Here is a 144,179-nt window from a genome sequence, read left to right on the forward strand (position 1 = left end):
AATCAGGTAAATATGAATCAAATCATCTTTGTAAATTACAATAGATCAGAACAATCTGCTGAACATACGGCAGACAATCTAGCCATTGGTAAAGGCTCACTAAATGCATTATAGGGTCTCTAATTTGAGAGCTGGCTGAAAGGACAAAGCTTCAAAGCTGTTTCATGACTATTATATACATCGTCATGACTAATATATAAATCATTACATACCACAAAGCTTATAAATCCTTTAGAAAGGGTGCCTCACTAGAGAGTGGTACCACATCTCCTTAAAGACAATAAGATAATCGTTTTCACTTTTCATTTGCTGATTTTAACATGTGATATTAATAAGGCTGTTCACAGGAAGAACTGTAAGAGAAACTGAAGAAGAAACTGGCAGTTTGTGGATTCAATACCTCATGACCACAACGTCCACTGTTTGATTCTAGCCGGGGACCTTTGGTGCATGTCATAACCCTCTCTCTTGACTTTCCATTTGAGGCAAAAAGCCAAAAAAAGGCATCTGTAAATTAGAAAAAGAAGACTGAGAGATTGTCGCACTGGCACAGCATTGTTTTTCATTTAATATTCCTTTTCCAGTGAATCTGGAATGTTCAAAAATGAACCAAAACAACTTCAGTAGAAAAAATATTAATCTAAACTCTTAAAAAGTGAATAAATAAATCATTTTAAATAAATAAATGAACAAAGTCAAAATATAAACAAAGATCAAGTAAGTTTCCCAGCAGGCATGGAGTCTTGAGCTCATGGATGTTTAAATAAAAGTGTGTTTGATGTTTGGTAAAGCATGTGTAAATGAACTGTGTGTGTGTGTGTGTGTGTGTGTGTGTGTGTATACAGTACATATGCATACACTGTTTGTACTGTTTATCATTCAATAAAAGGAATGTGTGTGTTTAATGCATCAGTGCGTTTCTGGCAGCGGTCACAGTGTTCTTCATCAGCATGGCAACTGTCATCGGACCCACGCCTCCGGGAACAGGTGTGATGAAACCTGCTTTCTCCTTCACTCCTACAACAAGTCAAACAAATTGATATGGAGTTAAATGACACTGTTTGCACTCAATGATCCAGAGTTGAGATTGACGGTTGTAACTTTTTTTAACCTAATGTTTCTGTGGAATATTACAAACAGTTAACTGATCCCATTTCCCAGGAATCCTAATTTTATGCGTCACCTGAAACCTGTCAAGTGTGCGTCAGTCAAATTAGCACTCCTGTGCTGAGAGTGGATGTTTTCACAGGCACAAAACAAATGATCAGCCATAGTTTGACATACTACAGCAGCTGTGTGCAATGAAACAGCTGTTAGAGTTCTTCGAATCTTATTAGTGTTTTTCTGTGCCCTGTACGAACAAAGTTTAAAATAACCTGCCTTTTTTAATGTTGTTAGAAATGTTGTCACATTTGCAGCTTTATTCTCCACAATATTCCTTTCTGAAGAATGCTACTGAACTTTTTTGATTTTTTTTAACCCAGTTCAGCCACCACAAGAAATTGTTGGCATTGCAAAATTCTGCAAACCACGAAAGAGATACAGATCAATAAGGAGACGCAATATATACTGGCTGACTTTGTCATCAGGAGGCAGAGGAAACTGTCAATGGCATGTCACTTACGTGAGAGGCCTACAAAATAGTGTTTGTCATGTAAAAACAACAATTTGGTTTTTCTGTGCCCTCTACGAACAAAGTTTAAAATAACCTGCCTTTTTTAATGTTGTGTTAGAAATGTTGTCACATTTGCTTTATTCTCCACAATATTCCTTTCTGAAGAAATGCTACTGAACTTTTTTGATTTTTTTACCCTCAAAGTCCACGTCACCAATGAGCCGGAGTTTCCCCGTGTTCGGATCCTTGATGCGGTTAATGCCAACGTCAATGACTGCTGCGCCCTCTTTCACCATATCTGCTGTGATCAGCTTGGGAACACCTATACGCAGAAACCAAGGGGGGGTTACAGTTAGAACAGGCTAACGTTAATTAGCTGTAATTTCAACTGCGTCATTAAGTTGGAGTGAGCTCATTGCAACAGCGCAGCAACCTTCACATCACGCCTCCCGACAAAAATGAGCTGCTCCGCTCCAACTGGTCCCTCATTCAGCCCCGATCTCTCACACCTTTTTCTCAAATTTATTTCCTGTTCTTAAAACACCTCCGTTCAGGATTCTTGGTTTCTTTGTGCAATCTAGGAAACCCGCTCATGTTTTCACTAGTTTTGAGCTGAACCACTGTCGTCAACGATGTGTCACCAATGGAAAGTGTTGCGCAATACACAACAGAAGTCCTCTCTTTTCACACACAAATATTACTAATGTTTTCACGTTTCACAGTTCAGGTCAAGGAAAATGCGCTATTTTTTGTTTCCAGCTGGGAACCAATTTTCAGGTTACAAGACAATTTATTTTGGTTGAAATGCTACAAATGGTTCAAAATTAGGTGTGCTAACCTGAAAGGAACTGCTCCCATTTTGGTGGAAAAGGGGTGTCTGTGTGCTGTGAACATTACTGTTGGAGATCTACTTAGAACCCAGTTCAGCCACCACAAGAAACTGTTGGCATTGCACAATTCTGCAAACCACGAAAGAGATACAGATCAATAAGGAGACGCAATATATACTGGCTGACTTTTCATCAGGAGGCAGAGGAAACTGTCCATGGCATGTCACTTACATGAGAAGCCTACAAAATTGCAAACCATTGTTTGAGACAAGAAAAACAAACATTGTGATTTATCAATCATTGGCTGTGTTCCCTGCGGCTTTTTAGGCATCAAGCATGTTTTTTGGGGTTTTTTTGCGATCTGAGGTTCTTTTTCCAGACAAGGTTTTTTTTAGGGATCTGTTGTTCTGTTTCAAGTTCCGTTTTAAGCATGAAAAGACATTTTTTGACTAAATCTAACCACAGGGTTGTTGAAACGTGATGTTTGCGTTATACAGTAACATGGAAACACAACCAATTCATGGTTTGCAGGGATGTTCAGTGTTAACATTTTTTCTGGTGCTCAGGATGTGAAGCAAGGTTTTAGTCAGATTAAACACAAATTAACTTAATATGCACCTTGTAAACAAAGTATAATTTGAAATAATTTTAATCTTAAAACTAGATTTTGATACAGGGCCTTTTTTCAAGACAGGACTTACCTCCTGGCCATCATCATGTCCGTTTACATTGAGCTTTAGTGCTTACTCCCAAAGTTACAAGTAATCAAATCACCAAAAACTGAGAAATCAGCCAACCAGGGGACTTATGAGATTGTTGAATATTGCTTATTTTTTCAGCATATTTGTTTCCAAACACTTATTTCAAACCTGCATCACTCTGCTGTTGGACCAACCTCAAAAACTATGTCAGCACTTTGGTCGGTTGAAGGCATCTGCAGCCTGTAAGACGTTACTGTTCCAACCACCACACCAACGTAAAGATCCGTACCAGGACAGAGATAAAAGTTTGTCTTTTTTATTTTGCTTATCATCTCCCTTTGTGGACAAATTACCACTTCACCTTGGACATAAAAGTCAACAGAGCAAATAAAACGATACCTCAGATGACTGTCGAGAAAGGAAATAATTACACGTTGCATATTTTGATAGCCACTCTACTTTGTAGTTTGCTGCCAGAAAACTGTCAGTCTTCAGCTATAACTATGTAACAGTAAGATAAGTCTGAGTCTAACAATTAAGGACCAGTTTTAGAAAACACTCATATACACCCCACAGACATCAGAGTTCATTGACACGCCAACTAAACTTCACCGTATAATTTCCAACTAACTGCAATTACAACAATTAAATTCCCAACTCACATTTGATTTTTCAGCAACATTTAAACCTGATGACACAGAAACAGTTTTTGACACTTGAACACTGGATGGACAGAGTTCACTGAATCATACAGTAAACGCACTTTCTTATCAGTCGAACCTCATAGTTAGATGAAAAGAAAACCAGCACGTTTCCATGAAAAGAAAACAAGGTGCCCCTCCCAGAGAACTGCTTTTAGTCATCAGGATACATCCTTTCTATTACTAAGGAGTACAACATGGCACCCCCTCAGGCACACACAGTTACCTAGAGATCTTTCAACAGATACTCCTGCCCTGCACTGATTGATCGTCTCACATTCCAGCTGCCACAAATCACTGTTGTTCAGATGAGCTCTAATCTGCGTAACAGGCAAATATACTGAAACTTCAGCGTTGAATATTTTGTTTTCACTTCAAGGTCTGGTGAGCACTTTCACAATTTCACCTCCAGGTTGCATTACCAGGAAACATAATTCCCTCCATGGCAATTCAAGCATAATGAAACAGTATCTGACACTCGATTTACCCTTTGAAACCTGAGCAAATCGGCTTGATTTTTTCAAAAACATGGGAAGAGAGTGATGAGCAACTTAACAAAAAAATGACCCAAAAATTCACTGAAAAAGCATAGAAAAAAAGAAAGGTAACAAACAGAAGATATTTCATTCTTTTTTTATACCATAATTTTAAATATATAATCTTTAAAAATGTAAATATTTCGGACATTTTTCCCTCCTTTTTTTTCAAGCACATCTAATAATCCCTCCCGCATCTAATTTTCGAATAATTTCCTTATCACCATTTTTGTTTTTTTTTGTTTTTTTTGTTTGCATGACATTTCTTGCCATGTTGCTCAGTTTGGGGTTTTTTCTGTGTTTTTGAAAGAAATCGAACAAATTTTCTTGGGTTTCAGGGGTTCAAATGCTAGTAAAAGGTATCTGACTGCGGCACAAGAATGATTCGAATTGACATTGATCCAGATGTTGAAGGGTTAAGAAGTGTACACTTCTTAATGGCTAAAACCATGTCAATAACATCATAAAAAGTAGAATCACTTGTGTCAAATGTTTTCATTTGCAATGCAAAGTTGTAATTAATGTAATACTGCGTGTAAAAATACAGTCTTTTAAGGGAAAACAATGATGACAACTAAAACGTTAATCAAGTTATTACTCATACTGCAGTTAATTTTGTATTCTGTGGTTAATCTTTGACCTGATGTTGTTACTGAAGTTGTCCCTACAATACAACGGGCAATTATAATCAGCATTGCTAGATTTTCTATGAGGCACAGGCTGCCACACTGTAACCTCATGTGGAAATGATATTCATTTGTTTTTGCAAAAATCAAAAGGCAAATTATTATTATTCAAAAATTATTTATAGTACTGTCACTGATTCCATGCAAATTGGGATTGAAATTACCACATTTTAACAGAAAATAGCCAATTACTACTTTGATGTGGAGGAAATTGCAAGACATTTAGAAATTAAAGGTATAGCGTGTAAAAACTAGTGGTATCTAGCGGTGAGGTTGCAGATTGTAACCAACTGAATCCCTCTCCGTGTGCCGAGTGTGCAGGAGAACTATGGTGGCTGACACGAAAAACGTGAATGGATCAGGCTGGAGACGGTGTTTGGTCTGTTCTTCTGGGCCACTATAGAAAAATGGCACATTCTGTGAAAGAGAACCCACTCAATATGCAGATATATAAACCTTTTTTTTTACCTTTGCTATTTTACTATAACACATTCATGACATGAACAGCTCATTCTGAGGTGACAGAAACACAATTTTTCCAATTGCGAATAAAAACAAATTAAAATATAGCTATAAATATTATAGACCATTCTGACAATATATCCACCTAAATCCTACATGCTGGACCTTTAAATAGCAAGTTAACTAATACTGAAAAAAAAAGGTTAGTTGCAGCCTGAAAGCTGACTCATATGTTGTGAAACCCTACTGCATTATTAAAAAACTTCAAAGACCTTTCTCAGTATCAGATTAGTCACTTTGGTTATCAGCTCTTAAACTGTAAATTAATAGACAGACATATGTCTTAAAGGTGTGGGGGGTGTAATTACCTGCAGCTGCGATGATGATGTCAGCCAGGCTGGTTAGCTCCTTCAGCTGATCCCTCGGTGTACATCTGTGGGCAATGGTCACTGTGGCATCACCTGAGAGGAAACAGATTTCTGCAATGATCACTGTGTTTAAAGCAATGAAAAGTTAAATACTACTCACTATTGAAGCAACAGTCCCTATGAAAACTGCAGACAGTGACTAACAATGGCATGTTTGTTCTCCTAAGGTGTGCCTAAAATAAAGACCCCCCCTGCAAACGTTGAGAAAAATATTGTGCTTTAGAACCATTAATCTTCAGGGGAAGGGCAGGGGCACGATATCACAGTGTGGACCATCACATATATACCGCAAGTTCATCAATACTTTCTAAACCTCACAGGCTCCGGTTTCTAAAATCGCTGACTTTTTTTAAAATCATCAGCTGCTATTTTTATTTACTGTCATTCATTTGGCGTACAAGGAGCAAGTAGTCCTTCATTTAAAATGCAGAAACAAAATCAAGAATAGGTCATATTTAAACTTTTAACAACCTGTTAGAATATTTTGAGCGAAAACCTAAAACATCTTTTACAGCAACATTTACAACATGATTTACAACTGCATTACTTGATCTGTCAGTTTTCACAGTTATGGAAAAAAGGATAATAATGAATAATTACTTCATTGATACAGCAGTTTTCAAAACTATCATTAAAAGTTCTTCACACTCAAGGACAAGAGAAAGCAGGAAAACAATCAAATACAAATTCACAATCAGTAAATAAAAATAATACATAAAATAGATAAAAAAAATCCAAGAAAAATGGATAAAAAAAAAACATGAAAGAACAGACATCATATAAACAGATAAATTAATCAAATCTAATTTTGACCCAATCTCCTTTCCTTCAAAGTTTTTATTGGTTTAAATTTATTATCCAACCGACTCAACTCAAGAGGTATGACTGACTGATCACACAGCACATTCACTTCACATAAAATAGTCAGAAAAGCATGCCACTAAAAAAAAGTGAGTTTTTACAAGCCTGGAAAAGTAGAAGCAACCAGCTTTTGCTCAGGAGATGTTTCATGAATTTCTTAGTGCTGGAAGAGGTTCGAACGCACCTCCATCATATAGAGTTTCTGAGAAGAATATCTCTAAATCACAGCACAAAATCTAAACTATCTGCATGCCTCTGTAAAAAATTAGATATAGTGTCTGTACACACATGTTAAATATATCAATTCTGGTCGCCTGTTTATTATTTTCTTGTTCATCATATTAGTCTTTAGTCTTACATTTTCTTTAAACTCATCAGAGCAGTGGTTCATTCTCCTGAGCACTACGTGCTAGTGATGGGGTAATGAGCATCATTGCACAACGAGGGAAAGCAACATGACGAAAGTTATCCTAGTCTTTATCTGAAATGTGTGAGGAAATCCTGCATTGTTACAACTGAACTGTGACCAGAGGACAGGTGTGCAGCGGGACACAGAGGATCACACAGGGAGGGCTTTTTGGAAGATAAGAATGAAAGGGAAGGAGAGGCAAGTCACAGCACATCAAACATCCAGGCCGCATACCTTTTGGGACATTTGTGTGTGTGTGTGTGTGTGTGTGTGTGTGTGTGTGTGTGTGTGTGTGTGTCTGGAGAAAGAGAGCAAAGAGAACAGACCCCGAAATGAAAATGAACTCTTTATAAACTTTATAAAAATGTGATCCAAAATTTTCCCCAATATATTGTAGTTTAGGAGAATGTATTTGCCCCCATTATGGTTAAACAGTTGGCATGGTAACCTTGCCATTGTGTGTTGGTGTACTCAGTTAGCCTTGTCTTTTGAGGAATGGTGGAAAGTAACACATCAAGTTTCCAAGGTGCACAAAATTCTTCTTCAGTGACACAATCTGATATAATATGCATGTAAGGATTAAAATCATACGGGACATGGGGCTTTGTGAAGAATCAAAGTTCAACATCTTCAAGATGTATTTCATCATGTTTCATCGTGTTCTGTTCCCTTCTGTTGTTAAGGATTTAAATGAGGGGCAATGCCACATTAGGACAATGTTTAAGAAATTTAAAAATACAACATATCCTCAATGGTATCCTCAGTCCTCTAAATTATCAGCAATTTCCTTACGTTCACTGGTCTGTGTTACACTTAAGAGATTGAGGTGGGGAGGCTGAGCAGGCAAGGCATTGGTTTTCATGGTGTGTCTGTCTCTTCTTTATTCTCTGCCCAAACATGCTTTGTAATATAAAGAGCCGTTCTTGAATTTGCTTGTTATAATCTTGATCAGATGTATCAGAAGCATTAAATACCCAAGCTGATTGAGAACATGACAGAGTGGGTCCAGATCCTACACTTTCACGAGCACACTAAGCCTCTACGTGACAAACAGGGACACTGCAGCCATGTTTCAGTCATGTCTAATGTTCTTTGTGCACAGGTTACTTTTTGGTGAACCACTTCATGAAATATTAATCAACTCTCGAACACCCACCCCTCAAATATCTGCGCTTACTGTGTTATATATTGTTGGTTTGATCCCTACAAAAACAAATTTATGCTAAGCAAACAAGCCGCTGACTATAGCCTGATATTTAACACAGAACAACAATAATTTCCCAAAATGTTAAACATTTGCTTCAAAGCATTCTTTTTAACAGCTCTGGCAGTTACGACAACTTAAACAATACTCAGACAGCTCAAAACAATAGTAATTGCACAGAATATTACACATTGTGTTTGCATGCAGCTGCCATTCTGCTGACCTGTAATGCTACAATACTTCGACAGGTCAAGCATATCATGTTGCATCAACCAAATGGCAAAGTCCATGCAATGCATTTCCAAATCCCCTCCCTTCTTCCTGCATCCTTATAAGGACAGTTGATCCGTTTGCGAAAAGTCTCGCCCTGTTCCTACACTTCCTGCACAGTCCCTGGGTTTGTCCTCCTGGAACTTCTCCGACAGGACGTGCATCATTTATTGTTTGAAAGGTGAGGAGTCATTAAAGCCTTTATTTCCTGATGACAAAAGCATCAAATATCTAGCAGGGAAAGCCAATATGGTGCAATATCATTTACATACAAAGAGCAGCAATCAAATTATATAACTCTGCTGACTCACCTGCACAGACACAGATAAACATGCATACATGCACACACAAAGATACACACTTACCCCCGGGGCGTTCATGCTTGCGATCAGTGTGCAGCAGCATTGCGATGGGCATTCCAACATTTTTGGAGCGACCAGCGACCAGCACGTTCTTTCCCACAGTCTCAATACCTGCAGACACACATTTTTCAGGAGAAAATATTCTTAATAATGAATGCTTCATTGCTGCTTGGCTGAGATAAAGGAGAACATGAGCATGCATAGAGCAAAATGATTTGATAAACAAAAAAATGCTGAAAATGAACAATGAACTTGGTCCCCGAAATATCAAGAGCCTGAAGCGGTATTCCACCATTGACTGATCACACAGGCATGTGGAGGGAAGCTACTGTACCGGCTGCACCACAGCCTGGCACCACAATGTCGCGCCTGTGACAATTACTACATCAATTGTCAGCCGACACTAAAGTCATTAAAGTAATTGATAGAGGGAGGATTGCTATGTAGACATTAGATATTTCAGTTTTCAAGTAAAGTTTTTATGAAATACAATTATGTTAAGATTCTTTAAAACTTGCAATGATATGTATAATTTATGTGGATTTTGCTCATTTACATAACTCAGTTATTTATGTTTTGTATGAAGTCTTTGCGTTCTTTATGTGTGTTACATCTCAGTTTCCCAAATCAATATGGTGGCCAAAAAAACATAATTTAAACAATGTACTGCTGTAGAAGGGGTCAGCCACCAAACGTATTTAAAGCACTTGAAAGAAATCTCACCTAAAAAAAAAATCAATATCAGTTTATGCATTTTCTATATCTGGAATATTTTCATCCCTTTACCTTTCTGTCAGACAGCACTTTTCATGGGTAACTGAAGCTGTCATATTGCTCTCTTGAAAGCCAGAATCCACTGAGAAAAACAGTCATTTAACATCACTGAACTGAGTAACTGCTGGTGTATTGCTGCCTCAGTCAGTCACTTAGTTTGTGTTATTGTGTGACTTTGGTGTTTTAAAGGGTGATTCACCAAAGTCACACAATAACAAACTAACTTTCAGTGATCCCAACTTTTTCTTTATGGCTACTTGATTTTCTAATTTTCATCCTGATAGAGCATGGTCATTGGGAAAGCTGAGATGTAACATTGCCTTTGTTCACATAATAAATAAATACATAAAGAAGTGACTAAAGAAGTAAATATATGAATAAAATCATTGTAGACAGGGCATCGGTGGCTCAGTGGATAGAGCAGGCACCCCATATACAGAATCTGGGTCCTCGCCGCAGCGGTTGTGGGTTTCATCTCTGGCCTCGGCCCTTTGCTGCATGTTGTCCCCCCTCTCTCCCCCTTTCACACTCTGTCCAATCCATTAAAGGCCAAAAAAGCCCAAAAAATATCTTTAAAAATATATATAAATAAAAATAAAAAATCATTGTAGAAGCTAAAATTTCTTTGCAAGTTTCATAGACTATGATTTTATGTTTGCACAAACTATCTCAACCTGACAGTCATCACTATCTCTACTCCTAGAAAGTATGTCCATGCAACGCAAACCCTGAGATAGACAAAAAAAAACATTCACCCATTCTCAACACATTCCCAAAGAGACAACAGAAAGCATCTCAAGCAGCTTCTACACTGTCTGGTATGGGAATTGCAAAACCTCTCTGATAGCTGAGAGATAGGTGATCATGACCACCATAAACACTTGATCCAAAAAGCCTCCAGCATTGTCAAGGTCAAGGGCTCTCACAGACTCCTTGACCTTGCTTTTTGGCTCTCTAAACTTTCACTAACAGACTATGAAAAAAAAGTTTCTTCTCAGCAACAACAATCATCTGAACTGAAACCGGCTTGTTCTTTTTCAGAACAATATGACTTATTTGAAGTTATTGCCACTTCATTCAAGAGGGTTTCCTTCATATTGCAGACACATTTTTAATCATGTTGAGGAATAAAAAGTGTGGCTCTGTGCAGAGAGTGACTGTAATACGTTTGGTGGTAGGTTTTAAGATTTGTTATATCAGATGAGGAGTTTCACACAGCAGAGCTTGACTTTTCTGACAAAAATATTTTTAAGATGGAAATTACCTAAAATGTCTGTGCCAATTAAGACAAAAAAACATCAAATTCAAAACTATGTTGTCATTTAACAGCCTTTTTAAGGATATTTTAAAACTTTTTGAGGACCTGCAGACACCCTATACTGGAAATTTTGATCAATATATTTTGTAACTCATTCTACACAAGTAAATCTTAAGTGGTTATCGATAGTGCACAGACACTAGTATGTTAAAAAGAGCACCAACATTACATTTTCATACTGATTTGCATTTAGCCCAAGCTCTTAATTGCCAGAATATGTTCATTCTTGCTTGGTTCAGTGCATAGACTTTCCAAAATAGGGTTCATTGCATTTAGAGCTAAGTGCAGAGGGGAAAAATGACTGTGAGGCGCCATCTAGCAGAAAACACATGAAATGGTAGTAGCCTGATCCTTTTGCCTTGAGTTTTGACTTTAAAAATGTTGATTGGAGATCAATTATGTGCTGAGGTTTGATAAGCAGAACGTTAACACAGTATGAGTTGCTAAGCCAAATTACTCTAACAGAACTGACAATGCAGCCAGCACTTCTGGTGTAAAGTAATTTACTGTGAAAATTAGGTAATATCAAGATTGATCAAAATTAAATAATGCCACAAAGTAATGATAAAAACAGAAGTAACAGGTTGCACTAATAATATAATAATGATAAGGAATAAATTCCTTCATTTCAAATGAATACATCTTCAATACCGCACACAGGATTATTAACAGACACCATAATAAACTAGAGCACCACGTCAGCATTAAAACTTGAGTTAAAGCTGAGGATGTTTTTGTCGTTTACCTGCTCTTTTGATGATCTCCCAAACAGCTGCAGGTGTGGCAGGCACCATGGATCTCTGGTCCAGGCAAAGCTTACCGATATTCACAATATGGAAGCCATCCACATCCTTCTCTGGAGCAATGGCATTACATACTGCTCGCTCATTGATGTGCTCTAAAGAGGAGAGAGAGAGTAGGACAGATACTCAGTGATATTACATATAATAAAGTGCAGAACATACAGGCTAATTCTTAACCACTACACCATGCACTTTAACTGTAACTTTTCATAATGTTAGGAAAGAACTATCAATGCTGTCACTGCAAACTGTACTGCACAGACCAGCCCACTTGTTTAATTTTGTTGTCAGTGAGGGAAACTCATGTGCAGCTGTGTTTACCGGGAAGTGGCAGCTGCACCAACAGGCCGCTGACCCTCCAGTCACGGTTCATCTTGTCAATCAGCTCCAGCAACTCCTCCTGGGAGACCGAGCTCGGCCGCACAACTGTGTCACTGGAAATACCTGGAGAGCACATACACATCACACACTGCATGCTGTCACGTGCACGTTCGTTGGCAGATGTTTGACATTACATTACTTTTGCTTATGAAAAACATGTTTATCCATGTGTATCAATATGTTCATGCATGTCTAAAAATATATGTAATGCATTAGGGAGATCTGCGTTGTGTTTGTTGATATGCATGATAGACAATATGTGTTCAGGAATGCATGCCGTGCTCATACCCAGGATGCTGGCTGCCCGGGTCTTGTTCTTGACATAGGTACGACTGGCTGGGTCGTCCCCTACTAAGACAACTCCTAGGTGGGGTCTCATGTTGCCCTGAGCTACCAGCTCCTCCACATCACGCTGGATTTCTCTGTGGAGCTGACGGGCCAACTCGGTCCCCGAAATCACCACAGCAGCGTGCCTGGTAAGGTAAAAGGTGAAGATATAAATGAATGCACATATGCAGCACACATAACATCAAAGGTTGCAAAATAGACATAAAACCATACCAGCTTATTTTTTTCCGTTCTTTTTCTGTTATCTCTTTTTGTTTGTATGTATGTGGCCACAACCCATAAGGGAAGTGGGGAGGGTGGATGTTGGGAGGGTTAGTGGAATTTTTTTTGAGTTTTCTTTTTCCCTAATGCAGATGCTCTAGCATAACCCATAGTTGTTGCATTACTATGTAATGTCTGCAAAAAAGGATTAAAAAATTTGGAAAACCCAAAAAACTGCTGAAGTTGATTGATAGAGTCATTTTGAAGAAAAAAATGCCCTAAAATCTTTGGTTGGTCGCAAAAAAAAAAAAAAACCCCAACTAAACAAGGAACTCAAAAATGTCAACCTGGAGATTTGCAATTAGTGCTATTGGCGCCACCATGAGGTTAAAATTTGATTTCATATTTTTTTATCATGAACTGGATTTTGAATTACATTTTCACAGACGATCATGTTCTCCTCAGTTGGAATTGTTTTCACTTTTGTGTTCCAAATTTTTTATCATGCTCCATCATTAGGTTTTCATTTTAAATTTGACTGAAACACTGGTTTCTGACTTAATACTTGAAAAACAAATGCTGTTCCCATCAGTTGTACCTGTAAACATTTATGATTTTAAATATTATTTTGTAGATTCTAATTAAGGGACTGTTCGTAATTAATGAGTAAGGGTGCAAAAGTTGTTGTATTTTTAAATTTATTTTAGACCTTCTGAGCCCTAAAACCTGTTTGACAAGCATGTTCTCTTTAAAAACACCAAAATTACACAATTAATCATTCCCAGTGACTGTAAATTGGAAATTATTGTCATATTTTTCACATTTCAGACGCTCTTTGAACACATCTCCCTTTGTACTTTGATCACTGCATTGGCTTCAATTCCCTCATTTGGTGTGAGTATTTTTTTTATTTTTTTTTTTAAAGAAAAGAAAGATGGTTATTTTTAATGGAGAGTGGGTCACTCAAGAGGCTCAAGGGAAAATATCTGGAGCTTCTGAGACTGTTAAAAAAAATTTAAAAAAATAAATAAAGAAAAACACAGTGACGTCACACCCGAGCACCCCCTCCCCCTACATCAAGTAGAGTTCTGTCCCTAAGCTAGCAGCACTTCAGAGGCGTAACACACCTGCCGATATAAACAAAATATTTGTATTATTGGAGGTTTTTTAAGTACTATTCTAGTCCTAAAAGCCATACATTTCAGTTAGTAACGTTACTGAGACTATATTTGATTTATATGAAGTAAAAATGTGTGAAAATGACACCGGTGCACCTCGAGCAGCAGCAGCTAACACTGTAGGAATGCAGTGTCATGAAACGTTAAGCTAACTAACGTTCAACCGGAGAAACTGCGGTGAGTTATATAATACTAACACGTTTGTTGAAAGCATTGTCGGTTTAATCAGACTTGTAATTGCCCCCTTGTGTAAAGGTATGCCCGTTAAACCGGCCCTCTCTACCGTGAACGGTGAAAGCGGCTGTCAATCACCATCCTCCGACACGTGACGGCGCACACGCCTTCACCGGTGCTAAACCGGAGCTCATCCCTCCGCAAAGTAACACCGTACATTAAAAGAAAGAAGAAAAAAACGGCTGTGTTTTAAACGTAGTGCCGTTTACCTGGTCGCCGACTGGTGGAGATGTCTCCTCTGACTGTCGCATTTTCTGTGCACCCGCAGTTTGGCCCGGCAGCAGTGATGGTGTAACGTTAACGGGCTACAAATCCTGAAGGAGGAGCGTAGCGGTGAAACAGAGGCCGCCATGTTTGTGTGTGTGTCGTAGAACGCTTGTACGTCGTGCGTGTGCGTGCGTGCGCGCGCGCGCGAGGGGGAGACGGGGGGCAGGGCAGCCTGCAGACACCACACAGCTGATGAATGATAAGCTGCATAAACACACTGAGAGCATACTGAACATACTGAACATACTGTAGCTCCTGATGACAACGAGAGAACGTGTTCGTAGCTGATTTTACATCATCCGTTATGGAAAATGAATTCAATAGAATAAAATCATGAAAAATAACTGCAGTGAACACAGCCAATGCAGAAAAAGAAAGCTACATTGAGTGAATTCAGGTAATGCGGGATTCTTTTTGGTATAAGCCTCAGACTTATAAAAACATTAAAAAAAAACTTTTATGCCATTTAGGCCTTTAGGCCTTTTTATCTTGTTATTAAATGTGAATACACAAGTTTTTAGAAGCCACACGCCATCAAATACTCCATGACCCCCTCTCTCACTCAGGCTATGGTGGGACAGCTTGTTTGGTAAAGTGGGACAGTCATTTTTACATTAAAAAACAGGCTTCTTAGCCTCTAAATGCAAACATTTCAAAACAGGAAACAACCAAGTATTTCAATGGAGACGGACAAGCTATTCATTAAAAATGTTTACCTGAAAATTAGCACTGCTTAGCCCTGTTTTCTATATCTCCTCAGGTGATAAATGTACCATTTAGTGTTGCAAAGAAAGGACTATGACACTGTCAAAAAGCATTTCCTTGGTGGAGCATCCAAATGTGGAATGATCACTGAACGAGTTGGATTTTGTCATCATGCAGATCTACAAAAAAAACCTCCAGAAGTTTAATTTTGCTTTCTCGCTGAATTAAAAAGGGAGATCCATACTTCTCTCATGTCTGTATTGTTGCGATTTATCTTAGCTCAACGTTAGCACAGGGAGACTAAAGGGTGAGCTAGCCAAAAACAACAAAATCCACCAAAAAGCATCTCTAAAATTCATAAATTAAACTCAGGAAGTCACTGAGCCCTGCCAAGAAATAGTTCAGCACATAACTCCTCGTAAAACCACAAATTGTAATTTTTTTTCACAGTATTTGGCAGTTTAAACAAAGAAGATACAGTGTGTTAATTAAGTATATACTGTATATGACAAACTTTGTCGATACTTTTTGCTTTGATCATCATATTTCATGGCCTGCATGATAAAATGTGTGTATACTGTAGTACATTATATGAATTGTATGTATAAAAGAGCAACTTGTAGTTTCAAAAAAATGAATTTAACCCCCTTTTACACAATAAGACATGTTTGACAAATGATACAGTAGATTAAGTGACAACCACAAATGAAAAGCAGTCAGTGTCACAGCGCCATCCTGTTTTGCCACAAGATGGCAGCAAGGATTTGGTGCATTAACTGAACTGTGTTTGGTCCATTTTAAATGCTTGAAATGCTTCAGAAAGGTGAAAATGAGCATCAGGTGTCCACTCAGTATTTAATGTAAAAATCTCATGTATGTGAAATATCTTAGTGGATATTGATTGAATACATGAAGGACAAGGATTACGGCCTGAAGCTTTTGGTCTAACAGGCACATTGTAACAAAGCACATGACATAACTTTATCAGTATTTAATCAAGACCACAATCTTCCTAAAAACAAGTGTTAGTTGTCTAAACATAACAAAAAAGGAAGTACTGTTGTCAGTGTTTGAGGATTTCCCTTGAAAAACAAGGCATAGACTCATACAAATGTATTCCCTCTGAATCATCACTTATGATCTGGAGTGTGAGGCGGTGTATGTATCTATAGCCACTCTGCCCTCTGCCTGTATTTCCTTATTTTCTCTTTTCTTTTCCTTTTTTCTGTGTTTAGGACGCTTTTAGTAGTGCATCTCAACAGTGCTCAGGTGACGCCAGGGCTCTATATAAAGGTGGCAAAAGGTGCTTAACTGTAAGCAGCAGGCATCCAAGAGAGACATTGAGGCAAATGCAAAACGAGAGTGATTTTGAAGTTGGCTCTTACTTTCACTTTTACTGGTAGGTTTGTTTATAAAAGTTAGCATCAAACCTGTGCAGTATACCTCTAATGTGTTCAAAGCTTGGGCAGAAGACAGGATGGTTTGCAGCACAGATGCAGAAGAAAAATCACATGTAAAATTCATGTTTTCAATGTAAAACTTTCACAACCAGTTCTCCTACAGGAATATGTGGTTTTTGGACATTTTATATGTGAAATAACATTTTATATAAATGTCTGAAAACTGCATATGCCCACATATTACAGTAAGAATTCACCATGTATGAAATATTGTTTTACATGATACCCACATTTATTTTACATGTGATTTCAGTTACTTCACGCAATATATTACATTTTTTCCGATGTTTTGTTTATGATTTTCATAGTTTCTTCTTGAATTCATGCTGCTCATGGTCTGGCACCCTTTTTTAAGTCCTGAGTGCTGTGCTGAGTGGTGTCACATTCAATAAGAAGAAAATAAGAAAATACAGACAGTACTCTGCAGAAATATACACCGTAACACACTTCTAGTGGTCTGTATGAGTTTATAGTTTTTTAGAAAATCCCATATAGTTTTCTTTTAAGTTACCTCAAATAAAACATACAAAAAAACTTCATATGTGATATATACTCTCTAAATATAGCTGGTGGTGTGAGCTCACAAACTAACATGAACCATCTATCTTTACAGTCACCAGTGTAGGCGAGATATGTACAGAGACTATGGTAACTGTTCAAATAACAACTTAGCACTTGCACTGTACTGTGGGTTATGTAATTGGATTCTAACATATTGGTGTCAAAAGGTTCAGGAGAAAAAAAGAGATGGGAAAATTCATAAAGAGTGGCATTAAGGAAAGAAAAAGAAAATATAACTGAAATGAATTATAAATAGCTGATAAAAATCTAAAGCACAGATTGAAAAGTATTCACATGAAGCCCGGAACAAAAACAGCACCTGTTCAAACATGCAGGTATCACATAATTGTGAATGATGACGTAAAAGCAATTCTTGATTTTGCAAAGCCATAAAGATTATAGAACACAGGACACATGAAGAAAAGAGATTTGTTTGAGTGGTGGGAGTGTATTCAGAAAATGTTGTAAACACCGCACCCAACCAGGCCTGCCCAGACACAGGACTAATACAGAATGTACTCATTATCCTGTGTGACAAAAGCTAAGCTGCAGGATACTTAATTAATGGCTTTTACATACTGTTTGCAAATACATAGATAAATTATGTAACACCTACAGCTTTCATTTGATTTGGACTGAAAACATATGCATGCAATCTGCCACAGAACAATAATATTCTGATATTATTATTTCTGATCCAATTTTTAAAAATTATTATTATTATTATTATAACAACACAGATTGTACAGTAAATAGCACAGTTGCCAACCGGAACTTAACTTGGTATGAGAAGACTCCAGGAAAGCAAGAACAAAGAGGATCAATTTCCTGTAACTGTGACGAAGCTGTGATATTTGTTGTGTGACTGCTAGAGAGCAGACCGTACATCTGAAGCACAAGATGTTGACCTTTCAGTGTTTGGTTAACAAGTGCTACTGTTCGAAAAAAAAATACATTTAAGCTTTTGAACAGGGCGTCTTACACTTGAGTGAAGAAAATAAATGCCCTTTTTTTGTAAGATCATCTTTTTCAAAACATGACTTTGATGAGAAGATCACAGATGGCACCTGAGAGTCATCCACTGATGTGATCCATATGTGTCAGACAGTCAATTCCAATTTAACATATTTGACAAACTGCATCTTTACAAGAAGAGTCTTTCCATTTTCATATAGAATTTGATCCACCAAGCCCTGACGATAATTATTCCTTCATTTCAGTCTTGTCCAAAGTTGAACCAATTCTTGACTCGAGATTTTGAAACCTTTCCATTTGCCTTTTGTTTTTATGTGGCATGCAATGATTTAAATGATGCTCTGGCCTCGCTTTTAGCAAGAAATCTCATTCTATACAACTGATAATCTATAGTCTATAGTCAAGTACAGCAAGTACAATTTTGAGTTCTTGCACTTGACTTGGGTATTTCTGTTTCATGCTGCTTTGCATTACATTTCATTTAAAGCTTTTGTTGCGAGTCACCTTACAGATTTACATTATGAGTACAAAATATAAATCAACGAATAAATTATGATTGTTGTTATAAGTTAAACTACCCAGTATATAAAATGATTCCAATTAGCTCTGCCTTTACCAGAGGAAGCATTAATTAATAAATAATTATTATCCAGTAATATAACATTTATGATTCCAAAGTGGACTGCAAAATGTGTACTTTTACTTTTGGTACTTTACGTAAATGTTTATGCTGATGCTGTTGTGCTTTTAATTAAGTAAAAGTTTAAATTAGGGCTGCTCAATTGATCAAAATATCAAAACTGCAACATGGCCAAGTGCAATATCCAAATTGCAGAAGCTGCAATATATTGATGAATAATCCCATTTATATATAGTGTTTTTCCTGCTTTTTGAGTGTCGACCAGTCCTTTAGCTGCTTGAAAAATTATATATAAATGTTTTTAAAAAACCCAATAATAACGTTTGAATATATAAATTAAAAGAGGACTATCATTATATTAAATCTGCTCTCAGACCCTTCTGTGATTTTCACAGGATTATGATGCATGTAAAGAAAGTTTGCCAACAGACTCAGTTCTTTTTGAGTTGTCCAGTAATTTGTTATGGCTGTGGTCTTGTGTAGGTTGAGAAAGTGAACATGGCTGTGAGGTCCAGTGTGGAATAATAAGGTGGGCCCAGCTAGGCGTGGGCAGAAACTCTGCATTAAAAGTTAGTGAGAGTCAGTTGTTCCACCCAAACACTGGCTGAAGGAAGTAATGTTTCAACAAGCCTTTACTCAAAAGGGAAATTATTTCTCAGATGACACACACCAGTGCTCCTACATAATCATTCAAATTCAGAAGGATTTCTCCTCTGCGAATTTAAAGCTGCTTAAGGCTCATTTAAAGGTGAAAATTGGAAATAATTGATATTATGGGTTTAATTATTCTCTATTTTTTAATGAAATTAACTGCTTTGGCACACTTTTTACATATCACACACTTGAGTCTAGTTTAATTACCCTCCAAACGACCCCTCCTTCCTCTCTCCCACCCACTGTTGTTGACTGGCTGGGCCGGTTACGTAACACATTTATGCCTTACGCACGTGGCCACAGCCATAATAGCTGGCAATATTTTTGACGGATTAAACATTAGCATCGACCCAGTGATCATAACGTTGACACGCAAACCAGACTTTACCTCTGAGGCGTAGAATAATGCCGAGGTCATATGAAATCCTGATCAAATAAGCAATATTTTATTGATTTTTTTATTGATCGATTTTTTTCCCACCAAAATGACTCGACTCGCCAAGACGGATTCCTCTGCACGGCACGTCTCGACGATGAAAAAATAATCCACGATGAAATGAGACTTTAGGAATGAACAGAAAAATGTATTTGTCCTTAACAATGTGAAGGTACACTCAGTTACTATATAGTGTGTTTTGGTTGTGTCATTATTGATCAGTAGAAATACTATTTTTAAAGTTTATTTTATATTAAAAATTGGTTATGTTATTTATAGCATAGTAATAATAACATTATTGTTTATATATATGTATGTATGTATGTGTGTGTGTCCACACTTGAGTATTCTGTAGCAATTTTATCATTTCTTTACCTGTCGTATAGCAACCCATTTAGAATAAAAAAGATAAATAATATTAATAATAATAATAATTATAATAAAAATGATGATGATGATGACATACTGTTAAATATATTCCGATTATTTAAACATAAAATACAGATTTTACATTACATATATATATATATATATATATATATATATGATTTTTTATTTTATTTTATTTTTTTTTACCTTTTTCCCTTTATCCCTTAACACATAAATGGTGTTTTCTCCCCCCTTGCCCCGTACACGGTGTCACCATGCCCTCAACAGACTGACCACTACTGCTCTCTCTCCCCCTCGCCCTCCCTGTCTCGTGCACCCCCCTCCTCCTTCATCCCGTAGCTGTCATCCTGAACAGCGTTGGCTGAGACGACGACTCAATACCTAAACGCCCGGATGAGAGCAGCAGGCGACGTTCACGGCAACATGGTCGCATGACTCGACCGAGTCGAGGGCAACAATTCCGGGGGGACGACAACCACTGCTGGAATCTGTGACATTTTCGACGCAACCCACGGAAGACGGTTCTGGGAAAATACAAGCAGCGATAGAGGCGTGGAGGCGGAGAGGAACGGCACATTTCCCCCCGTGTGGTGTCCTATTTCGTTGGTAAGTACATTTTGTCTGTTAAAAAAAAACCCACTGCCCCTGCGTGTTTTCTCCCAGTCGACGGGGTTTCTGTCTTGTTTGGCCACTTAACTCGCGCATTTCTTTGTGGTGAGCGGCTGTGCTGGCTGCATTTTAAGGAGGAACCGGGCCTGGTAAGTGTGAGCATAAAATAGAAATGTCTGTGTGTTTCAATGAGCCGCTGCAGCTCTTAGCCACGCCGTTAAAAAGACTTGTGAGGAATCCGTTTAAATGTTGCATTTCACCACAAGTGGTAATATTTTATCTCAGTGAGCTCGTGATATTGTTGCCACAGCTCGCACGCGACTATAACCGAGTGAATGGAGCTGCTACACGTGTGTGACTCCACATCCGATAGCAGCAGTACACAGTGTGGTGGTGGTGGTGTGTTCACCGGTCTGAACCAGTGTGGGAAACTGAGAAAAACCAAGAAAACAGGCGAGCACTTGGCCCGGAGCGCGGCTTTCACCGAGCATCTAATCAGTTCGCTGTTAATCACGCGAGTTCATTTCACTCTGTTGAGCTTTTCGTGCGCCGAGCTCGCACACTGTTTGACGACAAGGCGGGTCGACAACCGGGCATGCGCACTGTACACTGCCACTGTCGCCCCATTGCCCAAAAAGAATAAGAAGTTGGGACTTCGCCTATCCCAAACATCTCTGAAGTGCCTCGGGTCACTTCACTGAGCTTCAGGGTTTTATTGTCACTTTGCTGGTGTGTCTACCTTGATATTTACGTGGATGGTTTTATTGTTTCAGTGACACACAACCAGACAAACAGCACATGGAAACAAACCTGATCTGTTCACCTACAGATATCAATGTGCAGTGGCAGGCCAGGCAGTTATTGTGACATACAGTATGTTCCTGCTGTTGAGGTCCCGCCTGCCTTTTTTAGGGCGAGCCTCTTCCTTTGTTGCCATGATAGATAACTGTTTTCCAACAAGAAAAACACTGGAACATCTAGAGAGGAGTGGAGAGAATAACAGGAAGACCATGCAAAATAAGAATTTAGATCATTTAAAATTAGACATACTGCACTGTTAAAAGTAGGAATAAATCAGATTATGGGCCTGGCCGATTATTGGGCTGATATTTGGCATTTTGCCGATTATCTGTATCTGCATTTTATTTTAATGATCGCTGATAAAATTAATTAATGGCAGTCTAAAATACATGCAAAGAAAGTGTCAGCATGGGAAGAACTTTTACTTTTTAAAACTTAAGGGAGCTATTTTTCAAAAAATATTTTTCATTTAAATTTTCACTTGACTTTATAAAAGAAAAGTTGGTGGGAACTTGCTTTATATGATGTTGAAAGTCTCAGTTTTGATTAAATATTTGCTAAAGGCATTTAAACATTTTTTTTGTTGGGGTTTGTTATATTATAAATTCTAAATATTGACAGAAAGATTGGTATTTATTATTGTAAATGTATATTGGCTCCAAATCAGTCAGTTATCAGTCTCATTAAACACTAATAATCGTTATCACTACAGGCCCAGAAAAAACAGTCTCAGTCGACCCCTGTTAAGCAGCATTTTACCGGGTCTGCAACATACATGGTGTATGCCTGTGGTGTGCTCAGTAGGCAGAGTCTGCATTTTTATTTTATGAATGTCGTAGCTGGCACATATGCCGGATCAGTTGCTAAATTTGAGAGGCGAGAGTAGCGTATACGTCACCTCGACCACGTGTCCAATACAAACTCAAACAAATGTTGAATGTTGTTCAGATTAGCACAGTGGAATGGAGTGGACCCACTGTTGTTGCTGTTGTAGGTGGAGCTAATTGTAACTACTGACTTCTACTATAAGGTAATATAAGCTTCTTTTTTTTTCAAAGTATAATCTTAATTTGTAAAGTAACTTGCTATATAGCCATATTCATGCAGTGGAGTTTTTACTCCACAGGTGATGCCCTGTGGAAAAAGTCCTCCGATATGGCTTAAAGTACACTAGTCAAAGCACCAAGTCGATATGACAGAATTCATCGACAAATGTAAATCAGTTCTTCTCCGCTCTAAAGCAGCACACAGCAAAGCCCCTTATACGCTGCCTGTTGACGGTAGGAATTTTACACCGTTATGGTGCCTCACCGTTCTGTAAGATATGATTGCATAATGGAAGGCAAGGTTGTTTTATGTCCCACTACAGGCACACACTGTTGAGTTACACTCATGCCCATCACACCCGTTTTGATGTTGCAATGCCGGCACAATCACACACGAGAGGCACAATAACAACGTCGTTTGGTTCTGTGTAAAAATGCAAAGGAGGCAGAAAGAAGGGGCTTCACAGCAGCACTTAAACTCAATCTCTGTGTAAGAAGGGCTCAAGTTTCACTGTGCAGAGGCTGGCAAAAGACTATTTATGTCTGGTAAATAGTTTAACATTAACCATTAGCAAAATGTCAGCAATATTGGCAGTATTTTTTAGTGGAAAATCCAACCTGTAAAAATGCAGCATGTACATTATGCAAGGCTTTACTATTACAGCTGTTAAATCTTTTTAAGGCAATGATATAGGAGTGGTACGTGGTATTGGCTGGTATGCAAGTTCAGCTATCATGAAGGCAAAAATTATATCAAAACATCTCTAAATATTAACCTCTAAAATTAACACAGTGGAAGGTGTACATTGTAAAATTAAAATGCTAGCGTAAAGTACAATTACCTAAAAGCTGTACTCAAACACAGTACTGACATAGAAGTACTCAGTCACATTTCACTATTTTAATGCAGAGTAGACCGAATCCAAACCTACAGAATCTCTTGCTGACTAAAGAGTAATTTAAATAAACTAAAACAGTATTTATTGTATGACTATTGTTATGGATTGCATTATATTGTCATGTGTCCCTGTTATTTTGTCCTGTCCTTGATATTCCAACCAGAATATGTCACCTACCCGACACAAAACATATCTTATCCTATGGGCAGTGTAGTACACAGCAGTCATGCAGCCAGAGCAGAGTTAGTGAGTTAATGATTAATCTGCATATTACGATAAGAAAGAGGTAGAAAGAAGAAGAATGCTGGCTCAACCACCTCGCTTGTTTTCCTTCTAGTTGTTTTCTCTCATTAAAGCATTGCTGAGTAACATCAGTGCTTTTACACACAGTGGGGGCTCGTAAACTTCACAAAGCACATACGCTGATTGCTGTATCTTGTCTAGCCATAAAGGTTATAAGGAAGATATGAAATCGTATTACGATAAGATAGGCTGATTAATGACTTCCCTGTTTTTACACACCTTTATGCTTTATGTGAACACATGAGTGTTCAGTCTGGGGCTTCTGTTGACCAGCTCTTATGATAAGAACCATGACGCCAGCCTCTCCCATGATCCTTATATTGTTTAGAGACACACCTGTCTATGGAAAAGCAATCATGAAATAGTGCTAGAATTATTTGCATCTCCTCATACCCCTCACCAATGTTTTTATCTTATTATGTGAAGAGCTCTTACAGGGATTTATAAAAATTCAGAGTTCTTGCACCCACACAGTTTAATCTCCTGTTTTGCATTTGAAGCCGTCCGATTTGCTTTCCAAGAAACATCTCAGTTAAACTTGTGCGCTGAACCCCGGCAGGTCTCGCTGCAGTGATGCTGTCTCAGCAGACAGCTTTGGCAGAGAGGAAAAAAACTAATGTTACCGTTGTTGCCCTCCTTTTGACAGAGCCTTAATTAAAATTTTCTGTCACTACCTTGTGGCATTAAGGTGGGTTCACAGACATGTTGGGGACAGATTCAATTTATATGTTGACTGTAGTTTGACCTGCCCGTTGTGAGTGTAATCCCTTTGGGAAAAAAAACAATCGGGGCAGAGTGATTCACACTAAATTGGCAGTTTGGTGGCGGCAGGGTGCAGCCACAGCTTAGACCACACCGTCAATAGAGTCTCTCTTTTATGCTAACCCATAAATCCGAACGCTTCATAACAGACACAGAGCAGTGCATATTTAAACAGCAGTTAAGTCAGGCGGCTTAAGCTTGTGTTTTGGAGGTGCAGTGTTGAAGCTGGCTGTCAGTGGAGGAAGGGAGGTTTGTGTACATTGTGTAATGTTTTCATGTTCAACACGCAGCTGAGAGCGCAGAGTCAGACCAGTTTTCATGGAGATGTGCTTTCTCAGTACACGTGCGCTGGCAGTTTTGGTTTCTAAGAACTTTCTGCTATCTATGACTCCACCGTTAGTTCCAGGTCGATGTTAAATTCACCCTAGGGCTCTTGCTACGTGACGAGAATGTCCTCCATGAGTGGGCAGGTCACAAAACATTACTTCACAGCAGCCCTCGATGCAGGGTGTACCTTCTTCTTTGAGATTTTTCATGCGATATTTTGTAGACAAACAGTGGGACAGAATTGGACTGATCTGAGTTCAAAAGCCATATTTTTACAATTATCGATATGGTACTGAAACCATGTCAACCTGTCAATTGATTAGTCAAAAGAAAAAAATCGGCAACAATTATAATTTGTGATTAGTTTTTCCAGAACTGTTATCACACAAAAATAGTTAAATATTTGCTGTTTGTATTTTAAAGTGTAAAGACTTAGTGCCTGTTTTTGTTTTATATCTTAAAACCTGATGAGCTCAACGCAAAGGAGATGTGTCGCAGTGCATGAGGCAAGCGGTGTCACACCAGACACTGACTAATTCTTTGAGGTGTCTGTGACCAAAGAAACACCTCACCAAGAAATCCTAATAAATGTCTTTTTTTGAAGTTAAAACTACACATTTTAGTGTGTCCTTTTGTTGTGACCATCCCGAGGAACACCTGTGTAATAATCGTGCTGTTTAATCAGCATCTTGATAAGCCACACCTGTCAGGTGAATGGATTATCTTTCTAAAGGTGAGTTGATCACTAACATGGATTGAAACATATTCAACCACAGTTTGAAAGAAATCGAGTGCATTAAAAAGTCTTAGATCTTAAAAAAAAGTGTTGCATTTAAATTTTTAGTCATACATATTTTGAGGACTGAAATGCTTATTTTAGAGTCAGATGGACATGCTATGTAATGGAAATAACCTCAAACATATTTTTGGCATTCTTGTGCTGCAATATCTTGTGACTTATCATCTGATTTATTAGTTTAGATCTAGCCTTGGACAAAACAAGGACTTCACTCTGTCCTGGGGATTTTCACTGTTTTTGTTGACATTGTTAGCCATGCGTGTTGTATGGCCCCAGGAATGTCATTGTTGGTGAGTCCCCCACTTAAGTCCAGACTGAAATATCTCAACAATTATCAGATGGATTAGGAGAACATTTGTGCAGACTGGCATGATCCCCCAGAGGATAACTCCTAATGACTTTGATGATCCCCGGACTTTTTCTCTAGTTCTTTAGTCACATGCCTCCCTTACACTGGCCTTCTAAGTTGATTGCAGTGATTCGCAGCACCTGTCCTGGCTGATATTAATGCCAGTCAAGTGACTGCTGTATTTATACTGGAGAAGTCAGAGTGCCAAAACGTTTATCTTCATTAGCTGAAATAAATACATCAGAGATATGAGAGTGTGACTTTTGCGTTCTTTCTCCCCCTCTGTCACCACCATGAGGTTGACGTTTGTGGTTTTGAGTTAGCCTAAATGTGTTGACAACTGTTGGATGGGTTGCCTTGAAACTCTCACAGACATACTTGATCCCTTTAGGATGGATTTCAACTTACTGATCCCTTAATTTTCCCTTAAGCACTACCATTAGGTCAAATTTTTAACTTGTCCACTATTTACGTCCTCCTCAGTTGTAGTTTCTTTTTTGCTGAAGGGTAGATGTTAGTTTATTAACATGCTAAACTAAGATGTGCACCACTTTGCCTAGGCTGCACAATATATCATTTTTTAGTCATCATCACATAAACACATTGCAATATTGTAATCAGGAATTTTTTTAAGTTCATTGAAAGAGAGTATTAGTAGAAAACGGCACTTTAAAATATAACTATCAAGTGAGCAGTGCAGTATGTAAACAGTTAAATCCAAAAATCCTAAAAACTGAACCTGACACACTTCACTGGGTTCTTGTGACCAGTCAAATTCATGATGCAGTTGGCCTTGCTGACTGCCCAGATGTTGACCCTGCGACGATTTTTTCATTGTGGCAGACTGCCACAAATAAATGGATGTGCGGGAAATCCTGGACTATACAATGTGACGTTAAATCAGTAAATAATTCACATAATCACTAGTAATGAAAATCATTGTAAGTTGCTGCCCTGCAATGTAACATAAAAGCTGCCCTCACTCATGGTACAGTACAGTGGCTTTTAGAAATTAGTAGTGAAAAAAAGAGAGGATATGACCTTGATCTTGCGGACCAACATGAGAAAAAGCAATGTATGGAAAATGCACTGGAGTCGGTTCTGGTTTCCATGACGGTAGGGCCCCGTGCAGGCTGTCCCTTCTGCCAGTGGGTGTGTCTCCGTCTCAGTGGGTGGAAAGGCAGTTGGCACCGGGGCTGGCAGTGTCACAGTCAGAGAACAGTCTGTCTCTCTGATCGGCCCACCTCGCCCTCGGAGCACAATCACACTGTTATGTCTGAGCCCTCCTTCGCCATGGCAACATCACATGATAGCACAGAACGAGTGGGAATCCAATTCATGCTGTGTGTGTGTGTGTGTGTGTCTGCTCAGTGTTGCTAAATCCACGTTGTTGCTTAAAAACAGGTTAAACATGTCATTGATCATGTGGAGCTGATAACATGTCTTTTCATGAGTGTCTTGCACCAGACGGAGGAGAGCAGGAAAGGTCGGTATGCGAGGGTTGTTTTTGTTGTTAAAGGAAACTGGGAAATGCTCGCATTAGGAAGCTGCTATCAGTCAGTGATGGAGAAAGATGCTGAAAACAAACTTCAGAACAGCACTTTTTCAGACATCACATTTCCGTGAGTCTCTTGATGATTTAATTTCCGCATTGCTTCAGGGTCAGGGCACCATTAAAGCTTGGAGAAAATATCAAAACCATTTCCAGCTCTTAATTAGACTACTTTACAACCACTGCTCCAGCTTTTGCTCAGTATTTAACCAGATCTAAGTTGCCTGGATGCAAAAAATACTTGAGGCTGCATTTATACACTTAAATATTTGTGGTTTGCACACATGTATATGTATGCAGCTGGTTTCAGGGAACTCCTGTCTAGTTAGTGGCAATCTTACAACCGATAAAAATGCTGGCATCCCATAATGCTTCTCTGTCCTCCTGTTACTGCTGTCACGTAGGCCTGCATTCTTCTTTGACCCTAAAGTGAGCCTTAATAGCTCGTAATGCTCAGAATCTTTACCGACATGTCTTTGCAGAATGATTGCGGTATTTTTGAGGGTTTTCCTCTGTCTTCTTGACAAATATCAGCACTTAAAGTTAGCATTGACTCAGTTATTTAATCACGCGGACAGCCATAGGCTTCCCGGTAGTTTCCCCGTCTTGGTTACTTTGAAGTGAGAGACCCTCAGTTAAATTGGCGAGGGTGACGCATGCAGGAAAACCTCTATTCTTTAAGTTATGGCCCCCTTAAAGACAATGATTATTCCCATAAAAAGGAAACCCATGCCAATTTACATGTAAACAAATAATTAGAAATGTATTACCCCCAGGTTGCGTGTGACTGCTCATGCTGGTTGCATGGGTTTCTCTGACCTGTTGTGTGTTTTTGGCCCCGTTTGTCCTCTCCACTCGGGCCATGAGAGCCGCTCTGTAGTGTTTCTGGTGGCCTTCTGTAAGCGGCAGGGTCCGTATCAAAGCGCTGTCACACAGAGCGTCTCTTGTTTGGGTGCTGGCCTGGTGTTAACTATGCTAATGACAGGCTTACTGCTGAACTGTGAGGCATTGTGCTTTTATTTGTGAGAGGTAGAATGGACATTATTTTCCTGTTCTTCTCACTCAAGTACATTTGTTCAGGAGCACCCACACCCAGGGCTTGACTTTAATGAGTCATCATTTTTGCCACTAAGGCCTGGGGTCAGTTTGAGGTTTTGGAAAACTTGTGATGGCAAAGCACTGTCGGAAATACTGAGAGAAGTTTGGCAAGAGTTATTCTTGGCTTTTGGGATGATCTGTCGGGTTATGTCAATGACACATGTAGTTATTTTTGTGTCTCTCTGCTTCTGTTACCTATAGACGGCCTCCAAATTTCCAAAGATCAAGTCACTCAGGAAAGATTTGGCAAAACTGTTCAGATGGGCATGACAAAATATATCATGAACATTATTTTCGTAACTAAATATTGCAGTGTGCATCACTTCTCTCCTTTTTGTTGCTTAATTTTGAGCGGGAGGTTTGGTTAAAATACAATAACTTGTGGTTTATCATGATTTTTTCCCCACTGAATCATTAATGGTTCTGTCTGCGGCATTCAGAGCATTAATATACCAGCAAATCAGTATTTCCGATGTAAAGACATAGTGGAGTAATTGCGTCTTGTGCAAAGAATGAAGTCACGCACCCTTTATGTGTGCTGTAATGTGAGCTCCTCTGTGGTTTGGTAAACCGGCCCAGCAGCACATGCAAATGTGTATTCCACTGGCTAGCTCATCGCCGCCACTCTGCACTGTGCTCATAAGGCAGTTACTACTGTTGGGTACTGAACTTAAGGGTATCCACTGAATTACATCACTGAGTACTGATTCACCTTTAATTCATCTGTGCCAAACTTTGTTACCTGAGAGTGCAACTTGGTGAAAATGACTGCTTTAGATGAAGCAGTGCCCCTGAAGGCCAGCCACAGAGCTTCAAGGACGGCAGCATAGCGTCATGAAAAATACAATTTTTGTTTATTTCAGAGAAAGTAAAGTAGTGGTGGGTACCAGCAGTAAATGGTAATGGTAGAGGGAGTGGTTCAAATGTGAACTGTCCCCAAAATTGAGGTAACAGCTGAAATCAGGATTGAGTTGTTGCAGCGGAGTCCACCCATCAGCTCCTCTTCTGTCAGAACTGTCGCCATTGTTGGCACTGTTTAAGGAGTTAGCACCGTTGGCCTCTAGCTGCCAGCGCAGCCACCTCACTGTGTCCAGACAGCTCATACACGCTGAATTTTGGAAAGAGCCCCTTTAAAGAGTGGTAATTCAGCTGTGCAAGAAGCTGATCTAGAAAAATTGACACTTTCATGCAGTTAGAGGGAGACAATCTTGTTATCATAAACTTCTTATATATTTTCTAAGTTAATTAGCCAGGCATAAACAAGACATGTTTTTTTATTTTTCTCTCAAGGGAATAGGAGCTTTGGGATTCCTTTTGTCTTTGTGAAAGTTCTTGTGAGTTTGTAGAAATCTTGATGTTTGAACAGGTGTGGGCTCACGTGTCCATCTTAGCTCTGCTCTCCTGAGTGCGGTGAAGGGTGTGACAACTCTCGGGAGATGAATGATCGACCTGTCTGCGCAGGTCCACACTGTTGTGTTGATAGTGTTACCGCCTGTTTGCATTTGATTGTACGGATGGAGCAGGGCTCCATGTAAGGATGAGCAGCTGGCTGACTGGTCACTGCACACACTCATGTGACACTGGCTATTTCTAGCCAAATCATTCCTCCTCCCTACTGCCTTTAGCAACACGACCGAGTGGTGGATATGTGACACCTTAGAAAGCAGCGAGGCTGGAAGGTGGGGGCAGTTCGTCAGAGTGCAGTGGTATCTACCCAGAAGGCCACCTTGTGTGGGTAGGAACAAGCTAGGTAGAACAATGGCATGTACGAATGTAAACAACAGTTGAAGATAAGAGTTAAATGAAGGTATGGAGCTCATCTGTCCTGACATGAAGCCAAGAGAGCAGGCAAGGTGGAGTTTCTCTGAGTTCTGACTTTGTTGCTTCCTTAACAAACCATTTAAAAATCAAATTTTCTAAATATCCTACGTCACCTCAACCCTGAAATAGATTACTTTGACAATCTAGTTAGCTCAATAATCAAACAGCCAGAAGTAAACCCCTTAAGCACCCTCAGCTCTCTCCTGCATGTCTCTACTGTAACTGAAGATCTTTGATGACATGTTTGCAATTTTTACTTCTGGCATCGATAACCCAAGTTTTTCTCAGCATGCGGGTCAGCAGCATTACCTAATTTGATTGATAGGGTCGAGGTAACCTGTCCACACATTCTCAGCGTCTCGTTCTACATGGTTTTTTAGATGGTATGCCGTCGTCATGGTGTCTCTGTGTCAACATATGATATAATAGAGCCTGCATACATACGTTTCTCTGTGTAAAGTAGATGTTTGATTACATTTTAGAGACATCTAAGATGCAGTATTGACCCTAAAACTGCAAGTCAGTGTGCTTAGTTAAGGGGACAGCTCAAGTTTTATATGTAACATCCAGGGTTCCCATAGTCAGAGAAAACTTGGAAAAATTATGGAATATCACAATCATGTTTTCCAGCCCTGGGAAACCAATGTTGTTATTTACAATCATTGAAAGTTTGTAAAAGTCATGGAATTTTGTTGTGTGAAGAGAAATTGTTACAGTAATGTCCCAGGAATAACCTTCCATGTAATAAAACATGAAGACCTATTTATTTTTTTTAGCTGTCAATGAAACATAGCTTTAATACGTGTCTGTGTGATGTTTCGTTTACCATGATGTACATTTTTCCATTTTTTCCCTGCTTTCTGTCTCTCCCTTCATGTATGCCGGCTAGTTGAAATCAAGTTTGAATGTGATATGTTTGAAAAATGTCAGGCAAATGGGCCAAGGAAAAAAAGTTATGGGTCCTTGAAAAGTTCAAAAGCAATTCAGTTTTATTTATAAAGCCCAACATCACAAATCACAATTTGCCTCAGAGGGCTTTACAGCGTACAAAATCGCTCTGTCCTTGGACCCTCACAGCGGATAAGGAAAAACTCCTAAAAAAAACCCAAATGTTTAATAGGTTAAAAAATGGTAGAAACCTCAGGAAGAGCAACCAAGGAGGAAAGTCATGGAAAAGTTTTGATATTTTGTCCATGAAAGTGAGAACCCTGAACATCTAGGAAGATGAATAATAGTGTGAAAGTCCAAACTCTAAAGTACTGCAGCATTGTTAAGTAGATTGTCATTTCACTTAAGAGACATTTAATTGTACAGTGTTGAGGAAATAATATTGTAATCACATATGATGGCTGCACTGAATCATGTTACGCTTTAACAGCATTAAAGGACTTTTCATCCCCTTTTTACATGGGACTTAATTAGGGTGTTCAAACTGAGTGTAGGATTTGATTAGTGATGTGATAAAGATCTTGTCGCCCTCCTTTTTAATAATGGTAAATTGTATAATTGGTCCTTTTTAGATCTATGGCAGTCCAAACAGAGAAATGAGCACAATTTTGGAACAGAGCCTGGAAAATGCACTGGCACCAAAAATACTTCTGTACTACAAGAAACCCTGGGGAAAACACTGCAAGTGGAGTGTGCACAGAGTAAAAAGGTCCTTCGGTGAAGATGCTTTTCTAGGGTAATGTCAGGGTTTTAACCTGCGGGAGACAAGGATTAAATATAGTTGAAGATCTCCAGGGTTCCCTGCACTGAACAGGTGATGACATCTTCATAATGTTTCACACATTCCTGCTCCGATGTGTCTCTACAGGGAGTGACCCCCACCACCCAGTAATGCTGAGAAGGCTTACCCAGCTTCAGACTGAACTACAGTCAACAAACCTGTCAACATAATCTGTTCACATACACTCTCCTGTTTGTGGCTTGCTAAATGCATGATATAGTGCATTTCTTGCCTGTTGCCTGGGGCTCAACTATTTTTTATGCATTTTTTATAGCAAAATTTGCTATTTGTAGGGATGCATGCATAATTAAAAGTGTCTTAACAAGCTGCAAAGTGAAAGTTTAAGGAGGTGAAAGAGTGTTAAATGTTTTGCTATATAAACACCAACAGAGTGGTGTTTTTTATTTTGGCTTAGGTGAGGGACATACAACTTTAAATAGTATTTTGAATTCCAAATCCAGATAGTGAGTTTGAAAGGCAAGATTTCTCTGAAAATCTGCAAAATCAGAGCCTCTATCATAGCCAGGAATTGAAAACAGAAAAACAAAGTTTCCAACGGTCCTTCAACACATCATTTTTAGGAGGATTTGCATTTTGCTTAAGAAATTAGATGCTTGTTTTGGTGATAATGAATGCTTGTGCTGTTTACTCGTTTCATTGGTTCCAACGCTGCTTACATTAGGTGTTAATGCAAAAAAATTGATGGTGGAGGGAAGGTGAATGATTAGGAAAAACATTTACAGCTTCAGGGACGATCAAGATGAGACAAAAAGTCACACCTCAGCCGAATAAAGTACAGTTCCTTAGAGGGTTTGGGTCAGGTTTAGGTAGGGTTAACACATATCGACGGGGAAACAGTCTCTTAACACAACACCAGTCCTTTGTGCTGTGTGACTGTGTCTTAGTGTACTGTTCCTCATTTTAACACGTATTTATTTATTTTGGGATTGGGAATCGCTCTTAAGTTTAAGTCAAAGCAAACAAAAGTCTGTGACTCAGTGTATGCTGGCCATTTTCTATTTCAAACTAAAAGTTCTTTCAAATTAAAAGCCCTCTAGTGTTTCATACACAGTCCAGCCAATTACTAGGCTTCTACCTTGTCATGTTGTAGTAAAGCAAGCAGGTGGCTGGAAAGTTTTAGTGACAAGGAGCTGATACATGGCGATGTCTGAATCTCTCAGTTAAACTTCCAAGCCCATCATGTCATAGTTTTAAACTCAACACTGTAAAATCTTTGAATTATGACCTTCAGGATTTGAGGCTGTGAAGCAGTGTCCTTGTCAGTCTCTGAAGCTAACTCTACTAGTGAAAGTGCAGACTGGTGAGGTGTTGTCAGCTATCAACACATTGTCAAATGTGACATCCCATCAATGTGATATTATTTTTATTAGAGGCAGATGTCAGGATTAACCAGTTTTTCAGTTGCATGACATCACAGTTTCATAACTGTACCTATTGTAGAAGCTATGATGGCTACGTTGTCCTGATTCCTGCATTGCTGCCTGGTGAGAATGAATCTCACAAGTCTTTTAACACGTGTGTGTCCGCTGGTTGGCTTTGTGTTTGACTCTCACCTGAAGAGCTGTAAAAATGCCGGAGGGAACTTATATTTTAGCCTTTTATTTTCCCACAAAATGTGTTAAAACAGCACAGTTGGAGCATGTTTTATATCTACAAAAACATACCTACATTTTGTACACCTAGTTGTTGTATATGGAGTATATCAAATTTGCAAAGGAAGCCGCTAAATGCAAACACTTTGGATACCTGCCAGCGTCTCTGTGATAATCATGCCCCACTGTATGCCCAATTGTAGGTATAAAAACCCAAAAAACAACAACCTCGAATTGTCACCGAATACTGAATTAAAGCGTATTGGAGCATAGTTTAGTGTGTGGGCTTAAGTTTTTTAAATTGTTTTCTCTTGTATCGTCTCTTGCCCAGCACCTATTTTTTTGTCATCTGGATGTGCATTTTTTTGTGAACTTTTTGTCATTTATAGAAAATGACAGCAATTTTTATGTAATACAGTTCTGAAAAATTGCAGTCACATAGTTTTCTCAGATCACCCTTAATGGAGAGGCTAAACCCACTGATTTGTTTTGCCACAGTCTGAAGCTCTCATTGTTTGTCCTATTGCAGCTTTATCTTGCTCCTTTTTATCATCTGATGTTTAGCACCAAAGAGGAAAATTGAAATTTAAAGTAGAGAAGATGCATCTAGCTGAAGCCGTAAACAGTGTCTTCACATTGTGCTGTAATGGAACTATGTGTCATACAGCAGCAATGACCAGATCGTTATAAAGTCATTTTTAGGGTAAATAAAATATACAAGCATTTTTAGAATAGAGGATTACTTCAGAAGAGGCATCTGTATAACTCAGCAAATTTTCAATGAAAACAACTGCAGACTGCAGCTTGCAGGAGGTGCCTTAAGACAAACTGAAAGAGACAGCAGTAACCTCTTGCAGTCGCTATGCTGTACAGAGAGTGTTTACACTTTAAATGGCCTTTATAGTAAACTTCATGCATTTAAAATTCTTATGCCTCATGAGAAGAGAGGATAGGAGCTTCATTTTGCCCCCTCTTGGTAGGGCATGACGTTGTTCTGATTTAAGGCTGGATGGAAACGTCTCAAGGAAATGATTTATCCCAGCAGGATTAGAGGTGACCCAGGCAAACCCACCCTCCTCCCCATCTACCCTCCATCACCGGAACACCAGCAGACCACTTGTCACAATGAGTTTCATTCAGTGTCGAGCATGCTGCGACAGCACTCAGACACAAAGAAAGTAGCACATGCCACACACAGCCTCAAACGATGCTGTACCCAAAAATATCTCTCCCTCGAGTCACTGCAACAGCTGTATTAAAGCTTTTTGTTTAATAGTCTGAAGTGGTGGTGTTTTTTAGGCAAGCGAGTGACAGACAGAACCGGAGTAATAACGCAGACATTGAAGGAGAATCAAATTCTCCTGTTTGTCAACTTTGATTACATCATAAGTACTGTATTTGTTTGAGTATTCCAGGAAAAAACATTCAGTTTTACTTTGTGCATCTGCTTATAACAGGATTTGCAAACTTGCCACATGAATGCAAAAACGAGCACCTGTCCTTTTAAGTTGTAAAGTACAGTGTGTGTGTGTGTGTGTGTGTGTGTGTGTGTGTGTGTGTGTGTGTGTGTGTGTTTGCACGCGCGTGCGTGTGCGTGCGTGTCTGCACCATGTGCTGCTAGTGTGCAACACAACTGGCAAACATGTGATAGATAACACTGGTCACACAGTGTGTGCAGTGTCATTTTAAGATTAACTCATTCATGCTTCAGAGGGAGTAGTAGCAGTTGCAGCTGCATGGATCTAACCCTCCGGCCAGGCAGTATTTTTACTCTGCTGACATTTCAAGATTGTGATTTTGTTGCTGCACATATTTGTTTACTGTCAGGAACCTTTCCGTGCACTGAACAGTTTCTATCCTCATCAATCTTTTGGGAGGGAAGCTGAGTTTTTCGTAGTTCAGAAATCTCAGTTAGAATGGATCCAGCTCTTGCACAACACTGTATCCTCGGTGGCTTAAAAACTTGATGCTGAATGTGAGTTCTCTGGAAAATTCCCTTATCTGTCCAAAGTTTAAATCTGTAAGATTATCTCTAGGTTGTGTTGTAGTCTGTGGTTTACCTTCAGGGTTTTTGCTTTAGGATTCACTGTTGTATAAACATTGTAAGGACATACTGTAGCCGAAATATGTTCCCTAGAGGGAATACAACATACAGTAAATCTCCCACAGCGAAGACATGCTGTGCTGAATTCCCCAACACTTTACTCTACAGTATCATGTTCACATCTGACCAGCTTTATTTCCATTCCCCTTTTCATGCTATTGTAAGAGCACAGTGCAAATGTTTTGTTAAGTCCACTCTACTGAGTGATTTACATGCATGTTAAACAGCCACAAAACCTTCAAACTCTTGATTCAGGTGCCAATATAACCCAGCTTCAACACAGTTACTAAAACACTGCCTTCACTTAAGTGGGAAAAAAACTTAAACTTTGTGTTAATATAGTAAATTGATAACAAAAATAATATTTTAATCAGAAAATCTGATGACAAATTTAGAGTAAACTCTTTAAGGAAAAAAAAACCAACAAAACTTTGTTTATTGGGTTTTATATGAACATGCAATAGTGTCACCAGAGCATTTTGAAAAAGTGAAGAGGTATATATACCCTTTGTATAAAAAGGATATCATAAAATTTAATAATTAACATATTGCTAATCCCAAGAACAGCTGACAAAGACAATTGAAACGGCACAACCATGAACTTAGAACCCCCCCCCAACCCACACACACACACACACACACACACAAACACAAAACACCATTTTTTTTTTTTTTACGTGACCGTTTTTTACTACTTGTTTATATAGACAATATTCAGAGCAGACTTTCAGTTCACGGCCCTTGTAAGGGTTGTTTTTTCCATCAGTTGCCAACTTAAAAATAAGCCTTGAGATTGTTTTTTCCATCAGTTCATAAACTTAAACTTAAAAATAAACGTCTCCCTTGCGAGACCCCTTGATGCGATTACGGCCCACTGCTGAAGTCGTCATGTGAAATTCCCCTCCTTGTTGTGACCACTTTAAGTGCCATTCATGCAGCTCATTCTGTGTCCTATCAGCCGCGGCTAATGCTAGCAGCACGTTTTTCAGCATTACTCTTAGTTTTCACCTAGAATAACAGTGCCGGGGTAATCCGCTGACTCACTGACTTGCAGGCCTAATCCGACTGGCCTCGTGTCTTTTCTTCCGCTGCGTGTTGGCTGCGAACGCCAAGGTTTAAGGTGTGGTTAATGCTGTATGTGTGCATAGGTATGTGTAGAGGCCTGGAATTCCTGCAAAGTGGTGGCAGAAAAAAGGACCCCATGTCCCCCCGACACCGCTGCCACGTCTCCCACTACGTGCGCACAGCAGCAGGTCTAATCAAAGCGCTCTATAATTCTGTTAGCTGGGTCATGTGCTGGAAGCCAGGATTAAGAGCAGGAGGGCACAGGCCACTAGATCCAGCTTAGGAGGGGCGTTCTCTCTCTTTCCCTCTCTCTCTCTCTCTCTGTCTGTCTCCCTCTTTCTCTCCCATTCTGTCCTCATCTTTTAACCTCAAATGTGGGGACACAGCCATGCAAGGTCACAAATGTCCATCCTGCTGTAGTAAGACGGAATGAGTAGAATCAAAAATACAGTTTCATACTGTACTTAATAATATTCACAGTTGGTGTATCAGCTTGTTTTCTTCTTTACCTGCTGAATTACTTCCTGAAATCTGTCTGCAGACATTTAATACTGTGTCACAGGAAGCTGATGTCCGCACCGATGCAGATACTTTGAACTCTGTTTATGTGTCTAATTCCCTAACCTTTTACCACCTGCTGTTCTGCGTTTAGCACGCCGACACTATGTAGAACTTTTCCAGGCTGCTACTACTATATAAAACTACAGATATGAACATGTAACATGCATATCGATATATAAGAGTCTTGTCTTCTCAGCAATTTTGGTAATTTTCAAAAAGAAAGACTTTTCATGAAAAGAAGCCAATTATAGTGTACAGCAGAGGACCTTGTAATTAATTTAGATCACTTTCTATCATTATGTTAATCAGTGTCAAAGACAGCTCTAAATTTACTTTGATTCAATATTGCCAGACAATAAAAAATCAATAGGGGATGATTACTTTTTTTAAGCACAACTGAAACCTTAAAGTTATGGCGTCTCCAGGTGTGGTAGATCTTTAAAATGCTGTTTGAACTTAGAGTTAATAAAGTGAAAGATCACGGTTACTGATTGAAACACCAGGATCTGTAGCAATTTTGCATTGTTTTTTTCCCCCCTTTTTTTTAAAGGTCCAGTTTTGTAGGTTTTAGTGGCATCTAGTGTTGAAGTTAGAGAATTGAGACTTATTCTGTGTGCCAAGCATGTCGGAGATCTATGGTGGCCAATGCCAAAATGCAAATGGCAATATACAGAGTCATTGTTTTTTTTATCCATTCTGGCCTTCTGCAGAAACAGTGGACTCAGCAGAAGAGGACCCACTCCATATGTTGTTATAAACGGCTCATTCTAAGATTACGGTTATTTTTAGGTGATTATAAACATGGGGTGCCTCTTGAAAGTCAGATTTTAAAATCATCAGTCGGAGACCCTCAGTTGACTGAGATTGCTACAAGTCCAGCAGTTGTTTTTTTTTCTGTGCCGTGTACTTCTGGGGATGGTTTGGACCGCAGATTGCTGTGGTGTGTGCTGTTGACTGTCACGCTACTCTTTGATAGCAGTTGCGGGCATGCAGGCAGCGGCAAAGAGGGAGAGAGAGACTGCACTGTCAGGTGAAGAAGTGGTGAATTTACAACTCCCAGCAAGTTAATAGGATACAGTCTCTTGCTGTTGTTGATATTCACTGTTGGCAAAAAATGTTGTTGGGCATTTATGACCCGTCGTTAGAGCTGTTAACTTATATTCAATATTTTGTAAATGCTGCTGAACATCCCGCTGAGCCTGTTGGTGTAGAAAACAAAACAAATCTAAGAATATTTGTTTTGAACAGTCATATCTGATTCAACTGACGTCATTCTGAGTCGGGTACAGCCCTGTTATAAACTAATGAAAACATAGTCATGAATATTATATAATATTTCTACCAATAGATGTCACTAGATACACACTTCACCTCAAAACCTGTCCAGATTCTCAGATGGATCACATGACTCAGGTAATCACATGATTGTCACATGTCAACATTTTCAAAAAGCTCGTTTTGTTGCGGCTCACACTACAACATGAGTTCAAATGCATTTGTAGATCTCCACCTTGGAGAACACTTTCATTAAGATTTCATTGCAGCAGCATGTTGTAGATGGGAGGCTAAAACAGAGCGGACAAGATGCATTTATTCTTATTAGTGTGGAGGTAGCCTAAAACATCATTAGTCATGTCTGTACCTCTCCTTTCTCTCAGTCTCTTGCCCTTTTTGTGCTACATTTCACTAATACCGGCACCCACTTTGCCCCAGTAACACATTTTAATACCACAGAGCATGCCAACAGTAGATTACCAGTCTCAGCAGTTGAGAAAGAGGCAGGTAGGTTGGAGGTCCTGGCCGGGCTTCGCGAGAACTGAGCCAGATCAACATTTCTCCGCTTCCACACCTCAGATGAGGGAGAGATCGGGAGGGGTAAGCAGAGGAGGAAGCACAGGGGTGAAGGGGGCAGGCTTTGCTATCGGGCACCTACGCCGATTCGTGGAAGAGAACTGGAACTGTCCGGCTAAAGCTGAGTGCGGGAGGAGGGGGGTGAGGAAAATAGAGAGAGGGTCAAGGGTAAGATGACTCCTACGCTCAGGAACATGGAGGCAGATGGCAGAAAGAGAAGAAAGCCGAACTGCAACCTCAAAATGCCGCTATTATTGGTATGTACCAAGCCTTATTGTGTCGGTAGCTCTAAGATGTGAAAGCTGGCCAACAAATAAGGCCCCCTTACTGTTAGTAATAAAGTAGTTGGCGCTGTATTCATGTTTGAGGCACATTTTGATTGGTCAATTAGGATCCCTGTTGTGAGCATGGTTTATTCTCAGAAGTGACTAATAGAGTCTGCCGGCCTTAAAGCCTTAATTTGGGCACTGCGTCCATTGTGGTGCTGCTATTTTGGCCTTAGTGGTTTTAATGCATTGTGTGTGTGTGTGTGTGTGTGTGTGTGTGTGTGTGTGTGTGTGTGTGTGTGTGTGTGTGTGTGTGTGTGTGTGTGTGTGTGTGTGTGTGTGTGTGTGTGTGTGTGTGCGCGCGCGCATGCATGTGCTCATCTGGACATCTCTAGAGAATCTTTTCCAGATTTATTAACTTACAACTAAAAGACTGCTTGTTAAAATAATAACAGTCTTCAGGTCTTTTGAAATATTCAATCAGTGATATCTGTGTACAATTTATTTTATTGCTCGCATTTTGTTGCTTTAAATGTAAATGATTTCTCTTTTAAGATGCCTTCATTAACAAACACAAACAGTGTAAGGACTCAGTGTGTCTGTCTCAGTCACTTAAAACAGTTGTTACAGACACCCGAACAGGGAGGGGTCGCCGCAGCCACTTTGCCATTTCAGGGTGAGGGAGTCAAACCCGTGCTCAGTCTCCACTGAAACCAGAGAGAGCTGACCTTAAAAGAGTATTTAAACATAAGGCTTACTCAACGCTGCCAGAGGGGGGCTCGATTGTTTGCTGTTGTAACGCAGCCTGCTTTAGTGTTGGCTCAGATACTTGTTCAGTCGATGGAGTGTGAGACTGACATTTCTATGATTTTGTCATCCTCTGTAACTGTGCATCGAAAAAGGTAGCTCGCCGACTACCGTAGTAATCTATAGAGGAGATATCAAAGACGAGTGGCACGGTCTTTGGCATCGTAGACAGCAGACTCTTCTGTAACAGAGGTCTCATTAGAAATAGTGATGAAATACTGTGTTTTTAGTTGGCAATAAAATGGTAAACCTGGAGAGTAATTTATAGAAGTTTTCAGATTATCATGTCAACGTCTGTTTACGGGTCTCTGGGAATACTACTATATATGTAAAAAAGTTGTATGAGGCTCTAGAGGGAGATGCTTGAAACCTGATAAAAAAAAACATCAGTTGTGGCTGTGTATGTCCTTTTCGCCATTCTGTATCCCCTATCTAAATTTAGACATTTTTTCGGTCTGGGAACACAGCACAGGCAGAACTCTTAATGAGATCTTTTTTCCTCAGCAGCAGTTTGTGTATTTTGAGTTGAATCAGTTGATCTGATCACAGCAGATGGATGGATGCGAGGAGTAGCTGCTACAGAGCGAAGGGATAGAAAACTTTTAGAACCAGCACAGCGAATGGTTAAGTTTCACTTTCACTGCATCTGACTTTCTGCTGCTCTGTTTGTGCCCAGACAGAGAGAGTCTGGTGCAAAGAATAACCAAGCAGTATGTATATAATCTAGTAGCACTCCTAATGGAAGTCAAGCTCCACAAATAGAAAATCAAAATGAACAAGTAAATGAATGTGTGGGGAACTGTCTTTATCCTTATTATCAACCACACAAGATATGTTTAACAGATTAAACCTCCATTGCACAATTTGAGGCCAACAGCAGCCTACAATTTAGTATTAAATATTGCAATTAGAAAATTAGGTGTTTTTGGCCAATACTAAGAGCCAATCATCTCTGTGATCAGGTGACAGCCAGGTGTTTTTCATCATGCTCTGGATTTTGCAGTCATGGAGAGCAACTGCAACACTTGGCCCTAAAAATTGCAGCCGCCTCGATCTCGTGCATAATGTCAGTTGGACAAGTTGGTATGGAATAAAAAAAGATCATATCTCTGCTTCTGCTGCATCAATACTGATAATTAACTCTAAGTGATTTATTACTGTTGGCTATTGTTTGCATTTGTCGGTAGTAAGAAAATGCCAATGGCACAAAACCCATTCATCTGAGTTTTTAATCGTCAGCAGTATTTTCATTGAGTGTTTCCAACCATTAATGCACTTCTTTGATACCCCAATTTAAATTTAAAAACGAATAAAGTCACAACATACTGTCAGTTCTCGTGTCAAAGTTAAATAAATGTTTGAAGGAAAGAATATTCATAGAGCATGAAGTTAAGAGGCGATTTTATTTCAAATAAGGGATCGTGCCCTGAGATTTTTCAGTGCAGACTTGGGACTTGAGTGATAGCGAGGAGACAGTAGGACGACGATAACTCATCTCTATCGGGGTACATTAGTGGAAAACTGCTGAAAACTAATGATTTAGCTTCGGGCCCACTTTTTTTTTTTTGACAGATCGCCTGTGTGCTTGTAATGGCCGTCAGAAGCAATCTGAAGGATTACCAGAGTAACTTGCTTCTTGACAACCTGACTTAGTGCTGCAATGCAGACCCATGGCGGCAGAGAGAAAATAGAAGGAGTGAGAGGATTTATGGAAATGTGTGTGTGAGGAGCCTTTGAAGACAGTGTTGAGAGCGACATGCTCTACGCAGTCATGCACACTGTTGTTGTCATTCTTAAGCGACCCCCCTCCTGTTCATGGAGGCTGACTGATCTCAACACTGTAAAGAGTGTGTGTGTGTGTGTGTGTGTGTGTGTGTGTGTGTGTGTGTGTGTGTGTGTGTGTGTGTTTTGGTTCTAGGAGAGAGCGCCTCCCTGCTGCGAAGCACAGAGTCAGAGGCAGCAGGTGCAGCTGACGCAGATAGGCTTTTTAGCAGGCAGGGCCAGTTGGGGGGACAGAAAGGGAGAGAATGAGTGAGAGACAATCGAGCAGAAAGCCACAGGAACTCAAACAAACACAAGATCCGACCTCTGAGCAGCACCAGACAAATGAATTCATCGGCTTTATTCTAGTCCCTCCACGGTATGTGAGAACGAAAGGAACAGGACCTGAACTGCCCAGTGGCACCAGACGTAGCTTCATTGGTGTACGTGAGTAATGTTTTTAAGTATATGGTCAAAACAGGATTATGTGCAGGTTAAGCAAGAAACTGTAAGACTTGAAGAATTTGTGTGTGGTGGGTAGATTGTGTTTGTGAGCTAAGTTGCTGGAAAAAAGTTAAAACATGTATTAAGATGTCTGAAACATTTTTTAAAAAGTTTAGAGTATTGTGCCACAGTCAGAGTTTAGAACAAAAAGCTTCAAGTCAGTTGCTTCTCTTACTTTTAGACTAGTTCATTAGAAAGGCCTGATGTCTGTGTGTAAGATCTTTGTAGGCATGCTTTGTTATCGTAAATATTGAGAACAAAGCTGCAGAAATTAGTCCATTAGTTGTCAACTGATAAGTTAATTTCCTACTAATTTGGTAATTGATTAATCAGTTTGTTATTTTTTATAAGAAAAAAAATCTTTTGATTCCAACTTCTTAAATGTGAATATTTTCTGGTTTCTGCACTCCTCTGTGACAGTAAACTGAAAATCTTTGGGTTGTGGACAAAACCAGACATTTGAGCCTGCACGGATTTTGAGACGGTGGGTCCCTGGGCAAAGATATGTAAGGGGCCCCACCACCTCTCCTAACTGGTTGTCCTGGTTTTGTGTGTCTTTGTAGTTATCAGCATTCTTTTTTGGTGTTGTGTCTCTCTGTTGTCATTTTGAGTCTCTTGTGGGTCAGTATATGTTAATCATAGATGTATAATAATAGCTAAATAATGGATGACAAGATGGTGCCTAGTCACTCCTGTAGAGTTGCTTGCCTGGCGCATATGGCAAAAAAAGTTTCTAGCTTCTGTATATATATCCATGATATGCAGCCCACTGATAATGCAGTCTAATGCATCTTTTTGTGGATTTGTGTCTCTTTGTGGCCATTTTGTATCTCCTCATGTTTTTTTCTGTGTCTTTTTGACAATTGTTTGTGTCTTAGAGGTGTTTTTATATCTTCTATGGTTGTTTGGTATCACTTTGTAGTTATTTTGTGTCTCTATGAGGTTGTGTAGTGTTTTTTGTCGTTTTGCAACTCTTTATGGTTATTCTGCTAGTTTTTATAGATAATTTGTGTCTTTTTGAGGTAATTTTATGTCTTTTCTTGATTGCTTTGTCAATTTGTAGTTATTTTGTGTCTCCTTGTGGTTGTTTTGTGTCTTTTGGTAGTCATGTTATGTCTCTTTATGGGACTTTTGCCAGTTTTTGTAGTTACCTTGTGTCTCTTTGAGGTAATTTTATGTCTTTTTGGTTGTTTTGGGTCTCCTTGTGGTTGTTTTGGGTCTCTTTTTGGCTGTTTTGCCCATTTTGTTGTTTTGTATCTCTTTACAGTTCCTTTGCATCTCTTTGTGGTCTTTTGTGTCTTTTTGTGGTTATTTTTTAGTTTTTTACATGTTAGTAGGTGTTCCTTTAAGGGGCATTTATCAAGGCCTGGGGGGGCCCTGACACTTTGGGCAGGGTGCCTGTGCTCAGTAGGCCTGTTCAGTGATCCATCCATTCATTTAAAGACCTCATCTTTGATTTGTAAAACACTGATCAACATTTTTCACATTTGTTTTGACATTTAAAGACGAAACAACTAATCAAATAGTTAAGGCAATAATCGGCAATGAAAATAAGTGTTATTTGAAGCCATAGTTAAGGAACCACTGAGGAGACGTGGACTCTGGCTCTGCTCTGCAGTGAATCTGATCCGCACTCTTCATTGTGTCGAGGAGAGCCGCCGTCTCTGCCCGCTGAAACCAAGTCACATAAAGACATACTGTCCAGCATGTCTTCGCCTTTCTCTCTCTGCCACAATTGTCCCTTTCAGGGAAAGTGACAGGTGGATCGTAGCCAAATGACAGTGTTGAGATAGTGCGTGTGACCGGTCTCTGTGTTACCAAGAAAAATAGCCCAAAGTGGCTCGGCTCATTTCATCGTATCCAGTAACAAGCAGCACAGATGATTGTGTAACTCAGAGCTCACATGATGCTCTCCTCTTGGACATGTGTGTCAGCATTTAGGTGCCAAAATGTGCATATTATATTGACCAGAGTAACCAAGGGAATGCTTGTGCTCTGAATGCCCTTGATCCGTCGGCATGCTTTTCTCCGGCTGTACAACACATCCACACGCAGCCTCACCTCCTCTCCCTCTCTCCCTCCTCCTCATTTGGTTATCCTCTTCCAGTCATTGGCTGCCTCCTCTCCATCTGTCCATCCTCTCAGCACACAGACAGCCAGTCAGCGCTACACCTCAGCCTCTCCGGCATTTGTCATTGGATAGCGTGTGCTGTGAATGCGGATACTTTCCTTTAAGAGGCAGTCTAGACTCAGCTGGCTGCTCTCTCTCTGTTAGCTCCCTCCTTCTCTCTCCTGCAACACCAGCACAACCTGCTGATTCCCTCTGTCCTTCCACTCCTCCTCTCTTCCTGTCATTAGCTGTTTTCCTTCACTCTCTCCTCACAATTTTATTTCCCATCATATCACATGCTCACCCCCAGGTTTTATTCCCCGGTCTGTTTTTCTTCTTTTTCATTCCTCTCAGTCTGTGTTTCTCTCTCTGTCACAGTTATTTTGTCTTTGACATTCATTCATTCCCACCACTTTCTCACCCTCCACTGATGTGAGGAGACATGAAGGTGAGTGGAGTTGATTTCCAGGCCTACTTATCTGTTTGTGTCCGTTTTTTGTCTTGCCCTATCTCTGTTTATTAACTTTATAAGCCATCTGGTAGATGTGAGCATCCGCTGTCCTTGGAGGCACGGACTGCAGCTGCGTATGCTTCAGGTGTAACAATTAGCCAGCGCTGGTTATGATGCTGCTGTGAGTCATCATCTGTGTTCCAGCTCTGGTCCTTTCAGCTTGTGCCTAGAGATGAAGGGTTAGTTGATGAGAGGAGGAGGGGGGTTGAATCAGTGCGTGGATAGTGCAGCCGCGTGTCAATGCAGACTGTAGCTCGTGACACAGTGTTTTGCACCAGCTGTGGCTGTGGTGCAGTGGCATTTCAGGCAGATTAATGAGCACTGTACAGCAACGACAGAAAACAGTTAGAGAAGTGAGTGCAGTAAGTAGTTTCTCTTCACAGTCACACATCCAGAGGTCAGTGCTGTAACAGGTAAAATGCTCCGCTCTGGTTGCGATGCTGGATATTTCCTTCAGTCGAAACAATGTTAATATTCTCATCATGTATTGCACAACTTCCTGTTTAAATTCTTGGATGTGTCCTCTAGACATCCTGATTAAATATTCCGTCACAGATAACTTGAAGACCTAATTTCGTCTTCTTTCCCCATGTTGTGTTTTTTGTGTCAGTGCCCTCATTATGTGCTTAGAGTTTTGCCACCTGACACCCACAGGAAGAAAATGCGTCTGCCAGAAATAATCCTCAAGAGCATGTTGCTTCACAGAGGATGACACTTTCAAGTGTTTTTATTTGGGGTAGCTTTTTTTAAAAGGACAGCAGTTCATTTCAAGCTGAATATGAAATGGCGAATTGGTGTTTCCTCTAGGATGACTGACTGATGCAAGGATTTCAACTTTCATTAACATGGAGAACAAAGAGGGCAAAACAGCATCACCAAACATTCACCATAATTATCAGCAAGTTAGCATGCATTCACTTCAAAGCTTGTTTAGAACAGGTTGCCTACTGATGTTATCCTCACTTCACATGGTCAGCTGACTTTGATAACAGACACTTGACTGTCCTGCTGTTATTACAAACATGAACGTCCCACTTGATGAATACAGGGAAACATGGAAACTGACTTTTTGCATTATTTTGTACGCTAAAAATAAAAAATATTTTTTTGGCTTGTCAGGGGTTCTGCCACTTCTGCACTTATATGTTGCTTTTCTACCGTACTTAGTGGTCAAAGTGCTTTACAGTTAGCTCCCTCCACACTCACAGCTGCCATGCCAAGATACTTGCCTGCCCACTGGGAGCAATTTGGGGGTCACTGTTGACTTGTTTAAGTACATTTTAACAGGAGGTGGACATGAGGAGCAGGGAATTGAGCCATCAATGATTGGTGGACAACATGCTCTACCTCCTGGGCAACAGCCAGCCCCATGAAGCGAAGGCTGTATTTTATAAAGAGCAAGACATGGTTTACTTAGAAAATCACATAATGCTGATCAGAAGAAAGAGTAAGAATAATGGCATATGGAGTATTAAAAAAGGAAAACTTTTACTAAATTAGTGGTGTGTGTGAGTAATAATAGGCACCAGGGCACACTAGTTACTAGTTGGCATAGTCACTTGTTACGACCTGACACACTCCACCCACCCAAACACTGTTGCAGGACAGGTACTGCCCCTCTTGGCAACAGCGCTACCTGATGGCAACACCCCCACCCCAACCCCAGCAGGACACCGCAACATGCCACACCACAAAACTGACACAGAGGAAAGTGATAAAGAGCTCAAAGTGTTGACCTGGCCTCCATAATTCCAAGATCTGCCATCAACGTCCCGGTGCCAGAACACTTCCCAGAGATCCAGTGTCCACGCTTCCACGTGTCAGAGCCACTTCCGATCCAAGGAAGCCTCCCCATGGATGGGAGGTACCTCTGGGTTACCAGCAAGTCCCAGTGATGCTCAATCACATTGGGATCTTAGAAATGTTGAGGCCAGGTCCATTTTCGAACAGTTTACGTGGTGTGGCATGTTGCGTTGTCCTGCTGGGGGGGAGCACTGCCATCAGGGAGTGCTGTTGCCATAAAGGCGGTAATTGTTCTGCAACAGTGTTTGTGTGGATGGCGTGTAATAATAATAGTGATAACTATCTCATAATTCTGGTGCAGACTAGCCAGTTGCACATAAAATCAACGAGTCAACAATTTGACCTATCGCTAAGCCTCAACATTGAACACCGTGAGCCAATCACATTTCAGGTCAATTGGGCACAACCCTATGATAAACATCTAAAATTGCTCAGGCATTATAATCCAAGGCATCTGCAATAAAATGTTGCTGGATATGCTTCTTACATAAGGTAAAATCGTGAATATCTCCTGGTGATGTAATGTATATCAAATTGTGAACAACAGCAATCACCTCGGAGAGCTCCTGCATCCCCCGTGGTCTCAGGTTCAGCACCCTGGACAGCAGTCGTGACATTAACGTTGTTAAAGTACACAACGTTATAAAAGACTCACCTGAGCTGAAAAGAGAAGCTGTTATTTGACACTCTGCAGGCAGATCTATTGATCGTCTCAAACCTGAGACGAAATGCTGAACAATGTCTTAGTTTGGTTTTTAACTCCCAATAATCTTGTTGTGATCCAGAACCCTCCAGGCAGATAAAGTCAGATTAACCTGAGCTGCTGCCCGTTGAAAAAGAAACAAAGTGGCTCTGTCATCTTTATAAAATTGTGCAGGGCTTGTCTTTTAAATAAAGTCTTATTTTGTTGTGTATTAGAAATGATAATTAACTGTGGAATTCAGTATGTGCGTTTGTAAAAGCAGCTGGCATGAGATATGTAATTAAAAATGATGACTACACATTAACTTCACTATCTATTCAAGATATACTTTGTCACCCTGTGAGTTGCCTGCACATCATCTCAGACATCTTCCCTGAATGATTTTTATTGACGAGTCATTCCATACCTCTGGTAAAGTAACTGTCACTGCCAGGTTTTCAAATTACATTCTGCAGTTTAAAGTTTCATCTCCTGTTCATTTTCTGCATCCCAATGACCTGCAAAACAGCCAAATAATCATGTTGTGCATTCTTACCCAGGCAGCAAAAAGCCATGATAATCTGCCACTGAATCTACATTATGATACTGCTGCTTCTGCTTGTTTTCTTATTGGCATACCTGAAAGAGCAGATGTCACCAAATTATATTTTTGTGTGTATAACAAATATAAGCGGTGGATAGTAAATGCATGGCATGTTTGATATCTTTGCTTTTGTGGCTAGTTATCATTTTATGATTGGCGTGGAGAAATGAAGACAGAAAAGAGAAAAGATAACCTTCACATAGGTTGCATAATATTTTATGCAACCCGAAAGTGTTTTACTCTTTTATAAATGTTTTGCTTTCAAAAGACTCTTAGAAGTTTCAAGGTCCCGATGAATCATTCATTGAAGCAGTGTTAACACAAGTCACACAGCTTGATGGTGAAGCCTGAGATGGTGAGGACTCCTCTGGCATACTGATGATCATATAGCAAATCTATCAGCAAAAAAATGTATATTATTTGAGCTCTGTTTAATGTGCATTAAACACATGAATCTGGGACTGAATCTCTGGTGCATAGATTGGTTGCTTTATGTACAAATCAATCCGTGTAGGACGTCATGGCAGGATTTTCTATTCAAGGACATAAGGTCAGATACCTCTTCATCTGTGATAATGTAAAAACATTCCCGGGGTGTGTTTTCCACGTTCAAACCGTGCAGTAGACAATTTGATGTGTTTTCAAATCTGCCAGCGAACATAGCAGATGTTGAGAGCAGCAGACAGGTGTTTGTTTTGGAAGTGTGGTGTACTTTTGAGGACAGTTCGGAGTATTCCTCGCAGAGTGCCAGCTTTTTGCCGACAGTGTCTCACAGCTTGGAAACGAATGCAGCCTGCTTGTGTCTATTTTTGGCAGTCTGGATAACGTCCACAGGTTGGTGGCTGCAGATGACGGGGATGTCCAAGAAAAATCTGTTTTTTGCTCTTTCTCTTCAGTCACCACATGTGGAGCAGGTGCAATGCCCTGAGGTGTAGTTGTGTGTCATGAGAGAGTAGGGGTCAACACAGAAGTTTGTGCAGTTTTTCAATTATGTTAGATTTTGTATTGCAAAAAATAAAAAGTATTAAAAAATTGCGATATGTTCCAAATAAACTAGATTTCAATAGAATATTTACATGTCTTCTTCTCACCTCGAGCAAGAAGTCCTTGGTTTGAACTAGGGATGTGCATAAGTATGTGAGTACTGGATTTGGACGACAGAATTCATTCAATGTATAGAATGAAAGCTGCCTAACCTCCCACGTTACATGACTGTAATATCTTTTTTTTACTATAAAAAACTGAAAATCTAATTTCATTTTAGAGCTGCATGCAGCGTATTTCTTAGCTCAGCGCCTTCTTCCCCTGCTGTTGCTCTCTGTCTTTTTTTATCACGAGACTGTTGCTGCAGGAGTTTGAGCTTCAAACTGGAAAACAGTAAGAGTCGAACACATGCACAGTGACAGACTAACTGTGAGCATGATATGGCTAACATTGCTCAACTGTTTTTTACAGGTTTAACAGCAGCATTGACCCGTTTTGGTGCTGGTGTGAGTTTGTGGGAATCATTAAATGGCTCCGTGTCCAGTGTCAGTGCTGCTGTGTTAGCTTGTGCTAACTGGACACTGCATAAAATAATGTTATGCTAATTTAGGCCTGGTTGTTCAATAAATGAATTCCAAATTGCACTTGTTTTCCGTTTTTTTAAGTTTACATTACTTATTTTATGTAAGCTTTTTTTTTCTCTTCTCGAGTACTCTATAAAAATCAAATGCGAGTTCTCGAATATAGAAGTTAAGTAAAACATCCATCCCTAGTTTGAACCCCACTAGGAATAATTAGAGCTTTTCTCATCAGAGTTTGCATTATATCTGTTTGTTTGAGTGGGTTTCCTGCACGTGCTTTGGTTTCCTGCCATCCCAGAAGACATACATGTCAAAGGATTAGTTCAACATCTTGAGGAAATACTCACTTAGTTGCCCAGAGTTAGTTTAGAAAAGTGAGATGAGAAGATAGATACCAGTCCTCATGTATGTATTATACATATGAAGCTACACCTGGCTAGCTTATTTTAACTATGGACAGAGACAGGCTAGCGTTTTCCTTCTGTTTCCAGCTTTCACGCTAAGCTAAGCTAACTAGCTGCTGGCACATTTACCAGGCAAACACGAGAGTGGCATCAATCTGCTCATATAACTCTTAGCAAGAAAGCAACAAAGCGTACTTTCCAGGAAATGGACATTATCTAAATATTGGAATATTCCTGCCATTGCCTTGGGGGAGGCACTGGCCCCTCATGGTCTGCTGCCTCTGTAATAGTTTAAGTGTGTTTAATGCTGAGGAATGTTCCTACAGGCATTGAGTTAAGTTCAGCCTATCATTATTACATGTTTCTAAATTTGAAACGTTCTTGAGGCACTTAAGCTTAAGTAGAACCGTATCAAAAAACCCTATTAATTTCCTTTAGAAAGAGAAAGTTATAAAACCCAAAATTTCACACATTATTAGGGTGAAGGTCGACAAGTACTGCACACAGCTGTGTGATTGGTCTGTGGGCCCTCGGGCAGGCATTTTAGTTTCACGTTATACACTGACTAATATATCCTGTTACCCTGACAAAAGCTATTGAAGCTGGAGCATATTGTTTTAAATGAGTCCCTTGAGACGAGTTGACTTTTTTATTTTTTATTTTTTTTTACATTTTTGGAGTTGTGAGAAACTGTTTGAATCTCTTCTGAAGCACAGCAGTCAATAAGAGGACTCGACAGGTTAACACTAGACCACTTCACTCTGGAGAAAATAGTTTTTATGTGCAGAGTTCACATGCTGGAGCTGTGAACTGGTGTTAACAGCAGGACGAGGTCTTCAGAGTGGACCAAGTGTCAGCTGCATCTGTCATGATGAGTTTCTGTGTTTAAAAAAATTATAGACCTTTTTAAAAATGCCTGGCACTCGTGTACACACCTACTATCGAGTCACTCATCCTCACACTTGAATGATGCTTTCTCGCCTTTCTCTGGTGTCGTGTTTAACTCTTTGGAGTCTGTGGTCTTTGTCTGCTTGATGGAAGGCCATATTTGACTGTGCTCCTCTCCTGTGGCGGAGGTGTTCCCCGGATTAAACATTTACACAGCACCTTTTGTTAGTCCTTCAAGGTTGTCTGCTGTCAGAATCTTGACTCAAAAATGTATAATTTATACAGCTCTTCTGAGAAGGTTTTCAGACAAAAAGATGATTCAAATAAACAGATTATGAGTTGAGATGTAGAAATAAAAGAGTCAGAGTAACTTTAAAGTCTTAAAATGCCCGCATGTCATTGCAAACGTAATGAAGAAGCATTTTAAAGTTTCTCATAAACCAGTCTGCCTAAGAGCCAAATACATGTTACATAAAGCACTTAAGCACTTAATTGAATTTTAGAGCTTCAGATAGAGACCCTACCTTTGGTTTTTATGTTTTGGAATGAATTATTAACTTAGTTTTAACCTTTTAGTTGCAATTGTATTGATGGACATGAGTTCATGACTTCAGTTTATGGACTTTCAGTCGATGAGTCTCAGATATCTGTCTAAATCTTGTCCAGGGGCTCTGATCCCTCACTCTGATCTCGCACTCTGATGTCTCTCTGGAGGGAAGCAGGTAAAAAGAGAATTTCCTCTCAGGGATCAGCGAAGTATTGCGTCTTTTTTTTTTACTCAGTATTTTTGAGATTTGGCACCCCCTGAGCTCTCTTTCCATCTAAAGAGCTGTCCTGGGATCTGTTGAAGACAAATATAATGCGATATTTAACTATTAACACTCAATCATTCAGTCCTAATTGTATGGCGGTCTCACGCAGACTTGATCAAGAGACAAATTATCATCTTTTTAATGTGTTTGTTGTGGTTCAGCAAAGGATAAAGGATAGCAGTACGTGACCTCAACTGTTCCAGATGGAGCTCTTGGTCGGGAGGAGGGAGCCATAACTTGCCGCAGGATATTTAGAAAGGAGCTGCCTGCCCCCACGCGATGAGGAGCACACAGTCGCTTCATGCCGAGAGAATGTGCTAGTCCGGCCTGCAAGCTGTTTACATTTAATGCTCCCCATTAACAATTGGCTTAACCATAGAAGGAAATGTGCTGCCCTTAACCTCTATGAAATGACTTTGATTATGTGGCAGAGACAAAAGAAAAAGAGCAGAAAGAACCCAGACCAAGTCATTTGTGGTGTAGAGGTTTCTCAGGGACCACCAGAGGCTTCAGTGTTGGTGGCCTCATCATCCGTTTCGAAAGCATGTCGTCATTGTTGCCCTGTGGAGGTTTACAGGAACGTGGGAAGCTGTTTGTTGTTTTCGAGGATCTGATGTGACTGAATTTACTATATCAGATGAACCCGGCTGAAACCCATATATTACCTAAGTGGGGCTGCAATTATGATTATTTGACTTATTAATTAATCATTTTGTCTACAAAAAGCAGCAGAAGGACCAAGTTATTGTTTTGCATTTCACAAGTAAGTCTTAAGTCTTTGCTGAAGCCGCAAGTCCTAAACTTTGAGTTTCGAGTCGTATTGTGCTTTTCACTAAATGCAATGCCATTTTAGAAACAGAGAAATGATGTATTAATTTTACAAAAATCATAAATGTTTTTTAAGATTTGTATTTATTTGTTAAAACACGTTTGTTGGTAATTGTTGCAACTTTTGCATGGTGCAGTTTCTTTTTTGTCAATGACCAAAAAGTGTTTGTATGTGAACAAAATTATCTTTGGTTTAATTTCTTTTTCAACTGCCATTCAGTAATGTCATGTTAGCTCTTTATGGTTTCTCCAGCAATTTGATTGGATGATGTCAGATTGTTTCAAACAAAGTGGATTTGGGGAATTAAGTGTCGACTCGCTGGGAATGAGTAGCGTTAACCTTAGTTTGTTCAGAAATTGATTTAATTGATTTCTTTTTATATAACATACTTTTTATTCCTTGGTCTTTGGGGCACAAGTCCAAGTAAAGTCACAAGTCACTGCTTTTGAAGTACAAGTTCAGTTGATAGTCTTATCCATAAGTCATATCCAAAAATTACATCTTCAAATGTCTTGTTTTATCCAAACAAGTCCAAAATTGATAGTTAATGAGTTTACAATGATGTAAAGCAAATTGGCACCAATGAGCAGCACATTGTAGTTGGCAATGATTTTCTGCAGCTCAACTAAATGTTTCAGCTTTGTGTTTTAGCATTCTCAAATCATCATCCAAAACACTGATCCACTTACAGGAGAATCCTGTTTATTGTCAGACTGGACTAAATTGTTTGAATTTGCAGTTATTTACATCTGAAGTAATCCTTTTCACTTTTAGGTTACCTCTTAATTAGCCCATGTCACAACAGTTCAGGCAGCTGGCTCGCTAATTTATATAGAAATGTCTCCTCGAGGTCCATAGAGATTGTCATGGAGGCGATTTAAGCCGTAAAGCATAAGGCTCTAAAATTTTTATTTTTTACAAGAAATGCAAGAGCTTTCTCTACTGTATCATCAGTTTGCTCACCTGACCCCTCAAACTGCAGCTTTGTGAACTGTTCCACCTCGCAGCAGTAAAATAACACTGCTGATGTTCTTACTGCAATGCAGTCTTAACTTAAATCCATGCACTGAGTTTTTTTATTTGTACTGCAGCAAAGCCTTCGAGTTTGTTTGAACTTGTTCTCCAGATCTTGTTATTAAACTCCTGTTCACTTTTGTCACCCAGCAAGCACCGTTGCAGTGATGCAGAGGCTGCAAGAGCAAAGATTAGAATGAAATTTGCCTTGCAGACATCTACCAGGCTCTCTTGATTCACGTCTCTGTTTTGGTAAGATCAGGCATTTCAGGAAATTGTGATGTAAAACATTTAATATCCCTGTTAATTTTGCCTGTTATCAGTTTTGGCATCTCTGTGTCAGACATGAAAGTGATAATGGTCTGTGGTCTAATATCAGTAAATTATAAATTCCTGTCAAAGGTTATCTGGATGTGTGGCAAAGAGAAAACCTGTGAAACAAAAGCAGGTTTGGCAGAGACGTCAGCCGCCCTGTAGTGTTTGGGAAAAGGTGTTAACAGTGCGCTCTAATGTTGCTCACATCTCGCTCTGGATGCTGTGGTCTTTTTATAGTCTCGGCGGCGCTAACAGCAGGCCCTCCTCGACGGTTTGATTTGATTTCTTTGAAGTGCAGACTGTGATGTCCTATTGTGGTTATCTGAGATGTCCTCAGCTTTCCCCACTGGAGTGCTCTGCTCCCTGTTTCATTAAAGCCAGTTCTGCTTTGTCATCATCCATCCTGAATCCGTCAGATTTTTTGGGGGAGTTTGTCTTCATATGCACTCCTCCTCTCTCCCCAGAAGTCCCTCCCCTCCTTTGTTTTAGGTTTTACTGAAGACGTCGCAGGGAGGTGTTGTCAGATATAGCTGCTGTTGAAAACGAGTAATCATGGCTTATGACACTAATCTGCATCTGTGTCTCTTCTCTCTTGTTTCTCTGGCAGGTGAAGGATCGTGCAGACCGTCTGTCTCACACTAAGCTATGGCATGCTCCCTGCACCCACCATCACTAGTCTCCAATCTTTGGACTGAGCTCCAGACGCTTAGTTAGCGGCTGTGCTTCTCCCCTCAAACTCTTTATAACCAGGGGACGAAGAAAGGAGTGGGCTAACTGCAAGTCCTCCGCTAAAAGCGCACAAAGCACTTCTGTTTTTTTTTATTTTTTAGAATATTTAAGCTAGTTTTTTCTCCTGTTGGATTTTTTTTTGAAGTCACATCAAGATGGATCTGGAGGCGTATCTGTGGATGGTGATCCTTGGCTTCATCATTGCCTTCATACTGGCCTTTTCAGTGGGCGCCAATGATGTGGCCAATTCGTTCGGCACGGCTGTGGGGTCCGGCGTGGTCACACTCAAGCAGGCCTGCATCCTGGCATCGATCTTCGAGACGCTGGGCTCGATGCTGCTGGGGGCCAAAGTGGGCGAGACGATTAGAAAGGGCATCATAGACGTCAGCCTGTACAACGAAACGGTGCCCATACTCATGGCAGGGGAGGTCAGCGCCATGGTCGGTAAGTCAGGCTACATTTTATATCCAGCAGGAATTTTTATTATTAGTCGATTATTCAATTAGTTGATCAACAGAAATTCTGTCAGCAACTACTTTAACAGTTAACCCTTTAAAACTTGGAGCAACATCACTTTTGTTCTGCAGCTTTCAAAATCCTTTCACACGTATTTAAACCTTTGATCCCCAAGCAAACTGATGCGATTTCTTTAAAAAACATGGGGAAAAAGGGCAATTAGCAGCTTGGTAAGAAATGTTCCAAAAATTGCAAGAAATTTAGAAAACTATTTTTTTAAAAAGCTAAGGAAAAATGTCTAAGGAAAATAGAAAAAAGCTATTAATAACTATCATAATTCTGTATTTAAAAATATGTCACAAAATTATTATAGCTTTTCAAGCACTTTTTTCAAATCTTGTTTGCCTGTTTTTGTTTTTTAGTTGTTTTTTTTAATTCATTTTTAGGTCATTTAGGTCATCAAGCACTCTCTGATCTCAGCTTCACACTTGTGAGGATTTGCTGCTTTTCTATGTCATACGTGATATCTAGGATATCAGTGAGCGTAAATATGCCTCTCTAGGCTGTGGGAGATCATAGTGGCCATTTTTCACAATTTTACAGCACTTGATAGACATATTAATCAGTCAGTCAAACGCAAACAATAGGCAGATTAATCAATGGTGTAATTAAATGTTGGTTGCAGCCATAGTTCAGTGAGTCATGTAGTTGCTGCTGACGTCTCACTTTGACGCAAGTACCTCTGGGGAATTGCTGCCTTTTTGCTCCAACATGAAGTGAAACAAACAGGTGATAAGTGGTGAGAAAATGCTGTAGCTGTAACTGTGGTTTGGCTTTCTGTTATAATAGTCAAGGCAGAAATTTCAGTTGCACTAAGTAAGAAGAAAATATAAGATCTGACACAATGAGTCAATCAACAGAAACATAATTGATCAATCAGTTTTATTTTATTTATTTAATGTCTTTATTTATTGTCATTGTAAACTAAGTATGTTTGGATGTTTTGGATTTTTAATCTGGTAAATAGAGTTAGTTGCGGTCCTAAAATATATCAAGAGAAACCTCTGTGAGTCCCATGGTATAGATGTGAACATTGAGAAGAAGAAACAGAAATGTCTTTCTAGGTAAACATTGATGTAGTTTGGGAAACAAGTTACATGGTGGATAATAGGACTATAATGAACAAATGGTGAAAAATGCCTACACCCCAAATTGACAGACTGTAATTTCTTGTTTTGTCTGAACAACAAAATCCAAAAGATACTGAATTTATGATGATGTTCAACAAAGGAAATCAGAAAATCCTCATATTTAAGAAGATGGAAGGGGAAGTTTGCCACTTCATAAATAATTAATCAAACTGAAACAGACTGTTGCTGCTTAATTTTTGATGATCAACTAATGGATTAATCAACGCACCATTTCAGTTGTAATCAGGTATTTCTGTGTATAATTTCATGCATTTCAGGTACTTTGGAGCAGGGTTTGCCATTCACTCTGCTTTGCATGTTAAAAAGCAATTTGAAAACATGTTGGTACATGTAAATAGTTACAGCTATAAACACCTCCTGGGCAACTTTGCTTTAACTTAGGTCCTTTTTTCAAATCCTGATCTGAGCGCAGACCCAGTGTTCAACTTTTCTTATAGATTTAATATCACACATTCTCCTGAAGATTACTGATACTGAATGTAGACCTTACAAAAAGCTCTGAAATGCTCTGAGCTGCTGTGATCAGTCCATGCTGCAGCCACATTGACCTCCGAATGGCCATAGAATTACATGTTTTTCTTTTTGCTCACAAATCAAAACTGACCTTCTAAACCACATAACTACAGCATTTTTTTTTTGTTCTCTAGTTTGTAGGACTTGATAGTTATTCATTTAAGAACAAACAAAACTGCTCTTCTATATTGGATTTATGCAAGATGTTATAAAATTGGTTTTGTCCTTGCACAATTTCACAGTGACCTCCTCACAAATGATGTAAAAAAAAAAAAAAAAAAGTTTAATCTATTCCCAGATAACTCTGATCAAGTGTTAACTAATGCTGCAGCATTGTAAACATTTCCAGATAAAGGCCTGCCATTGTCCTCGCATTAAAACACATTTACAGTGAAGCACAAGCAGGAATTGTTGTGTATCAACAGTAGCTTTACACACCAACATTACATTACCTCAGTAAATGAATGGTGCGGAGCAGAAAACAATGGCGCTCCTGCTGAGACAATGCCATTTTAATGACAGAGTGACTGCTGGGAAATAGCGATAAATAAGGCAACGTTATGCACAGGGGATTCCCGTGTCTGTGAAAATTCAGGTGTGACGGGATGCCACGGGGGAATGTTGGGGAAACACTGAACAGATTTTCTTAATCTCAAACAGGAAACATTTTTCTACTGGTTTATTGTTCAAAGAGAATGAGAAGAATTTTTGACTCCTTGATTTTATTAAATAAAAGCAGAAAAATACTTTCATTTTGTGTCGCAGGTTTTGATGCCCAAGTCAATTCAAATAATGGACTTTGTTGTCTAGGAATAAACTGACCTGTGGGGAGAGATTGTTTTTAGAGACCCGATTGGATTTTTCTCTTGATAAATGAAGCATTATTCTCTATGTTGTAGTGCCTGTCTCCGGATTCATTTTTGCAGCAGTGTATCTCAGAATACGCCAGAATAAGTCAAAAATGCATAATCCTATATTTTAAAAACACTGCAGTTACTGTATCTCAGGCAATTTTGGATCTAAGGTATTTGTATTATGGTGTATGTAGTATTTATGTGCAAGTGTTTTTATTTTTTCTCCATTTTTTTTTTTTTTTAAATTAGTCTGTGCTGATTGTGGATAATGTGTCTGCAGTTTTCAGATTATACTGAAATTTAAAATTTTAATTGTACAAATGTCAAAACAATTCTTAAGAAAAGGAATGACAACTTACAGTACTGTATGATACATCTACTTGTATTGTATATTTAGTCAAAGAATGGCACAATTAACGTATGTGGTATTACTTCTCCAGTTTGTTGCTTGTATTTCTGTAAATTAAATGTGAAAATTGCCTGAGATCTGTGTGTCTGTTTCAATCACAGGGTCAGCAGTCTGGCAGCTAATCGCCTCCTTCCTCAAACTGCCCATCTCTGGAACTCACTGCATTGTTGGCGCCACCATCGGCTTCTCCATGGTCGCCATCGGCACCAAGGGCGTGCAGTGGATGCAACTTGTTAAGATCGGTAAGGAGGCTGAAAGAGGCCAGTGTGTGTGTCTGTTCACCATGTTCGCTGCAACAATTTTTACATTAAAAAGTGCCACTTTCTCCTTGAAAACTGCCAGAATATGAACTCACAATCTCCACATTGAGATATTTTCAGTGCAGCTGCAGTGGAGGTTTAACTCTGCAGAACATAAACCGTAATGATCAGAGTTTGTTTTCAGTCAGGATGACTCCCCTGATGATTTTACACAGCGAGTAATCTATATTAGTGGAGGCAGGGTTACCAATTTCCTCACCATTAGGAGTCTCATTAGATCAGCATGCAGTGCAGCCACAAGACATAATTAAAAGTATAATAAACTCACTACTTCAGCTTGAGGAGGACACTGTTTCCTCCTTCACCTGCAAAATAAAGTGCATACTATTCCTTAAAGTACCAATGAAATGAAAAATACATTTTTGCTGTTTTTGTTCTGTAAACCTGTGTTAATTGATCATTTACCTGTTGTTAAATGCCAAATATATATTTAAAAAATCAGCTTTGTCTGTGCTCTTCGTGTCAAACCAGGTAAAGCTGTTTCAAAAGTCCACTGATTTATCCAGCAATCAGGCTTTTACAAAAGTTCATCTAGTCAAATGAGACGTTAGGCAACAATAAATCAATCAATCAGTCAGTCCATCAATGAATGAATGAATCAATCAATCAGGCTTTATTTGTATAGCACTTGTCATACAAATGAACTGTATCACAAAGTGCTGCTTACAATAAAACGACAACCACTCCCCCATAAATAGAGAGATGAAAATAAATAAATAAGTAAATTAATAAAATGATAATAGCAATAATGAAAATAAATAGACAGATATTTTAAAAACATACAGAAATATATAAATAAATAGTCAATAGATCAAATCAAGCCACACTGGTTGTATAAAAAAGTATAGTAGCTAACAAAGCTATATGAAGAGAAACAGAAAGAGATGTGTGTTTGGATATCAGTGGTTGTTGTTTTCATTTCCATAACAATGTGGCGGAGCTCTAATTCATCAGTGTCTCCTCTTTCTACGCTGTGTGGAGCCGACAGTCCGCTCAGGAGCAAACTCCACTGTAGTTCCATATCTCGCTAAACTCTAAGCCCAACCACTTTTCAGCGGTCCAACAAATGTGAAGGATTTTATTAAAATCCCCTTTGCTAGCGTACAGTGCTCAAATATTCTGTTTCACTGGGAAATATGACACAGTAATGAATCTAATGACGCTCTAACTTCCATTTCAAGGAGACTTAAAGAATTGAAAGCCACTCTGGGAAATGTGACATGTTGCAGAAGAACAGCTGAGCCATGTTGGCAAAAAGACAGTTGTAACACTTAATCATTGCTGCCTGACGATACTGTATCAATGGGTGATTGTAGTGTGCTGTTTTCTAACGCTGTTCTCTCCTCGCCCCACAGTGGCATCGTGGTTCATCTCCCCTCTGCTCTCTGGACTCATGTCTGGACTCCTCTTCCTGCTCATCAGACACTTCATCCTCAGCAAGGTGGGCTCCCCTTAACAAAGTATTGTTTTAATAAAAGTAAGATTTGTAAGCAGTAGAAAGCTGCAAATATTTTTGAAATTTGTATTATATGGCTAAAATGAAAGGAAGCTGTTGCTCAAAAGGTAGAATACCTACAACTACCAGAATGCATTGCACTGCACCAGACAAATAAAAAACAACTGGTTAGATGGAGGGAAGTTTACCACAGTTTATTTAGACAAAACACTTTGTTTTGATACAAAGCTGTTTGAAAACTGAGGAAGTATGCCTTTAATGCACTTACTCACTAGGAGTCAATAGATTAGGAACCCGGCCGATTGCAGATTGTTTGTATCTGCATTTTATTTTAATGATCTCCGATAAAATTAATAAATGAAAAAGTGTGTGTATTACACTCAACCAACACCAGGAAAGGCAGTCTGCAATAAATGCAAAGGAAGTGTCAGCATGGGAGGAACTTTTTTTATTCATTCACTTTTTATTTACATTTTCTCTGAATTTAATAAAAAAAAAAAAAAGGTTGCAGGGAACTAGCTGTATATTACGATGCAAATCTCAATTTTATTAAAATTGTTAAAGGCATTTAAAAAAAGTTTTGTGTTGGACTTTGTTATATTTTAAATTCTAAATTTCGACAGAAGTATTTTCATTTTTATTGTAAATGCACATCATTTCCAAATACTGATTACAGGTCTCATTAAGTACTAATAATAATCAGTATTGGTATCAAGCCTGAAAAAATAATATTGGTCTACTGCTATCGCTCACCCACTCACACACAGACACAGATAGTCACAACCCCGTCCTCATTGAATTTGTAAGATCTTATTTGTGTTTCTGAGTCAATAATGTTTTAATCTTATAAACTTGTAGATCATAAGCTTTGAAATCAGGGCATTGGATTTCTTAGCGGTAAAAAAAATAATCTGTTATGACTGTCCGTGAAGGAGGGTTAGAGTGAGGTGAGTTTAAATACTGGAATCCAGACGCAGACGTACACGTGTACACACAAACCTGTCCAAAGAACTTGGGCACAGATAAAAATCCATTTAATTTGGCAACACCCGCAGATCTGTTGTTATGTAACAGGCAATCTCTGGCAGACCAGGAAGAGAAAAGTGTTTGAGATCATCCCGAGGTCACGACTGCGGGATTATCTATGAATGAGTCATAGGACGATTTGTTACTCTATAGTTGGGTCAAATTCAGGATGAGTTCATCACTGTCTCTGCAGGTTATTTGCATCAGGAATATTTATCATTTCTGTCATATATGTGATGTATTGAGATTAACTTTTAAAGACTATTTGTAGATGTAAGCCTTTCTTTTACTCTTTTATTGGGTTTTTTAGAGTGAAACATACAGTTAAACAACAGGAAAAAGCATTTGAAGTGTGGATATTGAGAAGACAAAAATAATTGATAAAACAAAAATAAAGCAAATCAATGTTTTACAGGTGAATTATCATGTCATCTGGTCAGAAATATTGCTTATCAAACTCCTCATAATAGTAAACCATTCATTGTGCAGAAGTTAATTGCTGCAGATCTGAAGTTTTACCTCATGACCTGTTTCACTGTTTCATTACCTTTGAATTGACCTGAGCTGAACTGCTGACTTCAACAGAAAGTTATGGTTTTATTAGATTTCAGCAATGTGTAACAAAAACAATAAACGCTGCCCAAAGATCGATCCGTGATAAATCTGCAGAAAGATGTTTACCTCTCTCTTTTACTGTAGTTGGAGACCTAGGGTGAACTTGTTGATAAATGATGTGATAACCATGACCTGATCCATAACTTGGATCGGGGATACTTTGACATGAAATAGGCGGATACTTATGCTGTATCACGTTGAGAAGTGAAACAGCATAAGTAGGACTGGGCAGGAACTGCAGTCAACATTAGGGTTGGGTACTGTACTCATCAAGTCAACGAAGGCAACAGAGCTCTGCAATCGCTCTGTCAGCTTCTCAGCTGGCCAAAACTATTGCTGCAGCGCCAATCTGCTGCTTTATTTTCAGCTTCTGATCTATTTCCTTTTTCTTTTTCTTTTTCTAGACACACACACATGCACACACAATCTAGAAGAGAGACAGAGACAGAAGATAAGCTCTATGTGCGATTAGAAAACAGCAGAGCAGCAGAGTTGTTTGTCTATTACATCTCCCTTACAGCTTGATCAAAAATGAATCATCACAGTAAAAGTAAAGTACCGTAGAAGTACTGTTGGCTACCAAACTGAAATGCAGGTACAGGTATCTGATCAAATGTGCATGGTGCCCTACCTTAGTTGACATAAATATTACAATAGAAGTACAATTATTTCCCAACACTGATGGGGATGCAAGTAATGACTGTTTTCTTTATTGATAAATCTGCCTTATGTCTTGGTTTTGGAGATTCGGTTTATGATAAAAATGCAAACCTTTTGATGAGCTTCAGTTTAGAGAATGTATGCTTTTTTGAGTTTAAATAAAATAACTGAAATAATTCATTTCAAAATAGTCATAGTAGTAATTTTCTCATATCAGCTCTATTGATATATGTATATGGCAATCAGGCAAAATCACATAAAATACACGCATACAATACAAAGTACATTGTTTGTTCTCTGTTATGAAGAACATCAGGCAAAACTCTTCGTGCATATAAAATATACATCAATAATATGGTGTTTTCTTCACAAATTTCCTCTGAATCATTCATTTTGTAAAACAGTAAGACAGTATGATCACATTATATCAACATAAGATTGATAAACAATGAGAATGACTCATCACTCGAGCATAATAACTTATTTATCATCATATTAGAACTAAATATCCACCTGTGTGTTTTTTACATAGGATGACTCCGTCCCCAACGGCCTGCGAGCACTGCCCCTCTTCTACGCCTCCACTATTGGGATCAACACATTCTCCATCTTGTACACTGGAGCCCCATGTAAGTGCTGCACGGCAGTCATTCCTAATAGAGCTTATTATCTCTGTTTATTTAGTCTGACACGGACGTACGATCAAATTATCATCTCCGTATTAATGGCTGATGATGCCAGTGTCGTTTGCCTGCTCAAAATTCCTATCAAAGGTGTGACAAGAGTATAAGTAGATTAGAAACTACTTGCAAGATGTTATTTTCTTATGCCCACGTGTGTGTGTGTGTTTATTAATTGCAGTGCTTGGGTTAGAGATGCTACCGGTGTGGGCCATCTTCCTCATCACTTTAGCAGAGTCGCTGATCTGTGCAGCTCTGGTCTGGATATTCGTCTGTCCCTGGATGAGGAGGAAAATAGCAAGTAGGTATCTGTGTGTGTGTTTGTGTGTGCGTCCAGTCTTTCTCACACCATGTGAAAGCTCAGCACTCTGACCCGAGCCTAACAACAGAGCCTCAGCCTCCGTTTGTACACTCTGTGCTCTGACACCCAACAAGGGATGCCAGCGGATGTGTTTCCTCGTTGGCCTCTGCCAGAGCCACTAGAGCCACCAAAGAAACCCTCTGAACCCTGTGTGGTGCTCTAGTTGCTTTACTTAAACACTTAGATTTATTTTAGCTACATGGCCAGATGCAGAGGGTTAAGATCATAGCCTGCAGTGTAGAAAGCTTTCAAATAAAGGGTAGGAATTGTTTCCCTAATGGGAAATTTAGCCTGCAGCAAAGCAGACGACACTTTAAAACACACGAAACATAAAACAAAACAGTGGAAAGAGCAGTTGGTGGAATAACTGAGACAGTGGTGGACATAAGCAAGGCAGCCTGTCTGTTAAATTTAACTTCATGTCATGCAGGATAAATAAGAACTTGTGTTTATTGCAACAAGCCATAGCTGTGTAAAACATTCAGAGCGTGTCTGTGATTACCAGCTGCGACAACTTTGCAACAACTGGTATTGCTTTCGCCTCGTGAGTCTGTGTGTGTGTCATCTTGGTAAAATGTGACCCCGGCAACAACTATTGTAGCAGGGACTACCACGGAGGCCATTAAAAGTATTTTCCCAGGTGTTTATATGTCCATCTTGGTGTCTGTGGACAGATTTTGTCGACGCAATAACTTTGCAAGCATCGAAGATGCAGTCAGGAAACTTCACAGGTGTATTTTTGAGTACAAAGTGAAGGCCGAATTCAAAGACAGGTGTGGTCTGAGCAAGGGGACTGAAAGTAGGAGGGCATGAAGTGGTGAAGGGCCCATTGGTGGCCCTACTTTATATCCCTTGGTCAGGAAAATTTAGAGGTTTGCAGCTGAGATCAAAATGAAGGCAGCGTATAAAGACAGAGTATAAAGTTGAGTATAAAGTTAACGGTACTAACAGTGCAAACAATAGTGCTTTCAATAGATCCTTTTACACTCCCTGTTCAGTTGGGAGTATCGTGTCATTATGGCATCTCACCGTTCTGTATAAAAGGTATGGTTACAGAAAGGGGGGACAGAGTTGCTGTTTAAGCCAGCAACAGAGGTAGTAACAGAATTGTATTGAGGTCTATAGAAAAGGGACCGCCGGTAGGATGGAATCAAAGCCAGTTCAGGTGTGACCCACTGCTGGATGATTTAAAATGCCACTGGATGCAGTTTGCAACTAACTCCGAGAAGAGGAAATTGGCTATAAATGTCCACAAATGGGTGTAGGATGAGATCAGTGCTACAAAACAATGTCAATGATTGTTATTGCATTGTTATGCCATTGTTATTGTTTATAAGGTGCTGCCAATGTGTATGTTATATGTCACACTAGAGACAGACACTGTTGTGTTAAATATCACATCTGTCACACCTCTTTTGCTTCAGCAATGCTGGCATGCTGTCTAAAATCACCTACTGGAGCAGCATGGCACCACCATTGTTTGGTTTTGTGTAAAAATGCAAAAGCAGCATAAAGAAGGGACTTGGTAGTGGCCCCTTTGTGTGATCTCTGTAAAAAGGGCTCATGGCAACAGTCCTGACAGAACTAAGATGGGAGAGAACCAGACGGTGCGTGTTATGCTTCCGTGACAACACCAATCCTCCACTGTGGGTCGGGATGACTTTTTCAGCAGTAACTGTTGTTTGAACGCAGTGCAGAACAGCAGCAATTAGTTAGCCAGTGTGATTCCCTCACGGGACTCAAATGCACTGTCATGCACATGCGGCCGGACTGGTACCAAAAAGAAGAGAGAAGCTCGGATTACAACACACACAGAGGGAGCATGACTTAATTCTCTGCTCAGGACGCCATTACTCCACTACAACTTTTAATAGCACAAAGTTATTTGCTGCTTTATTAATGTTCTGAACGTTGCATATAACTCCTTTTAAACCCCACCTTTGACATGCCTGTAATATTTCTAAAGTGATAGAGATGATAAATCCTGATATGAAAATAAGAATTAAGAATAATATTAAACAGTTGGTTTATTTTTAATTTATAGACCTTAAATTAATTAAACTAAAATGAAGTGCTATAATAGAATCAACAATATCTGAGGCTTAAAATAGACTTCTTTCTCGAACTTTGCCTCCGTCCCTGCACCCTTGACCTGTTGCTCAGCGTATCGTGACCTCTAAATACCTGTGAGGATTTTAGATGATATTATTGGTCCTGATCTGGATATCGCTGCGTCCGTCAATGGCTGAGTTTATGTGTTTTTTTTGTGGTGGTCGGTGTTTCAAGGAGTTGGGGTCTGTCAGCACTGGGATTAGTTTGGATCAGCTGATGGCTTTCGTTGTGTTTGTGGAATGTTGCTGCATAGTTTTCTCTCTTTCTGGCCTGAAACTAGCCTTTTTCTGACTCTGATTATTGTATATATTAGTGCAGAGAAAACAGTTACACCAAAAACATCCATGAAACTGGAAAAAAAAGAAGTGATCTTTGTGCCAAATGAGTGATTTACTTGTGAAACAGATTTTATCGGCTTGGCCTGATTGGAAATCATCCAGAAACTTTTCAGTAAAACCTAATTTTTTTCTCCCACCATTCGAATTTTGCATGTTTCACTATCATACTGTAAATTTTCACTCAGACATATTAGAATATAATCCTGACATGTAATACACTTGTAATATATTCCTCTTTATTAGTATGGAATTAGTACAGTACAGGCTGCTGTCTTACCTAAACTCTCAATCACTTGATTTCTTCCAGGTCGTCTAAAGAAGGAGCAGGCTCTGTCCCGGATCTCTGATGAGAGTCTGGACAAGATACCTGAAGAAGAGGAGGAGAGCCCCGTCTTTAAGGAGCTACCGGGGGCCAAGGGCACTGATGAGGCTGTGCTGCCGCTCACGGGGGGCAGCAGTGAACGGAGTACCCGCGACTCCAGTGGAGAGCTCACCAACCTGGCAAACGGAGGCAATGTCCTGCCAAACGGCAGGGTGTATGGTACAACTGCATTCTTATTATTTTTAAAGTGACACCATTGATTTGGGATATCAGTAGATCACTATGTGTTTTTAGATGCAGAAAACAATGAATGGAAACTGTGTTTATTGTTTAGTCTTTGTGCACAAGGTGAGTAACTTCATCTCTGCTGCTGCATTATCAGTGTGACTTTTGACAGGTCTTGATAGCAGGAAGTGACAAACAAAAGGTCGTAGCGTAACTATTAAAGTAATGCTGATCGAAATGGCTTGTATGAACATGAGTCGCTGCAACCTGTTTGCAATAACTACCTGCAAAACAAGTTGCATAACTCTTCTCCATTATAGCATGCTTTATTTCTAAAATATCTATAGCCACCTTGATGAAGGTGTTTCTTGTTTCTTTATTGGATAGTCTAGTGACCTTACAGGATAATATATATTACATAACATTATGATAACATTTTTTTTACACCAAATCCAATAATTTTCATCCATTATTAGGTAAAATTTCCCCAATTTCTCAGTTTTGAGATCAATAAAGTATATCTATCTATCTATCTATCTAAAACAGATTAAGTCTCACTTTTTTTAGTATGGCATGAATCCCTCTTGGCCTTCAGGGGTATTTTTCTTCCTAAACCCTATTCTCCCATGTTTTTGTGTCTAAGTGACAAATGGAAACAGTTTTTAAAATTGTATTTGTATTGATCGTAAGGGCTACAGTGTAACCACTCAGGGCAATTGTGCTTTGTCAGTTTGCATCCGCTTAAAGTGCTTGTTTTTGCCCCTGGCTCAGTTATTATTTCAAATGTCTGACAACATTAGGGAAAGGAAAGGATCCCTAACGAGATGAGAGTAAGATCCTTTTTGTAACAACCTTGAAATCATGACCACCAAACCAGCCAAACTCCATTTAAATACACAATGATCGTATTATTATAAAACTCAATTAAATCAAAGTCAGCAGAAAAAAAATAAAACTAAAAAAAAACAGATCGGTTTGTCTTTCTGTTGTTCAAACAATCAACAGCTGTGGTTTGTTTATATTAAACCCTTAATTTACCCAGTTAGATGTAAAAACATGCTGGCCCTCTGCATGCTAAAATGTCTCTGGTTCAATAAAAATAATGTCACTTTTAAACAAAAAGGTGTATCTCTCTAGTGATCCTTTCCATAATATTTTCAGATACTTGGTATAATAATCTGAGCCTGTCAGTGGCAAAAACAAGCACTTTTAGTGGAAGTAAATTGATGATGCACAAATGCATTACATTACATTGCAGCCTGTTTCATCTCTGCCAGCTGGAGCCCCAGCCCCAATACCAATTTTAAAAAATAGTTTTTCCCATTAGTCACCTAGGCACAAAAATGTAAGAAAATCCAAGGAACACAGTAAATTTTAATTAAAATCTGTCCTTGATCGTGCTACATCTCTGGAGTTGAAGGATAAGTTGATTAAAATCACGAGTAAAGTTACATCCGGTTGCTTGGGCATGTTGGCATCATACACTTCCTGTAGTGCATTTTTTGAATTTGCATCAGAGTTTTGTTTCCTGTTGGATCCGAACAAGGTCCGCCCATCCAGTGCAATAGCTTGATCCAGGATTTTAGAGGTTAACCATGTCTCTGAGAAGATGTGTGCAGAGCAGCCTCTGATTTCTGGTTGCTGAGTGAGCCTCAATCGCATCTCCTTCAAATTGGGGTCCAGGTTTAAAAATACTGGTTAAGCTTTAAAGTGCCAAATTGAGGAATCCGGGTTCTCTATAGTTTTCTTAACAAATAGACATTATGCATCTACAGCCACCTCTTCATCTCCTCTCTTTCAGGCCGGACCCACTCGATGACCAACGGCTGCCTCAAGTCACCCGTCTCTAATGGCAGCTTCAGCTTTGATGGCCACATGCGCAGCGATGGCCAGGTATACCACACAGTGCACAAAGACTCAGGCCTATACAAAGACCTTCTTCACAAAATCCACCTGGGCCGCATGGATGACAACGATCGCTCCGGCTCCAACGCTGGACCGCCAGACAACAATTACCGCCTGCTGCGGCGCAACAACAGCTACACCTGCTACACAGCCGCTATATGTGGCATGCCCGTCCAGCCGCTCATTCGCACAGAGTCACGCGATGACAGTGAAAAACTGGTAGGAGAGGGAGGCGGCAGGAGCAACAGCGTGTCCTACTCCAAGAAGAGGGTACGCTACGACAGCTACTCATCGTACTGTAATGCCGTGGCGGAGGCTGAGATCGAGGCAGAGGAGGGTGGAGTGGAGATGAAGCTGGCCACAGAGCTGGAGGGGGTGGAAGAAGAAGGGGCTCCAGCGCCGATGCCTCTGGATGACTTGGTCGAGGAGGACCACGAGGAGAAGGATAAGCCTGAGGTGTTCCTGCTTTTCCACTTCCTGCAGATTCTCACCGCCTGCTTCGGCTCCTTCGCCCACGGAGGCAACGATGTCAGGTGCTGCCTCCTGCTGCTCACAGGACATACAACATCCCATATAGATGCATGCGTCATATTACATTTCCCTGGTGTCTGATCATATGATTAGTTATTCCTGAGGCGTTTTGTCCTTTTAGATTAAAAACAAGTACCAGCTTTACTCTGCCGCATCACTTTAACCTTGATTTCCAGTCTAGCATCAATACTTGAAGAGCTGCCTGAGGTTATAATCTATTTTCTCACCCTGCAGTAATGCCATCGGGCCCCTGGTAGCGCTGTGGATGATTTACGATCAGGGTGGTGTAATGCAGGACGCTGCCACTCCCATCTGGCTGCTGTTTTACGGTGGTTTAGGCATCTGCGCCGGCCTGTGGGTGTGGGGCCGCCGTGTCATCCAGACCATGGGGAAAGACCTGACTCCCATCACCCCCTCAAGGTGAGAAAGCCCCCATGTGGGAGAGTGGAAGCAAGGGTGTTTGTCTGTCTGTGTTTGTGGAAATGAGTGAAAAAGAAACATTTGGATGAGAGAGAAAGATTTTTATGGCAGAGGTGAAGTCTCCATCTTGTTCCAAAAAGCCTCGGCATGCTGACAAACACAAGTCCTCCCGGTTCAACAACGTAGGTAAGTGTTGATGTGCACACACAATATCTTAAACAAGGCTGTTAAATGTTATTGAACATGTTATTCAGCTGACATTCATGATTTCACACTTTACTGGCATAAAACTAAGGCAGCACAGTCTCGTTTGGAGCTCCTGCTCTGTTGCCTCAGGTGCTTTCTGTCTACAGGTACAGCAGACTTGTCTGACTAATCAAGGGTGTTTGATTCGGGCATGCACTGATTAACAACTTTCTACTTCCCAAACAGAGCCGACCTGCAGGCAAAAGACATTCTAACAACACAGGCAGCCTCCAACTGCAGTGTTGTTCTTGAAGTTTCTATGGCGGTTGCATCTGTAAAGGCATATGTGTGAATTAATTTTTTGTTTCTCATCAAGATGGCAGACTTTGTATATTTACATACATTTTACTTGTGATATTTTCTGCCCTTTTTAAAACATTTTTCCCAGAGATGTATAATCTATTTAAAGGAACAGTGTGTAAGATTTAGGGAAATTTAGTGGCGTCTAGAGGTTTGGATTGCAGATTGCAACCAGCTGAAACCTCTCCCGGTTAGAAAACCTGCAGTGGTCATTGCTCAGGAGGTTTTTACCGGGAGCTGAATTATCCGCAGAGGTTCTCTTCAAAACTAACAGACCTGGGGAATGTAACCATTGAAATCACTGAATACATCAGTTTCACGTTAAAAAATGTGTGTTTTTTCTGCGACTGCTTTCAGGAGAGGGCTTGGCCAATGTGAAAACACAAATGGCTGTATCTAGAGCCAGTGTTTGGTTTGTCCGTTCTGGGCTACTGTAGAAACATTGTGGTGCATCATGATCTTCATGGAGGATAACCTGCTCCCTATGCAGATATAAACAACTCATTCTTAGGTAACAAAAACATGATTCTTATTTTTTGAGGTGACTATACACTAAAGAAAACATACTCATTATATTCCATTTCTGCCAACATATCAGCCTAAATCCTGCACACTGGACCTTTAATGACTAATCTAATGACAAATCTCTGTATTCACACATTCGTACTTGAACTTAAACTTTTCTAGAACCAATTCGTTACTGCTTTGAGGAGAAATCTGCTGCATTAATTTTCACTGTAATAGCCCTTTGCATAGAGAATGAAGTAGCAATGATGGACTCTCTACATCTCCACTGCCCTTTGACTTATTACATAATAACTATGAATAAATAAATAGTCTTTTGGACCACAGCACATAAAGCTCTCGGGCACACATCGTCCCACAACCTAAGCAGCGGACATCACGCATCCTTAACTACCGCTGCTCCTCTGTCCTTGAGATCGATCTCTCTCTCTCTCTCTCTCTCTCTCTCTCTCTCTCTCTCTCTCTCTCTCTCTCTCTCTCTGTCTCTGTCTTTCTCTCGCTGTCCCGTCGTCTTCCCACACATTAACTGAAGAGTGTGGCTGCGTGCATACCTCAAGGATGTTTGTGTGTATCGTGTCAGCTGGAGAAAGCTGGGCTTTATGCCTGCAGGTCGTTATGTGGTGAATGTACTGTATGTGTGCGTGCATGCATATTAAGGTCTAATTGTTCCAGCCAGTTTTTTGTGTGTGTGAGTGTGTGTGTGTGCTCTGTTCTGTTGCCTGGCAGGAATATCACACAGGGTAACAGGAAGTTGTTTGGCATACTGGATGAGGAGAAGTAGAGCAGGAAGGGTGAGGGAGGGGCAAAGCCACAGTGGGAACCCTGGCCTCTCTTCTCCAACTGCGGGGAGGGACGCCAGCCTGACTCCTTCTCTTGCTCTTTTCTTTTTCCCCTCTGTCCTCCTCCTTTTTTTATATTGCTCTCCTGTAAATCTCTATTTTTGTGGTTAACCCTCTTCTTTTACTCACTCCTTCCTTTTTCTTCATTCCTTCCCATTTTCGTCTCCTCGCTGCATTTTTATGTCTTGTTTTTTATCGCCGTCTCACCTCTAAATCTCTCCCCCTCTTCCCCAAAGATTGTTCTCACTCTCATTATTTCTCAGTCTTTCTTCATTTCTCCTTCTTTTGGCCCCTCTCTCTTGCTGTGTGCCTCCTTTCTTTCTTTCTTAATCAGCCTCTTTTCATCACCAGCTTAGTCCTTTGCCAGGACTCAAAGACACTGGTTCACTTTTCTAAAGGCAGTCTTTCCTCCAGTGTCTGTTTCCATGCATCAGTCTGACAAAGGAGTTTGTTTGGGGCAAGGACAGGAAAGTGTGTCTGTGTGTAGGTGTAGTTTTGTGTCAAAACACTGTGGCGGAGAATATATTCCAGCAGGCACAGAGGACACCTGAACACTTCATTGTATCACAGCAGTAGAAACTGTCCTTAAACTTAAATTATGGACTTTTATGATTCTGGCCAGCTCTCCTGTTTAACCACCACAGAGACGGACTGCTGCAGAACTAGCCGGCCTCGCCATGTCTGTGTGACACACTTTTATAATTGGCCTGCAACAAAAATGTTTATGCTTTTATAGGTGGAGTGAGTTGTGTCTGCTTATCTGTCCTGTATTCAGAAAGACATGCCACTCCTGATGAATTTTTGTAGAGGACATTTTGACTCGTCAGAGTAGGAAAGTTTGAGCTCATATCGGTGTGTGTGATCACCGTTACAGACACACACAAGTTAGACATGAGTGCTTTAATGGGGGGTTACGTCCTTAATGGCACCTCTGTCTTTTTTTTATGCGCCAGCGATAGACGTGGCCGGAGGCATTACGTTCTCGGGTTGTCAGTCCGGCCATCAGTCTGTCCTATTCTTGTGAATGTGATATCTCAAGAACACCTTTAGGGAAATTTTTCAAATTTGGCACAAACAGAGTAGACTCAATGATGAACTGATGACATTTTGGTGGTGAAAAGGTCAAAGGTCACTGTGAACTCATGTAACGTTTTTTGGGTCATAACTCAAGAATTTATATGCTTATCATGACAAAATTTCACACAAATATCTAGTTGGATAAAATGAAGTGCTTACATTTTAAACTCAAAAGGTCAAAGGTCAACTTTAATATCATAATTTAATGCAAAAACTACTCTCTGGCCTTTACACAGGAACAGAAGGGATTAGATGAATACGTAGCGTCTTTGCAGCAAAGTCTATATTTGAAGTGTCTACTGTTATGGTTACATGTAAGTCTGGATGGGCATTTATGTAAACTATGTGCATCTTGACTGGTTTGCAGAGGCATATATTCTAGTTTGCATTTGCTAGACAGCATTCAGCTCAGAGATGACAGGAAATTAGCAGAGAGAGAGATGGGGAATGACATGCAACAAAGGTCCCCGACCAGACTTGAATCAACTCTGTTGCAAATAACTTGCTCAGCATCTTGAACCCCCTAACCCACCAGGACATCACACACCAGTCTTAATTATTTTTGCACATGCAGCGAGGACGATCGCCCTCTTACAGATGGTTTCAAGTGATGTTCAAAATTGGCTCCAGTCAAATCATGTACTGCTGATTTGACTGGAGTACTGCTGTGAAAGTCATTGGCTCTTGCTGTTCATGACTGATTAGGTTTGAACAGTGGCTGTCCCCAGGATCTTACCTCTGTGTTGCTGAGAGTTTGTTTTGTTTTTTTTTGCTTTTTTTTATTATTTAGTTAGTAATTTCAATTGAAGAAGCCTGCTTGCTATGGTAAAGTGTGCAATCGGCATTCAGACCCGGGTGAATAGACTCTGCGGTTGTCCTGGGTATTTATCACCTTTAGTTCTGATCAGCATCGATGGAAACAACACCTGGGTGAACACGCAAATTTTAGCCCTTAACCACCAAGATGCGATGACGTGCTGCCACTAAACACCTCCACCTAAGCAGTGGTGAAACATCAATCCAAAATTAGTCTGCACCGAGTTTGATAGAAAGACTGAAAAAGTAAATAATGCATAAAAAGAGGCAACCACCGTTAAGTTTTCACAGACCTCTGTCCAGCCCATCTGTGACGGGAAACAGACTCACCAAAACAACCCATACACGCACACACACACACACACACATACACGCTCGTCTGCTGCAGAGTTGTGTACGCAGGTCTGCTCTACTGCCAATGGGAAAGCAGTCTATAGCCTATTTTTTTAGCAGGTTTATCAGCAGCACATGCAAATTTTGGTAGAAAAGGGGTATTGATATCAATCCCAAGTGCATGTCTGGGTATGGCTCCATGTGTTGGGGTGGTGGGGCTATCCTCTGGGGCTAGATATTTAAAAATTGATTTTCTCTTTCAAAGTGTGAATAATGTTCTGGAAACAAGTGTCCCCTAAGGCAGAAATAAACAAATGTGTACCAAATGTAAACATTCATATGACCTGAAAAAAATGCTGTCTTTATTATATGTGTGATGTTTGAGAGAGATAAGAGTGTGATTACCAGATATTTTGTTTCCTTTCTGTGTGTCAGCTGTTGAATGTCCTGCTGTGGTATTACTCCTAATGTGGAGCGTGCCATCAGCAGCACATCCCAGACATTACAATGAAGGATGTCTCTTTGTTCCCCCCTCCTCTCCCCTCCCTCCTCCACAGTGGATTCACTATTGAACTGGCTTCTGCACTCACAGTCGTGTTTGCTTCCAATATCGGAATCCCTGTCAGTACCACGCACTGCAAGGTATGACTGAGCGGCCCTCCAGCTGGCCTCTCAACTCCCCACAGGCATTTTCAGGGGAGAGGGGAGCTCACACTGCCTCCCAGGGTGCCGGGTTGGAAATACACACACAACTTTAGTCCAAATCAAACAGTATTGCAATCAGATAATCTCTTTAATGACCATGTTTATGACAGACGATCTGTGTCAATCTCTTTTTGTGCGATGCCCTGATAAAAATGAATCACATCAGAGAGAGCAAAGTTCAGATTTATTCACTGCATTAAAAGACAATCAAAAAAACTTCAGCCCAACAGACAGCCCCAGGCAGCTGTGTGCAGCCCCCCCTCCCCCGTTTCTTTCTAGGAACATCAGATCCAGGCTGGAAGACGTGGCGGACCCCGCCAGCCCCAACCCCCCTCCCCATCTACATGGTGTCTCATCCTCTGTTTCATTTCCTCCATCTCTTCCATTTTGTCCTCTCAGCACTGGCATGGTTTGGTGTGTGGGTCGTCCACCCTCCTGTGCTTGGCTGCAAGCAGACTCCCCGCCTCCCTACCACCACCAGCCTCCTCCCCCAACTCCCCCACCTGCCACACTTGTTTTTCCACTTTTTTTTACCTCTCCATCTTTCTCTGTCTCTCCACTCATCTGTCTTTACAGCGGATTTTGCATTGAAGTAATGAGTGCGCTAACAGTGCTTGTTGCATCAAATGTGGGCATCCCAATAAGCTCCACCCACTGCAAGGTATTGGTGTCACTGGTAGTGAAGCCACTTCATGGCTTCACCTGTAGCTGTCAATCGCCAAAGCCAATCACAACTCCTGAAGTTGCTGTTTTGACCTTTCTTGCAGTTTTCCTCCAGCAGCAAAGTTTGTCCTCAAGGGACTTTTGTATAAAAAAAATTAGTTTGATGCAAGCTTATTAGATAAAGAGCAGTATATCAAAAATGTATAGCTGTTTAACTGTACTTTGTAAGCCGAGAGACGATTGACCCTTTTTTGCCTCGTTTTTCATGTAGCCAGAATTTAGTCAACTTGTTCACATTCCTCTATTAATTGGATTTAAAGTATGGCATTTTTATTTAGCCACTTTCATATTTTGATGGAACAAAATTTTCATTAAGGGCAAACCTGAGCTCTCTTGGTTTTTTTTTTATCCATTCAAAAAGTCATTTGCAAAAACATCCTTGCCCCTTAACAGGATATGCTGGACTCTTTATTGGCTCTCAGCAGTTGCCAGGCAACCAGTGGAGACTCAAGGAAGTTACTGCTCCCTGCCAAGAAATTGTGTGGCATATAACCTCCGTAAAAGCAGTTTCTATTCTTCAGCTTTTATACAGATTAAACAAATGAGATATATCACGTTATTTAGTGGTTTTTGGAGGTGGTGGTAAGCTTTATGCTAAGCTAACTGGCTGCTGACTGTAGCCTCATATTTAACTAAAAACATGAAAGTGCTTTTGAGCTTTAAATGAGCACGTTACCTTCAAATTGGGAATTGGAAAGTGGAAAATTGTGTGTATAGGCTCATTTATGTTCAATGTTGGATACAGAGACGGAGGGAGCCCTCTGTCCATACAGTGAGTTTCTTTTTTTCCGTGCGTGTCCACCTTTTCTGAAAGATTACACATTCATGGGGTCTATTAGCACTGCAAAGGCAGAACTCATCATGAGTTACTTTCAGCCCTCAGTAGCAGTTTGAATCACGGCGTGGATAATTGATCATTTGATCCGGTCAGAGCTGATCAGATCGACGGACGAGAGGAAAAAAAACAGTGTGCAGAGTGAAATGCATATACATATACATGTATATAGCAATAGAAAACCTATTAGTGTCAGCAGATGTCTTCATTGTGGGGCCTCGTAATATTTACAACAGTTGAAACGGACTATCAATTTTCATATATAAAGGAAGTGTTAAAACAAAGGATGAGATTTTTACTGCATAATAGCTGCATCTTTGAAAACATAAAAGTAACATGACAAAAAAAAAGTGTTTTTGATTTTGAAAAATGCTTAAGGGAAACTGCAACAGACTCAAAACTGGTATTTAATTACTGGTGATCAATTTGTCTAAACATCATCATCATCTTCATCATCACCTGTACCTTATTTTCAATTGTCACCTCCACACCTTCCCTAAAACCTCGGATAATCTCCTGCTATGCCACAAATGCTAAATCTACTGATGTTTAGAGGTGTATTGTTGTGGTAATTTGATTTAGTGGAGATGCACAGATGTTGTTGGATGAATTTATTTCATTATTTAATTTAAGGATTGTTAAAAGTTACACTAAAGTTTTCAGAAAGCATCCAACAACATCTGTAAACATCTGCCAGAGAATGTGAGAGTGTTTGAACAGTGATGGGCATCCATTCGGTTTCATCTTAGTCCAGAGTTACCGTTTTCTTTCATGGTTTTTTAACTTCCTTACTTATGCGCAGATCAAACTGAAATGATGCTCAGCTCTGGTGAGATTATGTGCAGTGACTCATTGTTTCAGAGGCTCTGCAGTCAGCAGCACAAACATGGAGGTCACACTGAGTTCAGGCTTTGCTGCTGCATGCCTAGAATACTACAATTGGCTGTAAACAAACATCTTAACCACGAAAGTTTAGATTAAGTTCCTCACAGGCTTTTTGAATGACTGCGTTTAAAAGAATCATCCAAATGAAGAGAGTAGACAGTTTGCCTCCAACCTGACCTTCCTGCCGTAAAGATATTTTTGTGGTGTAACTTTGAGAAAGACTGACTTATCGACCACAAACACCACTGGTCTCCGCTGACCTTCCACATTTAGTCGAGAGTGTGACAGAAAGCGTCTCGTGTTTCTCTGGCCGTATAAGAGCAGGCACACTTTTAACTCACACCCGCAAACAGAGGTGAAACCAGTCACTGCACATGCCACGGTGTCTGAAATGTGTCTCCTCCAAAACTGATTCTCATTTGGTACGATTCTGATTTAATTACGTGATTAAAGATGAGAGAACTGTTCATTTGTGGACATCTGACATTAGCAGATAAAAAAAATAGCTGAACCCCCCCTCAAAATACTTATTTTTCCAATTTAAAGCCCAATAAAGAGGAAAGCATCTGATTTTTGATAAACCAGAATTGCTGATTTCGGATGTCCACACCCAAGGATTAAATTTAGGGAGGAGTAACTGTTTCTACGGCTTGCTCTTACTAACACAGACCTAACTGGTCTTGAAGGACAAAAGGTTGTTTTCAGGCTTTTCTGTTCAGATATTCACCCTTTGTTCACTTACCTGTGAACAAAAGGTCTGTGATCATCTTATAAGATATGATCATTTCTATAATGATCAGAGTACCAGGAAATGTATGAAATTTTTATACATAATAATCTATAATATCATAAAATACTGAAAGTACATTTGATTATATTCATTCTGTACTTGTATTTGAAGGGTACATTTGGTGTTTTTAAACCTGAGCCCATTTAACCCATGTTTTTGTGTCAATTGATAAATGAAAAAAAACATTTTGTGAAACAGGCCCAGTATTGAAAGAAATCGAAACAGACACACAGTGACAATGTCAAATTAGTGTGCTTATTTTTGCCACTGATACTCACAGATCTGCTGTTTGGAGTCTAAGTGTCTGACATCATTATGGAAAGATCCCTGCAGAGATAGATGTGCTTTGAATCAGCCCTGAAATCACCATGGTCAAACCCAACAGACTCTACGTAGTTAACGATAATTTTATCATTGTAAAAACACATTCAAAATTTGATAAAAACCATCTTGGTTTGTCTTTTCACACTTTCAGCAATCACCAACTCCCGTTTAGCTGAAATAAACCCTTAATGCGCCCAGTTTGATGTGAAAATGTGTTGGCTCTTTACACATTCAAATTACTGTTTATATTGATTTTGGGGCTGTTTTTGTCAAGCAAAAAGGATCTTACTCTTTATCAACAATGTCAGTGTCATTAGGGATCTTTTCTGTAATGTTGACAGACACTTAGAATAATAATAATAATAATAATCTGAGCCTGTCAGTGGCAAAACAAGGACTTTTAGTGGACATATATAACAGTGCACACATGCCTTGAGTTTTGTAGCTGTGGGCTGCAGCGCTCTCACTCAATACTGGACCAGAGTAAAAATGTTCGTTAGGTCGTCAGGTCTTTATTTCAAACATGGCGTATAAAATAATAACATCAGAATACCCATCCGACATATTCAGTAAACAAACATAAGTATTTCATGTCCAAAAAGAAGTGGGAGGAAGTGAGTACTTATCAAATCCTACTCCTTTTTTACACACACACACACACACACACACACACACACACACACACATACACGCACATATGTATACATATATATATTTATATATTCACCACACACACCTCGATCTAATCAAACAGGATCCTATTAGTCAATTAGACACATGAACGCTGGAAACTATGGTCCAGGTTAAAACAAACAAACAAACAAATTTCCCTTTAAATGTGTTCAATACTCTCAACTGCAAAGCCAGAAAATTGGACTCACTCATTGGCTGTCAAGTACATTTGAGCTCAATAGACAAATAACGGCTGAACATAAATTATATATTTAAGAAGTGGGCAAGTATGCAGACGCCTGTGTAAACAAGCTGACGTTACCTAAAATGTTCAGCATAAGAAGAAAAGCCTGAACCACCTGCAGCTCTTCAGTCTTTCTGACTTTACTGACTTTAAACATTTGGTTCTGTTCTGCTGCTGATGTTTCTCTTTCTCCGCCCCTGGCTGCGACCTCTAGGTGGGCTCCGTTGTGGCCGTGGGTTGGATCCGCTCCCAGAAAGCAGTGGACTGGCGCCTCTTCAGGAACATCTTCCTGGCGTGGTTCGTCACCGTGCCCGTGGCCGGCCTGTTCAGCGCCGCCATCATGGCCCTGTTCGTCTACGGCATCCTGCCCTTTGTCTGAGGGCGCACGGCTGGGAGGGAGAACAGAGGAGGAGGAGAAAGATAGAGAGAGAGAGGGAAACTTGAGTAAAAGTCCTAGCTCGAGTGTCAGGAGGGCAGATAGAGGAGAGAGGAAAAGAAGAGAGGGAAAGAGTGACGGAGAAGAGAGGAAGCTGCAGAGGTTACGGATGGATTGTACTGTGGATGTGAGGAGGGTTGGTTCATATGCTGCCTGGCTCCGTAGTCCAGAGATCTTTTTTGACTCATTTGAGTTTCTGATCGGTTTTTATTTATTCTCTTTTTTGGGGTGCATAAGAAAGTGTGTAACCAGCGTGTTCACCATACCATCAATCTGCTGTACATATGACAATAATAGGGAGATTTCCAGTAACTCTTTAACAAGTTCTTTTGAGAAACAGTGGCACCATTTTCTGTCTCTACATTAAAAAATAATCATGAGTTTAAAATATAAAAAGACAGCACACGACTAAAAATCAAACGGTTAATTCTGCACACCTAAACTGCAGTAAAACGCCATCGTTCTGCCTGCACACCCAGGCAGCATCAACAGTCAAGTGCTCAATATTATTGTTCCAAAATGCCAGAAAAAAACTGTACATATAGTTGTATTGGATTGAGTGTGATTTGTTGTATTGCGGCTTGCTTAAAAGTTAAAAAAAAAAAAAGAAGAAAAGATGTGCGTGTGGTAAACCAACCCATCCATCATGTCACTTTTACCATGCTAGCCAGGTACAACGAGGGCCAAACTGAAAGGACGCCTCAGAGAGGGGTGGTGGGACTGTCACTCTTTTTTTATTTTCCACATGATACCACAGAAACCTGATTTGCTAAAGAGTTGATTTATGTCAAGAGCTCCTGTATGTTTTTAGAGATGGATCTCATATTTTTTAATGATGTAATATACTGTAATTTGTACTGTAAATAATGTCCTTAAAGAGTTTGGGGGGTGGGATTTGGGATCATGGTTTGTTTTCAACATGATTAAGGGGTGGGGGGCTCTTCACCTCTTCATGATGTCATATTATACAGTGTTTCATCCCAGAGGGGACACACACACACACACACACACACACACACACATTCACACTCAATGAACGCGCACACTTGACAAGCTGCTGTTTTTGGGAGGTTGGCAGAAGTATATTGATTGGCCAATGAACCCGTTCTCAACAGAGGAAACTGAATATATTTCATATCTTATTTCAGTAAATCCAACAGTTTTGGCATAAAGTCCTTATATTTAAGGTTTCCTTCTTGTGATAATATTTAGGGCTGGGCCAAAATCAAATAGTATATTTTTAACCAAATACTTCAATCATTTTTTTGAACAATATCGTAGGAAATTGAAATATTAAAATAACTATTGGTGCCAAAAACACAAAGTATTTACAGAATTCTTTATAAATAGTCATCTGTAATCAGTCCCTCCAGGATTTAGCAGGCTGTTTTGGGGATTGTTGCGACCTTCATGACAGCTTTCTAAGAATTTGTGATGCACCTTGCGATATTTATAGTTGTTGGGTTTTTTTGCAATTAATTTGCGGGGGCAAGTGAAAATTGCATAAAATTGTTGCGGTTCGGAGCCTTATATTATGAGCATTCAGAGTTTTTCGTTTCGCTGAAGGACCGTCTCCATGAGATGCTCTCCCGATGTCTCTGCTCCAATTAGTACGAGCTAACGCAGCGGCTAATATCCGACACCAAACCGTTTCCTCAGCAGTAGTCTCAAACACAAAGAAATGAGATTTTTACCAAGCGACAACCTCAGAGGCTTAAAAATGAAGCCAGTGCTGAAGTGCCAACAACTGTAATTCATCTAATGGCCACTTGAGGCTGGACGGGGGGATATTTTTGTAACTCACCGTACGTTTTGTTTTTTTTTTTTAAGGCCCAGTTATGCACATGTAAGGGCCGGGCTGCTTGACTGACAGGCTGTCTGTTGATGGCGACCTCGGCTTTCAGTCAGCCCCCTTCTCCTCCACAGTGCCAGCCTTTTGCCCAAATATGGTCACCTCAGCTTCCAAAACAACAATATGGCGACAACCAAAATGCTTGAGGCTTCGAAACAGTAGTACACAAACCAGTGTATGACATCCGTCATTCATCATCTGTGGATTTTTCCTGTTTTAAATTTGCACTTAAGTTGGGTTGATTGGACAAAATTGCTAGATCAGGCCGAATTCAGGTATCAGAATTTGTTTAAATTGTTGCGACATCCCGGAGGGACTGAGAAATGTGATTATAATGACAGTAATAAAAGCAAATACTAGTACCACTAGAAAAAGTTCAGAAAATGATATCACTTTACTGTAAAGCAGCTTTAAACCCCAGGAAAAGACAACACTAATGATTCTACAATATCCAACACCTAAGATGGTATCTGGTCTCATATCACGATATCGAAAGAATATCTTGCCCAGTCCTATTTCAGATGGGAAGTTTCATAGATTTCAAGTATGAGATTTAGGTGCAGCAGAAGCGAAAACACTAAACAGACAAAAACACACTCATAAGGTCCCATAAAACGTTCACATTTCTTCATCCGTATGCCTTTGTTTTCATATAATTAGCTCAGCTACCGGAGTCATTTCCTCATATCAAAGGCTCCCTGCCAATGACGGACCTCTACACTGTCCATGTTAGGGTCATTTCAGATCTCCCGCCATGTTTCGCCGGTCAGATCACAAGTCTCAGTCCAGGGTGGATCTGTTTCTGTAGTCCTGAACATCGGTCTCACACCCCTGGTCAGCCTTGTCGCGCCAGACGGCGATTTTGTGTCATATCAAAACACGTATTATAACTCAGCCAGTTATGCAGAGGTGGAAAGACGGGGGAGTCAACCCCAGCCACACGTGTAGCTCCTCAAAAAAAAAAAAACGGCTGGTTGTTGTTTGAAGCATAGAAGCATTTAGTCTATTGATCACCTGTGTTTCAATAAGTGCTAAAGGTTAGATAGATATCATAGGGTCGAGTTAAGGGCAATTCAAAGCCCAGTTGGGGATTTTGAGGTCACTCATGTCAGAAAAATATCTCAAGACATTTGTCTTTGGAATATGTTCGAATAAGATGGTTTCGGGGGGAATAGTACTGATCATCACCAGCTTTTTAACAGGGTCGCCTGACCTGTAGATGAACAAAGCTTTTTTTATTTGAACAAACTCGATGCCAGGTGTTGCAAGTTCTCTTTTTTTTGTTCTTGTGGTGTGTTTCCTAATTTCATTTTTTGTTTTCTCATGAACAAATCTATGCTTAAGTAGCCACTTGCCTTGTAACATTGTGTTTTACTTTGTGCAGATACAGTAAAATAATAAGTGGTGTTTACATCGTAACCATATTGTAGAGAAAAAAACTGTTGCCTAATGATGCCAATGAAAGACAAAACTATTAACCATGAATTTTTAAGTGCAAGTAAAAAAAAAAAAAACCTGAAGTGTCTAGAGAGAGAGAAAGAGAGCGAGAGCAAGTGTGCGCGCGATGACTTGTTTTTTGTCGTAGCAGTAGTGCTAATCATGATCCCTGTCACTTTACACTGCTACTACAGTGCGTTAACACTACATGTATGGGTGCAATTCAGTAATGAAGAGAATGACTAGAGAAATTTCATCAAGACTATATATTTTTCTACCATATCTGAGTTTTAACCTGGGTGAGCTTCCAGACACTTTGGAGGACACACTGCGGTGTCGATGGGAAACTGGAAAACAGGGACGAGTTGTTCTAAGAGCTCTGTGATACTAAGAAACTTATTACACAAGCGTCTCGCCTCGCTGGTGCCATGTGCCACACTTCCTCTAAGCCCGGTGTGTTCTTCTAACATGTAGATTGACGTGTCGGTTGCCAATAGATCAGATTTTTAAATTACCATTTTTATTTTTGAATTTTAGATGAAAAACACTTTGTAATTTTGTTTCCCTACTGCTTTTGATCATGAGCTGTGAGAGCAAGACGGCATCTTGCTAAAACCAGGACGACCGCTCGCTGATGGAGAAATCTAGAAGCAAAAATCTCTGTAGTGGAGAAACTTTAAATCTTAAACTCAGTAACTGATAACTGGACTATGAGGACTTTTGTTTCCTTGTTTTGGCAGGTAACCACTCTTGAAGCTCATACCCTTTCATTCTTCCACGGGGTGGTTGTTACACGGGGGGCTGCACAGAGCTGGTGTGTTCAAATTCCCTTTGTACTCTGGAACTGGAGGAAGCACATTTTAAAAAGAAATCTCATGACAGACAAGAGGTCTGGCCTTGTTTCCTAAAAACATCCACAGTCTATAGAAGATCAAATAAGTCCCCATTGTCTTTGAAGTGAGCAAATGTAACCGCTAATATATAAAATGCATGTTTTATGGTAGAGCAACAAACTAACTGAACCGAAAAAGCTAAAAAAGCTTTCAAATTCATTTTCTTGTAATATTTGAGAACTTTCTCATTTTATCCAAGATACAGCAATTATTTTGTTAGCATGTAACAAGTAGAGGGGAACTCAGAGAGAGCAGATCAATGCAAAACAGCAAGCACAACAGCTATTTATCTTTGGATATATTCCCAAAACTATTTGAATTAAGATTCATGGCAATCATTTCAAATGAGTCTATTTTGCATTATAAACAAAAGTTTAAAAAAATAATAAAAATTAGCATAACCGTCCCATGATTTGGATCAACTCCAAAATTTAGTGTGGCGTTCCTTGGCTTATGCTGCACCTTTCTACCAAGTTTCATGAAAATCAGGCCTTTTGTTTTTCCATGAAAATGCTGACAAACACACAAACGAAACCACAACCTCATTGGAAAAGGAAAATACAGCTACCAAGAGTCCTAGCCAAAACCTTGTTGAATACTAACAAAATAAAATAGTAATGTTTAGAATAATTATTGAACTTGTGATATTTAACTCAGAATATGGACAAAAAACAATCATATTTCAACTATTGTCTGGCTGCAGGTGATAATGTTTGTTGCCCTCGTGTTTAGATAGAGTGAGCAAAAAAATGACACTAAATCCCCATTTCTCAAGTTGGATTATGAAGCTTATTTGTGCTTGGACTGAAGTCAGCCAGCGCTTCAGACATCTGGTTTGTACAGTGACACTGTGCTCTGCAGGCCGCCCCTCTTGTAACTCACACTCTTTTTTTTTTTGTTTTCCCATGCATTCTCAGTCCTGATAGGCCAAAAGGGATGCACTGCTCAAGACAGGGACGGAAAGTGAAGATGGTCCTCTGGTGACGGCGTTAAACTGACCTGATAGTGATGGCTAAAACTCTCACATGGCAGATTTTATTGGAAGTAACTAATCATACATGGCAAATATCAAAGTGGCGTTGCTATTTACATATTAAAGCCCCTGAAAACGTGTATTTTTGTGTAATGTTAGATATTAATAACTGAAAGAACAACTTTTTAAGTTAAGTAAGAACAAATTTTAAGTTTGGATTGCTGTAGGTATTTATAATTTAATGATAACACTTGAAAACTCAACTTTTTTTTTATTGAGACATGATTCAAATGTTGCAAAACTCTAATTAATGCACAGAGATATGTGACATGAGACATCACATTTTTTTTCCCAACAGAGTGCCGCCCATTTCACACCAGTGTGGAGAAACACAAAAAACACACATTTTGTCTGTAAAATAATGAGATTTGTCCTAACTTCTGCAGAAAATATTGTGCTTATGTTTGACACAATTGCTCAGTAAAAAGCTAACCAGGAAAAAATATGTTTTCAGGGCCTTTAAATTAATAATTAAATTGTGAATTATATCTAAAAGTGAATATTAATTCATACTTGACTAATTTATTCTTAAAGTAAATAAATCCAATAAGTATGCAGGTGAATTCACAATAATCTTTTTAAAAAACATTGGTCAGTGTTAAAGCAGCCACTAGATGCCGTAGTCTGAGACTTTCCCTCCCTGTAGAGAGGGACAGCATTTTAGACCAGTCAGTTTCAGCTGATCAGTATCCATCGACCAATGGTGTGATTGCCACTGAGGGAGTGACTGAGCTTCTATCGCATTCTAACTGTATTGTGACTTCTTTGCAGAGAAAAATGTAAGGAAACAGATGGTGCCATTTCTTTCTCCCTGAATGTGCAATACAAGCTGTTTCTTGTGAAGGTGCAACTACATCGCTGTCACTCTGTGGTCGTGTAGCTCCACCTGCCCTGGTGCAAAAGCGCCCTCTCCTGTTTGTACGGAACTAGCACCACCTCTCAGGGGTGGAGGGGCATCAGTTCAGACCTTCATCTGGATGTGGCGTGCTGTCTCTAGTTTTCTGGTCTGTTTTGTAATAGAATGTGCTCCTTGGCTGGCCTGCAGGCTTTACAGCTCTGTGTTGTCTTTTTACTGTTTAACTGCTATTTAACTGTCCGGTCCTTCAAAAGTTAAAAAAATATAAAATAATAAATAAACGAATAAAAAAATCAAAAGAAACTGTAGCCTGCTTCTACAAAAATCTTAAAGCTCTTCTGATTTGCATATATCGTACTGTAATGTTTTATTTAAGATTTTAGTGAGAAAAATGTCTGCATTTAAACTAAATTATGGGAATTAAAATTACAAAGAATACCTAAAATCCACTGAGTTGTGTCTTATTTTTGGAAAGATGTTTGAGATATGATATATGATGCAAGATATGATGCAAGTAATAAACTGTTTTGTTTTACTTTATTGCATCCATGGAAACATGCACACTGCAGCCTACACATGCAGGAAGATGATGAATTTAGCTTTTTATCAATATATATATTGTTTGATTTCATGTCTTATCAAGTACATGGGATGTCAAAAAATAAGATGTTAAATGATTTGCATGTTGACTAATTTGCTACGAACAACTCATACTTTTTGTTTATTTTAATCTAAGAGATTCTTTTCACCTTTGTTGGATAGGACAATGTGAAAGGGGAGGAGAAAGGAGATGATATGCAACGGCTCCAAATTATTAGGCTATTTTAACAACTTATTTGTGGGTTTGACTGATATGATGCAACCCCACTTTCTCTTGACAATACTTAATGGCTGTATATATTTATATCCTATTCTAATCTTCATAATACATGAAATTGTTCTGTTTTAACAAGGACTCAAGGGTACTGCAGACAACACTCAGAGCTTTAATAGCCCATAGCAGCATCTTAGAGCAACTACCACAGTTTACACTGTTGCTTCGTTCTTCCACCATCTGCCATTTCCACTACAGTGGTTAGTAACTGCAAAGAGCTTACATTTATACTCTTTAGCTACCAGGGAAAGCAAAAGCACCATCCTCTTTCACTTGCATAATGGTTGACACGCTTTCTTTGTGCCGTAAATCAAGCCTTCATTTCCGAGGAGCTCGTACCTGGTGAAATACAGAATTGCATAGTGAATGTGAGGCTTGTAAGGGAACTAAATAATACACAGATAGTGTCATTCTGTAGCAATTACATTGTGCAATCAACATTGACCTCATAATGATAAATTAAGGTCTTTTTCCACTTAAAATGACAATATCTCTGTTTTGTGTTTTAATTCCAATTCTTGAAATATTCTGTTCTTACTGTCTTTATAACCTGTGTACATCTAATGTAAATTAGTTTTGTAGCTACACTATATATCTGTTAAACACTGCTGTGCCCTAAAACATGTAGTGTTGTGGCTGTGTCTCTGCTCATTTCCCCCCACTTTGCATGCATTTGGTTTCCTACAGCAACCGACCTCTTTAAAGACTGAATGAATGTGCCAGACCTTTTCAGGCTGCTGTTATTTAGGGGTTTGAGCTCAGATGATAATTCAGTGACTTGGCACACATTGCACTTAAAAGTTCCCAGCACTGTGGCTGTCTGTGCTGGGTTTGATTGAAGAAGTTTCTACAGTGACCCCGAAAAATGCTAGTTTGATGCTGGCACACAGCGAGTGACACCATTTACATTCAATGGGATAATGGTTTCCATTACATGTTGGTTAAATCAGTAACCAACAACAAGAAGTGGAAACCATAAACTCCCTGCAGCCACAGGGAGGGGGTTGCAGTGTTTCAGAGATGTTGTTCAGGCTTTGTGAAAGGTATTCCTCTTCTTTATGTCTTTATTTGTGCTCCTTGTGTTCATCCAAATTGAAAACAGAAAGTCCACTTAAACTCAGCGTGAGGTTTATAATGACTTTAACTTTAAACATTCAGTGTAATTTGTAGCATGACCCAAATTATATCAACCCTTCTGTTTTTGAGTGACATTCACAACCATTTAAGAATGTTTTTTCTCATGCACGCAGAAATCGTGTGTTGCTGAGAGCATATTTATTAAGTCATCCAGCCAGATGTCAGATGCATTTTGACACAAACACTGAAAATCAAATTTCTGAGATGTGCCTTTATTGGCTATATTAAAAAAAATAAAAATAAAAAAATGCATGCATAGTAATGCATGCTGTCCAAAATAGCCACAAAAAAGCCACGGTAGACCATGTCATCAAAAATAGTATTAAAAAAGTGGTGGTATAGTGGCTATGTCATCCAAAATAATATTTTTTTAAAAAGTCATGCATGGTATGAACAGCACAGGGACTTTTTACTCTTCGTGTATCACTCCGCTTCACAGCTGTTCCAAATTGTTGATTAGGCCTAAATTAGCAGTCTGTAGTTACTATAGACTGTAGTGTAACAGACTGCTGTTATCTTGGAGCTGTCACACCGTCTTCCGTCCCGTTTATTGTTTTATTAGTTATCCAGTTAGGTGAACGCGGGACTTTCTGTTACCGTGGTGACAGCGGTGTTCATCAACACGCCGCCATGAGCGCTTTTCTGTGCACGTGCGGAGCCGTTAGCCTAGCTGTTGTTTTTAGCTTAGCTGCCTCAGTTTAGCTAGCTGGCTAACCCACACATGGCGTTTCAAGACTGTTTACAACTATGTTACAAACGTTTGGCGCGGAGACAAGGAGCCTTTTAAAGGCGGCAGGGGGATGTTTGACTGTCGCTCGCCCGGCAGGGACTCTCGCTTCACTGGCGACCGGAGCCAGAGTTTCCTCAGCTGGGTGAAGCAGCTGGAGGCGGCGGAGACTGCAGTTATGAGCCGGTAAGGATTCTTGGAGAAACACACAATATACAACAGTGTGCTACAGTTAACAGACTCTTATTTAACTGGAAACACACAGATAATTATACATGATACTAAGCAGCTGCCCTGCACATAACATGTAGACCTGACTAACACAATATAGCAAGCTAGTCTACAGCAAAAAGTTTTGTGTTGCTAGGCAATAGCAGTCACTTACATAGTTGTCAACTTGCGGTTGCGGAACTATTTGTGTTAGAGGAGCCAAAAAAATCGCTAGATGACTAAACAAATATTCATTTGTTGTCGCATGTTAATGTTAACTGATAGATGACGCTTGTTGGACCTGAGCAATAGGACACTGGAAGTGGTGCTGTTGTACCTACAGGTGCTACAACCGAGTCACAGCTGTGATGATGTGCAATACGACACCGCTGCCTCTGGTGTGATTTTGTATGTCATCCGAAATAGTAAAAAAGTCATAGAATACTATGTCGTCCAAAATAGCATAAAAAAAGTCTAAAATAATAAAAATCATAATACAGAATGTCCTCCAAAATACAAATAAAGTTATAGTATAGTATGTTATCAAAAATAACATAAAAAAGTCATAGAACAGTAGCTTATGTCATCTGAAATAACATCAAGAAATCATTGTATGTCATCCTAAATATCAGGAAGAAGTCATAGTAGGCCTGTTGTACGTCGTCCAAAATATTATAAAAAGGTCATAGTATAGTATGTCATCCAATTTGCACAAAGAGTTATAGTATAGTGTATCTTCCAAAATAACAAAAAGTCATGGTATGGTATGTTGTTCAAAATAGCATAAAAGTTATAATATTGTATGTTGTCCAAATTAGCAAAAAAAAAATAGTATTGAACAACAGTCAAAATTGCATAAAAAAAGACATGATATAGAATGTTATCCAGAATATCAAAAAAGGTTATAGCATATTAAATCAAAAAGTCAAAGAATAGTATGTTGTACAGAAATAGCATAAAAACATCTTATAGCATTTTATAAGACAGTTTGAAAAAAATAGTAGTGTCTTAAGGGTTTTTCCTTTTTTTATAAGGACCCAACAAACTGAGGCAAAAAGTGAAGGCAATCTCTTGGAGGAAAACGCCAATGCAAGAAAGTCCGCCTTACCAGTTGCAGCTGCTCGTTAAGATGATTGCTCTAAATCATGGATACTGGATTTGCTTTGCCTGTCGGCCAATTTTGCAAAATGACTGGAGGTTAGGAAACAGTTTATAGACAAACATTAATAAATACTAAAAAAATAAAGGCAAAATATAAGCTCCATTTTTCATTGAATCGCCTGTTTTCAACCATCAAACTTTTGCTGTCCTCACTTAGTTTGGCAGAGAGGCAAATCCAGTCAAGGCAACCCAGCACGTCAGGTGTACGTGTTTCTAAGGTTTGAGGTTATACAGGACTAAGTCTGGACCTCTCTCAGGGAATCTGGGGGGGAATCCTGCACTGACACTTTATTTTTCATAAACAAACTCTATTTTGATGCTTCTATTATGCATTCTGGCACCTTATTCGCATTCAAGTGCAAGTACAAAATTCAAGTACAAAAAAATTCCCAATGTGTATCGACTTATTTTCATTGTGAATTAGGAAATGGTCAGCCACCTTGAACCCTATTGCAGGCCAGATTTGTCCCACAGGCCATAATGTGAGAATCACTGTTCAAAACAAACTGTATTAACCCTTTGAAACCTAAGCAAAACGGCTGGATTTCTTTCAAAAACAACGGACGAAGGCCATGACTGAATCTTAGGAAGAAACGTTAAAAAGTTGCAAAAAATTACCTTAAAAAACAGAAACCAAAAAAAAACTTGATACTTGAAAATGATGTTTTTGAAAAATTGTTTAATTGTGATAATTATATAGTTTTCTGTAATTTTGACCTGTATTTTATATAATGTTTTTGTAAATATATCTTGCAATTTGTGGAAAATTTCTCGCCAAGTTGCTTATTGCCTTTTACCTATGTTTTCAAATAACAATGTAAAGCAATTTGCTCAAGGTTCAAAGGTTTAAATACCAGGTTAAATTTGAAACCTGGACAGACATCACTTTTTTCATGAGGACATGCATCAGGAGATGACAAGACTAATTGAAATTGAATTTGACCTGTAAGATAGGTGTTTATTTTTTTACCATATGCTGTACATGCTCACCAAGAAGTTAGCAACTGAGAAAGAAAAAGAAAAGTAAAAACACAAACCAGAGAGCAGGATTGGGTTAGTTAATTTCCATCCAAAACATTTTTATTGTCCTCCAAACTGAAAGGTTTACCCTGTGATTTGGCTTGTTCGCCGAGCCAAAAACATACATTGCATTTCTTCAGGTAGCAGTGGAGGCATACAAAGATCTTTTTTGACTGAGAGAAATTAATGGAAAGAGCAATACAGGATTCTCTCCTTCAAGTCACATGATGAGTAATCTTTGCATTCATGAGTAATGGAGAGAAGATTAATTTCAGATCACGGGAAGCTTGAGAGAGTAGCGTCTGGTCTTCCATGAAAGAGAGAAGAGAGGGGAAAACAAAAATAAAACAAAAAGAAGAACCGTGTGAAGACCAGGTTGTGTTTCTTCCATGTTCGAAAAGGCCTGAAAATGGTCACACTGAAGAGATTGTTTCATCTCTGTTTGCCTCCGAGTTGCCTTTACGTAGAGCATCTGTAGTGTGCACAAATGGACACCGGATATGCAATTCAAAACCAAAGTGCCCACAGTCGATATAAAGCAAGGTCACATGACCCAAAACAGGTGATGTCACACAAGGGGGAGGGGGGTCGAGACAGGACATGAATGTAACCAAACGTGGCCATCAGTCTGTGTGTGTGTGGTGTCGAAATGCCAGTGGTGTGGCACTCAGCACCGTTAATTTACAGTTAGTCAGGTGTCCAAACAAAAGAGAATGACCTCCCCGTCTTGTGACTGTGCAGTTAAAAATGGGCACATGGTGATTTAAGCTCATGCTTAAGTTGTGGTAAACCATCCAAGCACTTCTTTAATTAATAACTATAAATACACAGCAGCGTTTTTACCGGAGAGGTTTCTGTCTTCCTCCTCTCACTGGGTGAGTGTGTGACGTGTTTGTCTCTTTAAAACATCTAACTACGCTTTGCTCATCTGCTAGAGGAAACACGGGTTATGTGGAATTGATTATCAACTTTCATATAGATTTTTCTATAATATATTTATATAGTTATTTTTCTTTCTCTCACGCACCCACCACGCTTGCTTGCACATTCTCTCGTCTCACTACTTTTATTCAATGTACACAACGTAATAAACATGGGGTTGAGTGGGGAGCGACAGAGCTGAAATGACAATCACTGAGAAAAAAAATAAAATAAAACAAAGCCAAAAAGAACTGCAGTCTTTTTTCTCATCCATTGGCAGTTGGGCTGACTCATCAGTCGGCCGCGTACAATGGTGGTTTGAGGGGAGGGAGTGGCCATGTCATCAAAGGGGCGGCGCGGGAGGCTCTTTCTTCGTAGGTGCTGTTTTAGTTGTCGTTTTCGTCGTCTTGGTAGCTGGGGTCGTCTCCTTGAGGTTGAGGTTCTCCAGTGCCACGTCCAAGGTCATGACCTCAACACAGCCCATGGCCTCGAAGTCAGCGAAATTCCGCAACGGGCCGTGGCAGTCGTCCTCGTCTTCGGAGGAGGAGGCTGAAGCGTCCTCGTCGGGCAGCAGCGTGGACAGCAGCAGCTCCGTCACAAACAGGCTTCTGTCGGCCCACTGGGCCTCGCACGCCTGCCGCTCTGCCTCAGAGAGCCGCGGTTCGCTCAGCCTGCGGGGGGGGGATTAACAGATAATGAGACAGGTGAGAGGAGCACGAAATACTTGATAATTAGAGAAAGACACGATGAAAATCAGGTAACAGTAGAGAATAACAAAATAACAGCCTCAAGGGTCAATTCTGTATTTTTCAACCTAGACTCGATTTCCCATGTTTTTGTGTCTAAGTGACTAATGGGAACAGCAATGTTTTCTCTTTTAAATTGGTCCAGTACTGAGTGAGAGCACTGCTGTCAGCAGACCAGATCCAGCCCCATGAATTGCTATTGCCAAACCCACTAGACTTGATATAAACAAACAGTAATTTTGACATCATGAAAGTTCAAAGTTGACAGTTAAACAGAATAAAACACACAGAAACTGTCTGAGCTAGTCTTCCTACTGTTAAAACAATCACCAGCACTGGTTTGGTTAAAAAAAAACTTTTTGACTCAGTTAAAACTGAAAATATGCTGGTTCTATCCAGACTAAAATTAATGTTTATTTCACTGGAGTCTGGTGGATTTGGTCATAGCAATTTCGGGGCTGTTTCTGGTTAAACAAAAAGGTCTACTTCTGTAGGGATGCTTTCCAGAAATTGTCAGACCCTTGGAATAATAATCTGAGTGAATCAATGGCAAAAACAAGAACTTTTAGTGGATGCAAAGTGACATACACTGACAGGCCAAACATGCCCTGAGTAGGTAATTGCAACCAGTTTTGCCACTGCTAGCTGCAGCGCTCTCACTCAGTACTGGACCAGTTTCAAAAATGTTCCCATTAGTCACATCAGAAAATAAGGTCCAGGTTGGAAAATACCAAACTTAGCCTTTAAGACTTACAGAAATACTCTGCAGAGTGAAGTTCAAACATCCAAGGAAAGACGTTTAAAGTAGATGTAAAAAGAGCAACAGTCTTACCTGCTGAGTAGAAATTGAGAGCTATGTGCATTATGCTGTGTGTTTGACTCAGGTGGACCCGGGTTGGGACTGGGGTTGGTATTGTGGTTGGCACTGGGGTTGGGGTTTGCAGCTGCTGAATTGGTATTGAGGATTGCATTGGCTCGCCCACCGCCCCGGGTTGCGTTTCGGGCTGTTTCCAACTGTTGACGTGCTGCCTGGGCCTGCTGGCGCTCCAACTGGAGTTGCATCTGAAGTTGTTGGAGCTGGGAGGCCGAGGGCCCCGAGCTTAGCTGGCCGCCCGCGGAGCGTCGGACCCCTGACAACTGGGACAGAAGCTCTGGAGGAACAAGATGGAGAGTACGAGGGCTAATGGTTAGAACAAGAAACATTGATTCATATAAAGAATAACAGTCTATGATAAAGCCAGTACACCAGCTGAATAAAAAATATTTAAAAAATATGATCTTTAAAGTAACAATACTGAAGATTTCAGTCCTGGTTGATTTGGCAACACCTGGGGTTACTGTGGTAACACCAAGCACAGTTTAACACTGATATTACAGGTCACTGAGTCTTTTGGGCAGCAAAACAAACTATCACCATTGCGATACCTCATTTTGCAAAGACAGACTTAAGAGACATGTTACTTTAAGAAGATTATTAAAACTAATCAGAATAATACAATTCTTTTTACAAATTTAGCAATAACACATAGACAGTAAAAATAAGTCAAATTGGTCACACTCTTTATCCCTAAACAGTCGCGTTTATGAGCTATTCTGTCACCAAACAATAATCTAGTTGGCCCACCGTGCAGCCTCTGATCCACCATCAAAAGAACAACTGTATAAATCAAAAGACAAACATGTTCAGTATGATCAGTCCCTCAGCAGTGAGGCTAAAACTGGACCAGTCGGGTCAGCGGCGCAGCAGGTATAGCGGGTCATTAGTGAGGAGGCTGTTTGTGAGGCACACTGAACAGAGACCCTCATTATGGCACAGCTGGAGCTGACATGGCGAATGCCAAGCACTGAACCGGATTAAAATTGGGAACAGGATAAACAGGGAATTGCCACAGCAACAATTCTGCCCACACATTACTGTGTTATACAGATTTCCTTTAAGATGGGGCGTGAATAACATCTGTGCTGCTGCAGGTATCTGTAGGTGTGAGAAACAATTTATGTCAAGACAACTCATTAAATTTGTCTATGACTGCAACATGCCCCGATTTATTACTGAACACCAGTGTTTGGTGTGTCAGACCTCCTGCAGTGGTAGCTGGCTGATAGTGAATTTGTTTTCCGCCTGACTGTAATGACTAGACTATCGTTTAGTCTGATCTATATCAGGCTCCACAGCTTCTTGTTCTGCAGCTGTGAGCCTCAGAGGGGCTTTATCATACATGTCAGCATGGGTTTATCACGTCACCGTGACTGCTCCTCCGTGTATGTGTTGTGTGACTGACCTGCTATGGGGTCCATGGCCTCTCTGCTGTAGTTGGAGCTCTGTGAGGAGCTCTGGCTGGTGGAGAGCCCCCCTGTGGTGCTGCTTGTGAAGTGCATGTTAGACCTGCGGGCTCGAGGACCCCCCAACCCACGCCCAGGGTGAAACATCCTCCTCACGTGCCGCACCCCACTGGACTCATCGTAAACCGCAGAGTTAAGGAGTACAAGGCCATATAAGTGCTACAATTTTCATTTTTTATACACTTTCAACCAAAAACCCCCCAAAACAACGATTAGCCAAAGATAAGTATCTTGAATTTGTCCAACCAACAGTCCAAAACCCAAAAATAAAAACCGAACAAAAACATTAACCAATCTTTTTGCTCTTGTTTTTCACAAGTTGAAAGATCTAAAAAAAAAAACAACAATGCACATCTTTCTCCTCAATTTTCCCTCACAAAATCGATTATAATCCATGATAGTGAACACCTCTACTTTGCTAAGACAATCTATCCACCTGTCAGTTGTGGTATGTCAAGACGCTGATTAAACAGCAAGACTACTTCACAGTCGTGCCTTGGGCATGTCATATTAAACCATCGCTCCAAAATGTACAGTTTGATCACACAAAACAATGCCACAGAAGTTTCAAGTTCTGAGGAGGCGTGGCACTGGCATGCTGACTGAGCCTATGCATGTGAATTTAATGTTGATTTTACTAACATAAGCCATATCCAATGTATTTTCTGTAAATTTGGCAGAACATCTAACCGGCCGCACAACCTCAGTCCACGTGTAACCACATCAGCACCTCCACATCCAGCATCTGCACCTAAAGATCATCTGAGACCAGCCACGCAGAAAGCTGAGGCAACAATGGATTTTCACAACTGAAGAATTTATGCAGTCTTCAAGGTAAAACTATACATTTCAGAGTGCCTTTTATATTCTGACCAATGGCACACCTGTGTGGTATTTTTACATTTGAAAAGATGGAATCAGCAAATATTTGGAATTTTTGCTTGTAAAATTTCAATTAATTCTCTGTTGATCCAACAAATGCATTACTTAACTTGTAGTTTCAGCACAGAAATGGTCACTGCCTCTCTTCTAATTGCTCACCACACTCAAGCCTTCTGATTCACCTGCAGTCTGCTAACATAATTGTATGATGCTCTAATTTCACACCAAACCCATCCACAAGACAACTCACACAAAAGCCATGGCCCTGTTTAATGAAACTTAGGATGCACTTGTTCTCTCTGTTTCATTGAACTACATTTTTGCGTCTTTTGTTTTGTCAACAGCACTTATTCAAAGTACTCTATAAATAGACTGCCAGACTGCACCATCAGTCTTCAGAGGCTCTGAGTGCAGCTCGCATGGAGTGTTCAGCTGGTTCCTGACAGGTAAACGCAGATGCTGCCATTTCAACCTTTCACATCGTTTGGTAAATAACACATCCTCGAAGAGTGCTTCTTTATGTGGCTCTCCTGAACAACTTGTTCTGTGTAAATCAGCTCACATATGTACAGTAGGTTCATTCCTCTGTGGACTGCATTATCAGCCTCAAAAGGAATGAAGGGAATGAGTACACATTTCTGGAATATAATGTAATAGACTACTACACTTTGGCACAGCCTTAAGTTCGAATAAAATCCCACAGTACTTAAATAACAGATAAGACAAGACCTTCTGAGAACACATTGCTACTTTTTGTGCCCCCAACAGTTACTGCCTTCTGCAGTTGGCAGATATGTATCAACCCACTGTTATGCATGTGACATGCCTGTACAACAGGTTATAAAAACTATGCAAACTATTAAGAATGCACAGATTCAACTTTCTTACTCCAGATACAGGTTTCAGTAATTCAACTCAGGGTATCAGTTTATACCAAGTACCAATCCAATAACAGTGTGCTTTAAAAACTGAGCCGAAAGTACAGTTTGGCTGAATTGATTTTCACTGAATTGGGCCACTGTCACAGTCAATATTAAACTAGATTTGACTGCTACATCCCCAAATCCATCAAAACCACAAACCACAAGGTAGAGCTCACACCTTTCAAAAAACAAAACAAAACAAAAAACAGGAAAGCATTATCGAACTGCAATTGATCTGCCGTTCAGAAACACTCAACAACACATTTCTTGTAGACCAAATTACAGCATTTCTTTAAAATAAGTTCTAGGTTGAAGCCTCCTTCGCCACAAACATAAAGTAAAACTGTGCTGAGCAATTGCTGACTCCATCGCTGCAGATATTGATTTTAGGTGGCTTAAATGTTTTGCTGAGGCCTCAATCCACAGCAGTACATTTCGTAGCTTCCATACCAGTAAATTTATAACAGATGCTAGCAAAACAACACGGGACAAGAATGGCAGGAACGTCAGACAGGTCAACAAGATTGTTGTTAATGTGATGTCACCACAGTCCAGCCGACTGCATTTTACTTAAGCCACCATCAAAAGAGCAGAATAAGGACAAGGCCACACAAGCAAGTTTATCTGTGCATCAAACCAGTGGCAAACAGTGTGCAACCAACAGATCAATGTGAGTGAACCTGAGTTTGTTGAAATGACACGAGGCTCATAATTTCATTCAAAACAGCACAACAGCCAATAAATCATTACAGCACATATTCTGATTCTCGGCCTCAGTCATGTTCACCCACTATGGGGATTGGGGAAACTACCACCGGAGGCTTTAATGTTATTAGCAAAATGTCAACAAATGTCAGTTTCAGTGAACCGACGCCTCCCTGGTGCGCTAATCTTTAAAATGACAAAGCAATCTGGATGACACAAACTACATTTTCATTTGAAAATCTAAATAGGTTCCTCAAAGACAGCTTACAATATCTGCTTCTCTTCACACAACTGACTGGAAGACAAATACAACTTGTTTTTTTATAGCCTGGTTATGGTAATGTCTGTGGAGGAGGGTACTACTACTTGAAAAGGATATCAAGTCTCTGGGTGCTCTGTGTTCAAGTGTGAGATGAGCAGCAAAGTCATCTGTCACATGATTTGGGTCGCCACCTGGCAGCGCTGCGCATATGGGGCAGATCTAGAGGACAGGAAGAGAGAGTGTACAGGTTAATACCGGCACACTTCACTGCACATTCAACATTCACCAGTCGGTGCTGGGTCCTCTTAATCAAACACTCAGATTGGCAAATATCCGTTTTTGAAATGTCGTGTTTAAACATGAGGGGGTGCAATCTAAGGACAGCTCCAGCTCTGTGGTGAGTGTGTCAAAATTCAGACAGATATGAGGTGAAGTTGAAGGCACAGATTGATTTGTAATGTTTGACAGTTTGTCGGTCTAATTTACTGTGGGATGCTGCCAAACAGAATAACATATGAGCTTCACTGCTGTACCAGTGACATTGTTTTTAGCCTTTACTTATCCAGGTTTGTCCCACTCAAATCAAAGATATCTTTCATAAGAGAGACATGGCCAAGAATCACAGCATCACAAAACAGAGTTTCAAAAATTGACATAAAAGCATGTAGAAAAGCATCATGTGATTTTGTTCTTGTATTTAAAAGGTTTAAAACAAACTAACTTCCAGTATTGACTAAAAACAGGGGGAAGAAGTATTTCCCAAATATCCCTTTCTCAGTCAAAGGATAATGGTTTACTGTTATTCCCTAAAGGTTTGCACAAAATGACAAACAATGATATTTGAGGTCATGATCTACATTTTGATTTTCACACTGCACTTGCTGCTGCAGTGAAAGACTAGTCGCTACTTTAGTAATTTACTCTTGGACAGTAATTGGCTACCCCGACAGCCATTTCGTGACAAAAAGTCACTCACTGACAACACCTTTCCTACTGAGTTATGACTGACAGTGACTCCATCAAATGCCACAGGGATAGGCATGAAAACATTTCATACAGTAATTCATTCTGCAATATTTTAACATAAACAGTGTTTGGGTGCTGGGTTAATACCTGCTTTGTGGTTAAAATGAACACTTATTCAGAGTAGAGACATTATTCCTACAATCTGTAAAACAGCATTTACATGTGCCACTCCAAAACACTCCATTTTAATGGTGTTGGCTTCCCTCAAGTAAGTTTAAGAATCTGCAAGTTGATTTTTTGTTGATTCTAAAATAAATGAATCAGAGGTTGTCTGGACGGGTTAAGAATAACACCATTTAAACAAATAATGATCACAATTATATGTCATGGCCTGTTATAAGGTGTGCAGTGCGTGGGGCTTCAGCTCTTAAAACTATTTCTCAGCAGTTCAAACCAGTCTTTTCTTGCTGTCAGAAGACAAACAGTGAACATCTATAAATAGAGCTGCACAGTCTACCTGACATCACTTGAAGTTCAGTTTCACTTGCAGAGTCATAAGAACTAGACTTTGGGTGGTATATTGTGAAGTCACACAATAAGTGCCTTTCCATCCACCTGTTTTCATTCACATTTCCAATTTGTGCATAAAAAAATCAGTAGAGACATTCAGAATTTGAAAAAATGTATAAATATCAAAGTTTATATGCTCGAGGAAGGTATAAACGTTTGTGTATAAGGCTGCACCTATCAATTTCTTTTTCTCAATTAATCTAACAATTATTTTTTCAATTAGTCAATTAATCTAACGGCTAATTCACAGACTATTCTTAAGACTTTTTGTTTTTAAGTGATTAATATAAGAATAAATATACCTAAAAATTAATATCAAAATCTTGTCTTCTTAATACTTATGTAATTGTATTCAATCATCTTCGCTTAAGAACAATGATATTAGCGGCATATTTTAAGATGTCCTGTGGCAAGCCATTTTAGCCAAAGGCGTGCTGCAACATGTCCTCCGGAGCAATCCATGTGTTGACTGGGTGCAGCTTACTATACTGCATTGCGCCAACGCACATTTTGCAAATCCACATATTTCCATAACCGATGATGTTGATGAATCGCTCCAGCCTATGTGTATTGATAGAAGGTAAAGTTGGGTAAGATTAAGTGTGATGGGAACAGAATCAGTGAATAAATGATGACGTACCATACTGCTAGCCATTTGTGCCATCATTGCATAGGCCACTGCAAGCTCCCCCAATCATCTCTGGATGGATTTTAACATCCTTGTATGTGTACACAGGACTGTTACCAGAACTCTCCCAAGAGCACATAGCTTAATATTTCTTGTACAAAACTCTATTTCCAATGTCCACACCTTCTTATTCTGCAGTGGTGTAATGGCAACCGACTGGAGAACTGGCAAATCAATTTGCACTCTTGCTGATATTGTGAAAATCTGTGTAATTTTTTTTTGCTACATCTAGGTGGAAACCTGACTAAAATAAGATAGAAATATACTGCAGCATATTTTCAAAACCTCTAATGTGATTGACGCTCCCAGACACTGATTTAATTTACTAATTTTGGAAAATCTGAGGTATGCAGGAAAATCAACACAAACAAAAATGTTTCCAGGTCTCAAGACCTGTGCAAACATCTAGTATGTAGTCACTGTTCCGTACTATAGATGGCTGTGTGCAACGCTTTAGCAACAGCTTACCACTTCTGTGGAGGTCTCTGTGTGCTCTGCAGCCACGTGCTCCTGCAAGGAGATCTCTGTGTAGCCCATCCTGCCACAGTAAGGACATGTGAAAGCCTGAGGCTGCTCCACTGAAAACGCTTCTCCGCCGTAGTACAGGTCTGAAGGGGAATCAAGATGGACATTCAGTGTCAGTGTGTTTGCGTGTGTTAGCTGAAAGTCGATTTCAGGTGCTAAAATTGCAGTGTTTTTAATCATAGCTGCCAAAGAATCATACAAATAAAATCTCCACTATAAAATCATAAAGTCAAGAACCATGGATACAACAGAAAGTTAAAGCTTCACAGCAAATTTTAGCAGGATGTAACCCCACATTGTCACATTTAAGCCATTTGGAAAAGATTAATTAATACACTGGTTCAGTTCAGACAGGTTTAGTTGATGAGCCACACCTCCTCGATAACTACAGCATTTTTCTAGCCTTGCCACACTCCAGGAAACTGTTAGTAATAAAACTTCCCTAGCCCACTTACATAAAATCAACCTGGGTGCAGTCAAAACAAGCTGTTAACACTACACTGACAATATTATCACCTTATAAAGTTGTTATGGTGAGTGTGTTAGCAAACAGTTGCCTATTTACACATCCAGCATGCTCAGAGCACCATCAGCATTCATTTGGAGTAATGTTTGTGTCCAACTTCAATTTTCCTGCGAGCTCTGTTTTCATTTCCCACAACTTCTGAGGGAAATATCTGATTATTTTTATTGATGAATGCCTCATTTTGTTCAACAGCTCTTCACTAACTGTGTCTAGCTGCCATTTGGTGTTGGGCAGGTGACGTACTGTGGGTTTACTATCTACTAGAAACAGGTTTGGTGACAGTGGTGAGACTGACCAAAAGTGTAACATTTGCAGAACTGCTCCAGAGCTGACTGAATCCGTGGTCTGCTAATACATTTGTGTTGTTTCATTAATTTGAAAGAGCCCTTTCACATAACACATAGTTAATATGAAAACACTGATTTGTGCATCTTTACAGAGAGCAATTTGTAATACATTTAGCCTTCTGCATAAAAAAATCACCTATAATAAGCCAGTTGCTAATATTACATGTCAGTTTAAAAAGTCTAGCAAATTGCTTGAAACGATGCTGTACTAATATTTTCTCCATAAAAACAATAACGAGTTTTAAATTCTACCATCAAACTGAGGTGTGTGTGTGTGCGTGTGTAAATATTGAGATTCACCATACAAAACTTGGCTCAGTTGGTGGAGGACCAACAGCCACACTGAAATACACATATACACACACACACACACACAAAGACAAAAACACAAATCACAATCACAAAACAGCAAAATCTTTATGAGTTTGCACCTTCTGCTGTGTTTTCAGCAACAGTTTTTATTTTTTTTCCAACAGATTGTAAAACAGCATTTCCAACGTGTGAAACGCTGAATATCAACATATTTCAGAGCACCAATGCATGAAATAACAGCAGAGGCAGTCGTCCAACAGCAAGGGAAAGGGTCCATTTAATCAAAACCAGAGCAGCCTCTCCATCTGAAAACAAAAGCCAGCGGCAGCAGAGATAACATACACTGTAACACTTTAACTTGTGCAGGCTTATTAAGGCCACTGAGGGGAGGTTTCCAAAGACTACCGGTCTCAGAGGTCCATCCTAATTATGACAGGCCAAGAAATGCCAGTTCTTGATTATTTATAAATCACTGTAACAACCCAAGTATAAAAATTACAGATTGTTTGTTAACGCAGCTATTCATTCTCTTTATTTTTGGCATACTCTGGCATGACCATCTTCTAACTGGTCTGTCACCCGTCACACCACATGCACAGACACATACACCCTCTAACTTAAGCTGCAGATAAAGTTGTTCTTATTTTTGACAGTTCATTGTTGATACTCCACTTCCGATAAAGTCTGACTCAGAGGCACTCTGACATTAAGGTGATAAACCACTGTGTGAATCAGTTGATAGATACGGTGTGGTTGGTTTGGGGTTAATCTTCGAGCTAAACTGCAGAGATGCAGCAAATTTTTGAATAAAATGTTCAACATCTTTATTTTCTGTCCTGGCTGTCAGCTGATTACTACCATCTGTCAATCAAGATAGTGTGTAGCCAAGCACTATTAATAAGAACAACAAATATCATAATTCTGAATGATAGTTTATGAAGCTCAAATTCAAATGTTTTTTATTGACATGGATAGGCACTCTGCTCATAATTAGCCTGATGTAAAAATCTATTCTACTTACCAAAGTCAACTCGGGTTAATATACACTGCATGGGATGCTCTGTGGTGTGTCTGGTTGTGGTTGCGCCGCTCTCGTAGCACGATGCGCACAGATCGTAGTCGTAGCAGATTAAACATTTGTATCTTCGACCTCTGAAGTTGCCTTTTAAACATGCATCGCAGCTCACGCCTGAGGGAAGAAAGATAAGACATGACAAGAGAAAGGAGAAAGGAGAAAAGAGAGATGAGATTTTGCATGTCCACATCATCTTAATTTGGGTTGATCAACACAGCATATTTCATAATCTCAGATTTTAAGGATCATTTAATCCAAAACAAGTAGATCCTAAAAACAACTTGTGTTTTATCTGTTCTCATAAAACAATACATTCGATATTTCAACTTCCTTCAACCAGATCAGATGAAAAATAACTGAGAAATGATTTCTTATGTGCAATGAATCTATTACAATAAAATAAGCTTAATGTTTTTACTCAATGCATGAATGCTTACTTCCAAACATAGCTATTAAATAATTACAAAGTACTACACAGAATAATTGTAACAAAGTGGTTACAACATGTTTGCAAAAAAAAGGTATTATGCATGTGGCAAAATATGATGCAATGCAATAAATAACATATATGTACCAGTAATGTCAGGTTTTATTTGAGGCTGTGACAGAAGTTTAACTCTTACTGGGGTGCTGTAGTTGTGTATCCGATTGCATCAAGTGTTGTTTTGTTGGACTTAATTGTTCGTTTTTGTAAGTTGTTGCTTTACTTTTATATTTATTTTTATCATGATGTTGAGGTCAGTCATGGGTTAGCTGGAATGGATATCTGTGTTGTGTGATCCTGACACAGTAAAAGGGACAATTACTATGAAGTAGAAACAACATCCTGTGTCACAGTCTGGGCAAAAGTGAAGTTTGAAAGTGTCAAACTGGGTGAATTTGTTGCAGGGAACATTGCATTGCAACATGTATTACAAGTATATCACCGTGTCCACCCCCTGTGGCAATCCTCTTACTCAGGAGTGACCAGGAGAATTTTTGACTAGTGCCTGTAGCATTCATCTTATAACTATACACTCAAAACGCTCAACTCATTCATAAACCACCCTGATCATCACTATATACATTCCCACACTGTATATAACATGCTTAACCTTGTGTGTGACATAGGGTAAACGGGACACTCTTAGCTCAAGCAATTCTTGATTGACTAGGACAGTCGTGCAGTCTCGGTGTATTGTATGACACCAGGGTGCCTTAACTCCCTCATATCTCCATTCATAGCTAGCAAAGCTCACCCTGATCCTGCTTTGCAGCGGCTGACAGCTAGCTGCTGCAGACACAAGTAACAACTATAACCACTTACATATTAAACATAAGTAACTTGATGACTACTTGCAGCAAAGTTGACAACAACAACACAGACATGGAAACTAAAGGCCGCTCAGGCCTGACTAACCTTAGCTGCTGGCTAACCAGTTTAAGAATAACACAGCTACTGTTAGCTTAACTGTTAGCTGACAAGGAAGACAGCTGTGTTACACTTCACCCAACTCAACTTTTTCCCGGCCGGTGAGCTCAAACATCTTATGACAACGTTAGCTAATGTCTACTTGACACCAACAGCGAACTTCTAGCCCCAACAAGGTTGGCCACAAGGACGAGGTGAATGTTGGGTTTGCTAAATGTTAGCTTGCGAAACTGGAATATAAAGGCCAACTTTTACCAGGGAGGAGGCTACAACAAGCTAATGTTAACGAGAAGACAAGCCCTCGACCCCGCAACGCCATCTGGGACTCGCCGCTCTCCTATGTTTCCTATTCTCGGCACTCCCCCTTGCTCCCCAGCTCGTTAACGTTAACCTACATAACCTATTACCAGCTAGCTTCCCGGCTAGCACACTTAGCTAACGATAACTAGCTTCTTCCGCTTATATGTCACTGTTGTTTTGGGCACCTAACGCGGACTAATGTACATTTTCTGACACGTCAACGTCAACTGCAAGGTCCACTGGACACATTTTGTGGCCGCCATAATGCGTCCCCACGAAATTACACCGCAACCTTGCTGCTAACAGTAGCCAACGTTAGCTAGGATGGGCTGCAAAACAAGAAATTCTCGGCTAGCTAACGTTAGCTCGCGGTGCTCTGTCAACGTTTTTATCACAAATCCAGACTCGCTCGCGCGTCCGTGTTGAAGCATGTTCTTACCTTCATGACGGGACATCCTACGGACACTAGCGCAGCCCCCTGCTCGGGCTCCCTGGCTTGCAATACAGAATAATATTAGTGAAGAGAAGAGAAGCCGGGGTTGGTTGGCTGTCCCTGGCCTCTTCCCTCATGAAGGATCCGGTCTGGCTCGCTGCCCCCCCTCCGCCTCCTGCTGTGTCACTGTCCGGTGCGCTGCCGCTCTGTCCACACGGTGGCGCCGCTGTCTCAGTTTTGGGGGGACGGTCGCTTCGGCTCGTGGGTGACTTAGGTTTTGTGACCGATAGTAAACCCCCGGATCTGAATGGGCTCCAAGAGTCCCATCAAAAGAGCTGTGAACTCAAAACATGTTGATACATACTTGGTTGATTTTAACAGGTTTTCAGTTTATCACAAAAACATACTTGGTGAAACCCCCTGGTGTGAAGTGAAGTATTTTTGTTTTTGTTTTTTTTCTTTATGTGTCAATAGAGAGAGTTTAAAAAAATGTAGTTATCAATAATTTAACCAGTTCAGAGCCCAATTATGTTCAAAACACAGAATATATATATATATATATATATATATATATATATATATATATAGGGCTCAATGACACTAAATATAGCCTGTTGAGAACCCTTACAGTAAAATATTTATTTATTTATTTATTTTGATACAGGACTGACTAGAAAGGCATAAATAACAGTTAGACCTACATATGCCCATCACCTGGTAACCTTAAAAAGTACTCAAAATGCAAAACTCCTTTTTCTCAGTGGCATTCAATATTTCATTTAAATTGAATAAATCCAAATTAATGTTAACTGCAGTAACATGGCTGTTAAGGAAATTATGTTCAAGAAATGTTAAACTATGCAAACCTTAAAGCTATCTGTCATCAGCTGTCAAATGCACAGCCACTTACATGGTCGGAGCCATTTCATAACAGGCCCTTTTGGCTAGTTGTACACATTTTCGCTTTACTAAACTGTACCTGAAGTACTTTGCATTCTAGCCTTTGGGAAAAAAATACCAGTTTCCCATTTTTCTACCATCAAGCTGCTCTTTAAAGTAAACACAACATATAGTTATCTGTATGTATCCGGCAAACAAGATAATTGGAAGCCCCGGGCGTTGTTTTTTTTACACAGGAAGTGCAAGGAGAAACATGATGAAAGGAAAACACAAATTAGTTGGTACATTTCAGAATATTTTGCATTGAGCACAAACAATGAAATAAAGTGCATCCAAACGTATTTTGTGAGTTATTTTGAGAAACAACCCAAACTTTGCTCTGACCTCATGGCCCATACCTGAAGTTTTTGACAATAATTTTAAGAATGAGTAGGAACAAGGCTGCACCAGATAAAGATGTTTAAATTATGGTGTTTCTGTTCTCCCCTAAGCAGCTTGTAGGTCTGCTTGATTGTTTTAGTCATTCACAGTGCCCCATTGTTGGATCTTGCCAGGCAGACCTTGTTGGGCAGAATCAGGACAGGTCAGCATAATACAGAATCAAACTGGCACTGTGGCTGGGCAGCTGGCTGAGGTGTGTGGATGGAAAAAATAACAATACCCCTGCATGAGAAGCAACATTAACTTTGACATAAATATAACTGCCAGTGTCTGACATCAGTTTTAGTCCAACAGACTAATTCTGGGAAGTCTTTGAGTTCTGCTTTTTTTTTTAAAAAAAAGGTTTAGAACTACAGACTCTTTGTTACTCGGTCTTTCAGATAAAGAAATTAAGAATTTAAGCTGTATAAAGTAGTTAAATCAGTTTTAATCCTTCTAAAACATGACATTGTGTTACTGTAAATATCAGTGGTAGGCAGGAATTTATATAGAAATTATAAGTGTCTGAACATTTTCTTCATCATTTCTGTAAAAGTGAGTTTTCAGGATGGATTTCACGCTCAACTCTGCTTTGCATCATCTCTTTATTAGGCATTTGGTCCATTCTCAAGATGCACCTTCTGCTCTTACAAGCTTACACTAAGTACTATTAATATGTGGGTAAAAATAGGATAAGTTATTTTGGACGTCCCTGTATCACGCCACAGTCTTACGCTCTGCCTTTGAAAAAGACATTTTTAATAGTAATGGTTTGAAAAAAAACATTTGTTGGAAAAAAGTGCATCATTTAAAGCCACAGTGAGGCAGCTAACATGGGAGATTGTGCTGCATTCAGCATCATTTATGTGCATTGCAGATGGAAAAACACCCTTCAGTACACTAATGATTCACTGGCTCTTTCCAGAGTAGTTCTGTCATTATCAGTAAGGCAATAAAGTTGGATAGTATGTGACATTACCTGCATTCTGCACATTTTGCAGGTAGTATGAGGTTATTGTATTGCTCTCCTTAGATAATTTTTTTCAGTTTCATTTTTTAGTTTGACTAAGGAGAGGGACATTGAATTTGAAATGGTGTATTTAAAAAAACAACAACAAAAAAACACTCAAAATCCTAAAACCAAAGGGTAAAGGCAGGTTTTCTTTAAAATTGTCCCAAATCACACCATTAATCATTGCCAGAAACTGTGAAATAGGGTTATTTATGGTGAAAAAGAAGTAGAGGATTTGTCAATAAATAAATAAATAAATGAACAGTCCCTTGTATAGGTGTTTTTATATTTAAAAAATAAAAAATGATTCAAGGAATTCAAGAAATTTGTTAAGATGGATGATGGATGATTGGATGATAGATGGATAGATAGAAAATCCCAAAATACTATTAAGCACTCTATAATATAGAAATATATGTAATAAAATGAGAAAGGAGATAAAAGCTGAGGCTAAATCTAATAACGCACTTTCGATAAATCTGAAAAATAACTAAAAGAGACCACAGTAAAGCGCGTGAGGAGAATTGCAATCACTCAACAGTTAAAAGGGTTTTACGGCTCGTGGAGCTCACAGAACCGATAAACCCACTGACCTACTGCACATTGTTTGCACGACTTTGTTTTCATGCGTAAAAGCTACGTGGATAGCAGGTACCGAGGGCTGCTGCGGTGGGCGGCAGGTGACACTTCCTACTGGGTATTGGGCGCTGATGTATGTACACAAAACAGTGGTGTTATTGTAACAGAGACCCTTGCGTGAGTGCGCCCATTCTTCGCCTCATCAATTGAAACCGGTCCGTGAGCTAAGCTGATGCTTTGGCAGCGTGCCAGGCGGAGGGGAGGATGCTTTCAGGGGGGAGGGAGCCTCGACATCCCCCATCACACAGTCACACGGCCCGGAGCATTTTAAATATTCCCATCAATTTAAAGAGGGGGATTATGGGTTTCCTACATATTACACCGAGTAAATATATTTGTGGCAGGAGCGGGTGTAACATATTGTTTATAATGGGTCTACTTTAGGGTAAAAGGGAATCTGATTCCTGCGTCAGCGCGCCCCGATTCATTGATAATTTCCGCACTGTTTGGATCCGGTTGGTCAACAGAGGTATGGCCACTACTGAGGAAACAGATAGGTTTTGTGGCGGTTTGCGTCAGTCGCACACACCCCACAAGGGTTAAAGCACGCGCAACGTGAGAAGCCTACTACGAATTCATTCAGCTTTGCCACGCCTTTCAACGTAAACAAATGGGGGCTTGACCAATAAGATTCGCGATAGATCAGCCGATGATCAGATGACTGAAAAGGAGAAACTATTTAAAACTCTAATGAGACACTTGATGCAAGTTTATACATTTCTTGAGCAGTGCTTTCACCGGCGCGCACCACAACGCACCACCGGCTCATTTGCTCTTTGTCACCACTGGATCCAAACTCACCTACCTACCGCGCTACCACCGGTAGCACAGAAAAGACATTTTATATTCCCAGGAAGATTTTAAATCCTCATACTCGTCTGTGACTGAGAAATGAATCATAAAGCGCTTTTACTGTGGATTTTCCTACAGTTTGCTGCTGCGCTCTTCTCGTCTGCGGTTGGGGAAAACGCTGTTCTTAAAGGTAAGAAATGCCTTTGTGTCTATTGTTCATTCATTTGTATCATTTATTTCTCTCCCAGCCTCAAAGGGAAGTGTCAAAATCAAACATCACGACTGTAAAGTAGGGCAACCATGCGCTTGTGGGAAAGCCATGAATGGAAAGATATACCAAGTAGCCCAAACCACCGATTTTCTCATATTTTCCCCTCATTCTCGCTCAATTATTCTACATTTTTAGAGTATTAGGCGAATTTATGAAAGCGAACAAGTGTGGTGGGATGAGTGAACCGGAAAAACTGGGATGGATTTAAAAGACAAGACTTCGACGTGTCCTTTTTGGGAGCAGGAGGAGTCTTGACGCAAAAAAGAAACACAACGCCACGTCTGTGGGAACGATTTGGAAATATGTTCCGCTGAATCCGCGTTTTACCTCGGACCTTAGCGGCGTTTTTTACTACCCAGCTGAAGTCATTTTGGTCTGTGTGGCCCATTACCAAAGGGTGTTGAGTTCATTTAAATTCAGATATGACGTTTCAGCTCAGCGCGACGGGATTAGTAAAGATTGTATTGAATTCATTCACGCCCTTCATCAAGAATCTGAGACCAAATTCGTACTGTGCACTCTTGAAATAACCCCAGCATTTCCACAACCGATTTCTTAAAATCTGTGGATAAAAAGCATCCTCTTCCAAATGCGTCTTGCATCAGCCTTGATTGAACCGTTTAGCCTCAAGCCCGAGAATAGAGTGTAAGAGTCAAGCAGCCTATAATTATACCAGATCTCTGGCTGCAGCTGTGTGAAAGAGTGAATTAAAAAGAATAAAAGCGTTGCGGTGACATTTTGGCCCTGCGCCTGCGTCTCCTGCACCACAACTTGTACTCAACCCACTGGCATTATTGTAACAGATGTTGACTGCAAAAGCAAGTTGATTGGCTATCTCAGCCGCTTCCTGCATGTGTGAGGCATGATTGGCTGCGTGCTTTGAGAGCTGGGTTTGAAAATTATTTTTATTGAGATCAGTGTTTTTGCCCTTTTAATAGAAATGCATGCATCAGAATCGGAATTTCCTCAGTTTAATTTAATCCTGTGTCATTTCCCCTCAGGTGAAGACGGAGGTTTGGATGAACTGCCAACAGACAGCAATGCTCTCAATTACCCCATCAAGTACAACATGAGGAAGAGTTTAGATCTGGACCAGGAGGGATGCTACCTGCAGACTGGAAAGACGGAGTGTCTAAAAGAGTGTGGCTTCAACGCCACAGCCAAAACCATCTTCATCATCCACGGCTGGACGGTACCTATGAGCTGACATTATTTGCATCATCTCTGTCTGGCTGCAGTCCTTCTTTTTCTCGATTTGTTCTCACCTCTCACTGAATGAATAGAACTTGTGTGTTGCACGGAAGGAAGTGCTGTCTCTGCATCCAGCGAGCTTTGATTGTTGGAATTTATCATGTGAATGTGAGCTGAGTGTCAGAGACGGGTCACCAGGCTGGATGGATGACCAACTAACTCTTGTGGTCTTTCTCTCTTTCTTGCAGATGAGTGGGATGTTTGAAAGCTGGATGTACAAGCTGGTCGCTGCAGTGATGCAGCGTGAGAGCGAGGCCAATGTTGTTGTTGTTGATTGGATAGCCATGGCTCAGCAGCTGTATCCCGACGCAGTCAACCACACCCACGATGTCGGCCTTGACATTGCCAGCATGCTCAACTGGCTTCAGGTGTGTACAAAGCTATTTGTACTCCTTAAACATTCAGAAAACTAAATTTGTTTCCAGTTATAGATCCTTATTTGAATGTTCTGCTGAATTTGAAAAATCAAATTACGCAAATTGGCTTTCCATTTATATAATTTTAAAAGAATGTTGTCACTTGCACTGGAGAAGTTCACTGTAACACTCAGGTGGATACTACAGTCCCCTCCTGCACATGCTGGCACCCACCTCTGATGTAGCTTGGTCTTATGAAGCCAAGATGTCTTTAGTAGCATAAATAGATCTTATAAACTCTATTTATTCGGATGTGATTTTTTAAAAATTAAATGAGTCATGGTGTAGCAGGTTATCTGAGCTGTCTTGGCAGACAAGTCAGTAATGCTAATTGACAGATGAGCAGCTGAGTACCTGAAAATCCATCAAAGCTGCCCCTCTTCTGTCTTACCACTGAGTGATTTGAGAGATCATGACCTTTTGTGAGCATGACAGAGCTGTCAAAACATGTTTGAAAAGGAGAATTGTTATGCTTAATATTATCTTACTGTTGGATGTTTTTGGAGCTCCCGAGTCGCCCCAAGGCAGTAGGTCAATGTCCTCCTGGTATGCTGTCTTCCCCACTTGATATTTTCTAACAAGGATCATGGTCTGTTTAGTACTTCTGAGGGAAAGACAACAATTCCCATTCAGCCGGACTGTCTCGAAGTTGGACCGGTGCACGAATGGCAAGTGAGGAGAGTTTCAGGCACCCTGCCACGTACTTGTAAACAAGAACAAAGAGTATTTCATGGAGACAAACTGAGACAGATGGTGGAGGCGCTGTTGCATGGAAGGGACAGTCGGTAGATTCTGTCCGGGTTAACTGAGCTTGGCTCAGCTGCAGGCACGACTGATCACCGCTGGCTGAAATCCAGGATTTGCTCAGTGTGGTTCAGTGACCACTGTGGCAGCTGCTGACGTGAGTGCAACTTTTTTTTTTTCTTACCAGGATGAGCAGCAGCTGCCTCTGGAGAAAGTGCACCTGATTGGCTACAGTTTAGGAGCTCACGTAGCTGGCTATGCGGGAACCTATGTGCAAGGCACCATCGGCAGAATCACTGGTAAATTAACATAAATCTACAGTAAATACACCCCAAATATGGTGCGTCCTCATTGTCCTAACCCTTGTCTTTATTTCTGATAGGGCTAGACCCAGCAGGACCAATGTTTGAGGGTGTAGCAGAACAGAAGCGCCTCTCTCCTGATGATGCCGACTTTGTGGACGTTCTGCACACGTACACTCGAGAGGCTTTGGGTGTGAGCATCGGGATCCAGCAGCCAATTGGGGACATTGACATATACCCCAATGGTGGTGAAGTGCAGCCCGGCTGTTCACTGGGTGACGTGCTGTCAGTGGCAGGAAGTAAGTGCTTCAGAAATGGCTCTTTGTTTGTTGACCCCACAACAAGAGTAATCAGTCAACCCTTTGAAACCTGAGCAAATTAGCTTTCTTTTTTTTTAAAAAGGAAAAATAACAAAAAGGCAATGAGCAATTTAAGAAGAAATTACCTAAAACTTGGCAGAAAATGAGGGAAAAGTCAAGAAAATGCAACAAAAATGGAAAAGTAAAAGAAAAAATGCTTAAAATGATAATGATTAAGTAAAGTAATTTTAAAGATGTAATTATGACAATTAGAAATAAATTTTTTCTTGCTTTAAAAAATGATTTTCTAAATCTAATAATTTCTTGCAATTTGCAGGTCATTTTTTGCCATGTTTCTCAGTGCCTTTTTCACATTTTCATTAATCAACCCAACTTGCGCGGATGTTACAGATATTTAAATACTCGTGAAAGGTGTCTGAATGCAGTATAACAAAGGTGTTGTCCCTCCAGATTTAGAAGATTAAACTAGATCTGCATAAACGAGGAGATTTGCACTTAATATTAAGTTTATCTCATCCCACTTTCATACCACAGTTGTCATGATATTATACCAAGCCCTTCTTGCCATGTTCGACCATATATTGTATTCCATCTGTCCAGGGAAGAAAATGATAGTGTACCTTAATTTAAAATTGACTACAGTACAAACTTTCTTTGAACTTTTATATGCACTTTTAACTGTACCGCGTCTAATCCGCTCTCCTTCTTCTTTTCAGATTTCATGGAGGTGATGAAGTGCGAGCACGAGCGTGCTGTGCACTTGTTTGTTGACTCCTTGATGAACAAGGACCACATGAGCTTCGCCTACCAGTGCACCGGCCCAGATCGCTTCAAGAAGGGCATCTGCCTCAGCTGCCGCAAAAATCGCTGCAACAACATCGGCTATAACACCAGGAAGATGCGCAAAAGGCGTAACAGCAAAATGTATCTGAAGACGCGTGCTGACACTCCTTTTGGAGGTGAGTCATAATAACGACATGGCCTTCAAATGCATTGCCTGATTTTATCTTTTGCTACTATGATAACTTCCTCTGGAACAACTTTACGATAAGATAATCACTGGGTTTCTTATCTTTCAGCTTATCACGTTTTATGATTCCCTAGTTGCCAGTATAAACTACTACTATACAATACTGAACAATTTCACGGTGGATCAAACATTTAATCTGCTTTGGTGTTTTCTTTTAAGGCTACCATTATCAGATGAAGATGCACGTGTTCAACAGAAAACAGGCTGACAATGCAGATCCCACCTTCCATGTCAAGTTGTATGGTGCCCAAAATGATACAGCAAAGATGTTTGTGGATGTGTAAGTACAAAATCTTTGCTGAAAAAACAGTACTCTCTCACAACACCTCTGCATAACAACCCATAAAACCAGCATACACTGGCTTGGCTGCTGTCCTCCTATATATGTAAAACCTGGCAGCTTTCCCGCCTGTGATACTGAGAAGCACATAGACTGCTGTGATATACATTTGGAGCTTGAACCTTGTTTGCACTGAGCTTTCCAAAGTGCCACTCACATATGGTCGTGATGTGCAACTAGCTCAGACTGGAGGAGGAACTTCTGTCAATTTCAGTTCATGTTTCCATAGATGCTAATGCCAATTTAAAGACACAACCTGGACATACAGTATAAGAAAAGCGTGACATGACAATACGTCAACAATCAGACAGGCAACACAGCAGTTTAGTTTATGTGTCTGCTCTAGTCAATATTTTGTTAATCATTTGTTTAATAACTGCTGAATTAAAATGGTCGAGTAGAGCTTTTGTTTTATGGGTACCTGACTTAACCAGATTTCTCCTCCCTTTGTGCAGCCATGATGAAGGTATCGGTCTGAACCTGACCAACACCTTCTTGGTGTTTACTGAGCAGGATATTGGCGACCTGCTGAAGATCAAGCTGAGCTGGGAAGGAGAAGCTGAATCCTGGAACTCTGTCTGGAAAAACATCAAGATGAAGTTCTGGACCTGGAACACCAAGCCTTCAAAACCTGTGCTGCAAGTCCGGCGGATTCGCGTGAAAGCTGGGGAAACGCAGAAGAAGTAAGTGGAAGTAGCAGCTGTCTTAGACGCTACACCTCTCAGTGATTTATTCTTCTTGACCATCATTTACATTGATTTCTTCTTGTGTTACAGGTTTACATTCTGTGCCCAAGATCCTGAAAAAACTGAAATTTCACCAGGCGACTCGATCACTTTTGTGAAATGTCGTGATGGCTGGGAAGTGAAACCAAGAAAACGGTATGAAACATGATAAAACATTGATTGTCTTGTTAGGATACTTTTGGAATAAATTATTTTTGATAATACTTTAAAGACAGAAGCTGTGGTACGATGATTTTTGAGTGAACAAAACCTATTTTTGCTCGACAGGGTGCCCATGTAAGAACTCTGCACTTAAAAGAACCAATGCACCGTCACCATGGGGGACCCAACATGGATCAGTGAGAAGCTCCGCCTTCTCTTTATTTGAGCACTTTTTGTAGGAAGGAAGATTGATCAGCGCACGGTGGGAGGGGCTCGAACGGACTCTTGAATGCACCTGGAAGGTTTCCAATGGTTTCTGGAGACAAGGACTCCGGGGGTCTGTCTAGCGGATATGTGACAGCTGGAAAATGTTGCTCCAGCTAGAAGTGAGGGGCTGTCCTTTAAGATTGCCCGAAGGAGTTGCAGAACGTTCCTTTGTGTGGACTAGTGAGGTAGAAAACAGATCTGTGCCAGTGGACATACACCAGCAATTGTAGTCGCTGTACTGTACATTTTTAAATATTTTTTATTTATGAGAAAAATGGAAGCACTGCAAGACCAACGTTATTTATCAAAGCACATCCCATAATGAAGCATATGTTGAATGCATTTCTCCTAGATGCAGTATTTGTGTAAGTGTGTGTGTGTATGTGTGGGTGTTTGTTGTGACCAAGAAGTATGCCTTTCTGCTGAGAGATTACTGATACACTGTATAGCTGATGGAGATACCTGATCTCATTGCACACGTTTGTTCTGAGGTTCTGTGCATTGTGTTACTGTTACTGTCTGTGACTTATTTTGGGGGTGTGTATATGTACATATTGTAAATAACTTTTTGGAAAAAAATAAATTCACCCGTTATTTGTAAGAAACTGTTGCCTTTGCTGGTCATTTTTTTAGCATCTTTATTGTGATTTGCCCTGGTAAGGATGGAATTATAGTTCTGAAACAAAGTTTTTGTTACCCTGTTTGCTTCTACACCTTGGGACTATGGACCTTTGTCCAGAAGGGCAGAGCTTCATTGTTGTTGTTGAAGCCATTTAACCATTTGATTCAGAGAGTTTCTGTTCTTTAAAGATAGGTCTCCAAACCATTAAACCAAAGAAAAAGACAATTATTTAATGGGAGCAAGACTATATAATTTTATCACGGTGTTTTGAATGTGAAAATGAAGACGGTTTCCTCTAACAAAACAAACACTGGTGCTGGTGCTTTTTCACAAGGATTCACAGTTTGCTTCAAAGTTCAATTTTAAGTCAAAAATTGTCTTGGGGTATTTGTACTGTGTTGCACACATTTCACTGTCTGACTCCTCATGGATGTGTCTCCATGTGTATGTTCATGTTTTCTAAAATATATATCTCTGGTTTTAAAGATATTTATTTGAGGGGGCGGGGGGTTCATCACACCACCAATCAAACCCACAAAATGAAGATTCCTTTGCACACTTATCCTTGCATGCACACTACACATACAGAATGTGTGTATGTGGAAGTGCACCATGAGAAATCTCTTGACAAAATAATCAAATGCACTGTAAGGTTGAATTTAACATATGGAAAATTTTATTTGTTTTCTCAGAGCAAACAAATACAAACAAAGACAAAGGAGCTGAAGTCAACACTCCTTTTTGCACAGGGTCCTCTGTCTGAAACCAAAACCAGATCAAATAAAAATGTTGTCCAGTCTTAGACAAGACCATCTCAAGCACTACAACGCTGAAATATTATGCTCAAAATCTGTAGAATTATAAAAAAAACGGTGTCCAACCTTTTTCTAGATATCTTATCAGGATGGTTACTTATACATGGCTAACATCAGTCAATGTTCTGTTCTGCTTCCAATCACATGTCAACTTCAGAATCTAATGTATTTAACCTCCTAGGGCTTTCTTAATCCCTCTAAACTAGAGAGCTGATAAATAAAAACACCACTGACTGACTAACCAAGTGTTATTAAATTTCTTGAAATGTTGTCTTTTTTTAATTTGGACAGTATTTGTGGTCACACATGTTTATACATGTACTTTTTCACAATCTTTCAACATAAAGTAAAACCTCTGTAATACATTGGTTTGATTGTAAGTAGTGATAAATCAGGAATGCAGGAAACATTACGAAGCTGTAATGACATGTACATTTGTTGGTGCATGAAGTGGCAATATCACGTTCCTCTTGAACTTCATGCTAGACAAGCTGCATCGCAGAAACACAAATATTTCTTATCACACCATCCTCTGTCCTGTCATGTTTCACTAAGATGCCTTGAAGATTAGTAAGAGGGGGGATGTCTTACGCTTCACATCATGTGGTGCTCTATGATTGTCAGTTATTGTAGTAGCTGGAGGCTAAAATGATTCATGCCATCAACATTTTGCCCCTTTCATGTTTTCCTTAGAATGATTTCTGGTTGCAACACTGATGTTTTTGCATTGCAGCAGCGACACATTTTCCCCGTAAGACAGAAAACCTAAAGTAACCCCACCAGTCTGGAGCTAACCCTATGTGAACAAACATACCACCCACTGTTGGTTTTGTGACACACTCCACTTTTATAGTCACAGAATATCCATACCCCCATTGATGCCATCTGCCTCCCACTTAGAACAAACCACAACCTCTTTAGTCACTGTCTGATTCGCCAGTGAAGCGTCCTTTAAGTCTCCATCTGGAACTGGTGTGTCTCAACTCACCAGAATCCCAAGCTGGTTAGCTCTGCAATAATAGCAGAGTAGTAAACTGGAGTATTTTGAAAGCTTCAGATTGTTGTTTGACAAGGAAATCTCGTCTCAGCGTTAATTTACTTGTTTAATTTTCGCAGGTCTTGTACTACATCTCAAGGTCTACATTACCAGATATGATAATATGATACACTGGATTTATACAGCGCCTTTCTTGAACTCAAGGTCGCTTTACAAACAAAACAACCAAAAAAAAAAAAAAGAAAAGAAGAGGGGGGGCGGGGTCGCGCACACAGGAAAGGGCTACTGCCAAGGACTCGGCCGACATGGTCAGGCAGAGGCTGTCCTAATTATAAACGTCATTGATGCTGATAGAGATTTGCGTACATTGGTAACAGTTAAAATAATACATGCTTGCATTTAAATGATTTTAAATACTATGCCGATCTCCTATGCATAACACACCCTAATCACTGTGTTTTTATAAATGTATCTACAATATATGACATCAAATTCTTAAAAGACTCCTTCTCTGTGTTGGTGACTATAACTGGTCTGACTTTTATTGATAAAATAGATGAATAGTATAAGCATCCCCCCAGTATCATTGGAGCTTTATGATTCTCATTCTGACAAATGCAGAGATTCAGGGGAACTCCACTGACAAAATATTACAACTGAAACCTGGTAGTCAAAACCAACCGGGTTTTGACAGTTGTTACCATAAAAACCCCTAAATAGAATCACATGATCTGAGATTTAACTGTCTGAAAACTGGATCGACATCTAATTCTAATGCTGTGTTCAGATGCCTTTCACAAGCTGTTTGACCCTTTTAAACCTGAGCAAATTTCTTTTGAAAACATGGGGAAAAAAACAGTAACATGTCCCACAAATTGCAATAAATTACCTAAAAATTAGTTTTATTATAATTTTTATCAAAAAAAGTCCAGAAAATTATATTTTTTATATTTATATTTATTACAGAAAAAAAAACATGAATTTAATTTTTTTTTTTTTTTTTAAATAGCAATTTTAAGGCGATTTTCTGAAGTTTATTTATGTTTTACTACTTTTGTAATGTTTTTATTTTTATTTTTTGGCAAATATTTGGTCCAAAGTTTTAAAGGTGAAGACAAACTTGCCCCAAATTTTCAATCCAACACCATGCATGCAACAACACGCAGGTCTAAATGTTTTTGTTTTGAGGTCCTACATGGAGTAATTGCATCATTGCTTCCAGATCGTTAGGCACAGCACGCCAAGCAGCTCTGCGTTGCTGTTTACTCATTGCCACGTGCCTGGCAGATTAAAGGGTGGTGGTGCAAACATTGCCACATGTTGGGATGTTGGCTCAGGCACCACACCAGCCGTTGCCCTGCGGCTCAACAGCAAAGAGTGAGAGGGTGAGGCGGGGGAGGTCACCTCAGATGGTACCAGCAGTATATGCATGCACAGATGTAAGTCAGAAAGAGACACTTGTTTCTTAAAAGTTTTATGACATCACAGCGGCCGCATGGAAACACTCAGCAGAGGCGGCTGCTGACCTGCACTGTACTCATGTGATGCTAGCTGAGTGATTTTGGCGTGCCAGTCAGAGTCTGGCAGGAGTTGAAAGCATGGAGGTCACATGGACTCTCTGTGTGTCCAAGTAAGATGTCCTCCAAATCTTCTAGGAATGTGAAAGGCGGGAAAGATGAAGGTAGACCCGACTTTTGATTTCAGGGAATATGTTCTTACATATGGTTATTTGAACAAATAATCCTATGGATATTTGGTCCCTGAATCAATGTTTTTGTAGATTGTAGTAAAAGGTTACTAAAGGTGGATGGTTAAAGTGGATAAGTCAGCTATACAATATCCTTTGTATTTACACAGACAAAGTTTTAAGTTTGTTTTCCCTTTTGGCTTTTTGCCACACTGAGTCATCTGTTTGGACTGATTCAGTCTGTGTCTTCAGGACAGATTTGGAGACAGAAACAAGTCTAAGACCCTACAGCCATGCTAGTGATTCTGTGAGACTGTGCTGGCTTGCATGATTAGTCAGCTGTGCAGAAGTGAGTTGGTAAGCCGTGTTTGAACTTCTTCTTATATTTATATATATATATTTATATTTCTTATATTCTTTTTTTACATTTTTTTGCATGTACAAATGATTGCACCATTATTTTAAACATGCATATGTACTGGATATCATGTCTCCCCTCTTTTTGCTCAGCCTTTGAGTGGCATTTTTTCTATAACTATAATCACTTTGATTTCTGACATGGTCAGACACCTCCAGCGAGCAACTTCTTCTGGTATAACCTTACCCTTAGGGCACAGCGGTGCTTTGAGCTGTATGCTAATGTTAAACATGTTTATTGTTGTGCAGTGTTCTCACATTAGTACAATGTCTTATGCATGCAAACATTTGCTAAGCAATAAACCCAACGTATAGCACACGCAAATGTAGTTTAAGGAATGTAGTTCTTAAGGTATTGGATCATAAGCAAGAAAAGTATTAGACATTGTGACATTTTGGACAGATGATGGTGCTGGATAAAACAACGTACAACTTTTCAAATAACAATGCTTGGACAGCGGCCATCGGTAGCAGATACTAATACATCAAGGATCCCTTTAGCATTAGTATAAAATGATTTTTTTTAATACTCCACCCAACTGCATTAAAAAAAAAAAGTCTGCCTAAGGCGCAATGGATAAGAGGTGGATTAGTCAAAGAAACTTTGGACTTCCACTCAGGAGATGACTGTTTCTGTCCCATATGACACCAAAAGTCAAATGAGATGGTACTGTCTGCTGTGTCCCTAACCCTTCAGACTTTTGGGAAGACTGGACTAAGTGTCTGTATAAGACTCATTTAAGTTGCCTTTATTAGTTAGTCTGTTTTCACTTGGTCGAAATTTGCATTTTCTTGATTTTTGGTTTCAGTTTACTGTGTTCCTCCCCTCCTGTGCTCCTGTGCTGCCCTTCTCTCATTAACCACACACCTGTCCTGCATCAGCCTCGTTAGTCTGTCACTACTCCTCAGTTTCACCAGGCCAATCAGCTCCCTGCCTGTTCTCCTGCCTGATCACCTTACTCCCCTCATCTGAGCCTTTCCGCTGTTTTTCTCCACCTGCACTCCATCCCCTCGTCAGACTAGTTTGTATTTAAATCCTGGTTTTCAGTTCAGGCTTTGCTCCTTGTTTTTCTGTTTATTTGTCCCTGCTTCAATCTGGAAAAAAGAAGTTTCTGTTTTGGTTCCAGTTGTCTTTGACTCCACCTGCACTGAATCCTGTGACACAAGATACTTCAGTAACAACATATTGTGCTAGAGTGTGTACTTTAAGCCAAACCATGATGATTTCCTTTAAACTTAACCAAGCATGTTTATTGCCTAAAGAAGGCATGTCCGAAGTCTGGTAATGGTGCTGCGGACAGATTTTTAAATGGCCTTCAGGCTTGTCATTTTCTATATGTGGGCCTCCAAACAATATTGGTTAATCGAGCAAGTTAATTTTGGCATTTCTTCCATTCACCTCACGATGGCAGAACTATCATGTTTGCAGACATGCACCACATTGTAACAACGGTGGTCGAAGTGATGTGATTTCATAAAGAAATAGTAAACAAGCTGACGAATGGTTATCTAACAGCAGACATCGACGAAGCAAAAGTGCGTAGACAGTGAGGGCCGCTGCTCTCAGGAAGGGTGGAAACTTGAATATATTTTCAGTTAAGGATGAGACAGTTTGGTTTGTTTTATTTATATGTGACTGATTTTTAAATAACGATTTAAATTAATGATGTGAAAAGCAGCTGGCTCCTAGGTATTTTTATTACAAGAGCGAATCTGGCCCCCATTCAAAAAGGTTTTGGACACACCTAAAGCTAAGGAAGTAAACCATTTTTTTCTCCTTTTTTTAAACATTTACAAAGTTTATTTTGAAAAGAGACCGTATGCATTTAACGAGTGGAATCTGTACATCTCCAGCGAAAAGAACATTTCTTTTTGAAAGACACAATGTATATGATGAGGGTAAATTGTAATGCTCTCCCTGAGTGTCCAAAATTGACACTTGATGGGTACCTAGGGCATCATAGTAAGGGCTACTGATCAAGCTTCACTATTTGTTAGGAGTGACAGTGTGTCTAATAAAAAGTTAGGGAATCGCCAAATTTAGTAAAAGTCGTCCTGAAGGACACATGAATCTCTGTACCAAATTTCATAGGATTGCATCCGATAATTCACTCAAAACCCCCATTGTGTTATAAAGGAAAAATCTGCGGATCAATAAAGTTTGTAGGATTCATCATCCGGGGAGCATGAATGTCTGCACATGATTACATGGCAATGACAAGCTACGATGAGTTTTACATTTGGCACAACCTGTTCTGCATAGTTTCCACATATCTGCCTGTCTGATTTATCGTTTTGCCCTTTGATACTGTACCATGCTATATATGTGGGGGATGTCATGACGTCAAAAGGAAAGTAGAACAGTGTTTGCATGCAAGAGCATGTGTTGTTCCTAGAGGAGAAGGTGCACAGTCACAATGAGTATTAATATTAACCAATCTTAAAACAGAAAGCCAAAATGAATATCCAATCATATGTGACATGCTTTGAAATCTATGTTTATGTTTTGACAGTACACATCATGTTTGTTTACAGGTGGCTATTATTACACAGTCAGCTGATTCCTGTATGTGAGGGTGGCCAATTTTCCATGAGTCCCCTCAGCTCCTATTGGTGGACACGTCTTAACTTGACACCACTGTTACGGTGTCACATTTGTATCCTTTGTGTTAACCTCGACTGTACGGAGCTAGTTGGATCAGTGCTGTGCTGTACGGTGTTGTGACAGTTTGAGAGGTGCGTCATGCTCTCAGCTGTTGTTTTAGTCATTAAATCACCTTTACGACTTCCAAGGAGGAGCTGCTGAGGTCAAGCTCATCATCAGAGGTTACTCTTTGGTACAATGGAGGAGACAGAGGTCATGACAACAAAGTGAAGCATAATTTAAACTAATTTTGTTCAGGAGATGAGTCACATATTGATATTCTGAAGTGACCATCCTTTATTTACAATTTGGGGTCTTTGATTATTAGTTTTTAATTAGAGATGCCTTTGCCAGAATGACAGCTCATCTCATCTGGCAGTGTCCAGTTTTTTTCAGCTCAGGCTTTTGTTGTGTAAGGCAGCTGTTGAAACTTTTTCTGTTCTTGAATAGCACATTTCGCATATTTATTTATTTTATCATCAAAACTCGAATGAGAAACTGTGGAGGGTTACCAGCAAAGAAGTTATAGCCACCACAATCAAAAGCAGAAATAGATAGGTCACACCCATCAGCAGGACACAAATAACATCACAAGACAAGCCCTGGAGTATAGCCCACGGGGAAAGGGGAAACAGTGAAAGACAAAAAATACCTAGAGACTTTACATGCTTCAAGGCTTGGAGAAAATCAGAGTTAACTGGCAGGAGGCAAAAGCCCAGGCCCAGAAAAGAGTGAGATTGCGAGCTCTAATGGACGCTCTACGACCCTAAATGGGGCAAAGAGGTTCAAGTCAAGTTAGCGAGTTTCTGCTGTCACAGTGACCTTGACTTTGGTCCAACCAAAATCTAATCAGTTCATCATTAAGTTGATATTTGTGCTAAATTTTCCTCAAGGTGTTCTTGAGATATCATGTTCACAAGAAGAAGGCAGATGGAAGAAAAGACAAAAGCAAAAGCATAATGCTTCCAGACACGGCTGTCGCTGGCATGGAGGCATATAAAGATATTAAAGCTATTAAAATCAAAACACTGTTGTTAGCCAAAAGTTTCCCTTCATAGGTAGCAGACTTTTTTTTTTTACATTTTAGTGCAACAGACAGTGTTTATTATTAAGAACTACAGACCATCTTGCAATGAGATTACACCAGCCGCAATGCAGAAACCTGTGGCTTAAAACGACTGTGAACTAGGGACATAAAGTCTCCTGTCTCTATTTTGCACAATTGCAAAATCATCATAGTCATCATTACTCTCAGAACATGATCTGGGTTATCTCTATAAACTTCACTGATGGACTCTAAGCTTGTTTGTATTGGACTGTTATTATCCTGTTTGATAAAAAGCTGGACATTGAAGTCAAACAGAAACTGAACGAGAGGGCAGAAACAGAACTGGGTCAGGTCGCTGGACATTTTTCTGAAGAACAGCTCCTACACATTTGGACCTCGGCCTGGATGAGACTCCCACTCCCCGCTGTCCTGTCTTCAACCCCCCTGACAGGAAGTTACTGTATCATACCATATCCTACCGTGACCACACTTCCGATCACTGCTAACAGACGTACAACTGGAGACACTGGCGAGCCAATGGTGGAAGAGCTGGCCATCTGCTAAACCCAGTTGACCCAGTCAGTTGTCAGCATCATTTCTCAGCACAAAAAGGAGAATTATTGTCTGTGTCTGAATGTCACATATTTGTCACGACATTACTTTAGAAATGTGACGGCACAAGAGGAAGTCAGACAATGCTTGTTCACAGGAGAATTAAATATACTGTGGGGGAAACACTGATGTGATACCGTAACAGGACATTTATGCAACAGGGGAGTCCGAAAAATGACAGCAATAACATTCAAAGCTCTGTTAAAACTTCCTGTTTCAATGGTTTTGATAAACTGGGTTGGATTTTTTTCAAAGGCTGTGTTTTGGTCATCACAGATAAAGTCTTATTAAACTCAATAAGCTACACATTCTCATAATAATAATAATAATAATAATAATAATAATAATAATAATAATAATAATAATAATAATAATAATAACTTTATTTATATAGCACCTTTAAAAACAGAGTTTACAAAGTACTTTGACAAGCAAGGCAAAGCAGTAGTGAGAGGAGTTTTATGCATGGTAACATGACGAAAAAGAGCCAAAAAGTAATACCGAACTAAAGCCAGACAAATAAGAGAGACAATCACAAAACTTAAATAACAACAGCAACCCATCCCAGTATGAATAAATGCTGTTTGAAGAGTATTTGCGGTAAACACAGCATTAATAGTACTTGTAACAGACTTAAAACAATACCAGGGCAGAATAAAAATAAAGAAATTAAATCATAAAAATATATACATGAATACATAAAATAAATCAATAGGTGAATTAAATAAACCAATTTTAAAAAATAAAATCAAATCAGATAAAATAGAATTAAGAAAAAAAAACAAAACAAACAAAAAAACCCAACATAAAATAGATGACATCACATAAAAGCAAGTCTCATCACAACTCGTCAAATACTGATGCTTTGTCAGTGGACCTACACGCCTACATATGATGGGCTAGGTACCCCCCTGCGTCTGTTCTGGACTTACTGGGACAGCGTGTCAATTCACACTTGTTATATGCCCGCCTGTTTTCATTCCAAAGTTGTTATATACCGCTGCTTTGTCAGTGATTTCGCCACCTTCCGCTGTGGTATGATAAGCCATTTGACATTTGACTGTTGCCATGAGATCTCGTCTTGTGTGAACAGTGCTTCACTTTCTGAAAGGAATAGCCCTACATTTACATTTTGGGGACTAAACTTATCTATTTACTTCTATAAATGATAAGATCAGTAACAGTAAAGGTTTGAGAATTTATATTTAGTCTAGCTGAACATGAAAACTGAAAGAAAGATCTAACAACTTGGCTGGCTCTTTCCAAAGTTAAAAAAAATGTCTACTAGTACATCTCAAGCTCATTAATTAACATGATGTATCTTGTTTGTTTAATTTGCACACAAACAGAAATGCAAAAACAAGAATTTATGGTTTTAGGGGGAGTTACATGCTGTATTAACAATCCATTTACCCAGCACTTCTGTGTGGCGTCCCCAAAACTGGAAGTACTTAGGTAACTTTTGTTTGCTAAGCAAATTGTTGTCGTTTCATTTCAGTTTGTGTACAGATAAACAAAAAAGAAACTGAGTGTTATTTATTAAGCCTTAAAGATATTTACAAGTGTATTTTTTAACTTTGAAAAGAAGCCTGGCTGTTTCCTTTTAAAGTATTGCAGCTCCAGCTTAAGATACAGACATGAAATATTGATATTATTTTCTTGTCTAACTCTTGGAAGAGAATATGTGTAATTCCCAGAATGTTGAACTATTCCTTTAAGTTGTTTCGTGTTATGAGTCATTGTGAGAAAAGTGTCATGGGGGTTCAACAAATCTATTTCCAGCTTTGACGCCTTTTACAATCCTACACTCCACTGCCAGATTTCCTCACAAGGTCAGAGGTCAAAGATGAGCAGGTGCAACAGACGTCCGTTTCTCATTCAGGTTACTCAGTAGCTCCAGGAACAAACCTATGAACAAAAAGTCTGCATGGTGTCAAATTGAGTCATAGCACGTCCAACCCAACGTGTTCTGACACTACCGTTTACGTAACATTGAGTTCCCTGTGTGTCTGTACATTTTTTTAGATAAATTTATCTACACATAATTTAAACCAACATGCTTATGACTACAATTTTTTACATATCAGATAATGGCAACGAACAGTTAAAAGCACTTAAGACAATAACAGAAAGGGGCACCTCCATTCAATAGGGGTTAAGACGCCGACCATTAACTGTTGCATATCTCTTTGTCACTTGTTTCCTGTTGTCACTCCTGTCACTCCCTATGCGAGACCCTTCGACAGCTGCAGTGGACTTAAGTAACAAACCTCATACTCACAGTTTGTGACGGAGAGATACCGCAGGTCCTTATTTCCTGCTGCTGTCAGACTTCACAATCAACACTACACCCAGTGCACATCATGCACCAAAGCGGACAGTTATTCATCATTATTCTATGCATATATACTATACTATGCAGTATCTATGCTTCCTTTGTGCAATGTTCACTGTTCAATAATGTAAGTTTAGCCATTCATTCTGTCTATTTATGTAATTTTGCTTTTTTTCTACAGTTCTCCTATTATATTACTTTGTCTTTTTATGTCAATGTGCTGGCAATGGCTGTGGCCAGAAAGAGTCATTATGTTTTTGGGTTGTCCTCGTGTCCCATTCTCATGGGAATATCTCGAGACCGCCTTGAAAGTGTTTCTTCAGATCTGGCACAAATGTCCATTTGGACTCAGTGATGAATTGATTAGAATTTGGTGGTCAAAGCTCGTGGTCACTATGACCTTGCATCTGTTTCTCATGACTCTCATATCTCAAGGATGCTCTGAGGAAATTTATTCTAATTTGGCACAAATGTCCATTTGGACTCAAGAGTGAACTGATTAGCAGTTGTTGGTCAAAGATCACTGTGATCTCACAATCGCACATGTTTTTGGGGTATGACTGTATGACTGATTCAAAGGTCAACTTTACAGTGACATCATAATGTTCTGCAAAAACCCTTCTCTGGAAATTATTCAAAATCACGACACTAAAGTTGGGTTCTCACCTTGAAACTGTGCTGATTGTATAGGAATTCTGTGCTGTCGGCGTAAGATGTGTGTGATGCAGTCATGTTTGCACAGACATGGATGTTATCTGTAACTGCAGTTTGACTGGTTTGCAGAGGCTTTGGGCTCCCCACTGTCATAATGTCTTTGCTATCTCTTAATCATGACGGGGTCAGTATATGCTTCATATAAAGTGCTTAAAAAGATCAAAAGATCAGACCTATGTCTGATCTTTCAAAATCTTAGCCCTCAAACAGCCCCACAGAGAAGTGAGAACCTGAATCAGTTTCCAGAAATGCCTGAATCATGTGTTTTATATTGGTCCTTGTAAGAGTATGAAAATATTATGCACACAAACATTGTCATGCTTCCTCGTTCTAACTCAGCACATCATTCTTACTCCCACAGTATCACAGAGCACATCACTGTTAATGGGACAATACTGAATTCACACACAGAAATTCACTCTTCTCCAACACACACACACACACACACACACACACAAACAAAGTCTCTGATGCTGGTCGGAGCATTTCTTCTGTAACTGTTTTATGGCGTCAGAAGTATAGGCAGAGACTTTCTCATGGGAACAAGCCAGACAAGAAGTGAGGAATGCAAAGAAATGTCTGTCTCACTAAAAGAAAGTGAAAAAAACCAAACCATAATCTGCTGTGAATAGGATTTATGTAATTCTCACATGTTACAAAAGAATACATTCAAGTCTCAGTCCAGGGTTAATTTTTAGAGTAGGCACGTTGATTTGGCTTAATTTCTCTACTGATTGAAACCAGCTTTGCAGTCACAATCACAGTCTGGGCATGTGAAAGGAGGTCAGTGAATACTTGGAATACTGTTGTGTTTTTAGCAAAATTACCCAGCAAAGACAGCTAATTTTAGCCTTTAACTTAGCCTTTTGATGATTGAAAAGAAGTTTGCTGGTGTTTTTGATTGGGATTAGGATTTTAGATATCCAGTTTTTGAGAATAATTTAAGGTCAGATCTTCCAGTGAGTCCATGTAAAGCTGATTTGGCTTCGACCTGACTTGCTCCTGTGGGTGTGCATGTGTATATCAGCACTATCAGTCGTCTAACTGTTGGTTTTACACACTCAGCACACAATACTACTGATACTGTGAGTTTCTACACACATGCTGTAGTTGATTTAAAGCCAGTCACTTCTTTAAATAGCTGGTTTGTACTTGAATAGTCTCCTGCTCTCATGATTACGACACCTTTTTTGCCTGCGTAATGCAGTAAGCAGCTTTATGACGAAAGCATAAACCAAAACACTTAGTATTGTTTCTGATTTAGTCTGATCACCATGTGGTTCTTGGCTGGTTTTGTAAATATGGACAGTGTTTAAGTAACACTCACCGGCCTGCAAAGTGGTGTTTTATAGGATTCAGGCCATTGTGCTGCTGTGGAGCCAAGCCAAGCAGTGTATATGAAGGTATTTGGCTTTGAAGTCACATGGTTTGATTCAAATGATTTTAAGATTGTAAGTGCAGTCGATCAGACTCACTGTACCAGCAGACAGATCCCACCTCAAAGGGAACTTCACTTCTCATCAGAGCGACACTGGCATGGAACGAGGATTTACTGTTAATCTCTTAATACCAACACCATGTTTTCCAAAGAAACTTTTTTTTTCTTGGAAGAGAGTGCAGAGAGGGCATCCACTCATCACACGCATAAATCTAAGTAATAAATGCGTGATGCTTTACAGATCGGCAATTCCCTAATAATTCCCAAAGATTCTTTTCAGGAAAGAACCACTGTATGTGCAGTGGTATATAGGGGCACCAGTAGCTCAGTCCATAGGAAATTGTCTTGGGAAGGACAGGGTTGTAAGTTCAAGTCCAATGCATGGAGTGTGTGGCCTGTTCTCCTTCCACAGTTATCAAATACGGTCACTTTGACAGTGCTTTTGTCATAAAATCCCGATGACAAAAGCCTTCTTTTGCACCTCCGGGCAGCATCACTTAAGAACGCTGCCTTCCCCTAATCTTAAGCATTCAGGCGTTTTTTGACCTAATCTTAACCATCCGTGGCAGCATGTGCGTTCGCTGGTGTCTCTCATTGGTTGGCATGTGCACTTGTTGTCTAAACATAACCACATGCAGCATCATCCCACCATACGCTTGTGTTGACCTCACAGTAGCGGAGGCTGAAGGATAACAGAGCGTAATATGTAGAGGTGGAAGCCCACTGCAAAGTAGCAATATGTGACGACTTGGGATGAGTGTGAACTGGTGGCTGGAGAGGCGCCAGAAGAGGTTTGCCCTGCTTTGCACTGTAGATTGCCCTTGATCATTGCACCCAACCCCCAAATGTCCATGGACAGCCCTCTGGCTCTGACGTCTCTCCATTCAATGCATGTGCATATCTCCTCAACACCACAGTTGCTTTTCTGCCACCTGTTTTCATGCAACCTGTGTGGAAATGTTATAAATTAAAAAATGTGTTTATGCTTGTGAGAACGAGGTATAAGTGTGCTCGAGGATTGTTTTTATGAAAATCAAGGAAAAACACAAGTGTTCTTGGGGACCTTTTTTGTCTTGACTTGTTCTCATTCCATAAAAGTCTTATTCTTGTCTTGGTCTTGACACACTCTGGTTTTGGTCTTGGTTGGTGGTCTATAACACTGTCCAAAACATAAACATTTCTTCCTCTTAAAATTTAGGAAATTACAGACCCATAAAAGTATACACTATTGTCATTAAACCATTATATTTTATGAAATGTTTTCTGTTCAAAACCTCTATGGGTGACTGATGTCAGGACCATCTTTTTTTCAAAGTAAAGTTATATAATGTCATCTTTTCTGTTTCTGGCGACCGTAACAGTTGTCTGTGTTAGCATAAAAAGCAATTTTGTTATAGAAAATAATCCAGATAAGCAATTGTCAAATGAAAAAAAAGATCACCATCCTCCAAAAATTAAGTTTCTTATAAACATTTTCTTTTTTTTTTAACAGGAAATCAAACAAAAAAGAGAAGATCATTTAGAGGACAGCAGTGAGACAAAAACTGACAATAAGCTTTGATCCAAATGTACATCTGCATTACATTTCCAAGATAAAAAAAAATCATCAAACACGGAGAAGACAATGAGGAGAGATGCAGATGTGTCTCTGGACTTGGACTGGTATTTCCGTCTGCCCTGATTAGAAACAGGAACAGCTGAGGAACTTTGTTATTAGAAAGGGCCAGTTCAGCATCTGGAAACATTGCAGTAGACAGTTTTCAGGTCAAAATCCTGTTTATTACAGTACTTCATGTTATGCAGTAATATATGTGTTGCCTCTTTCAATGAAATACAGTAATAATTCAGTTTAGATACTCCTTACAAAGCCTTGCACTTGTATTCAACTCACTTGGTGTTTTTTCTATTTTGCCACACTACAACCTGTAATTTAAATGGATTTTTACTTTTTTTTATTTTTTTAAAGGCTTTACATAAAATGGTCAAATCTGGTGTAGTGTTTTTTTATCTTAAAAATAAAAAAGTGAAAGTGGTGCATGCATATGTATTCACTTCCTTTGCTATGGCGTCCCTAAATAAGACCTAGTGCTACAAATTACCTTTAGATGTCACATAATTGGTTAAATAAAGTTTATCTGTGTGTAATCTAAGAATATTTACACCTGCTCTAAAAGGCTCCAGAGTGTGCAGCAAGACTAGGCAAGTGGCTTTATGAAGACCAAAAAGGGACTGAAGTCGATGTGAGAGGGGATGAATACATATGTACGTGTTACTTTCCTTTTTTTTCCCCTTTTTTTTTTTTTAGATGTATTTATATTTGATCCTTTTATAATTTTTAATTTTCATTTCATCTCACCATTTTAATTATGTTCAGGTCCATAACAAAAAATCCAAATAAAATCTATTTATATTGCAGCTTGCAATGCCACAGAATGGGAAAAACACAAAGGATGGTGAATACTTTGGTGTTTTTCCTATTTTGTCTAACCCTAAGCACCAACGTAAAACATCTTATTGCAATATTATCCGTCTGTCTGTTGGTGAGCAGCCTGAGCCTGCTGTCTCTATGCACAGAGGTCCCACCCTATGGCCTCAATGACTTGTGTTAGGAATGAATCAGCAGTTCAAACCTGAGGCACGCCCTCCTGGAAGAGCAGACAAACCAGGTGATAAATTCTGGCACAGTGAACGTGAGAACTCATTTTGTCAAACAGCGGCATTTATGGAGTCGTTGCTTTCAAAAATGCAGCGAATGATGCTCGAGGGAAGGTTCAGTCAGAAATATACAACTTTTTCATACCTGCAATTTATTTCTCATAACATCTGTCAGTCACTCCCTGCACACATGCTCACTTGTAATTTCTTGCTGTCATTGTCGGGGGCTGTCGATTCAGACAGCTGTTCTTTCAGCTGATCACTGTTAGCCAACAGCACAGTGACGTACCTTCACTGTAAGCCTATCATCTTCTTGTTTTTAATGTGGTTCTTTTTCTGACTTCAGTAGTTTGATGCTGCAGTTGTGTGCAGCCTTCACAGATTTATCAGCTTCATCAGCCTATCAGTCTCAGCAGAGTCCCCAACCAAAACCACCACCATTGTCTGAACGCCGTGGGGGGATTTAGGTATCTTGCTGCTGCTCAGAGAAGACCCCTCGACTACAAAACCTCACTCTGGGGTCTAAGCAGCTAAGTCTTCTATCAGACCTTAACTATCACATTGTAACAGACTGGAGGCCACAGATATACGTGCTGTTTCACCTACACGTGCGGCTGTGTCATGAGCCTTTTTGTTTATAAACTTGCCTATACGCGACTCGTGTTACTGAAGGATACTTCAGGAGGGCACACGAGAGAGCTCAGGCCGTACACAATGCTCGGATGTGTGGGATGTAAACAACAAGCGTGGTGACACTTAAGGAGGTTACTATAATGTTAATGCTGAGATCAAGGCAGAGAAGGCAACGTCGGTGACAACGTCTTGAGGCCTCTAAATCAAGCCTGTCTGTGGGACTAGGGGGAGTATGTGTTTCTCATGCTGCTAATGTGAGACATTGATGATTATCATTTGTCATGCCTCTACACTGCCCCCGCTGTTTATATGCACACTACATCTAGTGCCCACGTTACATTCATTTTTGAGGATGTGAACAGCTGCTGCGCCAAACGGAAGCAGGGGACATGTGGCATCCATCATGCGTAAGCGTCAACGTCTTCGGCTTAAGGACATAATTTGCACAATCAGTTCTGATGTGTGCCTTTTCTGCGTTGTTCTACCTTAACACCAACACAATGACACAGTCCCTTTAGGGTCTCAATGTGTTACTTCTGACTCAAAAAAAATCAATCATTTGCAGATATCTGTTTATAGAGATTATATCTTGTGCAGACTGTAAGGCAAATTTGTGGTTTGTAGTTTGGGGCTAGTGAACTCAACTGGACCTGTATTGAAGTCACATGCCATTTTTTTTTCTATTTCTCTTTCCCATCCCATTTTTGCATCCGTATCAGATTAAAACATATCCCTCGAAAGCAAGCTTGTGTTAACTTTCCTCTCTCCAAATAAAACAATAACATGTTATCAACAAGAGCTCACGTTTCAACCTCCACGCCCTCCCAACATATGGGAACGGACCACCTGAGTTTAACTGTATGTTATGGTATTCGGTGGGAGTCTGTGCTGAGTAAGAAACAGAAACAGCCGTGTCTAGCTTTAACATAGATTATGCAACCCCTGGGGGCAGATGACAGTGTTCCCACCTCGAATTACGCTCGCAGTGGGACATCTGCGCACATACCTAAATACACTCTCGCTCACACGCAGCTTTGAATCCCGACTACAACCCCTCCAAAGAGGAAAGGATCAAAGGTGACCATGAACGGGGATACAGTCCTGTTCAGTGCAAACACAGACATAGTCACGACCAGAATGCCCTCGGAGGTTGAGGGATTTCCCCCAGCGTATTGTGTATTTTTTGAATGAATGAGTGGTACACAATGGCGTGGCAGACAAGCTCAAGAGATACAAGGACAAGAGATTTAGCAGGGGGAAAAAAATGACACACCAACAAACCACTTCCGCCTCTGGGGGTTGGTTGTTACTCATGAAATAGTATTTGAGAAAGAATGAAAAGGAGCCGGGAAACTGAAAGAGAGAGAGGGGGAGAAAAAAGCACAAACGTGTTGATTGGCTCAGGGCAGGGTGCATGATTCCAGGCCCATTGTGATTGGCTGAGAGGCATGGCCTCACCTTAAAACAGGGTTACTCCAGTTCAATGACATTGAGATTTGTGTTGCATGTTAGTGTGACTGAAAATCATACATTCACATGCCTTTCACACCAGCAGCAGACACTGCAGCATGCATGGGCACCAGTCTGTTCTGTCCTGATCCCTCAGTCACTGTTTTATTCAGCTGTAATACATTTTTGTTTTAACTCTTAAAAATATGAGTGAATTGGTTGTATTTCGTTCAAAAACTTTGAAATAAAGCAATAAGCAATAAAAAAAGAAATTTGTAAAAAGAACAAGACAATTTGCTAATAATTAGCTTTTAAAAAAAAAGAAAAACAAAAGAAACCTGGAAAAAGTGATTAAAATCTAAAAAAAATTTAAAAAGTAATTCTGCAACATACTTTTTAAAATATTTAATTATGATAATTATTAATTTGGTTTTTCCCAAGATTTATAAAAATCTTTTTTTTCAGTGATTTTCTAAATCTACTAATTTTTTGTAATTTGTGAAACAATTCTTACCAAATTACCACCAAACCAAAAAGGTTTAAATACTAGACTTCTGAAAGCAGCACATGAAAGTTGATGTCGCTCCAAGTATCAAAGGGTTAAATCCAAGAGGAACAATCACATAATTGTTCCATTATTTACCAAGAAATCCCCTGAAAGGTTTTTATCAAACGGCAAGAGAGCTGGGCTTGAATTTATAACATTAACCAAATGAATCAAGGTATATAAATTGAAGTTCAAATACCAAATTAAAAGATAAAGCAGTTTGATGCATCACATTAGCAAAGTTAAACAAATAACGTCCTTGTAAGTGACACCATGCAGGCATTTAAATGTGACAGGCAGTGTGTCAGCGTAATCAGCAATGGCACGGAAAATAATCACTTGAAAAACATCACTAGGGACCATAAAATCAGCATTCACACTAAATTCATTTGTAGGCATGTACACATTCCTACTCTGTGTAGTGGAGCCATCTCCCCCACGCCGCCATGCCAACTCTAACCTTAACCCTGACCCCTTCCTCACTCTCCTCCAGCAAACCTTTAAACTGACCCTAATCCGTGGACCGTGACCCCGTGCTGGCTTTGAATGTTAGCCATTGAATGTGCGGCACTCAGCCAAACAAAGGGACTTTGTGTCAAATCCAAGTCGAGCGCTTGGTGGGAAAGTGGCTATGATGAGTTATTTCCCCACCAAACCCAATTTTGATCCAAATTATGGCTGTGTTTGGTATTTTTCGGAGAAGAAGATCACAATTTGACTTTATTATTGGGGAAATGACTTGGTCTATCATGGGTTTTGATTATATTTTGATATTTCTGTCTCTTCTGGCAAAATGAATTGACTCAGTTCTAATTAATTTTTTGACATTTGCAAATATGTTAGTGAACAATTACCTGTTTACACATCTGGTAGACCCAGAGCATTATTAGCATTCAAGTTATGTTTCTAGAAAAATAAAAGTCCATATTTATTCTCCTTTTACAGATGTCTTTTTGGTTGCCCCCTAAATGTTGATGATCAGTCGTGGAGCCCTTGAGTCGAACAATACTTTTTCAGTCAAATCATTGTCACAATCATTTAGTCCATTGTTGATATAAAAATAATTCTGCTAAAAATCGCTATCTTAGGGTTGAAAGAGTATGATCATTTAAAATCAAGATGTTCGGTTTTAACAGGGGCTAAATTATCTGTAGACGTCTCTCTTATACTACAAAACAAACCAATCCACTGATTTAAAATAGAAAAACACTTAGTTATTTGTTTCATATAAAAAAAGTCACTGTTTTTCCTATGCTCTCATCGCAAAGGCACCTAGGTGGCCCATAGGAAAACAAAAAAAACGTGAAAAAACAAAAAAACGAAAATGAGAAAGATGTTGGTTCAACATGGCCGACTTCATGGATGAGGACAAGCTCACTGTGTAGATATAAACAGCTCACTCTAAGGTGAAGAACCACTATCATTCTTATTTTCAACTTCCTTATTATTCCTTATTATGACTTAGTATTCCATTTCTGCCAATATATCCCCGAAATTATGCAACTAACCTTTTAAATGGTCAGCCAGATTGTCTGGAAACCTTGAAAAGGATATTGCTTTAATGAAACCCTGTGTCATCAACATTACGCAACAGTTTTGAGCAGGACTTAGTCTTAAAACACAAGAGGCCTCCAAAATCCCCCCTGTGACTTCACTGCAGGGAGGCAGGATTCTTGTAAACTGACTCTGAAAGACACCTCTGGCTCAGAGTTTTCAGTACAGGTTGGATGTTGCCAACACTCACACTGAAAAGATTGATTTTCTCGCCTGCAGTCATGATCTCAGCCACTGCTATTTGATGTAAAAACTGGAACTGAGAATCTAGGATGATTTGTTAGACCAGATTTTCCCCAAGAAGAGTTGTTTCCGTTTCTTTTGATTCATAACTCAATTAGAAGCATTTTCTCCACAAATCTGTGTATTTACAAGAAATCTAAGTATACTTGATGTAGCCTTGTCAGGTTTGCAGCTGGTGGCTTTTACCCATGCTGTATTTTTTATGTTTTGTACGGTTTAAATTAATTTTGTCAAAAAATATTTCCAGGAAGAAACAAGAGGCGCAGTCGAGCTCGCTGAGTGATGAAACGGACAAGACAAGACAGAATCTGTTTTAAGAGATGTAACTGTACACAAAGGCAGTTTAACACAGACCTGCAGAGTAACACTTACTGTATGTGTACCGAGTGACTCATCCATCAAACACACCTATGTGTTGTAAGTTTTGAGGATGAGAGAAGGGAGAGGAACGCTTAGCGTCAGTTAACCAAAGCGTACTGCTGCAGGTCTGTGATGTGACAGCTGGAGAACACATGAGACTGCAGCTGTCCACTGCTGGAGATGAATGTTGCTCACCCACACATTGACGCACACTTCATACCTTTCAGGACGAATCGCAGCCGACAGATGATGCTTTAACAAATATAACAAAGTATGAACTATTTGCGTCTTTAATTCTCTCATTCTGTGAGTGTTATGGGCCATGCTGATGATCTGCAGAGTGTGACTATCTCGACTGTTAGGAAGCCTTCTTGATATATCAGCCTCTGTGGTATCTCTTAATAGGTAGATCTTAATACCCAACCATTTTTTTGTAATAACAAGCAGCAGGTGAGAGTTGCAATTAATGGGAAGAAATCCTCTAATTATTGTTTGATACTTGAATTTACTGTATCAAGTATAAATCTTTTGTTGAACAGGTGTACCCATTAAATTTTTTGGCACATCTGCGTTGGCCTCATTTTTCAGCCTCGGAGGTTGTCTCTTGGTTTAAAAACAAGTTAGTAGTTTTTCTCAGTCACACTTTATCTAGTGTGACTACAGATAGTTTCTAGAGTATTTCTAACATTTCAACAGCTTTTTACTTGTGATTCAACAATTTTGCTCTGCCTGTAGATGTTGATAGTATAATATAGTATATATACTATATAGTATAGCACAGTATAGTATAGTTTAGTATAGTATACCATAGCTCATCATAGTATAGCTTACTATTGATTTTTTATTATATGATTTATCAATATTTGATATAAAAATGAAATAATACTAGAATATTACAATCATTCGACTTTTCAGCCCACTAGATATTTTTTCTGCAATAAAAAATGACTAAAGTGAGATGAACACACTGAAAACTTTATCTTATCAAATAACACAGATCCTAACAAAGTTTTCCTTTTGGGACATATTTTGTAGTAGGGATTAAAATTGCCATATATCTTAATATATGTTATCGCAACACACAACATAGCCCAAAATGTTTCAAAAGACAGTAATATTGTACCATGACTTAAGTATCATGATAATATTGTGAGGCCTCTGGTGACAACATATAGGTTCACTCAACCTTTGCTGCATATGGTGAGTGAGGAGTTCAAGTCCAACAAAATTATCCTGAGAATATGTAGATATATTGGTATTTATACTGATGAATTATCACATATAGATGTCATCTGAAACATCTAAGCAAAACAGCTGAATTGCTGAATCTCAACTAATGAGCTGCTGAAACACAGTCAGACTATGCAAAATGTTGCAGAGAAAAACTATCCAGGTCACGGACAGAAAATATTTTCCACACAGAGCGAGTTCTGCCAACCTTGCTGTGTTTAGGGCATTACTTGTTCTGTCATGTTGCTTTTTGATCCACAGCTCAGTAGTAGTATCACTTTAGGTTACCTTGGCCTAGCTCTCTATGAGACATTCATCTTTTTTTTTAAATTGACATAAATTATTAATGAGAGAAAGACATAAACATGATGGAAATTACCGGAGGCTGAACTGCAACAGAAGACAAGAAGTTACAGAGTGATTAGATACGTGTCTGATAGCTTCATTTTATGGAGGGGAGACACTGTCTTATTTCAGCAGCAATCTGAAGTTAGAAAAAATGTACCTTGAAACACTCAGATGTAATGGTTATTCATTTTTTATTATCACATACATAACTTTGGTAACTCTGATCCATGTTGTCAGAAATATTCAGACCAGTTCTCAACAGCCACATAGAAATTTGAGTGCAATCATATTATGTTCCCTTAGTTCATGTAACATAATTAGAGGGTATACAGGTGCTGTAATTGGTGTGGAATAACTGCCTGTTGCTTCATGCACAACTATGTGCAACCAGGTTAATGTTAAAACAAACAAAATCCAGACTAATGCTTGCACTCTGAGCTGCTGATGTTTGTAATGAGCTGGAGGGGCATTTCGTAATAATGACACGATAAACACAAACTGTATGTGTCTGCCCGAAGGAATGACTTGACACTTTTGGATAAGCCAGAAGGAAAAATAGACAGCTCCTTTAGTTTATGTCACGATTACGGTTGCAGAAGCGAAGCAGAGCGGCTAAAACATCCATTTCCTGCACAACTTCCTGGTCTGACAAAAATGCAAAACAATGGCAACAGTGATGGAAAAGCCAGACAAAGACTTTACTTAGGCTTTGCTGGAACGTGATATTCAATATTTTGAGATGCTAAAATTTAAATTGATGAAAGATATAATAAGGGGTAGGATGGATGCTAAAGGCACTGTAGTTAAAGTCAACAACTATATATAATTTTTTTATTGACATTTTTGGATTAGATGTTGGTTTTTATTTTGTCACATTATACCAAAGAATCACATTGCTCAAGATTAATACTTTTTGATTGATTCGATATTTATTTTTAGTTATGTATTAGTATCATGACATTGAAAAAAAAAAAACCCAGAGGATACTTAAAAGCACAAATAAAATCACTTATTTCCAAAGTGATCCTCGGTGGGAACAGCTAACAACACATAAATAAATATACAGGTATAAAAAAATCTAAATACATAAATTCCTCTTAAGATAGTCTTTTCTGCAGCCATTTCAACACACTCGAAGGACGACTGGACTGCAACTGTCACCAGAATAATCTATATGGGGAAATGAGAAAAGGCCTCTTGAACCCTTTTGGATCACATACCTGGTCATGTTGTGCACTATTTTACAATATATGCCAAAAATATATATAAAGTCTTTGTGTTCTTATATCAGAATCCAATAGAATAGTTTTAATCCTGTAAATCAAAATATGACGTGTGCTTATGTTAACTAGTTCTCATATTTCTTCTGGATTACTTTGGCTGTGTTTTCTGCTGCTGTGTTGGTGTGTTTTCTGAGGCTGGGCGTGGCCTCCTGGTGCTGGAGCTCTGCATGAGCACCTGCTGCTCCTTCCTCTAATCAACTGCAGCTTAAAACCCTGGTCTGTCGCTTCCACGCTGTTTACTCTCCTCACTGTGGTAATATCAACTCCTCTCCAACCTATTTTTAAGTGAACTAACTGCCAGTACCAGTTTTTGGGTTATGACTCTTGGCTTTTTTTCCGTGCCCAGTGCCTCATTCCTCCAGAGCCTCAGCCTCCTCCCACCTCCAGCCACAGCTCAACTGCTTTAACTTCAGCCTCTCGCCATCAGCCTCAGCCTGACTGCGATCTGTCTGCTTCATCCACCTGCAAAACTCAACAGTAAAATCCTCTTTACCCTTTTTTCCCCCTTGTGATCGTGCTCTTGGGTCTGCTCTAAAACCACAGTAAACAGCTGCTATCAATTTCAACCAATAGTATCATGAAATTCATTTGTCAGTTAATCTGCGGCTTTAAGTCCCACAGAGCTGAGGTGAATTTAAATAACTAGCAACAACACGCTTCTTTAGTATGTCTTTGTTTCCCCAAAATACAGTTCACACAGGCCTGCTGGCTAGAATTTATTCACTGTGAGGAAAGTGGTACCTGCGACAGCATAGTGGACTGCTTTAGCAGTTCATGTATCATGGAGCATATGATGTGCCTCATGTTACTCTCCCTGTCAGATCCCTCACACACCTTATGACACAGCTACTTTTCGACGTTTGAATAAAATTCTTCTCTATGTTATATAACACATGCCTATCCTGTTTTGCCCAGAAATCCGTCATGATTTTAAAGTTAGATACTCTCGAAATACATTTTTATGTGAATGTGTCAACCACCCTCTCATTGCCTGAAAGTGAAATCATACTTGACTGTCAGTCTCCTTTCAAGTATCCCTTTAGGTAAAGATGCAACAGTGCAGAAGTAATATTGTAATTATGCCTCAGTCAAGGAAAATACATGCTTCTGATTGACGGACAGGTATTTGTTGAAATCATATAACAGGACACTTCAAACAGTTGAATTCGACAGTTTTCCTTTCAAATACATTCATTAGATGTCCAAGTGGCCACAAGTATTAAGACATTGACGGGAGACTGAGGCGCCAGCTGCAGACCTCTGTTGTGTCCCATCTCACTTCACTAATTCATCCTCAGTCATCTTCCCACAGTGAATTGCCAAAAAATGGCAGCATTTTATCCCTGATTATATAATAAATTCAGTATCAGCAGCGGAAAGGAATGTGCTCATCAGATCAGATTGTCCAGAGAAAAGTTTGGCGTGCTTAACACCTTTGTTCTCTGTGACAAAAACTTTGGCTGCAGACGAACGTTCCCAGCAGACTGGGGTTATCACAGCAAGTGTGTGTGTGAGTGTGTGCACTCATCTGAAAGATAGACTTGATATCACACCACTCTGTCTGTCTGTCATGTAATTTGCCACGCAAAGCCCCTCTGACACCCACAAAACCAACACGCAACTGAAAACACACACAGACACACACTCGCACACACACAGACACATACACACCTCCCCCTTCGCTACTTTGCATCCAGGTCACCTCATACACATCACACCACTTCTCACCAATTGGGCGTCAGGGAGTGTCCAGTAACAGGTGTTTTCTGTGTGTCTACTGCAAAACCTGTCGCTCTTAAAGGGACAGTCCACCACAAAATCAAAAATGCATATTTTTCCTTTTAGCTGAAGTGCTTTTTATTGATTTCTTTTCATTCATTTTTTTGTATGTGTGTTTTGAGCATCACAATCTGAGCGCCATCTAGTTCCATTATATTTAAGAGAAGGCAAACATCTCTATGTCTGATATCTCAGCAACTCACATCAAAACACCAAAATCTAGATTGATAAACAGCACGAGAGGGTAAAGGCTTTTTTTCAATTATTATTTGGAAGTGCACTGTCCCTTTAAGAGGTGACCAGCATGAACCTGATCCCCCCAAAAAAGACGTTATTGTTTTTTTTTTAATGCAATATAATCCAACATTTTTTAAATAAATTGTCATTGTGAAAGGCACTTTCAGTACTTTTTTTTAAACTGGCTCTGAAGGTTTGAATTTCTGTTTAGGTTGAAGTTTTTAAGATGTTTTGTTGATATTTCCTTGTTGTTTTTTTTTGTTTCTTTGTTTTTCTTTATTTTTAATTAATATACACTTTTTTAGCTTGGTATGCCTTTAAATGTTGCACTGTTCGTCATCCTGTTTGAGTTTTTTTCAGTGCCAAATGTAATCTATAGCGTATTAAGTGTGTATGTGAAAGAGCTCTTGAGCTGTTGTGTGCTGAGGATTAAAGATTTTGCTCATTAATGTAAACAACATCAGGGTGTACATACAAAGGTTTCTCTCTCCTGGGTGTTTATTTAATTCCATATCCAGTAAAATCCTGAATTCTGACCAACCTTTTATCAGGAGGGTTTAGGAGCGACAATTTTGGTGTTAACCTCATTGTTTAACAGAAAATGCTGCCATGAAAACCTGATTGTTTTGTTCTTATTGCCTTCAGTCTTCAACACGTAGACTCACTATTTGTGTCATTCACAATGGTGTCAGTCATCAAGAGGTTGGAGACAATGCTGAGTGTAGATGGACAGAATACATTCTAACACAGTCAAAAACATTTGCATCTGTGCGTATTTAGACATATTTGTCTGCTTCTTTATTTCCATAATTCCTGTAAAAAATCTTACAGAGTTAGAGTAATGTTGAGCTTTTTGAAAACCTTCACACTGTAACGTGTTTTACTGTGCAGATCACGATCATGTCTTTCTCTCATATTCACTGAGGGGTCACAGATTTCACTTTCTGCATGGCAACAAAGTCAGCCGATCTTTTGGAATAAAGATTTTAATCTCAGTGATACTTTCAGACAAAGTGGATACACAAACAGTAAATTGAAGTAAATGTTACAGACTGACTGAGTGACTCAGTAGAAACTATTTTGATTATGCAGCCAGCATATAATTAACATACATTTCCAAAGACAGAGATACCATAAAAGTTAACGTGTGGCCTGAGGCTATTTCTGAATAAAAGGTAGCAGATATGTTGTGTTAAACTGTATGATTTGTCACTCAACACACTGAAAATCAAATGGGGCAATACGTAATTACACCCTATTTCGGTTCGACTATTAAGTCCCCTTTTAACAAAACTTTTGTATCTCTTCTGAACATGCTGTAACAACGGCCACATCATAACTGAAAGCAAATATTTCTTATGTGAGGTGCTCGATATATTATTTTAGCAGCTAGTATATAATAAATAAATAAAATATAGGTACAGTGGTGTTACAGTGAACTTTATTCGCAGTTTATTTTTCCTGTGTCTCCAGAGATGTCACATTGTCTTCTACATTTTTTAGCAGTATGCATGTCATTTTTGGCATGAAATGATTACTGAATGGGCCTATTGGGTACAGGCCCAGGGGCCCAAAGTGTAAGGCCCCCCCTGACCTACAACCTTCACCTCAAATTAATATGTACCAACAGGAAGAGACTCAATGTCACTACATGAGAGACAAAAAACCACTCTCTCCTCCCGTTTCCAGGTGCTTCCAATCACGGGAGGGATATAAGGTTGGGCGACGCTGACGCCCGCTCTCGGTTGATGGGTCGTTCACGGCCGACGCAGCCACAGCAACAGCAGAACAGCAGGGCGATGGCCCTCTGTTGAGCTTTCTTTTGTTTGTTTTCCTCAGTTGGGGTTGAAGGTCACCGGCAGCACTGTTTTTGGTCTTTTGTTTTATGCTGTTTTTGTTTAGGGGGATGAGCTGGATCCAACGGGTTGCGTGGTTGGCTCGCCGATTCCCCATGTTTTGTTTGTTTTAGCTGGGGTCTCCAACTCCATCTTTGATTTTGTTTGATTGAGTTATTGTAAATCAACAGGCTGTTTTGCTCATGATCCTTGTGGCGTCCTTTTATATGTTCGGCTGCTCTCTGAGCCTTGTTGTGTGTGTGTGTGTGTGTGTGTGTGTGTGTGTGTGTGTGTGTCCATGACAGTATAGCATGGCAGAATTAATATGTATACATTTAGGTAGAGATGGATCAATCAAAGCAACTGATCAAGCAGTAGTGAAAAGGTAAAATGCACAAGAGCTTAATGAGGGATTAGTGAAAGATGTGGCTTGATGAGGGAGCGAGTGTGTGCGGAGAGGAGCAGGATCAGGTGATGTGCTGAGGCGGGAACACACCGATGAGGCGTACTTTACTGTTAGTACTAACAAGAGATGATGCAATACATGCATCTGCTGTTGGAGATCAGTCAAAGCGAGTCTTTGAAGTGACACTGCCTCCTCACTACCATCACAGATTTTTGTTTGAGGCCCCACACACACCTGCACAGGTGTTTTTAGCTGTGGCTGATTAGCTCCCGGCAGACATGAAAGGAAAATTCAAAGTAAGACCTCTTCTTTGTCTAGCTTATCTCTCCTAGACAATACATCAATACAAGAACCTTTTTTTTCATACTTACTAAATCAGCTCCTGAGAAATTGCCTTCCTCTTGTGTCGATTCATGATCTTTAAATTCTCTTTTTCCTCTATAACCGCAGTAATCTTTATATGAGATAAAAGTAAGATCCAAAAGACTGCACAATTTCAGGATGTGTTCAAATTCAAATTCAATTCTTTGTATTTTATCTGTTTTCAGAGTTGAGAAACCTCTGAGAAGCTTATAAGCACTGCAAAAGAACTGCTGATTTATTCTTTTGCTTCTTATTTCTCCTAAGGGGGAGTTTAAGAGAAATTAATCAGAATTTAATCATCTCCGAAGCTAGAGTTCACTTCCTTTGGGTGCGCTCATAAAAAGAGTGTAATGTGAATGATAAATGTGTAACAAAGTTAACAGGAGAGTGAGGTGGATGTGATCAAGATCAGTCTAAACACATCAGCAATATGCAATATCTGCTTGTGACGACAGCATTTACAAACCTTTTTTTGGTTCTCTTTGTGAAATGGCTGCAGTTGGTTGGTTGCTCTTTGTAGTTTACGACATACAACCATTTTCCTATCATACTTTATTTCTTCTTTGGGCACATGATGGTATTATACATTTTTTTTCTTTAAACATAATGAAATATGTAGAAAAAAACAGAAATCCCACATGCCCAAAAACTACATATGGTATGACAAGAAAAAAAACAACTTTTCAGCCAAACATTTTGACAGATTTTAACATTTCTTCAGATTTGTGCAGATCCACCAGAGGAAATTAAAAATGTCAGCTGTGCACATATGGGTTAATACAGATACATATCTGCAGGTCCTTTGTCTTACATCCATCATCCTCCTTGCAGGGGAGTCCAGAGAAGTTCACAAACATAATGTGTCCGACATCATGTTTCTTCTCATAAATATCCAAGCAGTGAATATATTTAAAATCACAACGTAATTTGGGAACAATATGATAATAAACAAATGTAATTTCTACGAAGCGGGCTTCTTAAGAAGGCATTTAATGAATGCTTAAAACCACCTGTGTATTTTTTGCAGGACGTGAGCAGGACCTTTAACTTTCTTAGCTTTCCTTCTGTGCATTAAATTGTGCTATGACAGGAGGAGTTTGAACACAACCGACGACTAAAAAGTTCACATGAATACAAGACCCGGGGTGTTTGGGTCTGATGTTTAAGATGGAGAAAGGGAGACTGAGCAGGTGCCATTATAAGTCATGTTGTCGAGCGGCTCATGTCTGTTTCTCTGTGTCACCTGGCATTCTCTTCATGTCGTGTGTAAACATTTGGCATTTCACTAAAAGGATGTGAAATCTCAGTGAATACCTTCTTCCTCTAGTAACCTTTTAAAAAGAAAGAAATGGAAACTTACTTTGTTTCATTTCTTTACTTTTTAAAGACGTCATAAGAGCTCTCTTGACTTTTCTAGCCCTTGCTCTCTTTATACTCTCTTGGTACATGATATGTTTTTTTTTTTTTCTCTTGACTGAACTGACATTTAACACCAGGGACACCCGCAGTGTGTCTGCTCTCAGTTTCCATCTCTCATCTGACACCATTTTGGCACTTAAAATATACATTCACTGTGTTTCTAAGTTTAGTTTAGTTGTTCACTTATTACTTTCAGAATATATATAATTGCTATATAATTATATTTTTTTCATAATGACCTGGAAAAAATTGTTGTGTTTTTTCATTACCTCAGAGCCCTTTATATCTACATAGGGGCCAGGTCTTCATTTATGGAGATACCCATGTTATCTGCCA

General features: G+C 39.7%; 4 protein-coding genes across 10 annotated transcripts; 2 read left to right on the forward strand and 2 right to left on the reverse strand.

The window, feature by feature from the left end:
- Positions 1 to 550: 550 nt before the first annotated feature.
- Positions 551 to 14,690, reverse strand: LOC121944373 (bifunctional methylenetetrahydrofolate dehydrogenase/cyclohydrolase 2, mitochondrial-like). Its single transcript, XM_042488144.2, has 8 exons — positions 14,512 to 14,690; positions 12,630 to 12,814; positions 12,282 to 12,404; positions 11,903 to 12,055; positions 9,069 to 9,176; positions 5,900 to 5,992; positions 1,812 to 1,937; positions 551 to 1,017 (listed from the first exon to the last, which is right to left on the reverse strand). Exons 1-8 carry the CDS (start codon positions 14,652 to 14,654, stop codon positions 902 to 904), a joined length of 1,047 nt encoding a protein of 348 aa, XP_042344078.1. The 5' UTR covers positions 14,655 to 14,690; the 3' UTR covers positions 551 to 901.
- A 5,209-nt stretch (positions 14,691 to 19,899) lies between these two features.
- slc20a2 (solute carrier family 20 member 2) lies at positions 19,900 to 85,963 on the forward strand. Of its 7 annotated transcripts, none has more exons than XM_042488876.2 (12): positions 19,900 to 20,172; positions 20,730 to 20,996; positions 55,162 to 55,727; positions 58,828 to 58,968; positions 60,402 to 60,487; positions 63,336 to 63,432; positions 63,665 to 63,784; positions 66,602 to 66,835; positions 68,643 to 69,279; positions 69,512 to 69,697; positions 75,115 to 75,199; positions 79,226 to 85,963. In XM_042488876.2, exons 3-12 carry the CDS (start codon positions 55,439 to 55,441, stop codon positions 79,388 to 79,390), a joined length of 2,040 nt encoding a protein of 679 aa, XP_042344810.1. In that variant the 5' UTR covers positions 19,900 to 20,172; positions 20,730 to 20,996; positions 55,162 to 55,438; the 3' UTR covers positions 79,391 to 85,963. The 7 variants fall into 7 exon arrangements, with proteins under 7 accessions (XP_042344810.1, XP_087932661.1, XP_087932662.1 ...); XM_088076535.1 differs by lacking the exon at positions 75,115 to 75,199 and adding an exon at positions 74,391 to 74,475 and having other exon boundaries at positions 19,901 to 20,172; XM_088076536.1 differs by lacking the exons at positions 19,900 to 20,172; positions 20,730 to 20,996; positions 75,115 to 75,199 and adding exons at positions 21,021 to 21,148; positions 74,391 to 74,475.
- Positions 85,964 to 90,676: 4,713 nt separating this feature from the next.
- LOC121944946 (E3 ubiquitin-protein ligase KCMF1-like) lies at positions 90,677 to 104,748 on the reverse strand. Its single transcript, XM_042488914.2, has 7 exons — positions 104,589 to 104,748; positions 102,385 to 102,552; positions 100,122 to 100,261; positions 97,547 to 97,648; positions 94,597 to 94,777; positions 93,147 to 93,465; positions 90,677 to 92,239 (listed from the first exon to the last, which is right to left on the reverse strand). The coding sequence occupies exons 1-7, from the start codon at positions 104,602 to 104,604 to the stop codon at positions 91,912 to 91,914; spliced, it is 1,254 nt and encodes a 417-aa protein (XP_042344848.1). The 5' UTR covers positions 104,605 to 104,748; the 3' UTR covers positions 90,677 to 91,911.
- A 3,464-nt stretch (positions 104,749 to 108,212) lies between these two features.
- lipg (lipase, endothelial) lies at positions 108,213 to 114,778 on the forward strand. Its single transcript, XM_042488065.2, has 10 exons — positions 108,213 to 108,535; positions 109,618 to 109,808; positions 110,056 to 110,235; positions 111,215 to 111,326; positions 111,410 to 111,628; positions 112,366 to 112,608; positions 112,839 to 112,959; positions 113,475 to 113,702; positions 113,796 to 113,900; positions 114,033 to 114,778. The coding sequence occupies exons 1-10, from the start codon at positions 108,445 to 108,447 to the stop codon at positions 114,043 to 114,045; spliced, it is 1,503 nt and encodes a 500-aa protein (XP_042343999.1). The 5' UTR covers positions 108,213 to 108,444; the 3' UTR covers positions 114,046 to 114,778.
- Positions 114,779 to 144,179: the final 29,401 nt, after the last annotated feature.

The sequence above is a fragment of the Plectropomus leopardus genome, chromosome 4 (assembly GCF_026936395.1).
Source record: "Plectropomus leopardus strain MGB_pleo_1.0 chromosome 4, ASM2693639v1, whole genome shotgun sequence".
NCBI classification, from domain to species: Eukaryota; Metazoa; Chordata; class Actinopteri; order Perciformes; family Serranidae; genus Plectropomus; species Plectropomus leopardus.

Coding starts and splice junctions, on each gene's coding strand:
- lipg (XM_042488065.2), top strand. CDS start 108,445: ATGAATCATAAAGCGCTTTTACTGTGGATTTTCCTACAGTTTGCTGCT. Junction 108,536..109,617: donor GGAAAACGCTGTTCTTAAAG/GTAAGAAATGCC, acceptor ATTTCCCCTCAG/GTGAAGACGGAGGTTTGGAT. Junction 112,960..113,474: donor GCAAAGATGTTTGTGGATGT/GTAAGTACAAAA, acceptor CCCTTTGTGCAG/CCATGATGAAGGTATCGGTC.
- slc20a2 (XM_042488876.2), top strand. CDS start 55,439: ATGGATCTGGAGGCGTATCTGTGGATGGTGATCCTTGGCTTCATCATT. Junction 63,433..63,664: donor CTTGTACACTGGAGCCCCAT/GTAAGTGCTGCA, acceptor TATTAATTGCAG/TGCTTGGGTTAGAGATGCTA. Junction 69,698..75,114: donor ACTCCCATCACCCCCTCAAG/GTGAGAAAGCCC, acceptor CTGTCTTTACAG/CGGATTTTGCATTGAAGTAA.
- LOC121944946 (XM_042488914.2), bottom strand. Junction 97,649..100,121: donor CAGAGACCTCCACAGAAGTG/GTAAGCTGTTGC, acceptor CCTGTCCTCTAG/ATCTGCCCCATATGCGCAGC. Junction 92,240..93,146: donor TCTCAATTTCTACTCAGCAG/GTAAGACTGTTG, acceptor CCCCCCCCGCAG/GCTGAGCGAACCGCGGCTCT.
- LOC121944373 (XM_042488144.2), bottom strand. CDS start 14,654: ATGGCGGCCTCTGTTTCACCGCTACGCTCCTCCTTCAGGATTTGTAGC. Junction 12,056..12,281: donor GGTGCAGCTGCCACTTCCCG/GTAAACACAGCT, acceptor TCTCCTCTTTAG/AGCACATCAATGAGCGAGCA. Junction 1,938..5,899: donor CATCATCATCGCAGCTGCAG/GTAATTACACCC, acceptor TTCTGCGTATAG/GTGTTCCCAAGCTGATCACA.